The 144,179-nt window shown below is 38.3% G+C and overlaps 3 protein-coding genes and 1 pseudogene across 9 annotated transcripts; all 4 read left to right on the forward strand.

Annotated features, from left to right (window-relative positions):
* The first annotated feature begins 24,801 nt into the window (after positions 1-24,801).
* Positions 24,802-70,022, forward strand: LOC102967802 (annotated as a pseudogene).
* An 854-nt stretch (positions 70,023-70,876) lies between these two features.
* On the forward strand, positions 70,877-75,561 carry GPRASP2 (G protein-coupled receptor associated sorting protein 2). Its single transcript, XM_007088993.3, has 4 exons — positions 70,877-70,959; positions 71,535-71,602; positions 71,940-72,017; positions 72,322-75,561. The coding sequence occupies exon 4, from the start codon at positions 72,641-72,643 to the stop codon at positions 75,215-75,217; it is 2,577 nt and encodes an 858-aa protein (XP_007089055.1). The 5' UTR covers positions 70,877-70,959; positions 71,535-71,602; positions 71,940-72,017; positions 72,322-72,640; the 3' UTR covers positions 75,218-75,561.
* A 2,362-nt stretch (positions 75,562-77,923) lies between these two features.
* Positions 77,924-90,631, forward strand: BHLHB9 (basic helix-loop-helix family member b9). Of its 7 annotated transcripts, none has more exons than XM_042974789.1 (4): positions 77,924-78,141; positions 80,824-80,985; positions 86,555-87,552; positions 87,872-90,631. In XM_042974789.1, the coding sequence occupies exon 4, from the start codon at positions 88,166-88,168 to the stop codon at positions 89,816-89,818; it is 1,653 nt and encodes a 550-aa protein (XP_042830723.1). In that variant the 5' UTR covers positions 77,924-78,141; positions 80,824-80,985; positions 86,555-87,552; positions 87,872-88,165; the 3' UTR covers positions 89,819-90,631. The 7 variants fall into 7 exon arrangements, with proteins under 7 accessions (XP_042830723.1, XP_042830725.1, XP_042830724.1 ...); XM_042974791.1 differs by having other exon boundaries at positions 86,555-87,130; XM_042974790.1 differs by having other exon boundaries at positions 86,555-86,655; positions 87,054-90,631.
* A 20,754-nt stretch (positions 90,632-111,385) lies between these two features.
* LOC122235417 lies at positions 111,386-116,596 on the forward strand. Its single transcript, XM_042974785.1, is given in 4 exon segments — positions 111,386-112,375; positions 112,377-114,936; positions 114,939-115,550; positions 115,553-116,596. Coding segments are annotated over 4 exon segments (5,193 nt in total). The 3' UTR covers positions 116,584-116,596.
* The last annotated feature ends 27,583 nt before the right edge of the window (positions 116,597-144,179 follow it).

Raw genomic sequence — 144,179 nt, forward strand, 5'->3', positions numbered from 1 at the left:
CACACACACACACACGCACACACACACACACACACATATATATGAATTGGTAGCTTCGGTATGGACTAAATGTTAAAAAAAAAAAAAAAGAGGAAGGAACCTAGATGCTTTGGGCTCTTCCCATAAGATTTCTTATTGGTATACCAGCAAGCTTCTCAACTCCCAAGACAATCCTTGTATCTCATCCGGGGCAGCAGTGTTCTGGAGGTCTGCCCTGGATATAAGGTTCTGAAAGGGCCTAGATCCATTGTACTCCCAACAGCTCCCTCCCATCTAGGGATGCAAAGGTAAGTGCTCTGCTCTATCCTAGGTCCGTCCCTTTCCCATCCTGAGACTTAGAGGAATGTTTCTAGGAACCACCTATAGAAACCATTTTATGGATGGTCCTACAGGTTCCCCTCTGTCAACCTTCACTTTTTTCCTTGTTTTTGTTTTCTTGGCAAAGCTTTAGACTTGGTGATTTACAGCTCTCCTTTGTGGCACTTCCTTATTTTTCCTTATCTCTTTTGGTCAGAGCTCAGAACTGTGAAAGAGCCACAGTATACCAAAGTTTTTTTAAGGAAAATACAGTTAGGAAAAAATAAATTTTATTAATTCCATTAATTTCTCTATTTGCACATTTTCCAGACTTGAAGCCAGTTGATACATAGAGATCTTTCTCATTCTTTACAGCTGCATAACACTCTCTTGTGCCACTACCATAATTTGTTCAATCACTCTGTATGTGGATATTTATTTCCAATATTTTGCTGTTATAATTAATGGTAGTATAACCTTACACAAATGTATTTTTGAATGGTTAGAGTTCTGTCTTCAGGGCATATTTATAGAAATGGGGATGGTGGATCAAATGATAGTTATGTGCAGTGTAGTTTTATTAGGTAATCTCAAATATCCCTCCAAAGAGGTATTACACATTTTCACACCCACCAGCAATGTATGAGAGTGCCTGTTTTCCTTCAGCCTTGCCAGTTAACTTAATATCCTTTTAATATTTGTAGAATATATACTGATGTCACCTCTCTTGTTCCTAATGTTAGTAATTGGGTCTTCTGTTTTTTTTTTTTCATTATCATTGTGGCTAATATATTACCAGAATCCCACCAAGGGCCAACCTTGCAAGCAGACCTTTTTAGGCTAGCAAATTCAGGTCTGCTGTGTTAACTCTTATACACATTTGGTGAATGGTGTTAGAACAATTACCTAGTCATTTGGGAAAAACAAATAAAGTTAGATGAGACTCCAATACATATGAGCAAATTCTAGGAAAAATAGGTATCTTAAATATTTTAAAAGATATGGGAGGCTAAAGAGAAAGAAACACTCATTTACCTAGAATAAATATTCTCTTGTGTTATGTAGAGGAAAATGGACATAGATTCTTATGTAGAGGAAAGTGGACATGGATTCTTTCCATGTAATACCAGTATCTTTTATTAAATAGTCTGCCCTACTCCAATGGTTTCCAATGTCTCCTTTGTAGTGTATGGAGTTGGTTTCATATATGTTTCTCAGGTAAATGCTCTCTGGTGTTAGAAATATACAGGTTTGCTTATTGCAGTTTATAATAAGCATTGAGGGTTATCTGAAATGTTATATCCATAATTCACATATGTGATTGGATTCTACAGTTAATTTTATCATTTTATCATATCTTTATTTTTTTATTATGAAATTTATTGTCAAATTGGTTTCCATACAACATCCAGTGATCATCCCAACAGGTGCCCTCCTCAATACCCATCACCCACCCACCCCTCCCTCCCACCCCCCATAAACCCTCAGTTTGTTCTCAGTTTTTAGGAGTCTCTTATGTTTTGGCTCCCTCCCTCTCTAACCACTTTTTTTCCTTCCCCTCCCCCATGGTCTTCTGTTAAGTTTCTGAGGACCCACATAGGAGTGAAAACATATGGAATCTGTCCTTCTCTGTATGACTTATTTCACTTAGCATGACACTCTCCAGTTCCATCCACGTTGCTACAAAAAGCCATACTTCATTCTTTCTCATTTCCACGTTAATTTTATTATATCTTTAATATGATATCATTATATTGACTTCTTTGAAACTCTTGGAATTTCAAAATAGGAAAGTGTGTTGGCCAGGCCAAAAAATATGTCTTTGTGTTGCCAAAGCCACGTTGTTGTCTTTCATGAAGACTTTCATGATGGTGCTTATTACCTAGATGACTTTTTAAAGAATCAACAATTTCTGTACCTAAACCATACCAGATTAGAAGCTGAATTTCCTCACATAGAAAATTAACATCCATTTACATAGGATAAGCTTATAATTAACAAAATCACAAGGCTTATATAGAACCCAGAGTATCAGTTTACTTATTTGTACAGAGAAATAGAAACATCAGAGGAAATAATATAATCCATTGTATTTTCTCACTGTACAACTGTAGGAAATTAAAATCAAAATCAAAAAGTCAATTAACTTGAATTTAAAAGCACTTTTTTCATATATTTTTTTTGAGAGGGAGAGAGAGGGAGAGAGGGAGAGCATAAGTTGGGGAAGGACAGAGAGAGGGAGGGAGAGAATCTTAAGTAGGCTCCACACTCAGCATGGTGCCTGATGTGGGGCTCGATCCCATGACCCTGGGATCATGACCTGAGCCTAAACCAAGAGTCGGACGCTCAACCAAATGAGCCACCCCATTCATATTTAAAGTGTTTAAAAGTTTGTTATAAGGCTAGAAGATAAGATTACTCTTGTTTCAAATTTTTTCAAAAATTTTTCCACCTTTATTTAAATGAATTGACAAAAAAACATTGTGTAAGTTTAAGGTGTACAATGTGATTATTTGATATATATTGTGAAATTATTACCACAAATTTGTTAGTTAACATCCATCACCTCACTAGTTACCTTGTGTGTGTGGTGTGTGTGTTTGTGTGTGTGTGTGTGTGTGTGTTAATAACACTTAAGATCTACTGTCTTAGCAAATTTCAGTTTATAATACACTATTGTTAACTACAGGCATCAGGCTGTACGTTAGATCCCCAGGACTAACTCATCTGATAACTGCAAGTTTGTACCCTTTGAACTACATCTCCCCGTTTCCCTCACCTAATTGGCAACCACCAGTCTACTCTGTTTCTGAGTTTGAATTTTTTAGACTCCACATATGACAACATACAGTGTTCATCTTTCTCTGACTGATTTCACTTAGCATAATGTCCCCAAGGTCCATCCATGTTGTCTCAAATGGCAGGATATCCTTCTTTCTCATGGCTGAATATTATTCACATTTCTAATGTAAATATTATTTACATTTTCTTGATTCATTTATCCATCAGTGCATAATTAAGTGGTTTCCATGTCTTGGCTATTGTGAACAATACTTCAAAGAAACATGGGGGTGCAGATATCTTTTTGAAATAGTGACTTCATTTCCTTTGAATATATACCCAGAAGTTGGATTCTTGGGTCATATGGTAGTTCTATTTTTAAGTTTTTTGAAAATCCTCCACAGTTTTCCATAGTGGCTGTTCCAATTTACATTCCCACCAACAGTGCAAAACAATTCCGTTATCTTCACATTCTTGTCAACACACATATCTCTTGCTCTTTGATAATAGACATTCTAACAGATGTGAAGTGAGATCTCACTGTGGTTTTGATTTGCATTTCTCTAATGATTAGTGATGTTGAACATATTTTCAAGGACCTGTTAGCCATTTATATATCTTCCGAGGAAAACAGTCTATGCAGATCTTAGGCCCATTTTAAAATCAGATGATGATGATGATGATGATGATGATGATGATTACTATTCAGTTGTATTGTTTCCTTATATATTTTGAATATATGGTTTGCAAATATTTTCTCCCATTCTGTATGCTGTGTTTTCATTTTGTTTATCATTTATTTTGCTGTGCAGAAGTTTTTTAGTTTGATATAGTCCTAATTGTTTATTTTTGCTATTGTTCCCTGTGACCTTGGCATCATATCCAAATATATAGTTGCCAAGATCAATATCCTTTTTTTTTCTTGTAGGAGGAATTTCAGGTATTAAATTTAAGTCTTTAGTCCATTTTGAGTCAATTTTTGTGAATGGTGTAAGATAGGGGTCAACCTTCATTCACTGTCATGTGAATATCCAGTTTCTCAGCACAATTTATTGAAGAGAATGTCTTTGCCCCATTGAGTATTCTTGGCACTCTTGCCAAATATTAGTTCACCATCTATATGTGAGTTTACTTCTGGGGTCTCAATTCTGTTCCATTTCTCTATTTGTATGATTTTATGACAGTACCTTGATGTTTTGATTATCTAGTTTTGAAATAAAGGTTGAAATCAGGAAATGTGATGTCTCCAGCTTCGTTCTTCTTTCTCAATATTTTTTTGGGTATGTGAAGTCTTCCGTGGTTTCATGCAAATTTTAGGATTTTTATTATATTTCTGATAAAATTCCACTGGAATTTTGATAGGGATTACATTTAATTTATATATCACATTGTGTAATGTAATATGGACATTTGGACAATATTAATTATTCTGCTCAGTAAACACAGAACAGTTTTCTATTTGTTTCTTCTTCAATTTCTCTTACCAATATCTTCTAGTTTACAATGTACAGATCTTTCACCTTAAATTTATCCCTAAGTATTTTGTTGTTTTGATGGTATTGTAATTTGAGATTATTTTCTTTGTTTCTTTAACAGTTTGTTGTTAGTGTATAGGAACACAACTAATTTTTCTTTATTGATTGTATATCTTAAAACTTTAACGAATTTGTTCCAACAGTTTTTTGGTTGAGTCTTTAGGATTTTTTTAATTTAGTTTTTTTCTTTTTAATTTACATCCAAATTAGTTAGCATATAGTGCAACAATGATTTTGGGAAGAGATTCCTTAGTGCCCCTAACCCATTTAGCCCAACCCCAATCCCAAAACCCCTGCAGTATCCCTGTTTGTTCTCCATATTTATGAGTCTCTTCTGTTTTGTCCCCCTCCCTGTTTTTATATTATTTTTGTTTCCCTTCCCTTATACTCACCTGTTTTGTCTCTTCAGGTCCTCATATGAGTGAAGTTATATGATTTTTGTCCTTCTCTGACTAATTTCACTTAGCATAACACCCTCCAGTTCCATACATGTAGTTGCAAATGGCAAGATTTCATTCTTTTTGATTGCCAACTAATACTCCATTGTATATATATATACCACATCTTCTTTATCCATTCATCCATCGATGGACATTTGGGCTCTTTCCATACTTTGGCTATTGTTGATAGTGCTGCTATAAACATTGGGGTGCATCTGTCCCTTCAAAACAGCACACCTGTATACCTTGGATAAATGCCTAGTAGTGCAATTTCTAGGTCATAGGGTAGATCTATTTTTACTTTTTTGAGGAATCTCCATACTGTTTTCCAGAGTGGCTGCACCAGCTTGCATTACCACCAACAATGCAAAAGAGATCCTCTTTCTCCACATCCTCGCCAACATCTGTTGTTGCCTGAGTTGTTAATGTTAGCCATTCTGACAGGTGTAAGGTGGAATCTCATTGTGGTTTTGACTTGTATTTTCCTGATGATGAGTGAAGTTGAGCATTTTTTCTTGTGTCAGTTAGCCATCTGGATGTATTCTTTGGAGAAGTGTCTATTCATGTCTTTTTCCCATTTCTTCACTGGATTATTTGATTTTGGGGCATTGAGTTTGATAAGTTGTTTACAGATTTTGGATACTAACCCTTTATCTGATATGTCGTTTGTAAATATCTTCTCCCATTCTCTCAGTTGCCTTTTAGTTTTGTTAATTATTTCCTTTGATGTGCAGAAGCTTTTTATTTTGATGAGGTCCCAGGAGTTCATTTTTGCTTTTGTTTCCCTTGCCTCTGGAGACGTGTTGAGTAAGAAGTTGCTGCGGCCAAGATCAAAGAGGTTTTTGCCTGCTTTCTCCTAGAGGATTTTGATGGCTTCCTGTCTTAAATTGAGGACTTTCATCCATTTTGAGTTTGTTTTTGTGTATGGTGTAAGAAAGTGGTCCAGGTTGATTCTTCTGCATGTCGCTGTCCAGTTTTCCCAGCACCGCTTGCTGAAAAGACTGTCTTTATTCCATTGGATATTCTTTCCTGCTTTGTCAAAGATTAGTTGGCCATACGTTTGTGGGTCCATTTCTGGGTTCTCCATTCTGTTCCATTGATCTGAGTGTCTGTTCTTGTGCCAGTGGCATACTGTCTTGATGATTACAGCTTTGTAGTATAGCTTGAAGTCTGGGATTGTGATGCCTCCTGCTTTGGTTTTCTTTTTCAAGATTGCTTTGGCTATTCCTGGTCTTTTCTGGTTCCATAAAATTTTAGGATTATTTGTTCTAGCTCTGTGAAGAATTCTGGTGTTATTTTGATAGGGATTGCACTGAATATGTAGATTCATTTGGGTATTATCGACATTTTAACAATATTTGTTCTTCCTGTACAGTAACATGGAATCTTTTTTCCATTTTTTTGTGTCTTCTTCAATTTCTTTCATAAGCTTTCTATAGTTTTCAGTGTAGATTTTTCACCTCTTTGGTTAGATTTATTCCTAGGTTTTTTATGAGTTTTGGTGCACTTGTAAATAGGATCGATTCCTTGATTTCTCTTTCTGTCGCTTCATTGTTGGTGTATAGGAATGCAACTGATTTCTGTGCATTGATTTTATATCCTGCAACTTTGCTGAATTCATGAATCAGTTCTAGCAATTTTTTGGTGGAATCTTTTGGGTTTTCCATGTAGAGTATCATGTCATCTGCGAAGAATGAATGTTTGACCTCCTCTTGGCCGATTTAGATGCCTTTTATTTTTTTGTGTGTTGTCTGATTGCAGAGGGTAAGACTTCCAATACTATGTTGAATAACAGTGGTGAGAGTAAACATCTCTGTCTTGTTCTTGACCTTAGGGGGAAAGCTCTCAGTTATTCCCCATTGAGGATGATATTAGCGTTGGGCCATTCTTATATGGCTTTTTATGATCTCCAGGTATGATCCTTCTATCCCTACGTTCCTAAGGGTTTTTATAAAGAAAGGATGCTGTATTTTGTCAAATGCTTTCTCTGCATCTATTGAGAGGATCATATGGTTCTTGTCCTTTCTCTTATTGATGTGATGAATCACGTTAATTGTTTTGCAGATATTGAACCAGTCCTGCATCCCAGGTATAAATCCCGCTTGGTCATGGTGAATAATTTTTTTAATGTATTGTTGGATCCACTTGGCTAATATGTTGTTGAGGATTTTTGCATCCATGTTCATCAGGGAAATTGATCTATAGTTCTCCTTGTTAGTGGGGTCTCTGTCTGGTTTTGGAATCAAGGTAATGCTGGCTTCATAAAATGAGTTTGGAAGTTTTCCTTCCGTTTTTATTTTTTGGAACAGCTTCAAGAGAATAAGTGTTAACTCTTCCTTAAATGTTTGGTAGAATTCCCCTGTGAAGCCATCTGACCCTGGACTCTTGTGTTTTGGGAGATTTTTGATTACTAATTTGAGTTCCTTACTGGTTATGGGTCTGTTCAAATTTCCTATCTCTTCCTGTTTCAGTTTGGGTAGTGTATATGTTTCTAGGAATTCGTCCATTTCTTCCATATTGTGCATTTTATTGGCATATAATTGCTCATAATATTCTCTTATTATTGTTTTTCTTTCTGCTCTGTTGGTTGTGATCTCTCCTCTTTCATTCTTGATTTTATTTATTTGGGTCCTTCCCTTTTTCTTTTTGATCAAACTGGCTAGTGGTTTCTCAATTTTGTTAATTTTTCAGTGAACCAGCTTCTGGTTTCATTGATCTGTTCTACTGTTTTTCTTGTTTTGATAGCTTTAATTTCTGCTCTAGTCGTTATTATTTCCTGTCTTCTTCTGATTTGGGGTTTTATTTGCTGTTCTTTTTCCAGATCTTTAAGGCATAATGTTAGGTTGTGTATCTGAGATCTTTCTTCCTTCTTTAGGAAGGCCTGGATTGCTATATACTTTCCTCTTACAACCACCTTTGCTGCATCCCAGAGGTTTTGGGTTGTGGTGTTATCATTTTCATTGACTTCCATATACTCTATGATTTCCTCTTTAACTTCTTGGTTAGCCCATTCATTCTTTACTAGGATGTTCTTCAGTCTCCAAGTATTTGTTAACTTTCCAAATTTTTTCTTGTGGTTGATTTCGAGTTTCATAGCATTGTGGTGTGAAAATATACACGGTATGATCTCAATCTGTTTATACTTGCTGAGGGCTGATTTGTGTCCCAGTGTGTAGTCTATTCTGGAGAACATTCCATGTGCACTGGAGGAGAATGTATATTCTTCTGCTTTAGGATGAAATATTCTGAATATATCTTTCAAGTCCATGTGGTCCAGTGTGTCATTCAAAGCCACTGTTTCCTTGCTGATTTTTTGATTAGATGATCTGTCCATTGCTGTGAGTGGGGTGTTGAAGTCTCCTACTATTATGGTGTTACTATTGATGAGTTTCTTGATGTTTGTGATTAATTCATTTTTGTATTTCGGTGCACTCACATTTGGTGCATAAATGTTTACAATTGTTAGGTCTTCTTGGTGGATAGACCCCTTGATTATGATATAATGCCCTTCTGCATCTCTTGATACAGTCTTTATTTTAAAGTCTAGATTGTCTGACATAAGTATGGCTACTCCGGTTTTCTTTTGTTGACCATTACCATGATAGATGGTTCTCTATCCCCTTACTTTCAATCTGAAGGTGTATTTAGGTCTAAAGTGGTTCTCTTGTAAACAGCATATAGATGGATCTTGTTTTCTTATCCATTCTGTTACTCTATGTCTTTTGATTGGAGCATTGAGTCCAATGACACTTAGAGTGAATACTGAAAGATATGAATTTATTGCCATTATGTTGCTTGTAGACTTGTGGTTTCTGGTGGTGTTCTCCGGTCCTTTCTAATCTTTGTTGCTTTTGGTATATATGTATGTATGTGTGTATGTATGTATTTATATTTTCATCTATTCTCCCTTAAAATTTCTTGCAGGGTTTTTTAATGGTCACAAACTCCTTTAATTTTTGTTTGTCTGGGAAAATTTTTATCTCTCCTATTTTGAATGACAGCCTTGCTGGATAAAGAATTCTTGGCTGCATATTTTTCTGATTCAACACATTGAATATATCCTGCCACTCTCTTCTGGCCTGTCAAGTTTCCGTGGATAGGTCTGCTGCAAACCTGATCTGTCTTCCCTTGTAGGTTAGGGACTTTTTTTCCCTTGCTGCTTTCATGATTCTCTCCTTGCCTGAGTATTTTGTGAATTTGACTATGATATGCCTTGTTGATGGTTGGTTTTTGTTGAATCTAATGGGGGTCCTCTGTGCTTCCTGAATTTTGATGTCTGCGTCTTTCCCCAGGTTAGGAAAGTTTTCTGCTATGATTTGCTCACATAACCCTTCTACCCCTATTTCTCTCTCTTCCTCTTCTGGGACCACTATGATTCTGATGTTGTTCCTTTTTAATGAGTCACTGATTTCTCTAATTCTTAAATCGTGCTCTTTTGCCTTAATCTCCTTCTTTTTCTGTTTCATTATTTTCCATAAATTTGTCCTCTGTATCGCTCATTATCTGTTCTGCCTCATCCATCTTTGCCGCTGTGGCATCCATCCATAATTGCAGCTCAGTTATAACATTTTTTATTTCATCCTGACTAGTTTTTACTTCTTTTATCTCCACAGAAAAAGATTCTAATCTATTTTCTACTCCAGCTAGTATTCTCATTATTGTGATTCTAAATTTTGCTTCAGACATCTTGCTTGTATCTGTGTTGTTTAAATCCCTGGCTGTCATTTCTTCCTGTTCTTTCTTTTGGGGTGAATTCCTTAATTTTGTCATTTTTTTTAATTTTTAATTTTTATTTTTTATAATGTTTTTCAAGTTTATTTATTTTTGACAGAGACAGAGTGCGAGCATGAGCTGGGGAGGGGCAGAGAGAGAGGGAGACACAGAATCCGAAGCAGATTCCAGGCACCAAGCTGTCAGCACACAGCCTGACACAGGGCTCGAACTCATGAACTGTGAGATCATGACCTGGGCTGAAGTCCGATGCTTAACCAACTGAGCCACCCAGGCACCCCAGTCGTTTCCTCATTTTGAAGGGTGAAAAGGAATTAATGAGGTAGAAAAAAAAATTAAATTAAATAAATTAAAATTTAAAAAATATTAAAATTAAAAAGTTAAACACACACACACACACACACACACACACACACACAAATCAAATAAATGATGCTACATCCCAGCTGTGTTTTGGTCTGGGTGTTGAAAGTGGCTTCATAGATTAGAGAAAAAAAAGGGGGGGGGGGGTTAGAAAACAAACCAATAAAAAAAACCCAAAACATAATAAAACAAAACAACAAAAAAAGAAATCATTTTGAAATTTGAAAAATTCATACACTGAACTAGACTAAAATGAAATGATGGAAATAAAATAGAATTTGAAAAATGTTACACAAAAGTAAAGAATACAGTAGAAAAAACTAAAGAAAAATATTTTTAATAAAAATTGAAAATGAATTGTTTCCCTTTCTGTATTCAAGAAAAAGAAATGAAACGAAAAAGAGAATAGAGAAAAAGAAAAAAAGGAAATCGTTTGAAAATTTGAAAAAGTGAATACACTGTAGTAGACTAAATTAAAGTGAAGGAAGTAAAATAGAATTTGAAAAAAAATTATATAAAAATGAAAAATATAGTAAAAAATTCAAATAAAAATAGTTTTAATAAAAATTGAGCATAAAAGTGATTTTTTTCTCTTTTTCTATTCAAGAGAAAGAAAATAAATGAAAAAGAGAAAACAGTCAAAGAAAAAAAAGGAAATCATTTGAAAATTTCAAAAATTGAATACAATGAAGTAGGCTAAATTAAAATGATGGAAGTAAAATAGAATTTGAAAAAAATTTACACAAAAGTAGAAAATATAGTAAAAATTTTAAAGAAAAGTATTTTTAATAAAAATTGAAAAATTTTTTCTCTTTCTGTATTCAAGAAAAATAAGTGAAAAAGAGAAAAAAAACAAAATTGAATAGATGGACCTGCTAACAGATTGTAATACGACTGAAATTACTTCATTTTCCCATAGAAGTCAGACTATGAAGTGCTTTATAGTCCATAAACTAAGCAGGCAGTGAGTCTTGTGTTCCTGAAGAGTGAGGTTTGCCCAGTTGGGTGGGGCTTTGTGTAATGGCTTCGTTCTCCACTAGATGGTGCTGCTAGCCTCCTGGGGTGGAGTGTTGTGGCATTTGTAGTGGCATATGTACATGTGCAGGAGTGGTGAAAATGACATCACCCAGCTACCCAGCCTCTAGTATCGGAACTCTTTTCTTCCCGATCAGCAATCATGCACCTGTCCTTTGTCTTCAGCTTTCATCCACTCCCTGCTTTTACACACTCTGTGACCAAGCACCAGGTAGTACCTCTCTCCCGAGTTTTGTCTCAGATGCAGCTATTTTCCCTGGCCCCTTACTTTGAGGGACTGCGGCTTTGACCCATTCTGTCCCTCTGTGGAGGGTCTCACCAAGCAATGGCCGAATGCAGGCTGCACACAGGAATGCTTGCTGGACCCTGCTGCTGCTGGTGCCCCACGACTGAGGCCAGGTGCCAGCCCACCCCAGAAAAAGTTCGTGAGATAGTGTAGCAGCAGCATTTCAGAGACGATGGAAAATCACAACACACATCTGGCACCAGGCTTCACCCTTAATGACCTTGTTCCAGCATCAGCGAATGTGGCCGTTCTCTGGGATCTGCTGGGACCAGGTGGCCTCAACAGTCTCTAACAAATGACCTTTCAGGAGTGGAACCACCTTTCCCTGTGTGGCCCAAGAACCTCCCAGATCCCACTCTGCTCCTGGGGATTATCCTTTCCCACAAGAGCTCCACCAGGTATCGAGCTGCGGAGTTGCAGTCTCTGCGCTCCCCTTGTTTACAGTCTTAATGGAATTTAAAACCTTTCCTTTCGCCTTTCTCCTGTCTCCCTTTTTAGTTTAGTCCCTGTTGCTGTTTCCAATTTTCCACTTTCCCTCCAGCTGCTTTTGGGAAGGGATGCTTTTCCCGTATTCTCCCCCACCCCATCTCTGTTCTCTCCACCCGCAAAAGCGGCTCTGTGCCCTCCATGGCTTCTCTATCCCCAAGTTCACCTCTCCGCACTGCATACCTACTGAATTCTGTGGTTCTCATTGTGCAAATTGTTGTGTTAATCCTCAGATCAGTTTTCTAGGTGTGCAGGATGGTTTAGTGTTGGTCTGGCTCTATTTCATGGACACGAGACACACAACAAACCTCCATGCTGTTCTGCCATCTTGGTTTCCCCCACATCTTTACGATTTTTTAAATATAAAGTTATTTTATGTGCAAACACAGATAAGATGTGCACTTATTACTTTCCAATTTAGATGCCTTTTCTTTCTTTTTTTTTTAAATTCTGACACAGTGTTACATTAGTTTTAAGTGTACAACATAGTGATTGAACATCTGTATACATTATGCTATGCTCACGTGTATAGCTACCATTTGTCACTATACAATGCTATTATAATACCACTGACCATGTTCCCTATTCTATACATTTTATCCTTGTGAATGATTCATTCCATAACTGGAAGCCTGTATCTGGCACTCCCCTTTTCCCATTTTCCCCCTTCCCCTCTGGCAACTATCAGTTTGTTCCTGTACCTATGGGTCTGTTTCTGATTTTTATTTGTTTACTCATTCATTTTTAGACTCCATACATAAGTGAAATCACATGGTATTTTTCTTTGATTTATTGTACTTAGTGTAATACCCTTCAGGTCCATCCATGTTGTTGCAAATGTCAAGATCTCATCTTTTTAATGTGTGACTAGTATCCCATTATGTATGTGCATACACACACACACACACACACACACACACACACACACACTACATTTTCTTCATCCATTAATCTATTGATAGATACTTGGGTTGCTTCCAAATCTTGGCTATTGTAAACAATGCTGCAATAAACATAGGGGTGCATATATCTTTTCAAATTACTGTTTTTGTTTCCTTTGGGTAAATGCCCAGTAGTGGAATTACTGGATCACATGGTAATTATTTTTTATTTCTTTGAGGAACTTCCATACTGTTTTCCACAGTGGCTGCACCAATTTACATCCCACCAACAGTGAACAAGGGTTCCTTATTTTCCACATCCTCACCAACACTTATTATTTCTTATCTTTTTGATTCTAATCATTTTGGCAGGTGTGAGGTGATATCTCATTGTGGTTTTGATATGCTTTTCTCCTATGATTAGTGATGGTAAATGTCTTTTCATGTGTCTTCTATATGTATTTCTTCTTGGGAAAACATGTATTTGGGCCCTTTGTTCATTTCTTAAATATATTATTTGGTGTTTTGGTGTTGAGTTATATAAATTCTTTATATATTGTGGATATTAACCCCTTATTGGATATGATGTTTGCAAATACCTTCTCCCATTCACTCGGTTGTGTTTTGTTTTGTTGATGGTTTCCTTCACTGTGCAAAATCTTTTTATTTTGGTAGTCCCAATAGTTTATTTTTGCCTTTGTTTCCCTTGCTTGAGGAGATATATCTTGAAAATGCTGGTAAGGCCAATATCAAAGGAATTACTGCTTATGTTTTCTTTTAGGAGTTTTATGTTTTCTATCTCACATTTAGGTCTTTAATCTATTTTGAGTTTATTTTTGTGAATGCTATAAGAAAGTGTTCCAATTTCATTTTTTTTTGCATATAGCTGTCCAGTTTTCCCACAAGCATTTATTAAAGAGACTATAGTTTCCCCATTGTATATTCTTGCCTTTTTTGATATAGATTAATTGACCGTATAAGCATGAGTTTATTTCTGAGCTCTCTATTGTGTTTCATTGATTTGCAGGTGCATTTTTATGCCAGTACCATACTGTTTTGATTACTACAGTTTGTAGTATATCTTGATTTCTGTGATTGTGATACCTCCAGTTTTTTTCTTCTTTCTTTAAGATTGCTTTAGCTATTTGAGGTCTTATGTTCCATACAAATTTTAGTATTATTTCTTCTAGTTCTGTGAAAAGTGCAATTGGTGTTTTAATCGGGGTTGCATTGATTCTGTAGATTGCTTTGTGTAGTATAGACATTTTAACAATATTAATTCTTCCAATCAATGAATATGGAATAATTTTCTATTTGTTTGTGTCATCTTTAATTTCATCAGTATTTTATCATTTTCAGATTACAGGTCTTTCATCTCCCAACTTAAGTTTATTCTTAGATATTTTCTTCTTTTTGGTGCAGTTGAGAAAATGGAATTGTTTTCTTAATTTCTTTTACTGCTACTTTGTTATCAGTGTATAGAAATGCAACCATTTTGTGTGTACTAATTTTGTATCCTATGACTTTACTGAATTCACTTATTACTTCTGATAGTATGAGGGGATCTTTAGAATTTTCTGTATATAGTATCATGTCATCTGCAAATAGTGACAGTTTTACTTCTTCCTTACCAATTTAGATGCCTTTTATTTCTTTTTCTTCTCTGCTTGCTGTGGCAAGGACTTTCAGTACTATGTTGAATAAAAGTAGTGAGAGTGCACACCCTTGTTTTTTTACCTGATGTTAAAGGAAAAGTTCTCAGTTTTTCACCATTGAGTATGAAGTTAGCTGTGGTTTTGTCATATATGACCTTTATTATGTTGAGATATATTCCCTCTAAACCCAGTTCGTTGAGAATTTTTACTATTAATGGGTATTGAATTTTGTGAAATGCTTTTTCTGCATCTACTGAGATGATCATATAATTTTTATCCTTTTTTTAATGTGGTATATCACATTGATTTGCAAATATTGAAGCAAACTTACATCCCCAGAATAAATCCCACTTCATTGTGGTGAATGATTCTTTTAATATAATATTGAATGTGGTTTCCTAATATTTTGTTGGTAAATTTTTATGGATTCCTTTTATTTCTTTTTCTTGCTTGCTTTCTCTGGTTGGGACTTACAGTGTTTTGTTGAATATGAGTAGTGAAATGTGCACCCTTATGTTGTTCCTGATTTTAGAAGAAAAGCTTTCAGTTTTTCACCATTTTGTATAATGTTAGGTATAAGCTGCTTATATATGGTGTTTACTATACCCAGTTTGTTGAGAATTTATCATGAAAGGCTATTGAATTTTTTTTTCAAATGCTTTTCCTGCATCTATTGAGAAGATTATATGATTTTTATCCTTCATTGTGATAAGGTGGTATATCTCATTATTTATTTGGATATGGCAAACCATCCTTTCACCTCAGGGTTAAAATTCCACTGGATCATGGTGTATGAGTTTTAAATGTGCTGTTAAATTAAATTTACTATTATTTTATTGAGATGCATGCATGTATATTCATCAGGGATATTGGCCTGTTGTTTTGGTATGAAGGGGTTATTGGCCTCATAAAATGAGGTTGAGAGTATTCCCTCTCTAAGTTTTTGAGAAGTGATATTAATTCTTCTTTAAACATTTGGTAAATTCACCAGTGAATTCATCTGGTAGTGGCATCTTCTTCTGGTAGTGGCATCTTCTGAGAGGTGTTTGGTTACTGATTCAATCTCCTTATTCATTATTTGTCTGTTTAAATGTTCTATTTATTCATGATTCAGTCTTGGTAAGTTGTATGTTTGTAGGAGTTATGCATTTCTTTTAAGTAACCCAATTTATTGGCTTTTAATGATTCATAGTAATATGCCACTTTGTATTTCTGCGGTAACATTTGTAATGTCTCTTCTTTCATTTATATATTTATTTATTGAGTCCTCTCTCTTTTTTGCTTGAATAGTCTAGCCAAAGGTTTGTCAATTTTGTTCATCCTTCAAAAGAACAGTTCTTAGATTTGTTGATATTTTCTATTGTTTTCCTTTTCTTTATTTCATTTATTACTTTTTTATTTTAAATTTTTTATTTAAATTCTAGTTAGTTAACATATACTATAATATTGTTTTCAAGAGTAGAATTTAGTGATTCATCACTTACATATAAGACAGCCTACACAAGTGCCCTCCTTAATACCCATCACCCATTGAGACCATCCCCCACCCACCTCCCTCTATTACTGCTGTTTGTTCTCTATTGTAAAAATCTTATAGTTTGTTTCCCTCTCTCTCTTTTTCCCTTTCCCATAAGTTCATCTGCTTATTTCATCAATCACTTATAATTGAAATTATATGGTATTTGTCTTTCTGTACACATTCTAGCTCCATCCATGCCATTGCAAATAGCAAGATTTCATTCCTTTTGATGGCTGAGTAATATTCCATTGAATATGTATATCACATCTTCTTTATGTGGCTGAGTAATAGTCCATTGAATGAATATATATATATATATATATATATATATATATATATATATCATATCTTCTTTATCCATATCAGTCTATGGACATTTGGGCTCATTCCATAGGTTGACTAATGTTGATAATACTGCTATAAACATCACGGTACATGTAACACTTCTAATCTGAATTTTTGTATCCTTTGGGTAAATACCTAGTACTGAAAATGCTGGTTTTGTTGAAGATACTGTCTTTTTTCCACTGGGTATTCTTGACTACTTTGTCGAAGATGAGTTAACCTTATAGTTGTGGGTCCATTTCTGTCTTTTCTATTTTGTTCCATTGATCTGTGTGTCTTTTTTTGTGCCAGGACCATACTGCCTTGATGACTACGGCTTTGTAATATAGCTTAAAGTCCAGAATTGTGATGCCTCCAGCATTGCTTTTCTCTTTCAGGATTGTTTGGCTATTTGAGGTCTTTTGTGGCTCCTTACAAATTTTAGTATTGTTGGTTCTAGCTCTGTGCAAAATGCTGGTGGTGTTTCTATAGGGATTGTGTTAAACTTGCAGGTTTCTTTGGGTAGTAAAGTCATTTTAACAATGTTTGTTTTTCCAATCCATGAGCAGGGAATGCTTTTCCATTGTTTTGTGTCCTCTTCAATTTCTTTCATAAGTAGAAGTTCTATTGTTTTCAGAGTACAGATATTATACCTCTTTGGTTAGGTTATTCCTATATATCTTTTGGGTTTTTGTGCAATTGTAAATAGGATTGATTCCTTGATTCCTTTTTTTTTGATGCTTCATTATTGTTGTATAGAAATGCAAGAGATTTCTGTACATTGATTTTATATCCTGCAACTTTGCTGATTTCATGTATTAGTTCTAGCAATTATTTTTGGAGTCTTTCAAGTTTTCTTCATAGAGTATCATGTTGTCTGCATATAGTGAAAGTTTGACTTCTTCCTTGCCTATTTGGATGCCTTGTATTTCTTTTTATTGTCTGATTGTGGAGACTAAGACTTCCAGTAATATGTTAAATAGTTATGATGAGAGTGGATATCCCTGTCTTGTTCCTGAAAATAGAGGAAAGCCTCTCAGTTTTTCCCATTGAGGATAATATTACATGTGGGTCTTTTGTATATGGCTGTTATGATGTTGAGGTATGTTTCATCTATCCCTACTTTGTCGAGGGTTTTTGTCAAGAATGGGTGTTATATTTTGTCTAATGCTTTTTTTCATCTATTGAGAGGATCATATGGTTCTTTTTTCTTTCTTATATTAATATGGTGTATCACATTGATTGATTTTCAAATACTGAACCAGCTCTGCATCCCAGGAATAAATCCCACTTGATAGTGGTGAATAATTCCTTTAATGTGATGTTAGATTTTATTTACTGGTAACTTGTTGAGAACTTTTACATCCAGGTTCATCACAAATATTGGCCTATAATTCTCCTTTTTAGTGGGGTCTTTGGTTTTGGAGTCCAGGTAATGCTGGCCTCGTAGAATGAGTTTGGAAGTTTTCCTTCCATTTCTATTTTTTGGAACACTTTAAGAAGAATAGGTATTAACTCTTCTTTAAATGTCTGCTAGAATTACCCTGTGAAGCTATCTGGCCCAGGACTTTTATTGTTGGGAGATTTTTTTATTACTGATTCAATTTCTTTGCTTGTTATGGGTCTGTTCAAATTATCTATTTCTTCCTTTTTCAGTTTTGGTAGTGTGTGAGTGTCTAGGAATTTGTCCATTTCTTCCAGATTGCCCAGTATGTTGGCATATATTTTTTTATAATATTATCTTACAATTGTTTCTATTTCTGTGGTGTTGTTGTGATCTCTCCTCTTTTATTCATGGTTTTATTTATTTGGGTCCTTTGTCTTTTTGATAAAACAGGTTAGGGGTTTATAATTTCTATTGATTCTTTCAAAGAACCAGCTCTTAGTTTCATTGAACTATCCTACTGGGGTATTTTTGTTTCTATATCATTTATTTATGCTCTAATCTTTATTTTTTCCCTTCCTCTGCTGGATTTAGGCTTTTTGCTCTTACGTTTCTAGCTTCTTTAAGCGTCGGGTTAGGTTGTGTCTTTGAGACAATTTATGCCTCTTCAGGTAGACCTGTATTGCAATATACTTCCCACTTGGGACTGCCTTTGCTGCATCCCATATGTTTTGGATTGTCATGTTTTCATTTTCATTCGCTTCCATGTACTTATTATTTCTTCTTTAATTTCCTGGTTAACCCATTCATTCTTTAGCAGGATATTCTTTTTTTATTTTTTTTAATGATTATTTATTTTTGAGACAGAGACAGAGCGTAAACAGGGGAGGGGCAGAGAGAGAGGGAGACACACAATCTGAAACAGGCTCCAAGCTCTGAGCTGTCAGTCCAGAGCCCAACGTGGGGCTTGAACCCACGAACTGTGAGATCATGACCTGAGCCAAAGCCAGATGCCCAACCGACTGAGGCACCCAGGCGCCCCTAGTAGGATATTCTTTAGCCTCCATATATTTATGGTCTTTCCAAAGTTTTTCTTGTGGTTTACTTCAAGTTTCATAGCATTGTGGTCTGTAAATATGCATGGTATGATGCTTGTTGAGCACTAACTTGTGACCCAGTATGTGATCTATTCTGGATAATGCTCCATGTGCACTAAAAAAATGTGTATTCTACTGCTTCAGGATGAAATTTTCTGAAAATATTTTAAGTCCATCCAGTCCAGTGTGTCATTCAAAACGATTGTTTTCCTTGTTGATTTTCTGCTTAATCTATCCATTGTTGTAAATGTGTGTTAAAGTCCCCTGCTATTACTGTATTATTATCAGTGAGTTTCTTAATGTTTGTTATTGTTTGGCATATTTTTGTCCTGCCAATTAGGGGGCATATTTATTCACAATTGTTAGATTTTCTTAATTATGATGTAATGTCCTTCCTCATTTCTTGTTACTGTCTTTGTTTTAGAATCTAGTTTGTCCGATATAAGTATGGCTACTACAGCTTTCTTTTGATGTCTACTAGCATGAAAGATGGTTCTCCATCCTCTCACTTTCAATCCGCATGTGTCTTTCAGTCTAAAATTAGTCTCTTATAGGGAGCACAGAGATGTCTCTTGTTTTTTTTTTTTTTCCCCATTCTGATACCCTATATCTTTTGATTGGAGCATTTAGTCCACTTACATTCAGAATGATTATTGTTAGGTATGAATTTAGTGCCATCGTGTTACCTTTAATTTTTTTTTTCTGGTGATGTTCTCTGTTCCTTTCTAGTCTTTGTTACTTTTAGTCTTTTTTTTTTCCCCACTCGAAGATTCCCCTTTAATATTTCTTGCAGGCCTGGCTTAGTGGTCACAAAATAGTTTAGTTTTTATTTGTCTGGGAAACTATCTCTATTTCTATTCTGAATGACAGTTTTCTGGATAAAGAATTCTGGAATGCATATTTTTCCTATTCAGCATGTTGAATATATCATGACACTCCCTTCTGCCCTGCGAAGTTTTTGGGGACAGATCTGCTGGGAACCTGATCTTTTTTCCCTTGTAGGTTAAGGATTTTTTTTCCCTTGTTGCTTTCAGAATTCCTTCATTGTCTGTGTGTTTCTTTAATTTGACTGTGATATGTCTTGGTATTAGCTAGCTTTTGTTGAATTTAATGGGAGTTCTCTGTGCTTCTTGAATTTGATTATTTGTTTCCTTCCCTGGCTAGGGAAGTTTTCAGCTATACTTTTCTCAAATGAACCTTTTCCTCTCTCTTCATCTTCTGGGACTCCTCCTTATGCTTTAAGGAGTCGCTGATTTCTATTATCTACATTCATGATGCAATACTTTTCCTTCCCTCTTCTTTTCAGCTTCATTATTTTCCATATTTTTATCTTCTAAATCACTGATTCATTCATCTGCTTCATCCATCCTCATTGTCACGGCCTCCATTTTGCTTTGCATCTCAGTTATAGCATTTTTAATTTCAGATTAACTAGTTTTTACTTCTTTTATCTCTGAAGTAAGGGATTCTATAGTATCTTCTATGCTTTTTTTTCAAGCCCAGCTAGTATCCTTACAATTTTTGTTTTAAATTCTAGTTCAGACATCTTAATTATATCCGCATTAATTAAATCCTTAGCCATTACTTCTTCCTGTTCTTTCTTTTGGGGTGAATACTTCTGTCTTGTCATATTGTCAAGGTCACTGTTTTTTTTTTTGTATGATTGTTAGGAAAGCCTGTTATACTCCTGCTCTTAAGAGTAATGGCTATATTAAGAAGTGGTCACACCTCCATTAAAAGGAAGCTAGATCCTATATCTTTCCCTTAGAGCTGCAGCTTTGCAACACTCTGATCAGTAGACTTGGTGCATAAAAAAGGTTTGTACTGGTCTTCTTGTGGTGTGGACTGCTGAACTAAATCTCAGGTTGACCTGCCCTTGCCCTAGTGGAGATACACCTGCAGGGCACAGGGGAGCAGGGTTTGGTGTAAGCAACTCTGGGCTCCACTTTTGTTGTGTTGTGTTGCTCACTGAAGCTGGTCAGTGCTGATGGGTAGAGGAGGGAGGAGGGTAATGGCATCACCACACTCTCTCATCCTAGGAGCAGGGAGCTCTTGCCTACCACTCTTTAGGAAGCCCTCACAGAAAAGCAAACAATCATTTATCACTTCCCCAGCTTCATCTAGATCTCTGTCTTCACCCTGTCTGTGTCTGAGCTTTGTGCCTGCCAAGCAGCACATCACTCCTCTGTCTTATCTCAAGCTCTGTGGCTGTTTTTCAAAACTCCCAATTTTAGAGATGTGTGGAGCACATATACACACAGATCCTCTCTGGGTGAGTGTTGCTGCACTGTGGCTGGTGCTGGCTTGTCCCAGAAACCAGTTGCATGACCACACAGTAGTTCATAATTTATGGTAAAGCACAGCAGAAAGCCAGCACCAAGGCTCACTGCCCTCACCTGATGTCCCCATTCCTATGTTAGTGAATGGGGCAGCTCATTGGAGCCTACCCAGGTATTTTGTCCCATGATTGGCCGTGCCACCTCTCCCAAATGCATTCCAAACAGGGGAACTGCTTCTCTGCATGTGACCGAGAGTATCCTCAGACCATGTTGCCCTGGGTCCCACCCTCCTTCCCCATTGGAGTACCCCTAAGCGCAACACTGGCGATGGCATAAACCTCCAAACCTTTAGACTGTGCACTCTGCTGTTTATAAAAATTTGTAGTATTCATCCTCTCTTTTCCCAGTCAATAGTGTTGGGGAAGAGTTTTTCTTGTATAATTCCTTATATGCACTTTCACCCTTTCTCTCTCTCTCTTCCTTTCTCACTCACTTCTCTCTCTGTGATCAGATCTCCCTCTGCATCACAGCACCCGCAGCTCTTTTCTCCCCCATATCAACTCTCCACAGCTCCTACCTTCCATGATATGACATTTTTCTCAATTCTAGCTGTGCATTTTTGAACCCTCAATCCTCAGATCGATTTATTGTGTGTTCAAAATGATTTGTTATTTATCTAGCTGTGTTTGTTTGAGGGACAAGGTGAGCCTAGGGTCTCCCTACTCTTGTGTTATCTTAACTCTACTCCTATTTCATATACTTTTGCATATTTTTATTTAGTTTTTTATTTTGAGAGACAGTGTGTGTGTGTGTGAGTGGGGGAAGGACAGGGAGGGAGAGAGAAAATCCCAAGCAGGCTCTGCACTGTCAGCATGGAGCTGGATGTGGGCTCGAACCCACAAACTGAGATTATGACATAAGCCAAAGTCAGATACTTAACCAACTGAACTACACAGGTACCCAGTTCTTCTGCTTGATTTTTATTATTTACTTCTTTAGGCTAATTTTGGTCTTAGTTTGTTCTTCTTTTTCTAGTTTTGTGAGATACGTTAGGTTGTTTATTTGAGATCTTTCTTTATTCTTAAATAGGCATTATAGCTATAAACACTACTCTTAGAAATACTTTAGTTGAATCCCATAAGTTTTGGTATGTTGTGTTTCTATATTCGTTGATGTCAATGTTTTTTAAGTTTCTTTTCAGATTTCTTCTTTGATTCATTGGTTGTTCAACATGTGTTTAATGTCCACATATTTGTTAGTTTTCCAGTTGTCTTTCTATTATTGATTTCTAGTTTTATGCCATTGTTGTAGAAAAATATTATTGGTATATTTTAATCATTTTGAATTTGTTAAGACTTGTTTTGTAATCTAATATATGATCTATTCTGGAGAATGTTCCATATTCACTTGAGAAGAAAGTGTGTTTTGCTGCTGTTGAATAGAATGTTCTATATATGCCTGCTGTGCACATTTTGTCTATAGTGCTGCTCACATCTGCTTTTTGATTATTCATTTTCTTCTTGGATGATATATCCATAGTTAAGAGTGGAGTATAAATGTCATTTACTATTAATATATTGTTGTTTATTTCTCCTTTGAGTTCTGTTAGCATCTGCTATATATATTAAGGTGCTCCAATGTTTGGATCCTACACTGTTTACAAACGTCACATCTTTATAATTGATCCTTTTATCATTATATAATGATTGTATTTGTCTCTTGTGACTACTTTTAAGTTAAAGTCTATTTTGTCTTATATACATATACCCTCTGTCCAAAAGTTGTAATTATGCCACTTCACTTTTACAAAAGACCTGCATTAGTACAGTAATAGATTTTTTTCATGAAAGTGAAAATCCTCTTCGGATTTCTCTCCATTAGTGAAAACAGGTAGTAATGTAGTTCTTTCATAAAAGCAAAGTTGTAGCACAAAATATACACAGATTAGTGGAACAAAATAGAAAACCTCAAAGTAAACCCATAATTATATAGTCAATCTTTGACAAAGGAGGAAAGACTATGCAATGGGTAAAAGACAATCTCTTCAATAAATCGTGTTGGGAAAAATGGACAGCAACATGCAAAAGAATAAAACTGGACTACTTTCTTACATCATACACAAAAATAAACTCAAAATGGATGAAAGACCTAAATATGAGACTTGAAACCATACAAATCCTGGAAGAGATTTCAGGCAATCCTTTCTCTGACATTGGCCATAGCAACATTTTTTTCTAGCTATGTCTCCTGAGGAAACTGAAAGAAAAGTAAAAATAAACTATTGGGATTACATTAAAAAAAAAAACTTCTGCACAGTGAAGGAAACAATAAAAAATCTAATAAGCAACCTACTGAATGGTAGACAATATTTGCAAACAACATATCAGATAATGGTTTAGTATCCACAATATACAAAGAACTTATACAACTCAACACCCAAAAAACAAATAATACAGTTTACAAAGGGGCAGAAGACATGAACAGACAATTCTCCACAGAAGACATCCAAATGGCTAGCAGATACGTGAAAAGGTACTTAATATAACTCATTATCATGGCAAAAGTTCTGAATAAGATTTCATCAGAGTGAAAAGATCTCTATATGGGTGTTGGAAGTCTTGAAGTCTATCTAGTACTGGCTCTGCCATTAACTAGCTCTAAATGTGTATGTCTAATAAAGAATAATAAAGTAGTAATAAAAAATATCACTCATTATCATAGAAATGCAAATCAAAACTGCAATGAGATATCACCTCATACCATGTAGAAGGGCTAAAATCAAAAACACAAGAGACGACAGATGTTGGCAGGCAGGTGGAGAAAAAGAAAACCTCTTGCAGTTTTGGTGAGAATGCACACTGGTGCAGACACTGTGGAAAACAGTATGGAGATTCCCCCCAAAAGTTACAGGTAAAACTACCCTTTGATCCAGTAATTGCACTACTGGGTAATTACCCCCCAAATATAGAAACATGTATTCAAAGTGATACATGCACTCCTATGTTTATAGTAGAATTATTTACAAAAGCCAAATTATGGAAGCAGTCCAGGTGTCTACCAACAGAAGAATGGATAACAAAGATGTGGTATATGTGTACAGTAAAATCTTGGTTTGCGAGCATAATTTATTCCAGAAACATGCTTGTAATCCAAAGCACTTGTATATCAAGTGAATTTCCCCTTAAGAAATAATAGTAACTCATATGATTTGTTCCACAAACCAAAAATATTCATATAAAAGCGATTATAATACTGTAACATAATACAAAATAATAAAAAATACAAAAACATAAAGAATAAGCTAACTAACCTGCACTTACCTTTGGAAACCTTTGTGGCTGGTGTGAGGGAGATAAGAGAGAAGAGGGTTATTGTGTAGGAAGAATTTCACTAATGGACTTACTGCTATCTATTCACTCAATGGAATCTCTATCTTTTCATGCAACTTTAGCAAGGGACCTATCCAATGACACTTTCATTTGCCTCCTTTTGAGAATTTTGGGGAAATGTGACATTATATTGTTGTTTAACAGATTCATTGCTCGCACTGTTACAGATTTATTTGGGTGGTGCTTTTCTACAAAATTTTGCAGTTTCCCACATTTTACACATCTCCCTAATCTCATTTGAAGAGAGGGATTCCTCTGCCTTTTTCTCCTCCTCCTCTGCAGATGAGATATCCTCAGTAACCTCTTGCTGTTGCTCATGATGCAGATCCACCAATTCACCAGTGGTCAGCTCCTGGGCATGTTCTTCTACCAGCTCTTGACTATCATCCTCATTCACCTCCAGTCCCATGGTATTCCTCAAGGACACAATTTCATTCACAACTGGCAGTTCCTGTTCAAGAGCAAGCCCCTCTACGTCATGTCCAAGAATGCAATCAGGCCACAGTCTTCTCCAAGCAGAATGGAAGGTTCTCTGGGTGACCTTATCCCAGGATTTATAGATGATCTTGAGGCCATTCACGATATGGAGCTGATTTTTCCAAAACTCTCAGAGAGTAAGTTTTTTTTTTCCCCTTTGGTCACCTTGAAACATTGCTGAAATAGTGCTTTGATGTAAAGCTTTTTAATGTTTCAAATGACCTGTTGATCCATGGGTTGGAGGATCGGAGTGGTGTTGGGAGGAAGGAACTTGACCCAAATGAACTCGAATTCCTCCGTAAGTTGTCCTCAGAGCCTGGAGGATGAGCAGGAGCATTACCCATAACCGGCAAGGCTTTGAGTGGCAGATTCTTTTCTATAAGGTATTTCTTCACTGCAGGACCGAACCTCATTAATCCACTCAATGAACAAGATACGAGTGACCCAAGCCTTGTTGTTGGACCCCCACATAATTTTAACTGTCTCTTCTACACCTTGCATTTCTTGAAGGCTCATGGATTCTCGGAATAATACATGAGCAGGGGCTTGACTTTGAAATCCCCACTTGCATTAGCACAAAACAAGAGGGTAAGATGTTCTTTCATGGGCTTGTGACTGGGCATTACATTCTCTTCTTCTGTAATGTAGGTCCTATTTTGCATCTTTTTCCAAAATAGCCCTATCTCATCGCAGTTAAAACCTTGCTCCAGCAGGTAACACTCGGAAACCATGTTCACACAGGGCTGCTGTCAGGGCTCCCTGGTTTGCCATGCCTGGTGGCTGGGTTCCATGGTCAGGTGGGCCCAGAGTCTGGACTTTGGGATTCATGATTAGAGAAGGTTTCAGGTTGTGCTCTACAAACAGGAAAAGGTACAGGTTTTGCCTTGTAGTTGGCCAGAGCCATAGAGTACCTCTCCAATTGGGCAGGCTGCTGGCTGTGCTCTACTTTTGGGTTAAGTAGCTGCCCAGGATCCCTAGTCTGATGTAGCTACAGTTTATACTTTCTAATTGGGCAGAATTAGTGGTTAGGCTCCTCATCTGGGTGAGGCAGAAGGCTGTGTTCACCAATTAGGCAGTGTCATAGACTTGACATCATGGCTGAGCAGGTTTGCTACCCAGGCATCATGGTTGTGTGAAGCCACAAGCTCTGCTTCACAGTTAGTTGGGGTTGCTACCTGCACTACCTGCTGAAGTACCACTATAGGCTGAACACTGAGGCTGTCCAGGATTGTTATTGAGGTCAGAGTAGGTAGGCAGGTGAAGGGAGTTACTTGCTTGGCTTCTCCCCAAGAAGGGCTGAATAATGTAGTCTACAGTTGCCCGGGATCTCTGGCCAGACTTCCTGATTGGGCAGAGCTGGAGGCTATGCCTAACAATTTAGGGGGAAAGTTGCCTTGGCTCTTGGCCTGAGAGAGGCTGTAGACTGTGTTCCATTGTTGATGACATCATACTTTGGGCTTTGGCATCTAGAAGAGCCAGATGCTATGCTATCCTATGCTATGCTATGCTATGCTATGCTTTGCTATGCTTTGCTATGCTATTCTATGCTATGCTATGCTATTTATGTATTTGTTTATTTAATTTGTATGTATTGTATTTGCAGTTTCATAGGGATGTTGGCTTGTCTCCTGGAATGTTTGGGGTCGTGGACTGTGTTCTGAATTTGCCTGGAATTGCTGTTTGGGCTCCCATCTCAAGAAAGGCTGGAGTCTATGCTCCACATTTTGGCAGGGCTGCTTCCTTGTTTTCCTGTCTGAATAGGCTATAGGATGGGCTCCACAATTGCCTGTGGTCTATAGCCAGTCTTCCTGGTTGGGCAGGGCTGTAGGATGTGATCAACAGTTGGGCAGGGTAGCTGGCTTGCCACCCTCTGCAGGCAAAGTCATAGTATGGACTTCATGGGACAGCTTGTTGGCTGAAGACCCAAACCAGGCAGAAATGCCAACTGAGCTCCATGGCCACTTGGGTCCACTGGCTCAGTTTTACAGATGCCTAGGCTCTCTGCATGGGAGCTACTGCCAATAGGAAAACAGTCTGCTTGCTCTGACCCTCACCCCCTTTTCATCTCTAGCAGATTCCCTTTAGTCTAGCCCCACTGGTTGCCTCAGTGATCTCCATGAAGTAAGACTGAATTGAAGAAGAAGAAGAAGAAAAAAAAAAAAAAGGATTTTGTGCCAAAATCAGATGTGCTACATCAAAGCACAAATTATTTTTGTAGCAAAATTTTCTTGATTAAAGTAGCTATGAGCACATTTACATTTTGATGAAAGCTCCTATGTCTTTGAATATTGGTTACATAATTTGCGACTTATGGAAGAACAGTCCATATATTTACTGTGTTAAGAGCATTGCCATGGAATATTTCATTATAGGATATTTGGACAAAGATCTGATTTCTTCAGAGGAAAGCAAGTAACTCCATTTAGAAGTCCACCAGCTCTGATATTGTTAATTTATTAATTAGAAAACTTGTTATCAATATATGGAATAAAGAATTTAAACACAGAAGTCACAAAAATACAGCCTTATTGCAGAAACAGTAAATAAAGGTAGCATTTTGTTTTGTTTTGTTTATTCAAGTTTTACTTAAATTCTAGTTAGTTAAAATAGAGTGTAATATTAGTGTCAGGTGTAGAATTTAGTGATTCATCATTTATGTACAACATCCAGTGCTCATCACAAGTGCCCTCCTTAGTACCCATATCTATTTAACCCATCGCCTTTGTCCATCTCCCCTCTATTAACCCTCAGTTTGTTCTATATAGTTAAGAATCTATTTCCCAGTTTGCCTTTTTTTTTTAATTTCCCTGTGTTCATCTGTTTTGCTTCTTAAATTCTACGTATGAGTGAAATCATACCATATTTTTCTTTCTATAACTGACTTATTTCACTCAACATAATACACTCTAGCTCCATCCAAGTCGTTGTAAATAGAAAGATTCTATTCTTTTTTATGGCTGAGTAATATTCCAACGTGTGTGTGTGTGTGTGTGTGTGTGTGACATCTTTTTTTCCCTATTCATCAGCCGATGGACATTTACACTCTTTCCATAACTTGACTATTGTAGATAATGTTGCTATAAATGTCAGGATGCATATATCCCTTTGAATTAGTATTTTTGTATCCTTTGGGTAAATACTTAGTGTATTTGCTGTGTTATAGGGCAGTTCTATTTTTAACTTTCTGAGGAATCTCCATACTATTTTCCAGAGTGGCTGCACCAGTTTGCATTCCCACCAACAGTGTAAGAGTGTTCCTCTTTTTCTGTATCCTTGCCAATACCTTTTGTTTCCTGTGTTAATTGTAGCAATTCTGACTAGTGTGAGGTGGTATCATGGTTTTGATGTGTATTTCCTTGATGATAAGTGATGTTGATCATGTTTTCATGTGTCTGTTAGCCATATGTATATCTTCTTTAAAAAAATGTCTATACATGTCTTCTGCCAATTTTTAATTGGATTATTTGGGTATTGGGTGTTGAGTTTGATAAGTTATTTTTATATTTTGGATACTAACACTTTATCAGATCTGTCATTTGCAAGTATCTTCTTTCATACCAAAGGTTGCCTTTTAGTTTTGTTGATTGCTTCCTTTGCTGTGCAGCTTTTAATCTTGATGAAGTCCAAATAGCTTATTTTTGCTTTTGTTTCTCTTGCCTCAGGAAACATATTTAGTAAGAAGTTGCTCTGGCCCATATCAAAGAGGTTACTGCCTGTATTATTCTCTAGATTTTTATGGTTACCTGTCTCACATTTAGGTCTTTCATCCATTTTGAATTTATTTTTGTGTATCATATAATAACATGGTCTATTTTCATTCTTCATGTTGCTGTCCAGTTTTCCTATTTGTTGAAGAGATTGTCTTTTCCATTGGATATTCTTTCCTGCTTTGTCCAAGGTAAGTTGACCACATAGGTAACATTTATAATGAGAGGAGAATGGAATAAAATATCCTAGACATATTGTGACAATGGATTAACTGTTTAAAGTAAATAAACTCAGGTTTCCATTCAAAGCATACACCTAGAAAAATCAGAGAAATTTTTTTCAAACCCTTTCTCCTTTGCTATAAAAGAAAACCATGATCTGTGTACAAAAAGTTATATATCATGACCAAGTGGGATTTTACTCAGGTATAAAGGGCTGGCTCAATATTCAAAAATCAATTAATGTAGTCCATCACATCAACAGACTAAAAAAGAAACACCACATAATCATACCAATAGATACAGAAAAAGCATTTGGTAAAAATATGACACCCATTTTTGATAAAAACTTTCAAACTAAGAAGAGGGGAAACTTCTCAACATGATAAAGAAAATCTACAAAAGCTTACATCTAGCATCATACATAATGGTGAGAAGTCAGAACCTTTCCCACAAAGATCAGCAACAAGACAAGAAGTCTTTCCTCACTATTACTTTTCAACTTTGTATTGGAAGTTCTTGTTAATGCATTAATGCAAGATAAAGAAATAAAAGGGATGTAGATTTAGAACAAAAAGCAATAATAAAACTTTGTTCAAAGGTGACATCATTGCCTATGTAGAAAATCTGAAATAGTTGACAAAAACCAAACAAAAAACCCTCTGGAGCTAAATGAATATAACAAAGTTGTAGGATATAAGGTTAATATAATGTAAAATGGCCGGGGTGCCTGTGTGGCTCATTAAGTGTCTGACTTCGGCTTAGGTCATGACCTCACAGCTTATATGTTCGAGCCCCACATCGGGCTCTGTGCTGACAGCTCAGAGCCTGGAGCCTGCTTCGGATTCTGTGTCTCCCTATCTCTCTCTGCCCCTCCCCCACTCACACTGTCTTTCTTGCTCAAAAAATAAATACATTAAAAAAATTTTTAAATGGCCATTGCTTTCTTGTATACCAACAATGAGTAACTGGAATTTGAAATTAAAAACACAATGCCATTTACGTTTGCCACCATTTACGTAAGTCACCCCTAAAATGAAATAATTGTGTAAAATCTACAAAATGTGTATAAGATCCATGTGAGGAAAATTACAAAACTCTGGTGAAAGAATTCAAACGAAATAAATAAATGGAGAGGTGTTCCATGTTTGTGGATAGGAAGAATCAGTATTGTGTAAATGCCAGTTCTTCCCAACTTTGTAGATTCAGTGCAGTCCCAATCAAAATCCCAGCAAGACATGTAGACATTGATACGCTGATTCTCAAGTTTATGTGGCAAGGAAAAAGACACAAAATATCCAACACCATATTTAAAGAGAAGAACAGGGGCGCCTGGGTGGCTCAGTTGGTTAAGCGTCCAGTTTTGTCTCAGGTCATGATCTCATGGTTTGTGAGTTCAAGCCCTGCGTTGGTTTCTGTGCTGACAGCTCAGAGCCTGGAGTCTGCATTGGATTCTGTGTCTCCCACTCTCTCTGCTCCTCACCTGTTCTCTTTCTCTCCCTCTCTCTCTCTCTCTCTCTCTCTCTGTTCCTCCCCTGTTCTCTCTTTCTGTCTCTCTCTCTCTTTTTCTCAAAAATAAATATTTAAAAAATATATTTAAAAAATAAAGAGAAGAACAAAGCTGGATAATTTTCACTATTTGACCTTAAGACTTACTATAAAGCTACAATAATCTAGACAGTATGATACTGGTGAAAGAATGACAAATAGATCTATGGAATAGAATTGAGAGTCTAGAAATAGACCCATATAAAAATAGTGAACTGATCCTTGATAAAGGAGTAAAGGCAATAAAATGGAGACAAGTTAGTCTTTTTAGTAAGTGATGTTGGAGTAACTGTACATCCATAGGCAAAAAAAATTAGTCACAGACTTTATATTCTTCACAAAAATTAACTCAAAATGCATCACAGAGCTAACTGTAAAATGCAAAACTATAAAACACCTAGAACCTGACATAAAAGAAAATCTTGGTGACCTTGGGATTGGTGATGACATTTTAGTACAACACCAAAGGCACAGTCTATGAAGACAAAAAATAACTTGGTAGGCTGGACTTCATTAAACTGAAAAATTCTGTTTTGAGGGGCACCTGGGTGGCTCTGTCAGTTAAGCATCCAACTTCAACTCAGGTCATGATCTCATGGTTCGTGAGTTCCAGCCCTGCGTCAGGCTCTGTGCTGACAACTCAGAGCCTGGAGCCTGCTTTGGATTCTGTGTCTCCCTCTCTCTCCTCCCCTCCCCCATTCACGTTCTCTCCATCTCTCTCTCAAAAATAAATAAACATTAAAAAAACTAAGGCTGTAACGAGAGAAAGAAAGACATTACATCATAATTAAGGGATCTATCCAAGAAGATCTAACAATTGTAAATATTTGCATCCAAATTGGGAGCACACAAATATATCATTCAATTAATAATAAACATAAAGAAACTCATTGATAATAATACCATAATAGTAAACTTTAATACCCCACTTACAGCATGAGCAGATCCTCTGAGCAGAAAATCAACAAGGAAACAGTGGGTTTGAATGACACACTTGACCAGGTGTACTTAAGAGATAAATTCAGACCATTTCATCCTAAATCAGAAAAATACACATTCTTCCTAAGTGCATATAGATATTTTTCCAAAACAGAACACATACTAGGTCACAAATCAGCCCTCAACTGGTACAGAAAGATTGAAATCATGCCATGCATATTTTCAGATCACAACACTATGAAGCCTGAAATTAACTACAGGAAAAAATGTGGAAAGCCCTCAAATACATGGAAGTTAAAACTCATCCTACTTAAGAATGGATGGGTTAACCAGAAAATTAAATAAGAAATGAAAAAAATACGTGCAAACCAATGAAAATACACGAGTCCAAACCCTTTGTGGTGCAGCAAAAGCAATCCTAAGAGGAAATTACATTGCAATTCCGGCCTATCTAAAGAAGCAAGAAGGTCCCAAATACACAACCTCACCTTAAACCTAAAGGAGCTACAAAAGGAGCAGCAAATAAAGCCTAAAGCCAGCAGATGAAGGGGAATAATAGAGGTTACAGTAGAAATAAAAGATATAGAAACAAACAAACAAAACCTAGTAGAACAGATCAATGAAACTGACAGCTGGTACTTTGAAAAAAATAAATGAATTGATAACCCCCAAGCCAGATTTATCAAAAAGAAAAGAGAAAGGATCCAAATACATAATACATAAGAAAGGAGAGATCACAAACACCAGAGAAATGCAAACAATTATAAGAATACTATGAAAATTATATGCCAAAAAACTGGGCAATATGGAAGGAATGGACAAATTCCTAGAAACACACTACCAAAACTGAAAAAGAAGAAATAGATAATTTGAACATACCCATAACAAGCAAAGAAATTGAATTGGTTATAAAAAAAATCTCCTACCAAACCAGAGTCCTGGGCGAGTTGGTTTCCCAGGGAAATTCTACCAGACACTTAAAGAAGAATTAATGCCAATTCTTCTCAAACTGTTCCAAAAAATAGAAATGGAAGGAGAACTTCCAAACTCATTCTATGAGGCCAGCATTACCTTGATTCCAAAACCAAAGACCCCACTAAAAAGGAAAATTACAGGACAATATCCCTGATGAAACTGGATGCAAAAATTCTCAACAAGATACTAGCAATTTGAATTCAACAGTGCATCAAGAGAATTATTCACCTGTATCAAATGGGATATATTCCTGGGATGCAAGGATGGTTGGATATTCACAAATCAATCAATGTGATACCCCACATTAATGAAAGAAATGATATGATCCTGCAAATAGAAATGCAGACAAAGCATTTGACAAAATACAGCATCTACTCTTGGTAAAAAAACCTGAAGAAAATGGCAATAGAAGGAACATATCTCAACATCATCAAAACATCCACAGCTAATATCATCCTCAATGGGTAAAAACTGAGAGCTTTCCCCCTAAGATCAGGAACATGACAGGGATATCCACTCTCACCACTTTTGTTCAACATAGTACTGGAAGTCCTAGCCTCAGCAATCAGACAACAAAACAAAATAAAAGGCATCCTAAATGGCAAGGAAGAACTCAAACTTATGCTCTTCACAGATAACATAATACTCCACATGGAAAGCCCAAAAGACTCCACCAAAAAAACGTCTAGAGCTGATACATGAAGTCAGTGAAGTCACAGGATATAAAATCAATGTACAGAAATTGGTTGTATTTCTATATGCCAGTAATGAAGCAGCAGAAAGAGATATCAAGGAATCAATCCCATTTGCAATGTCACCAAAAACCATAAGATACCTGGGAATAGACCTAACCAAAGTGGTAAAATATCTGTATGCTGAAAACTATAGAGCTTATGAAAGAAGTTGAAGAAGACACAAAGAAATAGAAAAGCATCTCATGCTCATGGATTGGAAGAATATAATTAACATGTCAATACGACCCAAAGAAATCTACACATTCAATGCAATCTCTATCGAAGTAACATCAGTATTCTTCACAGAGCTAGGAAAAACTATCCTAAAATTTGTATGGAACCGTGTAAAATCCCGAAGAGCCAAAGTAATGTTGAAAAAGAAAACCGAAGCTGGAGGCATCACAATCCCAGACTCTAACCTGTATTACAAAGCTGTAATCATCAAGACACTATGGAACAGGCACAAAAACACAGACACATAGAAAAATGGAATAGAATACAGAGCCCAGATACGGACACACATATGTATAGCCAACTAATCTTTGACAGAGAAGAAAAGAGTATCCAAAGGAAAAAACTCTCTTCAACAAATGGTGATGGGAAAACTGGACAGCAACATGCAGAAGAATGAAACTGGACCATTTATTACACTATACACAAAAATAAACTCAAAATGGATGATAGACCTACATATGAGACAAGAAACCATCAAAATCCTACAGGAGAAAACAGGCAGCAACCTCTTTGACCTTGGCCACAGCAACTTCTTGACATGTCTCCAAAGGCAAGGTAATAAAAGCAAAAATGAACTATTGGAACATCATAAAGATAAAAAGATTATTCACAGTGAAAGAAACAATCAACAAAACTTAAAGGCAACTGATGGAATTGTAGACAATATTTGCAAATGACATTCGGATAAAGGGTTAGTATCAAAAATCTATGAAGACTTACCAAACTCAACATCCAAAAAAATAGACAACCCAGTGAATAAGTGGGCAGAAGACATGAACAGACGCTTTTGCAAAGACATCAGATGGCTGACACATGAAAACATGCTGAACATCGCTCATCATCAGACAAAATACAAATCAAAACCACAATGAGATACCACCTCACACCTGTCAGAATGGCTAAAATTAATAACTCCAGAAACAACACACAATGGTGAGGATGTGGAGAAAGGGGAGCCCTATTGCAATTTTGGTGGGAATTCAAATTAGTACAACCACCCTGGTAAACAGTATGGAGGTTCCTCAAAAAAATTAAAAATAGAACTATGCTATGACCCAGAAATTGTACTACTAGGTATTTATCCAAAGGACACAAAAATGCTGATTAGAAGGGGCACCTTCACTGCAATGTTTGTATCAGCGCTAATAATAATAGCCAAATTATGGAAAAAGCCCAAATGTTCATTGACTGATGAATGGATAAAGATGTGGGACACACACACACACACACACACACACAGTGGAATACTATTCGGCAATGAAAAAATGAAATCTTGTCAACAACATGGATGGAACTTGAGGGTATTATGCTAAGCAAAATAAGTTAGAGAAGGACAGATATTATATGATTTCACTCATGTGGAATTCAAGAAACACAACAGATTAACATAGGGGAAGGGAAGAAAAAATAAGATAAAAATAGGGAGGCAAACCATAAGAGACTCTTAAATACAGAGAACAAACTGAGCATTGCTAGAGGGGAGGTGGGTGGGGAGATGGATTAAAAGGGTGATGAGTATTAAGGAGGGTACTTTTTGGGGTGAGAACACAGTGTCATGTGTGATAGAGGAATCTCTGGATTCTCCTGAAACCAAGACTACACTGTGTTTTAACTAACTTGAATGTGTGTGTGTGTGTGTGTGTGTGTGTGTGTGTGTTAATTATGAAACTACAATAATTAGATAATTTGGTGATGAGTTAAAAGTAGAACTATAGAACAGACTAGAAGTCAGAAACTGGCCAAAATAGATACAGAGTTTATATATAATAAAGATGGCAAGACAACTCTGTGGGGAAAAGATGGATTGTTCAAAAACAGTATTTGGGGAGTAGTGTCAGGAAAGATTGTCATAGAAAGGGCCATGAAACCATCTCTCCACTTAGAAGATAGCTTTACTGGTAAAAATCATCTGAAGTGACTAGATTAGAACCATGGATTCTATTTGAACTTTTGCTACTTTCAGGGGAAAGCTTAGCTGACAAATGATGGATATTATCAGTCAATTTCAGCTTTTAGTGTGGTAGCAGCTACTAATTCTCCAATCTCCAGGCCCATGGCAGGAAGCTATGGGACAGCAACATGCATTTGAAGCATGACTCGCTGGAGCCAGGGTGGACAATAAGGACATTGTCCTCTAAGGATTGGGGTTTGTGTTCTGATTTTTGAGTTTCTGCTCACTGAGGTGTAGGCACCAAGGCTGGTAATTGTTTCACACCTACCAGCTAAGGTGGGTTCCAAAGTATGTAGAGGAGATGGACCTGCAGCTTTTTTTGGTGGGGGGGAGGCATTCAAAAACAAATGCATATACAGGATAATTTAGAAAGCCATAGTGCATGCCCAAGGAAAGACATAGTCTCAGAAAAGCCCCAAGAAGATCTTAAATTTCACCTCAGCCTGATTTCCAGCAAAGAGACACCCTGCAATAATAACATAAAAACCAGTAAAATCCTGGATATCGGAAAGAGATTGTGATTTCCAGAGTTACCACATCATAAGATTCAAGTGTTCGGCTTTCAGCAAAAGATCATAAGACATACAAAGAAACATGAGAATGTGACTCATTCAACAGAACAAAATAAATCTACAGGAAACATACCTGAGGAAGCACAAGTGTCACACATAATAGACAAAGACTTTAAAGCTAACAGAAGACATAGACAAAGAAAGAGAAATAATGGATGAATGAAATGAGGATATCAGTTAAGGGAAATAATACAAAGGAACCAAAAAGGAATTTTGGACTTGAAAGTTAAAATGACTGAAGTGAAAAATACTCTTGAGAAGTTCAGCAGATTTGAGCAAGCAGTAAAATGAATCAGTTAATTTGAAGTAAGGTCAATGGAAGTTATTGAGTCTGATAAATAGGAAGAAAAAATGAAAAGTGAACACAGCCTGAGAGACCTGTGGGGCACCACAAAGCTGAACAATAGACCAACATAGACAATTGCGGGAATTCCATGAGAAGAGAGATAGAAAGGAGCAGAATTTTTTTGGTTTTTTTTGTGGGGGGTTGTTGAGTTTAATAAGTTCTTTATATATTTTGGGCACTAGCCATTCATCAGATATGTCATTTGCAAACATCTTCTCCCATTCCAAATTTTGCCTTTTAGGGTTTTATTTTTTAAATTTACTTTGCTACTAAGTGAAATAAGTGTTGTCAGAGAAAGACAAATACCCTATGATTTTACTTATATGTGGAATTTAAGAGACAAAATAGATGAATATAGGGGGAAAGAAGAGAGAGACAAACCAGAAAACAAACTGTATACTATAGAGAAAAAACTGAGGGTTGCTGGAGAAGAGATGGGTCAGGGAATGGGTTAAATGGGTGATGAGTATTAAGGAGGGCAGTAGTTGTGATAAGCACTGGATGTTGTATGTAAATGATGAATTACTAACTTCTGCGCCTGAAATTAATATTACATTTTGTATTAACCAACCTGAACTTAAATACAAGAGTATAAAAAAGCAATCATTGAGCTATGCTTTTGGGTACAGAGTGTATAAAGATATGATCTGTGATAACAATAACAGAAAGAGGGGCAATAGAAGTGTATGGAAGTAACTTTTGTAGACTACTAGAGTTCAGTTGGGATGAATTCAGATATTGTCATGACTTTAAAATATTAAATGTAATTCCCATAGTCATAAAGAAAATATCTATACAATATATCCAGAGGAAAATGAGAAGGTAATTAAATATTTTTTAAAAATTAATTAAATAGAAAAGAAGGCAATAATGAAGGAAATGAGGGATGCAAAAGCTATGAGGCTTATAATAAATAACATAACGGCAAAAGTAAGTCTATCCTATCAATAATTACTTTAAGTGTAAATGGATAAATTATTTCAATCAAAATAAATAGATTTGCAGAAGAGATTTAAAAAACATGATGCAACTATATACTTTACGCAAGAGACTCATTTTAGCTCCAAAGAGAAGATTAAAAAGTAAAGGATGGAAAAAAAATATTCTATATAAATAGTAACCGATAGAAAACTGTGTTGGCTATACCAATACCAGAAACAATAGACTGAGATTTTAAAAGGTTATAAACAACAGAGAAGGACATTTTATATTAATAAAGTGTCAATACAGAAAGAGGACATAACACGTATAAACATTTACATACCTAATAGACACTTTATGAAGCAAACATTGACAGAATTGTAGGGAGAAATAGTTGTACAATAACAGTTGAAGACTTTAATACATCATTTTCCATAATGTGACGATAAAGTAGGCAGAAGATGAGTAAGGAAATAAAAAAAAACTTGAACAACATAATAAACCAACTAGACCTAATCAACATTTACAGAACACTCAACCCAACAAAAAAGAATACACATTATTCTCAAGTACACATAGAACATTCTCCAAGAAAGACCACATGTTAAGACATAAAACAAGTCTTTGTAGATTTAAAAAGATACATATACAAAAATAACTTCTTCAACAATATGGCATGAATTTAGAAATCAGATAAAAAAAACTGGAAAATTCACAAATTGCAGAAATTAAACAACATCAAACAAATCGGTCAAAAAAGAAATTACAAAGAAAATTAGAAAATATTTAAATATGAATGAAAACAAAAACACTGGACCACTTTCTCACGCCATACACAAGAATAAATTCAAAACGGTTTAAAGACCTAAGTGTGAAACTTGAAACCATAAAAATCCTAGAGGAGGACACAGGCAGTAACCTCTTTGACATCTCCCATAGCAACTTCTTTCTGGATATGTCTCCTGATGCAAGGGAAACAAAACCAAAAATAAACTACTGGGACTTATTCAAAACAAAAAGCTTATGTACAGCAAACAGTCAACAAAAGCAAAAGACAACCTACTGAATGGGAGAATATATTTGGAAAGGACATACCTAATAAAGGGTTAGTATCCAAAATATATAAACAATGTATAAAACTCAACACCCCAAAAATGAATAATCCAAGTTAAAAAATGAGTAGAAGACATAAATAGACATTTTTCCAAAGATTACATACAGATGGCCAATAGACACATGAAAAGATGCTGAACATCACTGATCATCAGGGAAATACAAATCAAAACTACAATGAGATATCACTTCATATTTTTAAAATGGCTAATATCAACAACACAAGAACAACAGGTTTTGGCGAGTATGTGAAGAAAGGGAAACCCTCCTGCACTGTTGGTGGGAATACAAACTAGTGCAGCCAGTGTAGAAGACAGTATGAAGTTCCTCAAAAAGTTAAAAATAGAACTACCCTAAGATCCAGCAATTGTATTATGAGGTATTTACCCAAAGAACAAAAACACTAATTCCAAGGGATACATGCACCCCTATGTTTATAGCAGCATTATATTGTCTACAATAGCCAAATTATCGAAAGAGCCCAAATGCCCATCAATTGATGAATGGATAAGAAGATGTGATATATGTATACACTAGAATATTATTCAGCCATAAAAAGAATAAAATCTTGCCATTTGTAAGGACATGGATGGGGCTAGTGAGCCAAATGAGCAAAGGGAAAAAAAAGAGAGAGAGGGGCAAACCAAGAAACAATCTTAGCTATAGAGAACAAACTGATGGTTACCAGAGGGGAGGTGGGGGGAGATGAGTTAAATAGGTAATGGGGATTAAAGAGTACACTTATGATGAGCACTGGGTGTTGTATGGAAGTGTTGAATCACTATGTTGTCCACCTTAAACTAATATTACACTGTATGTTAACTAACTGGAATTTAAATAAAAACTTTAAGAAATAAGTAAAATTATCTGTTTGCAAATGATTTGATTTTATATATAGAAAATGCTAAAGATTTTGTGTACACACACACACACACACACACACACACTGATAGAACCAAAGAATGAATTCAGGAAAGTTGAAGGATGCAAAATCAAAAATTAAATATCAGTCGTGTTCCTGTAAATGAACTGTGGACAATCCAAAAAGGAAATTAAGAAAACAATTTCATTTACAATAGCATCAAAGCCATACAATACTTAGAAATAAACCTAACTATGGAAGTGAAAGACTTGTACACTGAAAACAAGAAAATACTGCTGAAAGAAGTTTTGTGGGTTTTTTTGCTGAAAAAAAGTTTTAGAAGACACAAATAAAGGGAAAGACATCCTATGTTTATGGATTTGAAGGTTTAATATTATTAAGATGACCATACTACCCAAAGTGCTCTCTCTACTGATTCAACACAATCCTTATAACAGTCCCAACATACCTTTTTCAGAAATGAAGAAAACATCCCAAAATTCATATAGAATCTTAAGGGACCTCAGATAGCCAAAACAACTTTGAAAAAGAACCAGTTTGGAGGCCTGACTTTAAAATATTACAAAGTTACAGTTATCCAAAGAGTGTACTGTCATAAAGACAAACTAATAGACCAGTGGAATAGAATAAAGATCCTAGCAATATATCTTTGTATATATGGTTAAATTATATTTAACAAAGGTGCCAAGACCATTTAATGGGGAAAGGGCTGTCTTGTAAACAAATGGTGATGGCAGCTTTTCCACCTGCTCCCCCTCCCACTAGTGCCACTCCTGCTATACCACCAGCTCGGAGCTCCCAGTTCCTGTAAAGCTAGCGCCAACCTCATCTTTCTCCAGCCAGAGTCGTAATCATCTACTGGAACCTCATTAGCCATGATGAGATGTTCTCTGACATCTATAAGATCTGGAGATCATAGATGGGCTGTGCCTGGAGGTGGAGGGGAGGATGGTCAGTAGGACAGAGGGTAACATTGGTGACTTGCTCATCAGTGGAAATGCCTCTGATAACGGCACCAAATGCAAATGTACCAAAAGCACAGTGAGACATAACTTGCAGGAAAACACCTTCACAAAAGAAGCCTACAAGAAGTAAATTGAAGATTACATGAAATCAACAAAGGCAAACTTGAGGAACAGAGGCCAAGAAAGAATAAAACCTTTTATAACAAGGGCCGCAGAACAAATCAAGCACATCCTTGCTAATTTCTTTTTTTTAAGTTTTATTTTTTTAATTTTTTATTTATTTATTTTTTAAATATGAAATTTATTGTCAAATTGGTTTCCATACAACACCCAGTGCTCATCCCAACAGGTGCCCTCCTCAATACCCATCACCCACCCTCATCCTTTCTAATTTCAAAAACTACCAGTTCTTTATTGGTGAAAATCAGATGGCATGGTTGCTCTGCTGGACTATTTTGAGGATGGTGTAACCACAAATATGATTTTCTTTAAGGATGGTTTAGAAATGGAAAATGTTAAGGAATTTGGCTATTGCTTTGGATGTATCACCTGTTGTCATAACTGGCTGCTGCTCTTCATCCACACAACACTGGGATTTAAACAAATAGGACTGATGTCATCTTGAGCTCTTCATTTATTTTGACCTTGATTTACTTACAGAAGCATTGTTTTTAGAAAAAAAGAAAGTCATGTAGGTTGTATAATAATGAAATGCATTTAAACTCATTTGAAAGAATTCCTCTTAGTTTAATACATATTTAAATCCATCCTGGGTAGTCTCTTGGAGAAGCTAAAGCCTGGTTGTAGACTATTGCTAGAAAGCACAAGACTGCCTGCAGATAATTTCTACAGTTAAAACTACTTCTGGGACTGGAATATAAAAAAACAAGAACAAAAAGTCTTACTTCTGAGTTCAAGTAAAGGGAAAGGCCATAAGTATAGCTGTGCCAACATTTGAAGTGGATTCCTTACACATTTCATCACCTATAAATGGAAGTATTTAATTATGGAAGCGATTACCAAAAGAAATAAAAAGAGACTAATACAAATGGAAGAAAATACAAAAAAGAAATACAAAACAAAACAAACAAACATAAAACCAGAAATGATGATGGGAAAATTGGGTATCTATATCCCAAAGAAATTAGGGCCCTTCTCTTGTACCATATACAAAAAAATAACTCAAAATAGGTTAAAGACCTAAATGTAAGAACCCAAATTATAGAACTCTTACATAAAACAGAAGGAAAAATCTTTATAAATTGGACTTGGCAATGATTTCTTCAATATAACACCAAAAGTACAAGGAACAAAAGGTAAAGTAGACAAATGGGACTACATCAAACATTAAAAAAACTTTTGTGAATCAAAGAGCATGATCAACAGAATGAAAGGTACCCTATGAAGGGGAGAAGATAATTGAAAATTATTATGTGCCTAATAATGGATAAATATTTAGAACTTTTTTAATTTTTAAAAATTTACATCCAAATTAGTTAGCATGTAGTGAAACAATGATTTCAGGAGTAGATTCCTTAATGCCCCTTACCCATTTAGCCCATCCCCCCTCCCACAACCCTTCCAGTAACCCTCAGTTTATTCTCTGTATTTATGAGTCTCTTCTGTTTTGTCCTCTTCCCTGTTTTTATATTATTTTTGTTCCCCTCCCCTTATGTTCATCTGTTTTGTCTCTGAAAGTCCTCATATGATTGAAGTCATATGCTTTTTGTCTTTCTCTGACTGACTAACTTCATTTTGCATAATACCCTCCAGTTCCATCCATGTCATTGCAAATGGCAAGATTTCATTATTTTTGATTGCTGAGTATACTCCATAGTATATATATATACCACACCTTTATCCATCCATCCATCGATGGACATTTGGGCTCTTTCCATACTTTGGTTGTTGTTGATAGTGCTGCTATAAACATGGGGGTTCATGTGTCCCTTCAAAACAGCACACCTGTATCCCTTGGATAAATGCCTAGTAGTGCAATTGCCGGGTCATAGGGTAGTTCTATTTTTAGTTTTTTGTGGAATTCCATACTGCTTTCCAGAGTGGCTGCACCAGCTTGCATTCCCAGATAAATGTTTAGAATTTATAAAGAACTGTAACTCAATAACAAAAAGTCAAACAACTTGATTTAAAAATGGGCAATGAACTTGAATATACTTTTCGCCAAAGATGATATACAAATGACCAACAAGCACATGCAAAGATACTCCACATTACTAATCATCATAAAAATGTAAATCAAAACCACAGTGTGATACTACCTTACACCTATTAGGATGGCTATTATAAAATAAAAATCAGATAACAACAAGTTTTGGCAAGGATATGGAAAATTTGGAACACTTAAGAACTGTTAGTGGTATTGAAATAGTGAAACCATTGTGGAAAACAGTAGGGAGGGTCCTCAAAAATTTTAAAATAGAATGACCATATTATCTAACAATCCTACTGCTGGGTATATATTTGAAATAATTGACAGCAAGGTTTTGAAGAGCTATCTGCATGCTCAAGTTCATGGCAGCACTAGTCACAATAACCAAGAGGTAGCAGCAATTAAAATGTCTACTGAAGGATGAATGGATAAATAAAATGTGTGTGTGCACACAATGGAATATTATTCAACATTAAATAGGAGAGAAATCCTGTCATATGCTTCAACATAAAAGTAACATTGGTGACATTATTCTAAGTAAAATTAGCCAGTTACATTAAAAATAAATACGTATGATTCTGCCTACATAATGTATCTAAAGTAGTCAAGTCATAGCTACAGAAAGTAGAATGGTGGTTTCCATGGGCTGGGGAAAGGGGGAGAGGAGAATTATTTAATCAGTATAGAGTTTCAGATTTGCAAGATAAAAATTTTCTGGAGATCTCTTCACAATAATGTGAATATATTTAACCCTACTGAACTGTACACTTAAAAATAGTTAAGATGCTAAATTTTATGTTATGTATTTTTACCATAATAAAAAATTCTCAAAAGACCTAAAACAAAGATTGAATCAGTAATCAAAAGTCTCCCAAAAAGAAAAGTCCTGGAGCAAATACTTTCACCAGTGAATTCTATTAAGTATTCGATGAAATATTAACACCAAGAATTCTCAAATTCTTCCAAGAAATTGGAGAAGTGCTTTCTAAAACTCTTTCTGTGAGGCCAGCACTACCCTGATATCAAATTCAGATAAAGATATTACAAGAAAAAATAAAAACTAATACATTTTATAAATATAACACAAATATCCTCAACACAAAAGCAAATAAAATCCAACAGCATATTAAACAGATTTTTCAGCATAACCATATGGGATTTGTCCTGGGAATTTAAGGGTGTTTCAACATAAGAAAATCAATCAATGTAATACATTACATTGATAGAAATAATGGAAGAAAACATTATTATCTCAGTTGACAAAGAAAAATCATTTGACAAAATCCAGTACCCTTTAATAATAAAAACTCAGAAACCTAGAAATAGAAAATTCCTCATCATGATAACAGGTAGTTGTGAAAATTCCACAGATAACATGGTAGTTGGTGGTGAAAGACTTAGGTTCCCTCTAAGATCAAGAACAAGATAAGACTGCCAACTTTTATTGCTGCTCTTCACCATTGTAATAGAAGTTCTATCCAGAGCTATTCTATAAGAAAAAATAAAAATAAAAAAAAAACATACTCATTGGAAAGAAAAAAGTAGTATTATCTGTATTTACTGCTGGTATGATTTTTTTAATACATAGAGACACAAATAATCCAAAAGACAGCCATTAGAGCTAATAATCCAATTTAGCAAAGTTGCAGGGCACAAGGACAACACTAAAAATTCATTTGTGTTTCTATACAACAGGAATAAACTACCTGAAAGGAAATAAGAAAGCAATTAAATTTACAATAGCATCTAAAATAATTAAATATTTTACAGTATATCTAACCAGAGAGGTGAAAGATTTGTATGCTGAAAGCTATAAAATATTTCTGAAAGAAATTTTAGAAGGCTTAAATAAATGGAAAGACACTGTATGTCCATGGTTACAAAGACTTAGCATTGTTAAGATGTCAACAGTATCCAAAATGATCTACAAATTCAATGCAACAAAAATTCAGCCTTCTTCACAGAAATGGAAAACCTGATCCTCAAATTTATACAGAATTGGAATGGGTTCTTAATAATCATAAAAGTCTTGAAAAAGAAAAAAAGTTAAGTTGGAGGATTCACACTTCTCAACTTCAAAACTTAATACAAAGCTACAGCAATTAAAACAGTATTGTACTTGCATAAGAATACATAGGCCAGTGGAATAAAGTAAAGAGACCTCAGAAGTAAACAAAAAATCAGTAGTCAGTTGGTTTTCAACAAGGGTCCCAGACCTGTCAATGGAGAAAAGACAGTCTTCAATAAATGATGCAGGGAAACTGAATATCCATATGCAAAAGACAGAAGTTGGACCCTTATCTTACACCATATACAAAAAATAACTCAAGATGAATTCATGACTCAATTTAAGAGATAAAACTATAAGGTAAAACTCTCTTAAAAAAACTATAAAACTCTCATAAGAAAACATTTGAGGAAAACTTCATGGCATTGAATTTGACGATGATTTCATGGACATGACATCAAACTGCACAGACAACAACAACAACAAAAATAGGTAAATTGGACTTCATCAAAATTAACAACCTTTGTACATCAGAATATACTATCAAAGAAGTGAACAGATAACATGAATGGGAGAAAATATTTGGAATTGATATATTTGAAAAGTGATTAATATCCAGAACATGTAAAGAATGCCTAAAACTAAATAACAAGAAAGTAAATAACCCAATTAAGAATGGGTAAAGGACTTAAGTAGACATTTCTCCCAAGAAGGTATACAAATGGTTAATAAGCACATGAAAAGATGTTTAACATTATCAGTCATTAGTAAAATGCAAAGCAAAACCACAATGAAAAACCATTTTATACCTACTAGGAAAACTATAATGTTTTAAAGAAAGGAAAATACTGGTGATATTTTGATAGAGATTGCATTAAACATGTTGATTGCTTTGGGTACTACAGACATTTTAACAGTGTTTGTTCTTCCAATAAATGAACATGGAACATAGCAAGTGTTAGCAAGGATGTGGAGAAACTAGAACACTTGTACATTGCTGGTGGGAATGTAAAATAGTGTGGTCAGTGTGGAAAACAGATTGGCAGCTTCCTACATGGTTAAAGATAGAACTACCATATGACCCAGCAATTTCACACCTAACTATATACCCAAAGTAATTGGAAGGACTTACTTAAATATATATGTCTATATCAGTGTTTTTGCACTATTATTCACAATAGCGAAAAGGTGTAAACAACCTAAGTGTTCATTGGCAGATGAATGGGTACACAATATTTGATAAATACATTCAATGAGAATTTTAATTAGCCATAAGAAGGAATGAAATTCTGATATATACTACACCATAGATTGACGTTAAGAAATTATGCTTATTGGTAAGGCAGGCACAAAAGTGCAAATACATATTTCCACTTGTGTGAGGTACCTAGAATGGGCAAATGTATGGAGACATAAAGTAAAATAGTAGTTAGTAGTAGTAGTAGGGGCTTAGGGGAGGAGGAAAAGGGGAGTTATTGCTTATTGGGCATGGTGTTTTTGTTGTGAATGATGAGAATGCTTTGGTATAAATAGTAGTGATGGTTATAAACCATTGTGAATGTATTTAATGCAACTGAAATATACACCTAATAATGGTTAATGTGATAAATATTATGTATGTATATTTTACCATAATAAGTTAATGGCATTTGGTCAAGTGTGACCTATTTGGGAAAAAATAACAAAATGTATTCCCCCCAAATAAACTGTAATTGGTTCAAAGATTTAAATGCAAATTTTGAAACATAAAAGTACTAGGAGAATATATTAGAGACTTTTCTTAACCTATATTCTTGGTGAGAGAAAATTGCATTGCAGGTTAGATAGAAATAAGTGGGTATATTTGAAAAAAAGTTTGATAAAGCTGAATGATAATGTTAACATGATTCAGAGGTGCCTAGTGGCTCAGTTGGTTAAGCATATGACTCTTGATTTCAGCTCAGATAATGATCTCATGGTTTGTGGGATTGAGCCCCACATCAGTCTCTGCACTGCAGAGTTGGTTTGGGATTCTCTCTCTCTCTCTCTCTCTCTCTCTCTCTCTCCCTCTCTCCCTCTGTCTCTCTCTCTGTCTCTCTGTCTCTCCTCAAAATAAACATTAAAAAATAATGTTTAAAAAATAAATCAATATCAAACATGATTCATAATACCATTAACATTTGCTGGTGAATTAATCTTATATATAGAAAATTCTAAGAAATCTACTAAAAAAACTCTTAAAACTAGTAAGTTCAGCAAATTTTCATGATAAAATACAAATATGCAAAAATCATTTGTATTTCTATACAGCAGTAATGAGCAAATCAACAATAAAATTTTAAAAACAACTATATAATAGCATCAGAAAAATTTTTTAAAGCCAAAAATAAGTGTAAAATTTATACACTGAAAATACAAAATATTGAAAGGAATTTAAAAAGACCTAAACACATGGAAAGATACCCTATGTTCATGGATGGGAAAACTCAAAATTTTTAAGGTAACAGTACTAACCAGGGATGCCTGAGTGGCTCAGTTCATTGAGCATCCAACTCTTGATTTTGGCTCAGGTCATGATCTCATGGTTCATGGGATTGAGCCCTTGCATCAGGCTCCATATGGAGCATCCCTGCTTGGGATTCTCTCTCTTTCTCTCTCTCTCTCCCTCTCTCTCTCTCTCTCTCTCTCTCTCTCTGCCCCTCCCCCCACTCACATGCACTCACTCTTTCTCTCAAAATAAATAAACGTTAAAAAATACTAGCCAAATTGATCTACAGAGTCAATGCAATCCTTACCAAATTACAGCCTCCTTTTTTTCCCCCAGGAACTCACAAGTTTCTTCAAAGTTTATATGAAAATTCAAGGGATCCAGAATTTCCAAAACAAACCTTAAATAGAACAAAGATGGAAGACTCACACTATTGGATTTTGGTACTTACTACAAAGCTACAGCAATCAAGACTGTCTGTCACACACACACACACACACACACACACACACACACATCAAATAGAATTGAAACTTCAGAAAAAAGTCTTCACATTTACTGAGTTTTGACAATGGTGAGAGGACCATACAGTGGGGTAAGAATTGTCTTTTCAACAAATGGTGTTGGGAAAACTGGTTAGGCACATGAAAAAGAATTAATTTGTATCCCTATGTCACACAATATATAAAAACTTGAAATTGATCAAAAACTTAAATATAAGACCTAAAACTATAAAACTCTTAGAGGAAAAAATAGGTATAATTATATGTTACCTTGGGTTAGGCAATAGTTTCTCACATATAATATCACAAACACAACAAAAGAAAGAATAGGCAAACGACATAATCAAAATTAAAACATTTGTGCTTCAAAAGATATGATCAAGTAAGTGAAAAGTGAACCCACAGAATGAGTAAACATTTTGCAAATCATATATTTGGTAAGGGTCTTGAATCCAGAATACATTAAAAAATGTCCCAACATAATAATATAAGGACAACTAAAAAATAAAAAGATAACTAACCTAATGATAAAATGGTCAAAGGATGCAGATAGATGTTTCTCCAAGGAGGTTATTGCATTAAAAGAGGCTCAACATCATCAGCCACCAGGAAAAAGCAAATAAAAAAACATAAGTAGATGCTACTTCACATCCACTAGGATGTGAAGACATAATAGTAAGTACTGGCAAGGATATAGAGATATTGGAATCCTCATACATTACTAGTGGAAATGTAAAATGGTGCGGTTGCTTTGGTAAGCAGTCTGATATTTCTTCAAATGGTGACCATATGTTTCAGCAATTCTACTCTTAGGTATACATCCAAAAGAAATGGAAATGGATGCATATATCCATGCAAATTGTACACAGATGTTTGTAGCAGCATTGGTCATACTAGACAATAAGTGGAAACAACCAAAATGCCCATCAATTAAAATTAAATAAAATTTGGCATATTCCTACAGTGGAATAATTTTTAGCAGAAAAACAATGAAGTACTGATCATGTTACAACATGATAAATGAGAGAAGCCAGCAGCAAATAACTATTGTATGATTCCATTTATATTAACCATCCAGAACAGAAAGTAGACTAGTTGTGGACTCTGGTTTAGGAGTAGGGGCAATGGAGTCTGACAGCTAAGAGCTGAAGGATATATTCTTGGGGTAATGAAAATGTTACAAAGTTGATTTTGATGATGAATTCACTACTCTTAATATATTAAAAGTTTTTGAGTTTATACCTTAAACTGGTGAATTGTGTGGCATAAGAATTGTATCTCAATAAAGTTGTTGCAAAATACTATAAACAAGTGAAAATACAGCATATAATGGAAACACTAGTTAGAAGGTAGATGCAATTTATAGACTAGTTTTCAGAATTTGCAAAGAAATGTTACAAACCAATGGAGTGAAAAACCCAATGGATAAGTAAGTAAGCAAACAGTAAGTATGAACTGAACTTGAAGTACTCAATGGCAAGATTTGAGACCCTTTTTAGTTATCAATGTTGTTCACCAAGATTTCCTGCTGTTTAATTTTCCAAACACAGGCTTGCACTTCCCACTCCTTTTAAATACAGCTATGGCCACATACCTTGCTTTAACCAATAAAGTGGAACAGAAAGATTTTTGTCAATTCTGGGGGGAAACTTTTAATAGCCACTGTATGATTTCTCATGATCTGTCTTCCTATTCCATGGTAATAAGTAATGTTATACATAGTGGCTATTTCATCAGTTTATTTTTTAAAGTTTTTTATTTAAATAGAGTTAGTTAACATATAATAATAATAGTTTCAGGTGCATAATATGGTGATTCAACACTTCCATACAACACCCGGCGCTCATCAGAAGTGTACCCCTTTACCCTCATCACCTATTTAACCCATCCACCCAGCCACCTCCCCTCTGGTAACCATCAGTTTGTTCTCTACAGTTATGGGTCTATTTCTTCATTTGCCTCTCTCTTCCCCCCCCCCCCATGATCATTTGCCTTGGTTCTTTTTATTATTATTTTTAGAGAGAAAGGCTATGAGCGGGAGAGAGGGGCAGAGAGAGAGAGTCTTAAGCAGGATCCACACTCAGTGCTGAGCCTGACATGGAGCTCAATCTCACGACCCGGGGATCATGACCTGAGCCAAAATCAAAGAGTCAGGCACTCAACCAATGGAGCCACCGAGGTGCCCCTGCTTTGTTTCTTAAATTCCACATATGAGTGAAATCATGTGGTATTTGTCTTTCTCTGAATGACTTATTTTGCTTAGTATATACTTAGTATAATATATACTTAGTATATACTTAGTATAATACTAGCTCCATCCATGTCCTTGCAAATGGCAAGATTTCACTCTTCTTTATAGCTAAGTATGTATATGTATGTATATATATATATATCATATATCATATATCATATATCATATATCATATATATATATATGATATATATATATATATATCACATCTTTATCCATTCATCAGTTGATGGACATCTGGGCTCTTTCCATAATTTGGCTGTTGTAGATAATGCTGCTGTAAACATTAGGGTGCATTTATTCCTTCGAATTAGTATTTTTGTATTCTTTGGGTAAATACCTAGTAGTGTAGTTGCTGGGTCTTAGGATAGTTCTATTGTTAACTTTTTGAGGAAACTCCATACTGTTTTCCAGGTGTTGGCAAGGATGTGGAGAAAGGGGAACCTCACACTTTGGTCTTTCTAAGCCTAGCAGAGCCCCCACCCAACATGTGTTGGATATGTAGTGTGAACAAGAAATCTATTTTTGGGGTAAGGGGCACTAAGGAATCTACTCCTGAAATCATTGTTGTGCTATATGCTAACTAATTTGGATGTAAATTTTAAAAAATAAAAAATAAAATAACATAAAAAGAAATCTATTTTTGTTGTTTTAAGTTACTGAGATTTGGGAGTTATTTGTTACTGCTACATAATGTAGGATGATCTGACTGATATGTTCATGCACAATTGTAGAAATCCAAATCAAAATAATAGGATTCCAGTTTTTACCTGGAATATTGACAAAAAGTGGGATAACAGCCAATGCTGACAAGATGTTTCTGAAACAGACACTTCCATTTATTGTTGGCATAGCATTCTATCTGCTGAGCTTGTCATAATTAAGAAATTTCTTATACCCATGTGTTTAGGTTATATCTATTTACCTATTATAAACAGTTCTTTTTTTAAAAAAAAAGTTTTTATTTCTTTATTTTGAAAGAGTGAGAGTGAACGAGAGGGAGAGAGACAGAGAGAAAGGGGGAAATAGGATCTGAAGTGGGCTCTGTGCTGATGGCAGTGAGCCTGATGTGGTGCTCAAAATCACAAACTGTGAAATCATGACCTGAGCACTTAAGTAACTGAGCCACCCAGGTGCCCCAACAATTCTGTGATAAACATCCCTGTGGCAAATTTCTGTTGCTAAATGGTACATTTCACTTATATACTTTTATTTGTTTCAGTCCAGTTATAGTTTTTGCTCTCTTTCACTAAGCATGGTCACCTGAGTGAATTCTAGAATATTTGGTACAGACCTTGAAAACCTGTGGATACTTAAGAAAATATAACACTCACTTTATCTTCAAATAGCATAAATTTTAAAATACTGTATCCGGAATTTTTGTTTCAGTTGCAATATATAAAGAGCTTGGAAGTCATCACTCCCAAACTTATAACAAGTAAAGCTGAACAAACTAAAACTACATGGATTTTCTGGGACTCATCAAGACACCAAGTTCATAGGTTAAACCATCACCACCACAATATCTGGAAAAACAGACACATTCAAAATCACAGTTGAGATTTGCTTCCCTGAAGTAGTATCCACAGGAGCCATAAACTGGTAGGAATGCTTAAAATGGTAATTTTGATAAATTACTAAAAGCTGAGTGTGGACCAACAGGAGGGTGAGATATTCTGTGTGTCATAGTGTTAGTTAGGCTTTTGTTGATTTCACCTTCAGAGAAACCATTCAATTCTCATGGTGAAAAGCCAAGAAGTACTCCCTCACAGATACAGCAGAAGGAAAGGAAGAGTAACCATTCTGAAATGTACTCACAGCATTCTCCATAACTACCTACTATGAATGGCAAAAGTCTAGAAGAGTATTACTTCACCTGGGGAATGGCATTTTTTTCAATTCCAGCCCCATCTAACATTCCTGTCTTACCTTGGGAGGAAAAAAGGTACAAAATGCTTGTGAGATCACAGACGAGAGGAAAATACACAAATCTTGCCCACTCTAAACTTCCTGTCTCACCTAAAATGGAAAAAAAAATCTGAGAAGCACTTATAAAGATCACAACCAGGCTCACTAAAACACTTAAACCTAATAATAGAACCATAGAATGCTTCCCATTTCCCCCACACCTTTCAATAGGGCTCATGTATAGTAACAGCAGATTAAAACTAAAGAAAGTGTATATCCCAGGCCTTATTTAAGAAAAAAATATATATATCTAAAGTCATCCTTGGGTCCACAGTCCTAGCTTCATGGAATTCTGGAGTGAGAAAAAAATTCAAAGGGTCACATGCCTCACAGCTCCAAGAAGAAAGACACATAAATCATCTTAAATGGTTTTCTGCTTTTCCTATATTGTGTCCAAAGTTGAATATTAGATGCTCTCTCAAAATAATAATTTAATATTTTCCTCTCACACCCTCATCAGGAAGTCCATTTCTAATCCATCTTTCTTTTTTTTTTTTTATTATGAAACTTATTGTCAAATTGGTTTCCATACAACACCCAGTGCTCATCCCAACAGGTGCCCTCCTCAATGTCCATCACCCACTTTCCCCTCCCTCCCTCCCCTCATAAACCCTCAGTTTATTCAGTTTTTAAGAGTCTCTTATGGTTTGGCTCCCTCCCTCTCTAACTTTTATTTTTCCTTCCCCTCCCCCAAGGTCTTCTGTTAAGTTTCTCAGGATTCACATAAGAGTGAAAACATATGGTATCTGTCTTTCTTTGTATAACTTATTTCACTTAGCATAACACTCCCCAGTTCCATCCACGTTGCCATAAAAGGCCATATTTCATTCCTTCTAATTGCCAAGTAGTATTCCATTGTGTATATAAGCCACAATTTCTTTATCCATTCATCAGTTGATAATCCATCTTTCTTTTGATGCAATTTCTGACTTTATGGAGGCAAAGCAGCTGTAGTATATTCAAATTATAATAACCCTCCTACTTACAGCTACTTGTTCTCCCATCAGTTTTGTTTTACTCCTGAAAAAAAAATTCCCTTCCCCTTTAATTTCTATTCATAAGTCCTTTGCATCATTTCAATCAAAATATTTCAGGGCCTTCTATAACAACATTTCCCAGTTTCATTAGATGATGTTAAAAGTGGAACACCCATTAACATCTGGCCGACCTATTGTTCCATGGAATAAAATTTTAGAAACATGGACAATCATGTTTGCATATTTCTCTTTAAATATTAAGATAAAAGGGATGCCTGGCTGGCTCAGTCAGTAGAGCATGGGACTCTTGATCTTGGAGTAGTGAGTTCAAGACCCATATTGGGCATAGAACTTACGTTAAAAAATAAAAAAAATAAGATAAAAACTAAATGTTATATCCTTGTAAGTGCATCATTTGTATCACATACAGTACAAACATGCCTTCCCAACCTCATATTTCTGTTAAAAAAAAGTCTCTAAGGAAACACAAAGGTAACAGGGGAGATAAAAACAAGGGCATCAGAAGAAAATTTAGCCTCTGACATACACAGCAACTGCAAACAGTATACACAGTCTAACTTCTATCCATATAAACATAAAACCTCACACCAAAGGCCTATTTTGTCAGTTTCCTTAGCCCATATTGTCTGTCAGTTTCAAGGTATACCAAAAGCCAAAAAACAAAACACAAAACAAAACAAAAACAAAAACAAAAATCCACTGTATCAAAAGACAGAGCAAGTATCAGAACCAGATTTAGATACAGTAGAAATTTTGGAATTATCAGACCAGGAAATTTTTTTAATTTAAATTTTAGTTATCCAACATACAATGCAATATTGGTTTCAGGAGTAGAATTCAGTGATTCATCACTTACATGCAACACCCAGTGCTCATTACATGTGCTTTCTTAATCCCATCACCCATCTAGCCCATCCCCACCCACCTTCCTCCATCAACCCTCAGTGTATTCTCTATCATTAAGAGTCAACTGTGGTTTGTTTCCCTGTCTCCTCCTCCCCCCCCCTTCGCATATGTTCAGCTGTTTGTTTCTCAAATTCCACATATGAGTGAAACCATATGGTATTTGTCTTTCTCTATTTGACTTATCTTGCTTAGCATAATACCTTCTGGCTCCATCCAAGACATTGCAAATGGCCAAGTTTCAAGCTATAGAACAAAGCTGTCACCATCAAGACATTATGGTACTGACACAAAAACAGACACATAGATCAATGGAACAAAATAGAAAACCCAGAAATGGACCCACAACTATATGGTCAACTTATCTTCAACAAAGCAGGGAAGAATATCCAATGGAAGAAAAATAGTCTCTTCAGCAAATGGTGTTGGGAAAACTGGGCAGCAACATGCAGAAGAATGAAACTGGACCACTTTCCTACACCATCAAGAAAAATAAATTCAAAATGGATGAAAGACCTAAATTTAAGACAGGAAACCATCAAAATCCTTGAGGAGAAAACAGGCAGCAACCTCTTTGACCTCAGCAGAGCAACTTCTTACTAGACACATCACCGAAAGCAAGGGAAACAAAAACAAACATGAAATATTGAATATATCAAGATAAAAAGCTCCTGCACAGCAAAGGAAACAATCAAAAAAAAAAATTAAAAGGCAACCGATGGAATGGGAAAAGATATTTGCAAACGACATATCTGATAAAGGTTTAGTATCCAAAAGCTGTAAAGAACTTATCAAACTCAACACCCAGAAAACAAACAATGGAGTTAAGAAATGGGCAGAAGACAGATGCTTTTCTAAAGACATCCAGATGGCTAACATACACATGAAAAGATGCTCAACATCGCTTATCATCAGGGAAACACAAATAAAATCCACATTGACATAACATCTCACACCTGTCAGAATAGCTAAAATTAACAACACAAGAAACAACAGGTATTAGTGAGGATGAGGAAAAAGGGGAACCGTCTTGCACTGTTGGTGGGAATGCAAACTCGTGCAGCCACACTGGGCAACAGTATGGAGTTTCCTTAAAAAACTAAAAGTAGAACTACCCTATGATCCAGCAATTGCACTATTAGGTATTTAGCCAAAGGGTACAAAAAAGCAGATTCAAAGAGGTACATGCACCCCAATGTTTATAGCAGCATTATCAACAATAGCCAAACTATGGAAAGTGCCCAAATGTACACTGTTGAATGGATAAAGAAAATGTGGTATATATATACATACATATATATATATATGTGTGTGTGTGTGTGTGTATACATATATATGTATATATACATATATATGTATATATATACATATTTATATATGTATATAAATGTATATAAATATGTATAAATATATACATATTTATATATGTATATATATACACATATATGTATATATATATATATACACACATACACAATGCAATATTACTTAATCATCAAAAAAATGAAATCTTGCTGTTTTCAATGATGTGGGTGGAGCCAGAATGTATTACAGTAAGTGAAATATGTCAATTAGATTAAGACAAATACCATATGATTTCACTCATATGTGGAATTTAAGAAACAAGACAGATGAACATATGGGAAGAGGGGGGAGAGAAGAAAGGGAAACAAACCACAAGAGACTCTTAATGATAGAGAACAAACTGAAGGTTGCTGGAGGGAGGTGGTGGTGGGAGGAGATGGGCTACATAGGTGATGGGTATGAAGAAGCGCACCAGTTATGATGAGCACCGGGTGTTGTATGCAAGTGATGAATCACTGAATTCTACTTCTGAAGCCAGTATTTCTCTGTATATTATCTAATTGAAATATATAATTAAAAAAGTATTATTAGAAAAGGAATAAATTAAGGTAAAGTGAACTATTCTTTTTATTCTTAATTGGTTTAACAGATAGCAGATTGTACAAAACAATATCAACAGTGTGTGTGGTTATTACAGCCTATGGACAAGTGAAATGAATGACAGCAATGTTATAGGGGTAAGAGGGAGGAATTGAAAATACTCTGTTATAAAGTACATGCACTACCTGTGAAGTAGTCGCATTATTTGAAAGTGAAATTGGATACATTGTAAATGTATATTGCAAACACTAGGGCAACCACTAAAACAAAGTAAAAACAGAACTATCATTGATATACTAAGAGAAGAGAGAAAATGATATAAAATGTACAATTTAAAGCGGGAGGCAGGTGGGGCACCTGGGTGGCTCAATCAGTTAAGTGTCTGAATTTGGCTCAGGTCATGATCTCATGGTTAATGGCTTCAAGCCCTGCATTGGGCTCTGTGCTGACAGCTCAGAGCCTGGAGCCTGCTTCGGATTCTGTGTCTCCCTCTCTCTCTGCCTCTCCCCCACTCACGCTCTGTCTGTCTCTCTCTCTCTCTCAAAAATAAACATTAAAACAAATTTAAAGCAAAAGGCAAAGAGAAAAAGAAACAAAGAAAAAGACAACATAGAAAACAGTAACAAATATGCAGATATTAATCCAATGATATCAATGATCACTTTAGATGTCAGTGGTCTAAATAAACCAATTGAAAGAAACTTCCAGGATCAGTTAAAAAAAATAAGATTCAATTACATGTAGTCTAAAACACACTTTAAATATAAAGACATGGATAGAATAAAAATAGAATATAATTAAATAATAAAAAATTAAAAAATAGAATTAAACAAATGATAGCTGGAGTTACTCTATTAATTTCAGACAAAGCAGAATTCAGAGCATGAAACATTAACAGAATAAAGGGGGGTGGGTATTACATAATGATAAGAGGCTCACTTTTTCAAGGAAGACATAACAATCCCTACTCTATGTGCACATAACAACAGAGTGAAGAAATACATGAGGCAAAAACTGATAAAATTTCAAGGAAAAAGAGACAAATCCACTATTATAGTTGGAGACTTCAATTACCCCTATGAGTAATTGACAGGTTCAGTAGGTAGAAAATCCATAAAAAACAACTTGAACTGAACAGCACTATCAATAAAAAGCACTTAATTAACATTTTAAAAATACTTCATCCCAAACAGCAGAATACACATTCTTTTCAAGCTCACATGGAACATTCACCATGGGACATCCTGGGACATAAAGCACACCTTAAAAATTAAAAAAAAAAAAATAGACACCATTCAAACTGTGCTCTCAGATCATAATGGAATTAAACTAGAAATGAATTACAGAAAAATAACTGCAAAACCCTAAAATACTTGGAGATTTTTTTTTTATTCACAACTTACTTAACATACAGTATACTCTTGGCTTCAGGAGTAGAATCCAGTGATTCATCACTTATATATAACACCTAGTGCTTATCTCAGCAAGTGCTCACCTTCACCCATCACTGATTTTCCCCACCCCTATCAGCCCTTGGTTTGTTCTCTGTATTTAAGAGTCTCTTATCGTTTGCCTCCCTCTCTGTAACTATTTTTTTTCCTCCCATTCTCCCATGGTCTTCTGTTAAGTTTCTCAAATTCCACATAAGAGTGAAATCATGTGATATCTGTCTTTCTCTGCCTGACTTATTTCATTTAATATAATACCCTCTAGTTACATCCACATTGTTGCAAATGACAGATTTCATTCTTTTTCATCACTGAGTAGTATTCCATTGCATATATATATATATATGCACTACATCTTCTTTATCCATTCATCAGTCGATGGACATTTGGGCTCTTCTCATAATTTGGCTATTGTTGATAGCACTGCTATAAACATTGGGTTGCATGTGCCCCTACGATTCAGCACTCTTATATTCTTTGGATAAATTCCTAGTAGTGCAATTGTGGGTCCATAGGATAATTCTATTTTTAATTTTTTGATTAACTTCCATACTGTATTCTAGAGTGGCAGCGCCAGTTTTCATTCCCACCAACAGTGCAAATGGGTTCCCCTTTCTCCACATTCTCACAAACTTCTGTTATTTCCTGGGTTGTTACTTTTGGCCATTCTGACAGGTATGAGGTGGTATCTCATTGTGGTTTTGATTTGTATTTTCCTGATGATAAGCGATTTTCAGCATCTTTTCATGTGTCTGTTTGCTATCTGGTTGTCTTCTTTGAAAAACTGTCTGTCTATTCATGTCTTCTTCCCATTTTGTCACTGGATGATTTGTTTTTTGGGTGTTGCGTTTGGTAAGTTCTTTATAGATTTTTGATACTAATCCTTTATCCTATATGACATTTGAAAATATCTTCTCTCATTCTGTCAGTTGCCTCTTTTATTAATTGTTTCCTTTGTTATGCAGTTTTTTTATCTTTATGATGTCCAAATACTTCATTTTTGCTTTTATTTCCCTTGCCTCTGGAGACATGCCAAGTAAGAAGTTGCTGCAGGTGAGGTCAAGGAGGTTGCTGCCTGTTTTCTCCTGTAGGATTTTGATGGTTTCCTGTCTCACAGGTAGGTCTTTCATCCATTGTGAGTTTATTTTTGTGGATGGTTTAAGAAAGTGGTCCAGTTTCATTCTTCTGCAAGTTGCTGTCCAGTCCTCCCAGCATAATTTGCTAAAAAGACTGTCTTTTTTCCATTGGACCCTCTTTCCTGCTTTGTCAAAGATTAGTCGGCTATATATTTGTGAGTCCATTTCTGAGTTCTGTATTATATACCATTGATCTATGTGTCTGTTTTTGTGCCAATACCATACTGTCTTGATGATTGCTGCTTTGTAATACAGGCTAACGTCTGGGATTGTGATGCCTGAGCTTTTGTTTTCTTTTTGAACATTACTTTGGCTATTCAGGGTCTTTTGAATTTCCATACAAATTTTAGGATTGTTTATTCTAGCTCTGTGAAGAATGCTGGTGCTATTTTGATTTGGATTGCATTGAATGTGTAGATTACTATGGGTAGTATTAACATTTGAACAGTATTTGTTCTTCCAATCCATGAGCATGTAATGTTTTTGCATTTCTTTGTGTCTTTTTTCAATTTCTTTCATAAGCTTTGTATAGTTTTCAGCGTACACATCTTTGACCTGTTTGTTTAGGTTTATTCCTAGGTATTTTATGGCTTTTCATGCAATTGTAAATGGGATTGATTCCCTGTTGTCTTTTCATGTTGCTTCATTATTGGTGTATACAAATATGATCAATTTCTGTACATTGTTTTTATATCCTGCAACTTTACTGAAATCCTGTGTCAGCTCTAGCAGTGTTGTGGTGGAGTCTTTCAGGTTTTCCATGTAGAGTATCATGTCATCTGTGAAGAGTGAAAGTTTAACTTCTTGGCTGATTTGGATGTCTTTTATTTTGTTTTGTTGTCTGATTGCTAAGTCTAGGACTTCCAACACTATGGTAAACAACAGTGGTGAGCGTGGACATTCCTGTCATGTTCCTGATCTCAGGGGGAAAGCTCTAAGTTTTTCCCCATTGAGGATATTAGCTGTGGGCCTTTCAAATATGGCTTTTATGATATTAAGATATGTCCCTTATGTCCTAACTTTCTTGAAGAATTAAGAAAGGATGCTGTATGGGTGCCTGGGTGGCTGAGTTGGTTAAGCGTCTGACTTTGGCTCAGGTCATGATCTCATGGTTCATGAGTCCAAGCCCCAAGTCATGCTCTGTTCTGACAACTCAGAGCCTGGAGCCTGCTTCAGATTCTGTGTCTCCTTCTCTCTCTGACCCTCCCCCACTCATGCTCTCTCTCTCTCTCTCTCTCTCTCTCTCTCTCTCTCTCAAAAATAAAAACGTTTAAATTTTTCTACTTATTTTTTAAAAATAAATTTTTTATTTATTTTTGAGAGTGAAAGAGTCAGAGACAGAGTGCAAGCAGGAGAGGGTCAGCGAGAGAGGGAGACACAGAATCTGAAGCAAGCTCCAGGCTCTGAGCTGTCAGCACAGAGCCTGATGTGGGGCTGGGACTCACAGACAGGGAAATCATGACCTGAGCCTAAGTTGGACACTTAACCAACTGAGCCACTCAGGTGCCCCTAAAAAAATTTTTTTAAGACAGGATGTTGTATTTTGTCAAATGCTTTTCCTGCATCTATTAACAGGATCATATGGTTCTTATCCTACCTTCTATTAATGTGATGTACCACGTTCATTGATTTATGAATACTGAACCAGCTCTGCAGCCCAGGAATGAATCCCACTTGACCATGGTGAATAATTCTTTTAATGTACTGTTGAATTCAATTTGCTTGTATCATGTTGAGAATTTTTGCATCCATGTTCCTCAGGGATTTTGGACTGTAATTCTCCTTTTAAAAAAAATAATTTTATTGTTTATTTTTAAAAATTTACATCCAAATTAGTTAGCATATAGTGAAACAATGATTTCAGGAGTAGGTTCCTTAATGCCTCTTACCCATGTAGCCCATCCTCCTTCCCACAACCCCTCCAGTAACCCTCAGTTTGTTCTCCATGTTTATGAGTCTCTTACACTTTGTCCTCCTCCCTGTTTCTATATTATTTTTGTTTCCCTTCCATTATGTTCATCTCTTTTGTCTCTTAAAGTCCTCATATGAGTGAAGTCATATGATTTTTGTCTTTCTCTGACTAATTTCACTTAGCATAATACCCTCCAGCTCCATCCATGTAGTTGCAAATGGCAAGATTTCATTCTTTTAGATTGCTGAGTAATACTCCATTGTATATTTATACCACATTTTCTTTATCTATTCATCCATCGATGGACATTTGGGCAACCTACAAAATGGGAGAAGATATTTACAAATGTAATTCTCCTTTTTAGTGGAGTCTTTGGTTTTGCAATCAAGGTAATGCTGGCTTCATAGAATGAGTCTAGGAGCTCCCCTTCTGTTTCTACTTTTTGGAGCAGTTTGAGAAGAATAGGTATTTATTCTGCTTTAAAGTTCAGGTAGAATTCCCCTGTGAATCCATCTGGCTCAGGACTCTTATTTTTTGGGAGATTTTTGATAACTGATTCAATTTCTTCACTGGTTATGCACCTGTTCAAATTTTTTATTTCTTCCTCTTTGAATTTTGGTAATGTGTGCATTTCTAGGGATTTGTCTATTTCTTCCAGATTGTCCAGTTTGTTGTCATATAATTTTTCATAGTATTGTCTAATGATTGTTTGTATTTCTGTGGTGTTGGTTGTGATCTCTCTTTCATTTGTGATTTTAGCTATCTGGGTCCTCTCTCTCTCTTTTCTTTTTGATAAGTCTGGATAGGGGTTTATCAATTTTGTTTATTCTTTCAAAAAAACAGCTCTTAGACTCTTGATCTATTCCACTCTTTTTTTTTAATTCTATATTGTTTATTTCTGCTCCAATCGTTACTATTTCTATTCTTCTTCTGGCTTTGGGATTTCTTTGCTGCTGCCTTTCTAGCTCCTTTAGGTGTAAGGTTGGGTTGTGCATTTGGGACCTTTATTGCTTCTTTATATATGCCTGAATTGCAATGTATTTTCCTTTTAGGATTGTCCTTGCTGCACCCCAAATAGTTTGGACTGTTGTGTTTTCATTTTCATTTGCTTCCATATATTTTTTAATTTCTTCTTTAATTTTCTGGTTGACCCATTCGTTCTTTGGTAGAGTATTCTTTAACCTCCATGTATTTAGGGGCTTTGAAAATTTTTTCTTGTGGTTGATTTCAAGTTTCATAGTGCTGTGATCTGAAAATATGCATGGTATAATCTCAATCTTTTTTATACTTGTTGAGGGCTGTTACCCAGTATGTGATTTATTTTGGAGAATGTTCCATGTGCACTTGAGAAGAATGCATATTCTTCTGCTTAAGATGAAAAGTTCTGAATATATCTGTTAGTCTATCTGGTCCAATGTGTCATTTAGAGCTGTTGTTTCTTTATTGATTTTCTGCCCAGATGATCTGTCCATTGTTGTAGATGGAGTAATAAAGTCCCCTAAAATTACAGTATTATTATCTATACACTTTGTTTATATTTGTCATTAATTGATTTATATATTTGGGTTCTTCATGATGGGGGCATAAACATTTACAATTGTTAGCTCTTCTTGATGGATGGAGTCCTTAATTATGATATAATGCATTCTTCATCTCTTGTTACAGTATTTGTTTTAAAATCTAGTTTTTCTGACATAAGTATGACTACTACAGCTTTCTTTTGGTGTCCATTAGCATGATAAATAGTTCTTCATCCCCTCTCTTTCAATTTGCTAGTGTCCTCAGGTCTAAAACAAGTCTCTTTTAGTCAGCATATAGATGGATCTTAGTTTTTTGTCCATTTCTACACCATATGTCTTTTGATTGGAGCATTTAGTCCATTTACATTCAGAGTGATTATGGAAAGGTAGGGATTTAGCGCCATTGTGTTATCTGTAGGTTTCCTGTTTTTGGTGATGCCTCTAGTCCTTTGTAGTCTTTGCTGCTTTCCACTCACAGAGTCCCCCTTAGGATCTCCTGCAGGACTGGTTTAATTTCATGAACTTTTTAAGTTTGTGTTTGGGAAAGCCTTTATCTTTCCTTCTATTCTGAATGACAGCCTTGCTGGAAAAAGGATTCTTGGCTGCATATTTTTCCTATTCAGCACATTGAATATTTCCTGCCACTCCCTTCTGGCCTGTAAAATTTCAGTGGACAAGTCTGCCACTACCCTTATATGCATACCTTTGTAGGTCAAGGACCATTTGTCCCTAGCTGCTTTCAAAATTATCTTTATCTTTTATTTTGACAGTTTCACTATGATATGCATGGTGTTGACCTGTTTTTGTTGATTTTGAAGGGAGTTCTCTGTGCCTCTTGGACTTGGATGCCTGAGTCCTTTCCCAGATTAGAGCAGTTTTCAGCTATAATTTGTTCAAATAAACCTTCTGCCCCTTTCTCTTGCTCTTCTTCTTCTGAACTCCTATGATATGGATATTTTTTCATTTCATGGAATAACTTAATTATCAAATTCTCCCCTTGTAATCTAGTAATTCCCTTTCCCTTTTTTCAGCTCCTTAATTCATCATAACTTTTTCTTAGGCCTTTGATCTCTGCAGCAATAGATTCTCTGCTGTCCTCTATGTTTTTTTCAAGCCCAGGTATTAGTATTATGACTGTTTTTTCTAAATTCTTATTCAGATATATTGTTTATATCCGTTTTGAACAATTGTCTTGCTGTCATTTCTTCCTGAATTTTTATTTTTGAGGAGAGCTCTTCCATTTCATCATTTTGGCTAGGTTTCTGTCTTTTACATGTTTTAATATCTTGTTATGTGTCCTGTACCTGCGAGTACTACTGTATGAAAAAGGGGTCATACACTGTCCAAGGTCTGGCACTTAAGGAAGTGTTTCTGGAGTGTGTTGCATGCACTCTGTTGTCGCATTTTGACTATTCTATCCCACTGGTCAGTCTTATGCAAAGCTTCTCCTTTTTTGTAGTGGTGGAGTGTTTGGACCTTCACCCAGGTGTGCTTTGATTTGTTTGTTGAAGTAATCCTGGAAAAAAAATGAAACAAGGTTGGGGGGAAGTGTGATCCCACGCAAAGAGAAAAATGAAAGGGGAGAAAAGAAGACAAAACAGAGAGCTAAAAGAACTATAAGGCTAAATCCAGAGAAACGAATCAGAAACTATGAGCCTGATTCCAAAAGAAAAAAAAAAAAAAAAAGAAGGGGGTAGAAAGAAAAAGTAAAGAAAAGAGGAAAAAACAGACAGATAAAAACAAAAAAATAGTTGCCTGTTGGTGTCTGGGACCTGTGGCTGTGCTGGTTTGGAGGCGAGGCAAGCTGTGTTGGGTCAGTCTTCCTGCAGTAAATAAGCAGTTGCCAGGCATGGAGGGGCAAGGTTTGGTATAAGTGGGTCCCGCCTCCACTGGGGGTCACTGTGCTGCTCCCTGAAGCCCCACTGTATTGGTGTTGGAGAGAAAAATGGTGACACCCCAATCTCTCCTTCCCTGGACTGGGTATCTCAAACCACACTGTTCAGGCAGCCCTCACAGAATAGCACAGGCAGTTGGCTTGCCTTGGTCCACAGTTCTCCTGCGCCTTCTTGGCACTCAGCTCAGATTCAAAACCCAATATCTTGGGGCACCTGGGTGGCTCAGTCAGTTAAGCATCCAACTTCGGCTCAGGTCATAATCTTGTGGTTTGTGGGTTCAAGCCCCACATCAGGCTCTGTACTGGAAAGCTCAGAGCCTGGAGCCTGCTTCGGATTCTGTGTCTCCCTCTCTCTCTGTCCCTCCTCTGCTCACACTCTCTCTCTGTCTCAAATATAAATAAATATTAAAAAATTAAAAAAAAAACAGTGTCTTAAAGTGCCCTGCGATGTGTGGACCCTTTTCTGATGTAGCGCCACTCAGCCCTACCAATTAAGGCCTTTGGCTGGCACCTGCAGGGTCTTTTTTCCTTGGGGAGGCAATTAATCCTCTTCCCACATTACTCAAGGAAGGGGACTATTCTCTCCCAGTGTGCCCCTGAGATCACTACAGCACCCCAAGGTCAGCTTTTTTCCCCCAATGGTGTGCACACATGGTACGCTCTGGTCCAGAGAAAGTCACACACTTTTGAAACCTCTAAGCTTAAGTTCCTAAAGCTGTTTGCAAAATAGAACCTGGCACTTTCTGTATTTCTCATTCCTCAGTCCGTGGTCTGGAGAGGTTTTCCTCTTGTGTTAACTCAGTACTGCAATTTCACAGCCCCTTTGTCTTTCTCTCCCTTTTGTCTCTCCACAGAAGGGGTTACCTCCCCTCCATGCCTACGCTGTTTTATCTCCCCCAATTCACATACATGCATCTCAATCCCACCAAGCTGTCTCCCTCCACCTGTGGAGATCCTTCTACCACTCTGCAGATTGATTTCCTGGGTGTTCTAAGTGATCTGACCTCTATATAGCTGTGTTTGAGGAAAGAAGGAAATTCCAGTCCCCCTACTTCTCTGCCATCTTAACTCCTCCCGAATACTTGGATATTAATCAACACACTTCTGAATAACACATGGGTCAAAGACCTCTCAAGGGAAACTAAAATATTTTGGAAAAAAATTATGAAAATATAGTTTATCAAAATTGTAGGATGCAGCAAACAATGCCTAGAGAGAAATTCACAGCATTGAATATATTAAAAAATAAAAAGGATCTTAAAATCAATAACTGAAGCTTCCACTTAGGCAACTAAAGAAATAAGAGCAAACTAAAGCTAAAGTAAGCAGAAGAAAATGATAATAAAAATTAGAGCAAAAATCATTGATATGAAAACAGGAAATCAAGAGAGAAACTCAATAAAACCAAAAGTTGGTTCTTTAAAGATTAATAACATTTATAAGTCACTAGGCAGTTTAAGGAAAAAGAGAGAAAGATAAATTATTATTACCAGAAATGTTTCTATGGACATTAAAAGGATAATGAAGGAATAGTATGAACAACTTTGTCCAAAACATTGATAACATAGAATTGCAACAATTCCTTAAAAGACATAATCTACCAAAAATAACACAAGGATAATAGATAATCTGCATAATCCTGTAACTGTCAAAGAAGTTGAATCAATGCTTAACAACCTTCCAAAAGATAAAGAACCAGGGTCAGATTTACTGGTGAATTCTACCAAATATTTAAGGAAGTAATTATACCAATTTTATCTAATCTTTCAAAGAAAATAGAAGTTGAGGGAATAATTCCCCCCCAAATTCTGAGACCAGCATTATCCTAGTACCAAAACCAGGCAAATACATTACAAAAAGGGAAAACTATAGACCAATATATTTCATGCAGATAGGTGTAAAAATCCTTACAAAATATTAGCCAGTAAAACCTAGCAATGTATTAAAAGAATATACACCACAGCCTAGTAGAATTTATTCCAAGTATGCAAGACTGATTCAACTTTTGAAAATAAATTAATGTGATCAATGACATCAAAGGCTAAAGAACAGAAATGATATGATCATATCAATAGAACAGAATAAAACATTTGTCAAAATTCAATACCCATTTATGATAAAAACTCAGAAAACTAGGAATAGAGGAAAATTCTTTAAGCTTAATAAGGAGTATCTACAAGAAATTTACAGCTAACATAAGGGTGAGATGCCTTCTGCTAAGAACAGGAACAAGGAAAGGATATCCCTACTCACTCACTCATCTTCTTTAATATCACACTGGAAGTCCCAGCTAATGCAATAAGAGAAAAAAAGGAAATAAAAGTATACAAATGTGGAAGGAAGCATTAAAACTGTACTTCTTCCCAGATGACATGATTGTCTCTATAGAAAATCTCAAATAATCAAGAAAAAAGCTGTGGAACTAGTGAGCAATTGAAGCCATGTTGCAGGATACAGGGTTAATTTACAAACCTCATTTTTTTTTCTTATATACCAGCAATGAACAATGGAGTTTGAAATTAAAAACATAATACCATTTATATTAACACCAAAAATGAAATATTTACGTATAAATATTTAAAAATATGTACAAAATTTATTTGGGGAAAACTACAAAATACTGATGAAAGAAATCAAAGAAGATCTAAATAAATGGGAAAATATTCCATAAGCATGAATAGGAAGGCTCAATATTTTCAAGATGTCAATTCTTCCCAACACAATCTATAGATTCAGTACAATGCCAATCAAAATTCCTACCAGTCATTTTGTGGATATCAGCAAACTAATTCTAAAGTTTATATGGAAAGGCAAAAGACCAAGAAGCAAACAAAATACTGAAAGAGAACAAAGGCAGAGGACAGACATTACCCGATTTCAGTACAGTCCATAAAACTACAGTAATCCAGACAATGTGGTATTGCCAAAAGAAAAGACAAGTAGATCTGTGCAACAGAAGACAGAGGCCAGAAATAGATCCACACAAATATAGTTAACTGGTTGTTGACAAAGGAGTAAAAGTAACTCATTGGAGAAAGTATACTATTTTCTACAAATGGCACTGAAACAACTGGTATCTACAAGCAAAAAAAAAGTGGATCTAGACACAAATCTTACATCTTTCAAAAATATTAACTCAAATTATATCACAGAGCTAAAGGTAAAATGAAAAACTCTAAAACTCTTAGAAGCTGAAGTGAAAGTCTAGATGACTCTGTTTAGATACAACAAAAAAAGTGTGATCCATGAAAGAATATATCGCTAATTTGGACTTCCATTAAAAATAAATCTTCTCTGCAAAACATTCTGTTTATATAATGAAAAGACAAGCCAAAAATTGAGAGGAAAAGCTTTGCAAGACAGACATCTACTAGAAACCTGGTATCCAAAATATACAAAGAACTCTTAAAATTACAATAAGAAAACTATCAACCACATTAAAAATGGGCAATGATCTGAACAGACAACTGACCGAGAAAGCTATAAAGATGGAAAATAAGCATATGAAAAGATGCTCAACATTGTATGTCATTATAAAATTGCAAATTAAAACAACAAAAAGAGCCAAGTTAAGCTAAATGGACAAAAAAAAAAAGTCATTGTCCATAGTGATTGAGATGGACAAGGAATAGACCAGGCCTGGTGAACATGTGAAAGTTTACCTGTATGTTTGTAGGAAGTGGGGGTGGGGCTGGGGACAGAGCTGTAGTTATAATGAATCAGCACAGTTGCTTCTATATCTCGGGCTTAACAATTGGTGGTTATTTGATTCTGAAATTTAGATTTCAGGGGCAAGTTGGGTAAACACAGGTGTTAGTGCAGTCACTGGATAGTAGAAACATGGCTGTTGAAATGTGTTAGACGGTAATCCATTGTAGGGTAAACTAAATATTGTTTGGCAATTAGACATAGGTCAGTATCCTTTAATCTTTTAATCTTTTTTTCTTGTTTTCTGACGTTACAGATGAAATTTAACCAATTTGAGCTGGTTTCCTCACCTATTATATGAAGGTAGTAATAGTATATTTTGATAGTAGTCCCTATTGTCCACTATTGTTGTAAGTTAATATGCATAAATACCTTAAAATAAGGCCTCTCTCAGTTCAATAAGTGTTAATGAGTAATAGTGGCTGTTCTATAAATGAATTTACAATATATTGTTCAACGGGCATTTAAATGTCTTACAGCAAAATCTCTCAGCTATTGGTAGATCCACCACTCTGTCACAAAGATCTTGGAATCAAGATTCCACCGCATCCACACTTATCAGAGAAGCTTATGCTTGTATGATTTTGAATATACCTGTAAACTTTCAGGATAAGAAACTGCATAAGACATACACTACAAGTAAATGTGGCTTCCACAAAACAGAGATTTCTTTCACTTTTGTTTCTACTGTATCTCCAGTCCCTAGGACAAAAAAGGTATTCACATGTATTTCTTGAATGAATTAAAGGCACCAGAGACTTTAACAAAGTGAAAGAATAGTTCAGGGAGGCAGGAAGATTCACACACACCCACAGATCCCAGCAGAGCTCAGACACTTCTTCAAGCCTGGCATTCATCCAACATAGTATACTGTGGAATAAGGAAAATGATCCACAATTCAGCTGAAAGCCATTTAAACAGTACAGTAAAACTGGCCCTCCTCTGGGGGACCTGGGTGGCTTAGTTAAGCATCCAGCTTCTGCTCAGGTCATGATCTCAAGGTTCATGAGTTCAGGCCCCACATCACACTCTGCTGTCAGCACAGAGCCCACTTCAGATTCTCCATCTCCCTCTCTCTCTGCACCGCCCCCCCCACACACACTATCTCTTTCTCTCTCAAAAATAAATATTTTTTAAAGTGGAACCAACTTGACAATAAATTATATTAAATAAATATATACATACATACATACTTACATAAAGTGGACCTCCTCTGATAATTGACATCTGTTGTCAGTCCAGATGCTGTATATAATCATCTCCAGATTTTTTCCTGTCACCTAATATTGAAGTTATAATACATATAATACATATTTATCTAAAATAAAAGCTGAAATAAAAATACATGAAAGGTCATAGTAAGAATATGGTTCCCTTTTCATCCTCAAAAATGTAAGTGATTCTCAGCAAATGGGGATTTGTTCCAAGATGAACCTCAAAGGCCCTTGCATAAATCTTATATGGAAAACAGAGACAGGAGTTTGCTAGAGAGGGTGGTTATAGTGGTAAGAAATGAGCCCCCAAAGTGATCCTCCCAGGGGTTGAGGCACAAATAAAGAAGGTTAAGGAGAATGGACCATCATGATGGTAAGTAAATTCAGTTCCTACCGCTACTATAACACATTACCACAATCTTGGCAGCTTAAAATAACACAAATATATAATCTTACAGTCCTGTATGTTGGGAATACAAAAAAGGTCTCACTCGTCTACAATGATGGCAGGGCTTCATTTTTCTGAGGAACCCTGGTAAGAATCTGTCTCCTTGCCTATTCCAGCTTCTGGGAGCTGCCTGCCTTCCTCGGACCATGGCTTTGTTTAATCTTCAAAGCCAGCAAAGGCCTGTCCTGTCTTTCTCATGCTATTTCACTGTCACACTGACTCTTCTACTTACCTCTTCCACATAAGATGTACCCTTGCAATTACAAAGGCCAGGAAGACCCAGCATATTCTTATTATTAAGGTCAGCTGGTTAGCAATCTTAATTGCATCAACAATCTTAATTCTTTTTGCCCTGTAACATCACATGTTTACAGGTTCTGGAGAATACGATGCAGATATCACTGAGGGAACTTTATTCAGCCTACCACAGTGAAAGTGCCATTTAATTGAGTTTAAAAGTTTTACAATGGGCACCAACAGGTCTGTGCTCAACCACAGTTATGCTTAAACACAGTTTTTCTGTTTGCCCTATGGAGCACAGAAAGGAAGGGCTCAAGACTAGAGGAAGGATGTAGGGTTAAGGGAGTCAGAGGATTCAAGAACCACCAGGCTTCTGTCTTGTACAAGTGGGTACATGATGGGGCCTTCTCCAAAGAATGTCTGGGGAAACTAGATAGATGTGCAGGCAGATGTGCATGGCATCCAAGCTGGTTCTAATCCCTGCCACATATCCACATTGCCAAAGATCATGAGAGCTTGGACATGACTACAAGCGAAGACTTGATAGATAGGATAGTGGAAAAGGAGCCAGGACTATCCTGACACCTGACCATGGGGCAACAGACAGGAAAGATCCTATGACCCAGTGCAAGTCCTGACAGGGAAAGGCCCTCCTTTTTGGGCAACTGTGGGGACTGCGAAATGGCAAAGCATATTACCAGTTTGAATGAGGGGTGGGGGTGGGAAGCAGTGTGGCAGGAAGGGTGGGCACAGAGCAGTGTGGCAGAAAGGATGGGCACAGAGCAGTGGTTGGTTTTCTCAGGTTAGAGGTGCAGGTCTGCCTCTCTTTAGAAAAGGCTCAGTGGTGAGGCCTCCATGAGAGCCCCCTCCCACTTCCTCCTCTCCGGGCTCCGTGAAACAATGAAAGAAGGACTCCAGGAGGGCCAGGTGGTCTGGCCTTAAGTCGCCTCTCCCCTCTCATCCTGCTGTTCTCACAGCCCCTAGCCCATCAGCCTCCAGGAAGGCGGGCGGGCGGGATTGGGTGGGGGGGGGGGGAGAGGAGGGCAGACACTGAACAGGCTGAGGATTCTTACAAACCGAAGGACGGTTGATATCCATCCGCTGCTGTCTGCAGCACACTACCACCACCACCACCACCCCGAACTCGGGATCCTAGCCCCCACTGCCAGTCGCTCCCAGGTCCCTTTTATTGCGGTGCCAGCAATGAGGGGGTGGTCGCCTCGGAGGTCTGCAGAGGCGGGCTGCTGTGAGCCCGCCCCTTAGGCTGGCGCACCTCCTGGCCCCGCCCCCCGTGGGTCGGAACTAGGGTGGGCCAGGGAGGGGGCGTCTAGCCCATTCGTGCTGTATCCCTCCGCCCCCCTTCCCGACACCCTTGCTGAGAGCGGTTTGTGCCGCATCCTGCGCAGCCCCTGCCCAGTTTGGTGCTGCAGCGCGGGGGGGCGGGACGCCTTTTTGCGATTCTGACAGCACGCTAGGTGGTGGGAGTCCGAGTGAGGAGCTCCGAGAAGAGGGGGAGGACAACGACCTGCACCTTGAGCCTGTGAAGGCAAGTGGGTTGTCGTGGGGAGGGGTGGGGGGACCCCCACTGTCGCCCGGCTTACAGCCTGCCCGGACCCCAGCCTCTGGCAGCCTGGCAAGGGGGAGGCGACCCGGTCGTACCCTGTCCGTGACAGAGGTGCGCAGCGTCGCGGGACCCCTGGCGAGGAGAGGCAGTGACCGGTGCGGGCCGGGCCCAGGGCATGGGGGCTGGCGGGAGAGGCTCCCTCGGATCCTGTGGAGGCGAACTGCGCCAGCCATTCCGCAGCCAGCTTTCCAGGCGCCCATGACCCGCCCTCGACGGTGCTGTGCCGGGAGAGAGCTGTGGGGGGAGCCTGCTGCGGAAGAAATGGCGGAGCGGGAGCTGGGGTGGGGGGCACCCGGGGAGGCCGCCGGGGCGAGAGCGGGTGGGGGGTGGCGTTCGAGTTATTTGCCCAACTGGCAGGAGCCTGGGTTCGGTGGCGTCGGCTGTTACGGGCCCTAATTCTGTAAAGGGGCCTATTGGCCCCCGGACCCTGGGTGCTGTCCCTTAGCACAGGCTCCTGGTTGATTCGAAAGTCTTCTCTCTGCGAGGTAGGTCTGGTGGTTTCATCCCGCAGAGTGCATCTGTAGAGGAGAGGCTTGAGAAAAAGGAAGAGCAGGACAATGGCCTGGATTTCTGGAGGTATGTGGGGCTGGGGGTGCAGGGGGGAAATGAGCAGCAACCATTGAGTGGAGACCCAAATCGGAGTGGGGTGACTGTGATCAGAACAGGTCAGGCGCATCCAAGAGTACCTTCCAAATTTCCCCTTTTTACTAGCCTTCTAAGTCCTTCCCTTGCCTTTCTCCTTCACCTCCACCCAAAATTGGTGGCAGGAAAAGATGAGCTAGGAGGTGAGGGTGAGACAGAAGTCATAATTACAAGTGTCACTGCACAACCTGTTTTCTAGAATATACGTAGGGGCACCCTTCCCCCAATTTATGCTGCGCAAGGCGGTGGGATGTGGTGCACCTAGTGGTGAATCCTCAGAATTGGAGAAGGGAGCCATGTGAAAGTGTGACGTCAAGAGAAGATGTCGTTGTCTGCAACCCTTGAAACTAAGAGCTTAAGTAATAGAGAACATTCTACCAAGAGGACTTTAAATGTTGAAAAGACAAATAATATGTGGACTCCTATCCTTGGTGTTTGTGGGTCCACCCAGAACTCAGTTGCTGCCATGGTCTCCTGACTGTCATGCCTTTTCATCTGTTTGTCCATAGGCCTGCTTTAAAGCTGCTCACTTCTGTAAGGAAGGGAAGGAGGAATAGACTGGCCCAAATCTCTGGAGGTTGGTATGAAGGACAGCAATGCAGGGGATAGTGGCAGAGTAAGATCAATAGCAGGTGTCTTTGATCCACTTGGGTGTGTTTGATCCACCTCTCCTACCCTCTGCCATATTTGCACACTGTCACAGCATCTTTTCCTTATTTCCTGTAGGAGGTATTAGGCATATTAGTGTAGTTACGGATTGGGCCATGAATGGGAGGAGACAACCAGAAAGCAGGGACCATTAGATAGGAAAAAATTAGACAAATTAAACAGATGTTTACATCAGGGGTCCGTGTGTCAGTCTGTCAACGAGGCACTCAGACTTCATTGTCTCCTGTATGTTTACTTCTCCGTAGGACTGCCTGCTCTCTGATGTAGAGCTTAATACCACTGAAACAAAGCAAGGAGGGGGAAATTGCACCATATCCTTGCAGGTTGGTATGAGATTGGGTGCAAACTTGAGTGGGGAAGTGGAGATCAACACTGGCCCAAGAATGACTAGGGTAGTCTGGGGGCTCCTAAGCCTCTCCCATTGCCAACACTCACCAATTTCACACCTGTTTTGTAGCAGGCAAAGTAATGTGGCAAAATCTGGGGTAAAACATGGGTGAAATGAGGGTGATGGAAAGACTTTCCATCTGTTCCCTAAGCATTCAAGGTCCAGTCTCTGTGTGAATCTCTGCATGGAGTGATGCAATTTGAAGAGATTCAAAGCCCTATGTGATTCTCTTTCCTTAGATCTACCTCCAGTGGCATCTCTGCTGGTGTTGGAATTGCTGCTGACCACCACCCTCAACAGGTCTGCACCCACCTGGGAGCATCCATCATCCCCCAGCTTGGTTGTGCCTCTTCTGCGCTTTGTGATATTGACTGAGGCTAGGCTTTGGAAGCAGATCGATTGACTGCTGGACTGGTGATTGACTCTAACTTTTGTTTCCAACTATATCACGTGAATCACTGAAAGATCACAGTGTGAAGATACAAAACTGTGAGATCTGTGGTAGAGGCTGAGACTGGGGTCGGGGTACTTAACTGGGCCTCCTCTGTAACGTATACCATGACTGGGGCTGAGATTGAACCTGCTGCCCAGGCAAAGCCTGAAAAGAAGGCTGGAGAAGAGGTTGGAGGTGGGGCTGAAAGAGAGAATGAAGTCCCAATGGTGGTCAGACCCAAGGTTAGGACCCAGGCACAGGTAATGCCTGGAGCAAGGCCCAAAACTGAGTCAAAGTCTATGCCTGGGGCAAGGCCCAAAACTGAATCCCAGGCAATGGCTGGGGCAAGGCCCAAAACTGAGTCCCAGGCAATGGCTGGGTCAAGGCCTAAAACTGAGTCCCAGGGAATGGCTGGGACAAGGGCCAAAATTGAGTCCCAGTCAGTGGTTGGGGCAAGGCCCAAAGCTGAAGCCAGGACAGTAGGGGGAGGACGTCCTAAGACCGAGGCCAAGGCAATCCCTGGGGCGAGGCCCAAAGATGAAGCCCAAGCTTGGCCCCAGACTGAGTTTGGGGCGGAGGCAATGTCGCAAACAGAGGGGTTGGCCCAGACCAGTGCTGTAGCCTGGCCACTCGTCAGTACTGAGTCTGGGCCTGTTGCTAAACCTATGGCCCTATCTGTGGATAGGGAACTGGTCAGTGTGGACACTGAGACGTTTCCTGGCTCCCAGGTTCAGACAGGAATTCAACCCTGGTTTGGATCAGGGGAGGAAGTTAATATGGGGTCTTGGTGCTATCCTAGGCACCGGGCCAGAGAGGAAGCCTCTAACGAGTCTGGATTCTGGTCAGCAGATGAGACCTCTACAATGTCCTCTTTCTGGGCTGGAGAAGAGGCCAGTATCAGATCGTGGCCCAGGGAAGAGGCCAATACCAGATCCAGGCATAGGGCTAAACATCAGCCTAACCCCAGGTCCAGGCCCAGATCCAAGCAAGATCCCTATGTTGATTCTTGGTCTGGGTCTGAGGAGGAGTCTGGCAACCCATTTTGCTTGTGGGCTGGAGAAAATACCAATAACTTGTTCAAGCCCAGAGTCCGGGATGAGGAAACTATGAGGTCCAAGCTTAGGACAAAGAGAGAGGACTTTTTTGAGTCTGAGTCTGAAGATGAGTACTCTAAGGAGTCCTGGTTTTTGCCTGGAGAAGAGGCCAATGGTAGATTCAGGACCAGAGACCAGGAAGAGCCTAATACTGTCTTGAAGCCCAAGGGCCAGAAAGATGTTAATAACAGTGGTAGGGTCAAACAAGAGCCCAGGTTTGAAGAGGAAGTCATTATTGGGTCCTGGTTCTGGGCAGAAAAAGAGGCCAGTATGGAGGCTGGGGCTTTGGCCATCTGTGAATCTACACCAGGGTCTGAGGAGGGGGCCATTGGTGGATCCTTGCTTTGGACTGAGGAAAAGTCCAATTTGGGGGCTGTGGCCAGAGAAGAGGCCAGGCCAGAGTCTGAAGAAGAGGCCATATTTGGGTCCTGGTTCTGGGATAGGGATGAGGCCTGCTTTGATCTAAATCCCAGTCCTGTGTATAAGGCTAGTTCCAGGTTCAGAGATTCAGCTGAAGAGGAACTTAAAGCATCATCCAGGCCCCAAACCTGGGAAGAGGTCACTGTTGAATTCAAACCTGGTCCTTGTCATGGGGTTGGCTTCCCATCCCCAAGCTCCTTTAGAATTCCTGAAGAAGCAGCATCTGTATTCTCTGACATGTTTGAGGGAAAGCCCAAGAATTTGGAATTTACCCCAGAAGGGGAAGGGCAGGAATCTTTGCTTCAGTCTGATCAGCCTGAACCTGAGTTCCCATTTCATTATGATCCATCCTACAGGTCAGTCAGGGAAATCCGGGAGCATCTTAAGGCCAGGGAGAGTGTAGCACCTGAGAGTTGGTCCTGCAGCTGCATACAATGTGAGCTTAAAATTGGTACTGGAGAATTTGAAGAACTCCTTCTATTAATGGACAAAATCCGAGATCCTTTTATTCATGAAATATCTAAAATTGCAATGGGCATGAGAAGTGCTTCTCAGTTTACCCGAGATTTCATTCGGGATTCAGGTGTTGTCTCACTTATTGAAACCTTGCTCAATTATCCCTCCTCCCGAGTTAGGACAAGTTTTTTGGAAAATATGATTCACATGGCTCCACCTTACCCAAATCTAAACATGATTGAGACATTCATATGTCAAGTGTGTGAAGAAACCCTTGCTCATAGTGTGAGTTCTCCTGAGCAGCTGCTTGGATTAAGGATGCTTAGACACCTCACTACAACTACTGACTATCACACACTGGTTGCCAATTATATGTCTGGGTTTTTCTCTTTATTAACCACAGGCAATGCAAGAACAAAGTTTCATGTTCTAAAAATGCTATTGAATTTGTCCGAAAATCCTGTTGTGGCAAAAAAACTATTCAGTGCCAAAGCTCTATCAATATTTGTGGGTCTCTTTAACATAGAAGAGACAAATGATAATATTCAAATTGTTATTAAGATGTTTCAGAATATCAGTAATATTATAAAAAATGGAACTATGTCTTTAATTGATGATGATTTCAATCTTGAGCCACTTATTTCTGCATTCCATGAATTTGAGAAGTTAGCTAAGGAACTACAAGTCCAAATAGACAATCAAAATGATCCTGAGATGGGACGACAAAGCTAGTGCGAATAATCACCTGCCTTTGATCAGCCTTATGTTCCCAAAGAGCCCTGAGTAGTGCTTTGGTTTTCACAGTCTGGTTTTATGTTGTAACTTATATTTTAATGCTGATGTTAACTTTGTCCAATCCTTGGTTTGAGCTGGATCATTTTGTGGATGCCAAATGAATATTAGAGCTGAAAACATATTTGTTGATATTTGTCTTGCTGTCCAGATTGCAATATTTTTTTTGGTATTGAGCTTCCAGTGAACTGAGTCGCCTATGTAAGCTACCCTGCTATTTGTTGTTTAAACATATGGTTCTCTATTCAAGTCTGTGTTTTCAATAAAGGTCTATGTGAAAATTGGCAAAACTGACCCTTCAGTTTGAAATCCAGGTACAGATACATTGTGCACACGTACAAATACAGATAACTAGTAGTGTGACAAACACCCTCATTGGAAAATCCCATTCCTAGAGTTTGAGAAAGGAGAGATTACTGTGCGCTGGTGGTATTTGAGAAATGCTTCAGCAAAGAGGGACCCACTTAAACTAGTGTAGGATAAGACAAACCATTAGGTCATTCTCTGAAGTGAGGAGTGGGAAGAAAAGTGTGAAGAAATGTGCATGATTGGGAAACCTGTCCTAGTAGCATGGATTTAGCCTATCTGCCTGGAATAGGTTAAGACAAATTTAGTGAGGGATGCAGTTGGAATGAGGCCAGATTGGAGAGCTAAGTCAGCCAAATCTGCACATTTTACAAATCCTAGTACTGTTGTTGCTTCATTGCCACCTAAAGAGTGAAAGAGTACAATGGCACACAAATTGAGTCAGGAAGAATATTTCCTTTGTGTTCCTAGTCCAAGGAAGGTATTAAGGAAATTATGCAGCTTTAAAAAAATTATCTATTTATTGGCATGAAATTATACTGATGCTTTAATGTCAAGTGAAACAGAAGATTGTGATATCTGGAAAATTGGATCCCATTTTAAAGTCTTGTGTGTAAATACACACAATTTCTATGTAACTTCAATATGCCTAAGAAACTTCATACATTCAATAGTCTGGAATAAAATACCATAGTAAAAGAATTTTCAGAGACAAGCATTGGGGAAATACAAAAATTACTAAGGGTTTTTCCTTTTAATATGCTTGTATCTAGTGCCTCAAGTTATATGTGGACATATTGGAACAGACACAGTTACATGAAAAGATTGAGCTATCAGTGTTAAAAATGTTTAGAGATAATAACATTTAGAAAAGTTGGAAAGTAATGAGACTTCTGAAAGACTAACTTTTTAATGAAATGCTTCAAAAAATTACCAAGGTTACTAAGTTTATAGTAGTCTTTTGAGTGTACAAAGATGGTAATGTTTTCACATGATAGTTACACTCAAAAGATCATGTTTCCTTTTAGAATAACAATAACACTCAAAATAGTGGTGCTTGCACAGCATTGTGAATATACTTAACACCACACTGAATTGTACACTTTAAAATGGTTAAAATGATTAAGTTTTACTTTGTGTGTATTTTCCATAATAATAAGTAAATAGATTATACCATACCATCAGACAGAAGAATTGTATAAGTCAGGGACAGAGTTGGTCCCAGACTTGCAGGAAACATCATATTTTATTATTTTTAGACATGGTGAAAATATTTGTTTTGTCTGAGGATGCTAATTTTTGAAAAAGTAATATGACTTGTGAATTACAAATGTTTATGTGATTTTTTCAACACAATTAAGGAACTGCTAAGAATATGAAAATGGTTAAAGGCGATATGTATATATCACATACACAATATAATAATATAAACAAAATATATGTTAAATATTAAGTTTAATACACAGAAAAATAGTAAATGTTAGGATAAAATTTCTAGGTTAAATACAAAACTAGTTAGTATTCTAAGGGCATTACGTTGTAACCATTGATGTTATCTGTCCACTGAACGTAAATCATTTCCATATCCGTTAGACAAAATATCTACAAGTTAACATTGGCCTCTCAGGGTTGAAAACTTGCTCAATAGAGAATGAAGCCCAGCACTACTGGAATAATATCCAGCACCCATGTTGTCTTTACTCAAGTTTTGTATAATTTTTCTGACCGTGCAACATGTTTTTTCCCCACTTGATTCTGATATGCAAGGTTTATGGAAGTAGGACAAAGTGGCAGTTTTGCCTAACTTCACAAACCACAAGTGTTAACAGAGATCATCCTGGTAGTGGACATGGTAATTTGAATGTTTGTTTTACTTATCAATATTTTTTAAGACAGGTTCTGCGTGTGTGAGTGTGTGTGCGTGTGTGTGTTAATATGTCGCCCGAGTATCACACAGATTAATAAAAATCACTTCCTCTTCAAACTCCTTCTCATCGAGTATTCCTCGCCAGCCCTGTGCTCCTAAAGAGCAAGGCCCAGGCCTAGCGCTAGCGCTGGAAGCTCCGGCTCTAAATCCAGCCTTCCTTAATTAAGCTCTCTATCTTCACCTGGAGCGTCAGATTCTTCTAGCAAGCATCTCAACCTCAGAGACAGAAGATTCTGCCATCCATGATGCAGGGATACGGCAGACTACACAGTCTACACGGTCACGTGAAGCTGGTGGTGGGTCACGTGACCATGCTCTCTCTTGCGCAAGCACAGAGGTGTGTTGTACTGAAAGCGGACAGGAAGGATATACACCTGACGACTGACAGACGGCCGTGGGAGGAGTGGTAGAATATTGGGCTGAGTGGGTGGGTGTCTCTCCGTGCTGCACTAACCTGAAAACGGATCTCTCAGGCGAGCGCAATTACAGCATTTGTTGGTAGAGGGCACAACCCCTCAGCCTATTGCCAGCGTCTTAGCCGGGGTCAGTCTTTTGCCCAGGAGCTCAAGAGGCAGGAAGTCATCCTGCAGGAGACAAACGTGGAGAGAAGCAGCGGTTGCTGTTGGAGGAGGTGGGTGCGAGGCTGGGAAATGGCATCCATGGGATGTGGTGGCTGAGAATAAGTCCTGGTGCAAGAAGTGCCTCGGACCTTACTGGGTCTCTGCTTCTGCCTTCTGAACACCCCTCCCTCACTCCCAGGCTCCCCGCCCAGCCCAGCTGTGTGTGGCTTTGTTACTGTGTGTCGAGTAAGGGAGGTGGACACAAGGAGGGAGTTGGCTTCAGGGGAGACCAGAGAAAGGAAACGGTGAGGTGACAATTCCTGAACTCCTGAGGTGCTGGATTGTGACAATGGTATTGGGAACTAGGGCAGGCTGCCCCAAAATATGCCATTTCGGCATGCAGATTATTTGGAACTGAAAACAATTGCCCAAAAGGCTCAGGAGGAAACTTTGACCTTCTCCACTAATTGCCTGAGGAAAATTTAGGTTGAGGACCTGCTGCAGGAAGACAACTACTTCCATAGATAACCACAGTATATGAACTAGGAGTGGTTGACAGGGAGGAATTTAGCAAACTATCTGTTAAAATTCCTTTGTATGTCCTATTGTTTGTGTATGTACTCCCATATTTGGTTACCAAATATTCATTCTTTTTTGAATTGCTTTCCTTCCCTTTGAAGTCCCAAATCCCTACCTTTCTTCTTAGTTGGGTATGGCAAATTACCTCATTTTACCTGTCTTTGGAATCTCCTGTCTGTGTGAGTTCCCTATATGTATGAATTTAAATCTTATTTCATTGTATTTTTATTTATTTGATCTGTCTCATCAATTTAATTCTTACTCCAGCTAGAAAAATCTTGAAGGTTAGAGGGAAAAAAATTCCTCAACAATGGGAACCATGAGCTGCATTCCTTTCCTCTCACCTAGTTGGCATTCACTCTGTCTTCCAAATGTTGGGGATGACTGAGACCAGACCAAATTTGGGGGCATGGTGGGGGAAAAGGAGGCAGGGATATATCTGCCTTATATTCCAAGGTTCCAGCTTCCAACAGATGCAAGAGTAGAATAAACCCCAATCTGAGAAGCTCTAAGGAATGGGGAAGGGAACAGACTCAGGAGGAGGGAACCTAGAGGCTTTGTGCCCTTCACATGGGATTTCTCATTAGGAAACCATCAAGTTTCTCCTCTCCCAAGAGGATCCTTGGATCTTAGCCCCAGGCAGCAGCTCCTTCCCATCTAGGAACACAAAAGTTTCTTTTTTATCTGAGCCTCTCTCCCACTGTTGTCCTGGGCCTCAGAAGAGGTTCTTTCTGGGAATCACTGACAGAAACTCTTGATCTCACATGATTCCCTCTGTAGACACTTTGCTTTCTTCCTTGCACTGTGTTCTCTGCTCCCTTCTTAAGGCTTGTTTCTTTGGTCTCATCCTGGGTACCAGCCCTTGGTAAATACTTGACCTCTTTCTATTTGAATGTCCCCCCACCCCATGCCTCCACTGGATAGTTTAGGAAGTGTCACCAGGAAGTAATGAGTTTTCTTAACTAAGCCTTCTCATATCCTTTTTTTTTTGTACTCAGTATAGAGTTGAAATCATGTCATAATAATACTCAGGCCCACCTTTTTACATTTAAAAGCTAGGATTGAGCAGAAGGCATGTGAGATAAAATTACAGAGATTGAGACCTAGGACTACCTCTTCCTCTCTTACTTCTTGCCTGCTTTGTTATTATCCCCTTCCCTCCACTCTCCAGAATTCTGGTAATACATGTATTGGGTTCAATATTCAGGTTATAGTCTTTCCCCTCAAGCTCTGTTTTCTATTGTCTGTGTGTTTTTAGAATTTGACAAACGAGAATACCTCAAACATAGTGTGGCATAAGAAAGAATATATTTAAACTTTGTCCCTGGTTTCTGGAACAGAGCTTCAAAAAACTTAAGAAATTTAGTGAGTGACAGGAGTGTCTTTGTTATAATAACAAAGTGACTTTTGGCCTCAGATTGTGGTCTGGTCACCAGTAGGACCAACCATGTGACTAGATTTGGAACTTTAGGCCAGCTGGAACTCTCAAAGAGGGGAGGTCTGAATTTTGGGTTCAGTCACATGGCCAGTGATTTAATGGATCATGTCTACATACAGAAACCCCAATGAAAACTCAGGGATCAGTGGGGCTTCCTGACTGGTAAATGCACTGATATCCAGGGAGGTTGATATGGCCTAAATCCATGGGAAGAGGGCATAGAAGCTGTGTGTCTAAGAACCTTCCACACCTTGTCCTGTGTGTATTCTTTATAATAAAACTATAATCCTAGGTATAGAACTTTTAGTGAGTTCTGTGAATTGTTCTGCTAAATTATCAAACCTGAGGAGATCATGGGAAATCCTGAATTTATAACTGGTCACTCAGAAATATGAGTGGTTCCCATGACTCGTAACTGGCATCTGATCTGAAATGGGGCAGTATTGTTGGGGACTGCACCTTTAAACCTGTGGAGTCTGGTGCTAACTCCAGGTAATTGGTGTCAAATAACTGATGTTGGAACAATGATGTTACATGTCTCTATTTTTAGCAGCCACCGGTAGATTAATATCTGTCTCTGATCCTATTTATCATATATAAACAAGTTAAAAATGAAGAAGGCAGAACCTCCAGTGTATTATGGGTGAAAAAATCAGCATGTGTTTTTGTGGCAAGCACCTGCAATTTAAATAATTTTTAAAGTTCTCTATAATTTCTGTATATTTTTTCTCATTAGAGCTCCCTCAGCCTAGAATTCCTGTGGGGAGTACCACATTTATATTTGGGGAACTTCATACTGTGGCCTCACTGGATACCGCCTAAGTCCCATGTGCAACCTGAAGCAGATACTTAGCCAGTTAACACCTGTGGATGTTTTCAATCTCAGGAAAGAGGCAGGGTAAGTGTGGTGTGTGTGTGTGTGTGTGTGTGTGTGTGTGTGTGTGTGTGTGTGTGTGTGTCCCTAAGTATAGGATGATTATCTCTGTTCTGATCACCCCTTGGGTATGACTTGTAGGGGCCAGGATCATCCATCAATTTTTTTACTCACATGGCCCTTTTGTTTATGCTCCTTTTCTGGATAAATATTATGGGCTATCTCAAGTAATGAATATCAGGGCCCATTCAAATATCACTTGACTTAAAATGTTGCTGCCTGAGGATAAAATTAGAGCAGATTTGTCATCAATCCAGTCATGAATGAAAGAAAGGTATCTTCTTATAGTACAGCTGAACTGTTATCACTCACTGACCATCTACTGTGTGCCCAGTTTCAAAAGAGCAACTTTCAATGGGATCTCATCTTTAAAATATTCCCAGGTTCTCTGGAGAGTTTCAAGGCCCTAACTTTCTATCTCTATCGCTCAACACATTCTTCCAAGTCAGGGCCAGCACTAGAATGAGATAAGGAAGCACAGTTTTAGGAAGCACTCACTTTCAGGCGCTTCACCCTAGTCCAAGCCCTTCTCCACTTTCCCTGCACTCAGGCCACATTGGTGCCGAGGTCCAGCCCCAGCAGGTCCAGGGGTTCCCAAAGGATGAACAGCATCAGCGAAAAAATAAATAAATGGACACAGACAACAGCATTGTGTTAGACTGGCCACTTTATTGTAACAAGCGTAGCATTATATTTTTTAGCAAATTCCTTGTAGTGTGCGTTATCTACGTTTCTGGGCATTACCTAATTCTAAAAATGTTCCTTTGTGTAGTCACCCATTAGGGAACAACATAGTTATTTTCTTGTAACATTCCCTCCTGCCCTTTCAGGGTCATCTAGCTGTCAACACCTCAAGTGGAATGTTTTATAAGGACAGGACTTCTTAATTGTTCCTTTGTGCCATTTGCAGTACAAGGGACAAAAGTATTCGCTTTGGTCTGAAGTGCCAGGAGGGAACCAAGAGGGCCCTGAGAACCCAGGGTTAAGGAGACTGTTTCCTGATGGCCTTTTCTTATGAGTGAGGACACTTTGCTCAGAAGTCCTTTTGCAATCTTCTAATGCCTCAATGAGTACCGTTATATCGCCACCCCTTCCTGAACCAGAGAGTACCAAGGGGATGGATAACCCCTGGAGCAAGTTGACTTACCCCTGGAATAGGGATCAGCCTCCCTGTGCTATATGACTACAAGGAGAGGGGGGGCATACCTTATGCAAAAATGACATTATTTTTGTAAAGGGCCATGGTAAGCAACACAGTATACAAAGTACTGAGGTTACAGAGACAAAGAGCACAGTGGCAATTTCTTATCATTTATGACCGCGAAAAGCCACCATGGAGTTCTCATCTACTCTTTTCTACTTTCCCCAGCCCACTTCATAATATGGATAGATCACAATTTTAAAAGCAACTAGAAAGACCTGATAACCTGCAGGTATTTCAGAATATCAGATACTTCCTAATTTAGTGTGCACAAGAATCCTGTGAAGTAGTTTTAACCAGCCTCTTCTGAGACATGAATTAACACAGATAAAAACATTAAGTACCTTTTCCAAAGTGACACAAATAATTAATAGTAAAAAACTCTCTATTCAAGTTCTGGACTGCCTGGCTCTGAAGTCTGGCCATGTTCCAAAGGAGAGACTCCGTTTTTTAAATTTTTTAAAATTTTTTATTAAAAAATAAAATTATAATTTAATTTACTTTTTGAGAGATAGTGTGTGTGTAAGCAGGCAAGGGGCAGAGAGAGGGAGACGCAGAATCTGAAGCAGGCTCCAGGCTCTGAGCTGTCAGCACCCAGCCTGACACGGGACTTGAACTCATGAACTGTGAGATCATGACTTGAGCCGAAGTCAGACGCTTAACCGACTGAGCTACCCAGGTGCCCCAGTAGAGCCTCCTTTTAGAACCTGCTTCCAGGACTCAGAAACTGGCCATTCTAGTCTAAGCAAGCACCTAGTAGTATAGTAATCTGCTTCTTGGTGGTGGTGGTAACAGAGATGACTTTTTTCTCCCAGAGTTAAGTCACAGTTGCTCAGAGCTCACCATCAGGAACTTTGAATCTGGAAGTATGAACTCTAATCGGCACTCCCAAGTTATGAATTTGGGGGCTGAGATGCCAGATTCAGGGAGCCACACAAATATTCTATACCTGGGAGGGAAAAGAGCCAATATTTATGGAGCAGCTTGGTTTTCAAGGGCAACTTAATTCCCAGATCTAATATATAGCTGAAAGGAAGAGGAAAAACACTGTGTTCACTGGTCTTTAGCTACCCCATTAAAATCCATAAGCCGTATTTCCAGATTCAGTTAGGACATGTAAAGAGTTTAGCAGTCATTCTTCCTGTATTTCTAAACAGAAAAAAAAAAAAAGCTGAACAAACTGAGAAGCAATGATTTATCTTAGACCCATCAAAGAACTGAGGTCACAGGGCAAATAATCACCCCAAATTCTGGAGAAAAGACAAATCTGGAGAGTCACAGCCTCTCTCTCTACTTAGAGCAGAAACTGCTAGAAACATAAACATAAAAATAGTAATTTTGACAAATTTCTAGGTAATGAGTGTGGAATAGTTTGAGAGTAAGAAACCCCATGGGGACATGCTGGCTTAGAAATTTAGTGGGCTTTACCTCTAGGAAGTCCAGCAGGTTCTCACAAGTAAACATTTCAGAAAGATCACCACATGGCTCTAGGAGGGGGAAATAGACCCAGAACCTTCTCCAAGATAAAGGTCTACTTTCCAGTGGAAAAGCCTTTCCCTGAGCTTTATCCCAGCTGAAGGAAAGGCATTCCACCTATTGAGTCCATTCTAGACTTCCATTCTCACATAAGGAAGACAAAGACACTAAGAAACACTTGTGAAGGTCATAGCTTAGGGACACAGGTCCACAAAACACTGGAATTTAATCATAAGATTATAGAACACTTGCTCTCCTCCACACATTGTCACATTGCTAACAAGCCTCCATTGTCATAAGAGTAGAGTATAGTTAAAAGAGCTGCAAGATGTAGAGTCTCTGCAAGGAGTAATTAGGGAAGCCCAGAGTTTAGAGGGGAGATAAAAATAAAGACACTAGACGAATTTGAAGACCATAGCACTTAAAGCTACAGCAAACTACCCACAGCCCAACTGCTAACCAGCTTAACTTTAAAACTTCTCACTAAAGGACTGTTCACTTCAGTTCCTATCACCTAATGCATAATATCCAGCTTTCAACACAAAATTATAAGCCATGCTAAAAGGCAAGAAAAAGCACAGTTTGAGAATACAAAGCAAGCATCAGAACCAGACTCAGATATGATGCAGAATTTGGAAGTATCGGGGAATAAAAATAAGTAAGCTTAATATGTTAACAGCTCTAATGGATAAACGAGGCAAGTGTGTATGGCAAGTGGCTGAGATCCAAGCTGGTTCTAATCCCTGCCACATATCCACATTGCCAAAGATCATGAGAGCTTGGACATGACTACAAGCGAAGACTTGATAGATAGGATAGTGGAAAAGGAGCCAGGACTATCCTGACACCTGACCATGGGGCAACAGACAGGAAAGATCCTATGACCCAGTGCAAGTCCTGACAGGGAAAGGCCCTCCTTTTTGGGCAACTGTGGGGACTGCGAAATGGCAAAGCATATTACCAGTTTGAATGAGGGGTGGGGGTGGGAAGCAGTGTGGCAGGAAGGGTGGGCACAGAGCAGTGTGGCAGAAAGGATGGGCACAGAGCAGTGGTTGGTTTTCTCAGGTTAGAGGTGCAGGTCTGCCTCTCTTTAGAAAAGGCTCAGTGGTGAGGCCTCCATGAGAGCCCCCTCCCACTTCCTCCTCTCCGGGCTCCGTGAAACAATGAAAGAAGGACTCCAGGAGGGCCAGGTGGTCTGGCCTTAAGTCGCCTCTCCCCTCTCATCCTGCTGTTCTCACAGCCCCTAGCCCATCAGCCTCCAGGAAGGCGGGCGGGCGGGATTGGGTGGGGGGGGGGAGGAGGGCAGACACTGAACAGGCTGAGGATTCTTACAAATCGAAGGACGGTTGATATCCATCCGCTGCTGTCTGCAGCACACTACCACCACCACCCCGAACTCGGGATCCTAACCCCCACTGCCAGTCGTTCCCAGGTCCCTTTTATTGCGGTGCCAGCAATGAGGGGGTGGTCGCCTCGGAGGTCTGCAGAGGCGGGCTGCTGTGAGCCCGCCCCTTAGGCTGGCGCACCTCCTGGCCCCGCCCCCCGTGGGTCGGAACTAGGGTGGGCCAGGGAGGGGGCGTCTAGCCCATTCGTGCTGTATCCCTCCGCCCCCCTTCCCGACACCCTTGCTGAGAGCGGTTCGTGCCGCATCCTGCGCAGCCCCTGCCCAGTTTGGTGCTGCAGCGCGGGGGGGGCGGGACGCCTTTTTGCGATTCTGACAGCACGCTAGGTGGTGGGAGTCCGAGTGAGGAGCTCCGAGAAGAGGGGGAGGACAACGACCTGCACCTTGAGCCTGTGAAGGCAAGTGGGTTGTCGTGGGGAGGGGTGGGGGGACCCCCACTGTCGCCCGGCTTACAGCCTGCCCGGACCCCAGCCTCTGGCAGTCTGGCAAGGGGGAGGCGACCCGGTCGTACCCTGTCCGTGACAGAGGTGCGCAGCGCCGCGGGACCCCTGGCGAGGAGAGGCAGTGACCGGTGCGGGCCGGGCCCAGGGCATGGGGGCTGGCGGGAGAGGCTCCCTCGGATCCTGTGGAGGCGAACTGCGCCAGCCATTCCGCAGCCAGCTTTCCAGGCGCCCATGACCCGCCCTCGACAGTGCTGTGCCGGGAGAGAGCTGTGGGGGGAGCCTGCTGCGGAAGAAATGGCGGAGCGGGAGCTGGGGTGGGAGGCACCCGGGGAGGCCGCCGGGGCGAGAGCGGGGATGGGGCTTAGGAGCTCTGTGCTCAATTGGCGGATGTGGTGGGCCGGTGGCGTCTGCTATTCCAGGTCTTGATTCTGTAAAGGGGTCTGTTGGGCCCCCGGACCCTGGGTGCTGTCCCTTCTCATAGGCGCTTGATTGATGCCAAAATCTTTGCAGGGTAGATCTGGCACATTTAGCAAGAGGACAGTTGAGTGGGTAGATTATGAAGACATCAAAATGAAATATTTACCCACCTCTTAATACAGCAGGTTTATTGCCTTCCATGTTTATATCTTGCAGTCAATTAAATGCAAGGAAATGACAGAGTAAGGAGTAGATCACCTTAAAATTAACACCTTTAAGGGTCCTTCTAAAGAAATAGTGTGGTGTAAAAAAATAGTGTGGTATTAATCCACCTTTCTCCTTCAGGATCATTTTTCTCAACATCCCAGCCCACTTAATATGTTGAGGTGTGGGAATGGTGGGTCAGAATAGAGGGGAGTATTTTCTGAAGGGTCATTTTAGAGCCTATGTCATTTATTTACTTATTTCCTGATTCTTCAAAAGGTAGTGTCAGGACCTGAATTCTGGGTATCTGTCTTATTAACCTGATATTTTCCTACGATTGTCAACATATTCTCTTGGTGTTTTGCTGAATGTTCCTCTTTGTTTTTGCAGGGTGTGACTCTTCTCCAGCTAAAGAACTGTTCTTTGGTGGAAAGGATAGAATTTCCTGAGGACCCCTGCTGTGTGGGCTGGCTGAAATAGGTGGCAGTGAGGTAGGATATATGTTTGCATGGGGCAAGTGGAAGGGTAGGGGCATGCAAAGATGGTATTAAAATAATAGTCCTGTTATCTTCACTGACTGCTTTCAAAATACAGTTGCTCACTATCTACTGTTGCATCTCATATTTTGTTCAGGAAAAGAGGTGTAGTCTCTGCTGGGAAAATAACCAAATTGAAAATTAGAAGGAAGTATAATTAGACAAGTTTCAGGTCTTGGGGGGAATTGATGTGGAATCATTTGGTAGGAGCAGACAGGTGGGAGACATTTAGCATGGCCTTAAATAAACAAAAGTCTGTATTATAATGCTTGTGATGGCTGTTGGCCTAGCTCAATCTCTTCTGGTTTCTCTCTTTTGTCTTTTTATCTATTCTTAAGTTTGTTCCTTTATAGGTTCCTGTAGAAATATGTAGATAGTTGTTCACTTTGAATTAAGAAAAAAAGATGCAAACTATTCATTTGGATTCAAGGTGAGTGTGAGCATGAGCATGCGTATTGATTGGGGATGTAAATAGGCTATTGGCAAGCCTAAAACATATCTTGGAGCCATTGTCTTCCAACTTTACAGATAACCTCTACCCTCGCATTTGGGTATAGAAAATGAGGATAAATTAAGCCAGTATTGTGCCTACAGGGTAATTGATAGATACCCAGGAAATGGAGTAGGAAGCCATGAGGAGGACCAAAGAGACCAGAAATGTTATATAACCAAAGTTCTAGATTTGGAAAGACAGACACTTGGTTTACAATCCAGAGTAAATGTCTGTCTACCAAATGCTCAGAATTCCAACTCTCCTGTATTTTTGTCCAAAAGTCTGCCTGTGAATTGGCTGTAGGGCTTTTTGATCCTAGAAGTAAGGAAGGAGGAGGAAATCGCACCAGATCAGTACAGGTTGGTGTGAGACCTACCTGGATAGACCTGTAGCATATAGTATACCCAAGGGCCGGGATGTTTCTTAGCCTCTTTCACTTTCAGCAAACTTTTCCATCATCCCTGCTCCTATGTGATGTAGAGAAAAGAGTGCGTTAGTGCTTGGGTAGGATATTGTTGGGCATTAGTGTGGGAGTGTGGAAGGGATAAAATGAGGGAATAGAGTTTTCTACTATTCTACCTCACAATCCATTTCTATTCTCTCATATCATGTGTGGCTCTCTGCATAGTGAAGCACAGTTGGAAGAGACTTAAAGCTTGTTTTCTTCTTCCACCTCAGGTCCATCTCCAGTGGTGGCTGTAGTGGCCTTGTAGTGGCAGATCATCACCTTCAACAGGTCTGCACTCAGGAACTATCATCTTCCCTCAGACTAAGTGCCTCTGTCTTTTCTCTGTATTGTTGACAGAGGTTCTGTGTTTGGAAAGGGGACTGTGTGACTGCTGAGCTGACGACTGACTTTTGCCACAAAGTTTATGTCTGATCCAGCGAAAGAGTGTTAAGACATTGACCTGGGACACATTGAAAACCAAGGCCAAGACTGTATAGAGCTATCTATATAACTGATCTTTAACCATGACTAGGGCTAAGAATGAGACTAGAAACAAAGGCAAAGCTCAAAAAAGGGCTGGTGTGCAAGCTGAAGCAAAGAGGGAGACTACTGGCATAGTCAGACCTGTAGCTAAGACCCAGGACAAAGCAGTAGCCAAGGCAGGGTCTCAAGCTGATGCAACAGCAGCGATGAAGGCAAGGTCTAAGAACAGGAGTGTTCCTGAGATAAAGGAAAGAGGCCTGGCATATTTTAGTCCCAAAGCTGAAGATGAGGCCACTAAAGTATCTGGGATTTGTTCTGTGGCTGAGGCTAATTCTGAGTCTGGGTCCACCTGTAAACATAAGGCTGGTATTGATACCTGGTTTTGGAGTGCAGAAGAAGCCAATGTTGGTTCCTGGTTTTGGAGTGGGGAAGAGGCCAATAATCATTCTAGTGCTAAGGATGAAGGTAAAGCTGGTATTGATCCTCTGTCCTATGCTGAAAAGTTGGAATCTGTGGCCGGGGCCAGCTGCAAAACTAGGCCAGGGGCTGAGGAGGAAGAGGAAGAAAATGTTATTGGGAACTGGTTTTGGGATGGAGATGAAACTAGTTATGACCCTAATCCTAGACCTGTGAGCAGGATAGTTAGGCCCCAGCCTGTGGATGAAATTAATGAAAAAAATAGGCCCAAGAACTGGTCTGAGGTAACTATCTGGCCCAAAGCCCCTGCTGTAACTCCAGCAGTGTTAGGATTTAGATCCCAAGTCCCATTTGAGACAAAGCCTCCTTCATATATTGTCCTGGCCTCAGCTGAGGAAAATACCCATTCTTTACCTGTGGCAACAACATGCCCTTCTAGGAGCACTACTTCATGCTCACAGCCTGTCCCTGAGTATCCATTCGGTTCTGACCCTTGCATCCAGACCATAGAGGAGATTAGACGCCAAATCAGGATTAGGGAACTGAATGGGATTAAGCCATTTGCTTGCCCTTGCAAAATGGAATGCTATATGGATTCTGAAGAATTTCAAAGATTTGTTACCTTACTTAAGTCAACTACTGATCCTCTCATTCATAAAATAGCTCAAATTGCAATGGGGATCATTAAGGTTCATCCCTTTGCCCAAGAGTTTATTAATGAGGTGGGTGTAGTGACGCTTATTGAAAGCTTGCTCAGTTTTCCTTCCTCTGAAATCAGAAAAAAGGCTGTAATTACTCTGAATCCTCCTTCTGGGGGTGAGAGACAACGCAAGTTTGAATTACATGTTAAGCATATGTGTAAGGAAACCATGTCTTTTCCCTTGAATTCACCTGGACAACAATCTGGATTAAAGATACTAGGACAACTGACTACTGATTCTGACCATCACCACATTGTTGCCAATTACTTTTCAGAACTTTTCCACTTGCTGTCCCTGGGAAATCGTAAAACCAGAAATCTTGTTTTAAAAGTACTTTTGAATATGTCTGAAAATCCAACTGCAGCCAGAGACATGATCAATACAAAGACATTAGCAGCATTAAAACTCATCTTTAACCAGAAGGAGGCAAAAGCCAATCTCGTTAGTGCTGTGGCCATATTTATTAACATAAAGGAGCATATCAGAAAGGGCTCAATTGTAGTTGTTGATCACATGAATTATAATACACTGATGGCCATTTTCCGTGAGGTTAAAGGAATTATTGAAACAATGTAAAATGAGCCAGAAATAAAAGTGAACACTGAACAATCTTCAGACTCTAAAAGGCTGTCCCTATAGGCCCTTGCATAATGTTTTGATTATTACAGTGTACGTTATAAATTACATATTTAACATGATATTACCTGTGACAGTCTCTAGTTTTGAGCTATACCATTTTTGAGATACCAAATGAATATTGTATCATATGCTGAAAACATCTGTTGATTTTTGTCTTGTGTAGATGGAGAACTTTTTAACATTTTACTGAAGATAGTGAACCAATTCATAAGTACACTAAGTTCTTCATTAGTATTTGTTTAAATATGTTTGTGGCTTCAAATGGCAAAAAAAGAAAACATCATTGAATTTGTAATCTAGTTTGCAGAAATAAGGCATATATACACAAAAAGATAACTAACAGCACTCACATATATCTGTACACATACACATTCATTGCTGAATGTGCACTCAACATGTAAAGAAGGGAGGAGTTGCTATAGGCTGTTTAATGTAAGAGAAATTACCGTTTTTCCCTTATTCTACCTGCATCAGATAACTTATGGTAGGCATTTAACAACCACTGGTGTAAGCTGAAGAAAATGTCTCAGCATGTGAAAATATTAGATTATATGCTTTTAGATTTTTAAATAGTTAAGAAACTAAAACAAGATCATACTGTAAAAGCTGTTACTTTTTCTCTCACTAACTGTAAATTGTGAGCATCTTTCCATATCAATAAATATGCTTCTATAACATTTTTGAATCACTTAATGTTTCTTCTGTGTTAACATTTAGTGCATAGTGCCCTAATATTTCATCGCATATCCTCTTTTTTCTAAAGTTTATTTATTTATTTTGAGAGAGACAGAGTGTGAGCAGAGGAGGGGCAGAGAGAGAGGGATAATCCCTAGCAGGCTCTGCATGGTCAGCATGAAGAGCCCAAAGTGGGGCTTGAACTCGCAAAACCAAGAAATCATCACCTGAGCTGAAATCAAGAGTTGGATACTTAACCATCTGAGCCACCCAGGTGCCCCCATTGTATATCGTCTTTAATAACATGCACACATGTTTTTTGCAGAAGCAAGAGTGTAGTATTCTGCAGCTTGCCTCATTGTCTTTATAATTATCTTTCCAATTTAGTATTATGCAGATCTGCCACAAGCTTTTTATTTATAGCTTTATTGAGGTACATAATCCATTACATTAATCCATACATATTTAAAGTATACAATTTAATATATTTTGATATACATATACACATGTGAAACTATCACCACGGTCAAGATAGTGAACATATCCATCATCCACCCCTCCAGAGTTTCTTTATGCCGCTTTAGTCCCTCCCAACTTTCCCTATATCTCCCTGCCTCCAGGCAACCAGTGATCCTTCTTTTGACAATATAGAATTGTTTTCATTTTCTGTAATTTTATATAAATGAAACCATACAGCATGTTTTTTTTTAGGGGGGAGCAGGGGTGTGTGGCTTCTTTCAGCATAATGACTTGAGACCCATGCATGTTACTATGTGTATCAGTAGTTCATTGATTTTTATTGCCACGAGTCTACTATATGGCTATATCACCGTTTATCCATTTACCTGTTGATAGAGATTTAAGTGGTTTCCAGATTTGGGCTATTACAAGTAAAGCTGCTGTGAGCATTTGTACACACTGTTTTTATGAACATGTGTTTTGCTTTTCTCTTGGGTAAATAAATACCTAGGAGTGGAGTGGCTAGATCATATAGTAGGTATATACATTTAACTTTCACATTTTCCAAAGTGGTTGTTCTGTTTTATTTTACACTCCTGCAGCAGTGTGTGAGGGTTCTGATTCCTCCCACATAGTTTTTAACACTTGGTATGGTTGGTCTTTTTAATTTTACCTGTATCTCATTGTAGTTTTCTTTATTTTTTTTTTAAATTTATTTATTGTGAGAGAAACAGTGCAAGCAGGGGAGGGGCAGACTGAGTGAGAGAATCACAACCAGGCTCCACAGTGTCAGCACAGAGCCTGACATGGGGCTCAAACTCACGAAACTGTGAGATCATGACTTGAGCCGAAATCAAGAATCAGATGCTTAACCAAGTGAGCCACTCAGGTGCCCCTCATTGTAGGTTTTTTTTTTCTTAATTTAAGCATAGTTGGCATACAATATTATACTAGTTTTAGGTATATGATATAGTGATTCAACATTTATATATGTTACAAAGTGATCACCATAGTAAATCCAGCTATCATCTGTCACCATATAAGTTGTTACATATTATTAGCTATATTCTCTATGCTGTGCTTTATATCCTTGTGTCTTATTTTATAACTGGAAGTTTGTACCTTTTAATACCCTTCCCCTGTTTTCCCCACTCTCTTTCTATCCCCCTCTCCTCTGGCAACTACCAGATTATTCTCTGTATCTATTTGTCTGTTTCTGTTTTGTTTGTTCATTTGTTTTTTACGTTCCACATATAAGTGAAATCGTACAGTACTTGACTTTCTCTGACTTATTTCACTTAACAAAATACTCTCTAGGTCCATCTATGCATGGTGTCATGATTGGAAAGATTTCATTCTTTTGTATGACTAATATTCCATTGTGTATATATATATATATATCACATTTTTATTCATCTATTGATGGACGCTTAGATTACTTTCATATCATGGTTATTTTAAAGAATGCTGCAATGAACATAGATGTGCATATATCTTTTTGAATTAGTATTGTCATTTTCCTCATATAAATACCCAGAAGTGGAATTGCTGGATTGTATGATAGTTCTATTTTCAATTTTTTGAGAAACCTCCATACTGTTTTCTATAGTGACTGTACTATTTTGCATTCCCATTAACAGTGCAAGAGGGTTTCCTTTTATCCATATCCTCAACATGTTATTACTCCTTTTTGATACTAGCCATTCTGACCAGTGTGAGCTGATACTGTGGTTTTGATTTGCATTTCCCCAGTGATCAGTATTGTTGAGCAACTTTTCATGTTGGCCATCTGTATGTCTTCTTTGGAGAAATGTCTGTTCAGGTCCTCTATTTTTTAACTGGATTGTGTTTTGGGTTTTTTAAATATTGAATTGTATGAGTTCTTTATATATTTGGGATATTAACCCCTTATTGGTTATATCATTTGCAAACGTCTTTTCCCATTCAGTAGGTTGCCTTTTTGTTTTGTTGATGGTCTCCTGTGCTGTGCAAAAGCTTTTGTTTGATATAGTCCCATTAGTTTATTTTTGCTTTCCTTGCAAAAATAAGGAGAAAGACCCAAGACTTTCCTGCCTGTGTTTTCTTTCTTATTTGTAGTTCTAATTTACATTTCTCTATTGACAGTGGTGTGGAACATCTTTTCATATGTATATTTGTCATCTATATGTATTAGGTGAAGTTTATGTAAATCTTTTGCTTTTTTTTAACTGGGTGGTTCATTTTTATTGGTGTTGATTTGTAAGAGTTGTTTTTATATATACTGAATACAAGTCTATTAACAGATATATGTTTAACAAATAGTTTTTCCCAGCCTATGGATTGTTTTTTCACTGTTAAAAATGTCTTTTGATATTAACCCTTGGGGTCTCAGTCTATTAAAGTGTCCTACTTCAGCTCAGGTCATGATCTCCTGGTTCGTGAGTTTGAGCCCCGCATCAGACTCTGCGCTGATGGTGCAGAACCTGCTTGGGATTCTCTCTCTCTCTCTGTCTCTCTGCCCCTTCCCCACTTGTGCTTTCTCTCTCAAAATAAATAAATTTTTTGAGTGTCTTTTGAGGAATAGAAGTTTTAAATTTTGATAAAGAACATTTTTTTACCAGTTGTATTTTGCTGTTATATAGGAGAAATCATTGCCTAACCAGGATCACAAAGATTTTATCCTATATTCTAAAAGCTTCACAGTTTAGTTTTCACATTTAGGTCTGATCCATTTTGAGATTTTGTGTATGGTCCAAGTTATAGGATAAAGTTCTTTATTTTGGCATAGTGATACCTAATTGTTGCAGCATCACTTGCCTAAAAGACTTCTTTCTCTTTTGAGTTGTCTTTGCCTCTTTGTCAAAAAATCAGTTGTCCTTCAATATATGGATCTGTTTCTGGACTCTTTATTCTGTTTCATTGATCTACTTGTATATCTTGATTGCAGTGCCACACTGTCTTGATTACTGTAGCTTTATAATGTCTTGAAATCAGGCAGTGTGAATCCTTAAACTTTGTTATTTTTCAGTTATTTTGGTTATTTTTATTTTTGCTTTTACATATAAACTTTAGAATCAGCTTATCCATTTCTATAAAAACTACTATAAAAAAAAATCTTCCAAGGTGTTGGGAGGCTAACAGGAATATATACATTCACAAAACAGCCAGAACTCAAGAAACCTGATCAACACAAACGCTATAAGTATATATTGGGAAGAGAAAAGCTTCTTTGTTCTCTGAGGGAGTTGGTCAAGGGAAGTGGAAGTTCGTAGATGGTTGTTGAATATATTAGGCAATGCAAAGAATCATTCCATATTCAGACGTCAGACTTTCTACAAAAGTGACCATATCAAATCTTGTCAGAAGCAAAAGATAATAAAATCATTATGTGTTATCTTCATTTTACCAGCCACAGAAACAACTGATCGGTAATGCCTTATGACTTTTTGTTAAGTTGTACCTCCCTAGACATTTGTGATTATTCTGTGATTGTGATAAAAAGTAACTAATGAAGACATCTCTTCTTTCCCCTGAAACTGACATTCTTTACGTTCTTTGATTAAGGCAATAATATGATTTCAGCATCAAGGGGCATTATTGATTAATACTATTAATACTTGCCATAACACCCTCATTTACTATCTAAAATTCTACAGTGTAAAAAAACTGAGCACTTAGTCAACTGAATGTTCCTTTACTGAATGGATGAATGAGGTGCAAGGCCGTAGATATTGAAAAAACACTTCTTCATCTTTTTTTTTCACTTCTTCATCTTTAAAATGTGAGTTGAGAACTAAACATTAGTTTCTTGGACAGCCTTTGCCACCAAGAAATGCAAATATCTCTTGAGTGAAATGTATGGTCTTTGATATATTTCAAACTGTGATAGGAACAATGCATTGAATTTGAGTGGCTCCCTTCTTCAGTAATCATTCACACATCACATTACTGATCAGGCAAGTTTCATGTATTAATAAACAAACCAACTCAAACTACAATTGTGAACTTCTTCCATACAAAGAGTATGGAACTTCTTCCATACAAACAATACAAATGTTTTGTATGTATAGGTACAATAGAGGTTTTGTGTGCTTTTTTTAAATTAAATATTGGCATCTTTTTAAAAAATACATTTATTTTTGAGAGAGAGAGAGAATGAGTGGAGGAAGAGCAGAGAGAGAAGGGGACAGAGGATCCGAAGTGGGCTCTGCACTGATAGCAGGGAGCCCGATGCAGGGCTAAAACTCATGAACCAAGAGATCATGACCTGAGCCTAAGTCCAATGCTCAACCAACTGAGCCATCCAGGTGCCCCTTAAATTAAATATTGGAATCTTAATTAATATATTGTTTTAAATAATACTTTTATCATTTGACATATCCTATATAATATGCTGCAAGGAATTAAATCTAACTACTTTCTTTTGAATATTTAATAAAACAATTAAAAATTATTTTCTTTACCCAATGATTTTAAAATGCCACTTTTGGAACTGCCATCTTCCAGCCATATGCCAAATGACCAACACAAATGGAAAGAGGAGAGATACCCACTGTGAGTTCTCTAGGCCTTTTATTTAATTTAATTTTATTTTTTGTTAATATTTATTTGTTTTTGTGAGAAAGGAGAGAGAGAGAGAGAGAGAGAGAGAGAGAGAAAGAGTGGAGGGGCAAAGAGAGGACAGAATCCAAAGCAGATTCCAGGCTCTGAGCTATCAGCACAGAGGCCAACAGGGGGCTCGAACTCATGGACCTTGAGTCATGGACCTGAGCCCAAGTTGGGCTCTTAACTGACTGAGCCACCCAGATGCTCCTGTTCTCTAGGCCTTTTAGAAAACATGGAGTTGTCAGGGCACCTGGGTGGATCAGTTGGTTAAGTGACTGACTCTTGGTTTCGGCTCAGGTCATGATCTCATGGTTTGTGGGATTGAGCCCCGTGTGGGGCTATGTGCTGACAACATGGAGCCTGCTTGGGATTCTCCCTGTCCCTCTTACTTCGCCTCTCTCTCTCTCAAAATAAATAAAAGAAATAAACTTAAAGAAAACATGAAGTTGTTCCTTTGGCCACATACATGTGAATCTGTGATACGATATTGTGGACATTAAAGAAATGGGCACTATTCAAAATGGAATGCCCCACAAATGTCACCCAGGCAAAACTGGAGGAGTCTACAGTGTTATCCAGCATGCTATTGGCATTGTCATAAACAAAGAAGTTAAAAGCAAGATTCTTGACAAGAGAATTAATGTGCATAGGGTGCCTATTAAGCACTCAAAGAGCTGAAATAACTTCCTGAACCATATGAAGGAAAATGATCAGAAAAAGGAGGAAGCCAAAGAGAAAGGTATTTGAGTTCAACTGAAGTGCCAGCCTGCCCCACCTAGAAAAGCACACTTTGTGAGCACCAATGGAAAGGAGCCTGAACTGCTGGAACCCATTCCCTATGAATTCATGCCATGATAAATGTAAAAAAATAAATAAAATATCTCAAGACTGTAAAAGAAATGCCACGTTCATCATAATAAGAACTTATATATAATTTGGTTTTTTTCCGGGCTTTCTATTCTATTTTATTAAATTATATATACTTGCATAAATCTTAATTATTCTAACCTTGTAATTATTTTAGAATAAAGCAGAGCAAGTGTCCCTTCATTATGCTTTTTCTTGATGACCTTCAGGGCTAGCTGGTAGTATTAGTGTTTCTGATGGAAGTAAGGAGTGGTGGAGTGACTTACTCAATATCATAAAGTGAAATTGTGGTGAATATAGCCCTGGGACCCAGGTTTCCTGCCTTTCATCATGGTGTTTTGTTTAGTAAAATCATTATTTTGCTTTGTTCTTTTGTAGGATTCTATCTTTCTGTAACTTGAATGATAGAACCAACATTCAATTCTCTTGCTTATCTGCTGCTGACCAAGAGGGTACAAAAACAGGAAACAGGAATATACACACACCTTTTACATGGAAATGGGTGATTTTTTCATCCCTGCCCCAGTTATATCACGCTAATCATTCTACAACACAAAAATGGTGCTGAAGTTTATATATAATGTAAATGTGTGCTTATTTCCCTTCCTGACTACAAAATCTCTGATATATTTATTATCTTTATTTGATAGATGGAGAAACTAAGGCTGAACAAAGTTAAGGAAACTTTCAGAGGTTATTGCTAATTAGTGACAGCCAGAACTCCCATATAGTTTTGTTTAATTTCAATGACTGTGCTCTTAACACTCAATGAATTCTCCCTATATATACATAGAGTTTTTCTGTGGTCCAGGTACTGGCTGGTTTAAACCTTAGCTGATACTGCCTATGCTGCATCATTAACATAGATATTCAAACAACCTAGGAGAATGACAATTCTGGTAATTATCTTTATCACAATAGAACTTATCTTTTTCACAATAGAACTCAATCTGGGAGACATATTTTATATTCCCCAAATACCAGGAGATGTAGCAATGAGAGCACAAAAAACAAGGTTGAGGGCAGAGCAGATTTCTTGATTATCTTCCACATGCCAGGTACTATGCTAAGCACTGTATGTATGGCATCTCATTTTACCATTTTCATCTATATTCCCTAAAGGAAACTATTTTAGAAACAAAGTTGTTTGCCCAAGGTTATGTAGCTATAAGTGGAGGCCTAACTGATACATCATTATTTTTTATGACCCTGAAACATTTTGTATTACATTTATCACGTTATCTTTCACTGCTCTTTTGTCACTGGTGGATGCTCAGTAGATATCTACTGGCTAGTGAGTCACAAAAATGGGGAAATTCATTTATTGTACAAAGAATGGGCTACAAATTAGATGCTACTGAACAACAAAATATGAAGGTGTCCAGAAGATGGTGGGGTAAGAGGACCGTAAGCTCACATCATCCGATGCTTACAACTAGATATCACTCATATCCCAGTAAATAAACTGCAGAGCAATCTGAAGACTCCACAACTCCACAACTAAATGTAGAAAAGAAGCCACATCAAAGGGTTTAGGAAGGGCAGAAACTGGCCAGGAGCTGCATGCTGGAGGGAAGGAACTCTGGGGCATGGAGAGCTGAAATCCCCAGGAAGCCCACAGGGGAAAAACAAGTCCCCAAGATGTCTGGTTTTGAAAACCACAGGGTATGAATTCTGTGAGTTTCTATAACCAACAGGATTTGGAGCTTGGAGCTTTAAAAGTCAGCTGACTCAGCACTGAGCTAGCCTGGAAAGCCAGTGATACCTGGGTCCCCACCCTTAAAGAGACCACAGCCCAAAAGAGGTAACATAGAATCTATAGCACAACGACTGGGGCAAACTGGAGGGTGATCTGTTTATAAGTGTTTCAGAGCATGCTGGGGGACTTTACCTGGAACAATGGTGCTGGCAGTCACCATTTTCCTCCCCAGCTCCCCAGCATAAACACAGAGCCACCTGCAGGAGGCACAGACACTTGTTACCCAACCTGCTAACGGTGTGCCTGAGCACTCACCCACTCCAAGCCTGCTGGCCTTGGCCTTGGGCTCAGCGCAAGTCTTTTTAACACTAGGTGCCCTGCACAACACCTGCCTCTGCATGCCAAGGTGTCAGCAACCATCATGATTTGGGGGATCCTGGCTAGGACTAGTGACTCAGCACAAATTTTGCTAATGCTGTGTATGCTTTGCTCAGGCACTGCACACCCATGTCTGCCACCACACCCACTAATAAACGTGCACCATGCCCCTGACTGTAGCAGTGCTCAAAGGATTAAGCCTAGATCTAGCAGCTCAGTGAAAATTTTGTTAAAACCTCTGTCCTGCTCTCCAGCCCTCCTGTGGTCAAAACCCCTCAGAGCTGGCCTGCCTGGGTCTCACTAACAACACAGAGAGCAAGCACAGCCCATAATAGGCAGGGAGTCAGTACAGAAGTCTGGACTGAAAGGAAAAGTGACTCAGATGCAATATCAGGACACAACACACACAGGAGACTCCCCTGAAGTGCCAGGTTATGGTGAATAAGGGACACTGCACTGCAAGGCCCTACAGGACCTCTTCTTCATAAAGCCACTACTTTCTAGAGTAGAAGACATAGCTGACTTTCCTAACACAGGGAAACAGAGAGGTAGATAAAGTGAGACAGAGAAATATGTCCCAAATGAAAGAACACAACAAAATCACAGGAAGAGATCTAAGTGAACCAGAAATAAGTGGTATGCCTGATAGAGAATTTAAAGTAATGATTATAAAGATACTGGACTTCAGAAAAAGGTGAATGACATCAGAGATAAGAAATAACATATCAGAGATGAAGAACTCAATAAGTAAAATTAAAAATAAAATATATGGAATAAGTAGTAACACACAGGACAAGAGGAATATAACAGTGACCTGGAGGATAGAGTAATGGAAAGCAATCAAGCTAAACAAATGAGAGACATATAATGCATAATGAGAACAGGCTCAGAGAACTTAGTGACTCCATCAAGAATAATAACATTCTCATCATAAGGATCCCAGAAGGAGAAGAAAAACAAAGGGGGGCAGAATATGTATTTGAAGAAATAATAGCTGACAATTTCCAAATCTGGGGAAGGAAACAGAGATTCAGATTCAGGTAGAGATTTCCCAACAAATCCAACCTAAGGAGGTCCATACCAAGACACATAGTAATTAAAATGGCAAAAAAAATAGTGATAAAGAATTTTAAAGGTTGCAAGAGAAAATATGACAGTTACATACAAAGAAAAGCTCCATAAACCTATCAGCTGATTTTTCAGCAAAAACTTTGCAGGCCAAAAAGGAGTAGCATGATATATTCAAAGTACTGAAAGGGAAATCTACAGCCAAGAATACTGTATCTAGCAAGGCTGTCATTCAAATAGAAAGAGAGATAGAGTTTCTCAAACAAACAAAAACCAAAGGAGTTCATGATGAGCAAACTACCACTGTTAAGAAATATTAAAGGGGACTCTTTTTTTTATTTTTTTAATATTTATTTTTGAAAGAGAGCAAGGGAGGGGCAGAGAGAGAGGGAGAGACAGACTCTGACGTTAGCTCCAGGCTCTGAGCTGTCAGAACAGAGCCTGACACAGGCCTTGAACCCAGAAACCACAAGATCATGATCTGAGCTCAAGTCTGATGTTTAACTGAGTGAGCTACCCAGGTGCCCCTTAAAGGGGACTCTTTGAATGTGGTACAGTAGACATTGAATGGAAAGGAAATACCATAATTGAGAGTGTGAAAATTAAAACAACACAAAATCAGTAAAAGTATTTCTGTAAAAATCATGCATGAGATTCATAAGATAAAAGGATGTAAAATATTCCAAACATCTGAGACATGGAGGGGAGAGGAATAAAGAATGAGTTCAGATTAAGTGACCATCAGCTTAATGGTCTGACTACTATTTGCACAAGATGTTATGTATAAAACAAATGGTAACCAGAAATCAAAATACTAATAGACACACAAAAGATAAAGAAAAAGAATCCAAGTATATCGCTAAAGAAAGCCAAACAATCATTAGCAGAAATAAATGATATAGAAACTACAAAAATAAAAGAACAGATCAATGAAACCAGGAGCTGGTTCTTTGAAAAGATCAACAAAATTGATAAACCTATAGCCAGACTCATCAGAGAGAGAGAGAGAGAGAGAGAGAGAGAGAGAAGAGAGAGGACTCGGATAAACAAAATCACAAATGAAAGAGTAGAAACAACAACCAACACCACAGAAATTATAAACAATTGTAAGAGAATATTATGAAGAACCATATGCCAGCAAATTAGACAATGTAAAAAAATGGATAAATTCCTAGAAACACATAACCTACAAAAACCAAAGCAGGAAGAAATAGAACATTTGAACAGACCAATTACCAGCACGGAGATTGAGTTAGTACTACAAAAATTTCCCAGCAAACAGAAGTCCAAGACTAGAGGGCTTCACAGGTGAATTCTACCAAACATTTAATGAAGAGTTAATACCTATTCATCTCAAACAATTCCCTAAAATAGAAGGGAATTTTGTAAATTCATTCTATGGGGCCAGTATCCTGGTATCAAAACCAGATAAAGATACGACAATAAAAGGGAACTGTAGTCCAATATCTCTGATGAACATAGATGCAAAAATCCTCAACAAAATACTGGCAAACAGAATCCAACAATACATTTTAAAAATCATTCACCAAGATTGAGTGGGATTTATTCCTGGGATGCAAGTTTGGTTAAATATTTGCAAATTAATCAGCATGATACATCACATCAATAAAAGAAAGGATAAAACCCATATGAGGGGTGCCTGGGTGGCTCAGTCGGTAAAGCATCCAACTCTTAATTTTGGCTCAGGTCATGATCCCAGGGTCATGGGATTGAGCCCCACGCTGACTGTGGCCCTATTTGAGATTCTCTCTCTTGTTCCCTCTATCCCTTTCTCCCACTCTCTCTCCCTAAAAATAAATAAAAAATAAAAATAAAAACCATATGATCATGTCAATAGACAGAAAAAGCATTTGACAAAGTAAACGACCATTCATGGTAAGAGCCCTCCACAAAGTAGGTTTAAAGGGAACATACCTCAACATAATAAAAACCATATATGAAAAACCCATGGTGAACGACATCCTCAATGGGGAAAAACTGAGAGCTTTCCTCCTAAGGTCAGGAACAAGACAAAGATGTCCATCTTCACTACTTTTATTCAGCATACTATTGGAAGTCCTAGCCACAGCAATTAGAAAACAACAACAACAACTAAATAAATAAATAAATAAATAAATAAATAAAGATACCCAAATTGGTAAGGAAGAAGTAAAACCTTCACCATTTGCAGGTGACATGATACTATATAGAAAACCCTAAAGACTCCAGCAAAAAAAAAACTACCAGAACTGATGGATGAATTCAGTGCAGTCATAGGATACAAAATCAGTGTGCAGAAATCTTTTGCATCTCCATACATTAATAATGAAGCAGCAGAAAGAGAAATTAAGAAAACAATCTCATTTATAATTACACCAAAATAATAAGATACCTAAGAATAAACCTAAAAAGACATGAAAAGACCTGTACTCTGAAAACTAAAACATTGATGAAAGAAATTGAAGATACCACAAAGAAATGAGAAGACATTCCATGATCATGGATTGGAAGACCAAATACTATCAAAATGTCTGTACTACTCAAAGCAATCTACACATTTAATGCACTCCCTATCAAAATACCAATATCATTTTTCACAGAACTACAACAAACAATCCCAAAATTTACATGGAACCACAAAAGACCCTGAATAGCCAAAGCAATTTTGAAAATGAAAAGCAAAGCTGGAATTCCAGATTTCACAATTCCAGATTTCAAGTTATATTACAAAGCTGTAGTAATCAAAACAGTATGGTACTGGCACAAAAATAAACACATAGATTAATAGAACAGAATAGAAAACCCAGAAATAAACCCACAATTATTTGGTCAACTAATCTTTGACAAAGCAGAAAAGACTATCCAATGGTAAAAACTCAGTCTCTACAATAAATGACGCTGGGAAAACTGATTAGGTACATGGAAAAGAATAAAACTGGTCCACTTTCTTACACTATACACAAAAATAAACTCAATGGATTACACACCTAAATGTGACACCTGAAACCATAAACATTCTACAAGAGAACAACAGAAAATAATTTCTCTGACATGGGCCATAACAAATCTCTCTGTATATGTCTTTTGAGGCAAGGAAAACAAAAGCAAAATTGACTGTTGGGACTATAGCAAAATAAAAATCTTCTGTACAGTGAAGGAAACAATCAACAAAACAAAACGGCAACCTCCTGAAGGGAAACAATATTTGCAAATGACATAACTAATAAAGGGTTAGTATCCAAAATATAAAAGGAACTTACACAACTTAATACCCCCAAAGTATTCCAATTTAAAAATGAGCAGAAGACATGAACATTTATCAAGAGAAGACATCCAGATAACCAACAGACACATAAAAAGATGCTCAACATCACCCATCATCAGGGAAATGCAAATCAAAACTACAGTGAGATCTCACCTCACATCTGTCGGAATGACTAAAATCAAAAACACAAGAAACAACAAGTGTTGACAAAGACGTGGAGAAAAGGAACCCTCCTGCACTGTTGGCAGGAATGCAAACTGAGGCAGCCACTGTAAAAAATAGTATAGAGATTATAGAGATTCCTCAGAAAGTTAAAAATAGAATGGACATATGATCCAGTAATCATATTACTGGGTATCTACCACCAAGATAATAAAAGCGCTAATTTGTAGGCATACATGCACCTCTGTGTTTATAGCAGCATTATTTACAATAGCCACATTATGGAATCAGTCCATGGGTAGATGAATGGGTAAAGAAGATGTGGTATATATGTAATGCTAAATGAAATAAGTCAATCAGACAAAGACAGATACCATATGATTTCACTTATGTGTCAAATTTAAGAAACAAAACAAATGAGTGAAGGAAAAAGAGAGAGAGGTTGAGAGAGACAAACCAAGAAACATAGAAAAAAATAATGGATATCTGAGGGGGGGGGTTGGGTGGATGGATGGGTGAAATAAGTGATGGAGATTAGGAGTGTGCATGTGGTGATGAGCACTGGGTGATGTATGGAAGTGTTGAATCACTATATTCTAAACCTGAAATGAATATAACAGTGTATATTAACTATACAGCAATAATAATAATAATAATAATAATAACAACTAAAACACTTATACCTTATAAATAAATACATAAATAAATAAACAAATAAATAAATAGCAAAATAACCTAAGATTGTTTTCTCCTTTTCCCACAGTTTCCCAAAATAGGCAAAAAATCCAAATGTGGATTTTTTTTTGCCAATTATACTCGTATTAACTCTCCCATCTAACTTTAAAACAACTGCTTCAAGAGGAGTGACTTGAAAATAACGTGAGGCAAAGGAAAAGATTAAAAAAAAAATTACCTCTGAGAAAAGAAGAATGGTCAGAACGTAATTTCCTCTCAAAACCTGGTGATAATAAAGTGGAAAACTCACAGAAAGCATGCAGCATTCCCTGGTTAATGGTGATTTTCCCTAATTCCCTAGAAGAAAGGGGATTCTTATTTTAGGTGACCTTTGTATTCTACTTGCATTAATGGAGCTCAATAAATAACATTAGTAATAAGAGCTAATAGGGACGTTGCACTCCTCAATGCTCCTTCCTTTCTTTCTATCAATATATCAGAGTAAAAGTTGAATGTAACTTTCCTTTTGTTTTGTTAAACTGTTTCATCCATAATTAAAATAATTCTTTGGCTTTAACAGAGCTCCTTCCTTCCTTCCTTCCTTCCTTCCTTCCTACCCTGCTGAGAAAGCAAAAGTGCTTGCGTAGCTGGGATCTTGTGGGTCTTCACAACACTCCAGGACCACTGGGAAGTCTACCTGATCTCATCCTACTTTGGACCTGTAAAAGGGAATTGACTCACTCAATGTCTTGTCATTGGCAATGCCTCTGGATATAAGACCTAGGAAACTCTTCTGACCCTTACTGCAACATCTTTCCCAGCAGATTTATCACTGTGTTTCTTGTAATAATATATTGTCTTTATGGGGCTCAGAATACCAGACAACAAACTTATGTGCACACTATAATGGCAATGGCACAGACATTTGCACTCATAGATCTTCTGATCCTCACTCCAGTTGCTGTCCCTGCAACCTCATGGCATGGATCTTGTGTAGGATCTTGTTTCTCTAGGGCTTAGAGGATGTCACAGATACCCAACTCATGTGCATGCTTCAGATTCACCTGGAGCAGCAGTTCTCAAACTTTTGGTCTCAGGAGACTTTTGCATTTTAAAAAATTATTCAGGACCCCAAAGAGTTTATATGTAAGTTTTATATATATATTATTAACTAAAAGTGAGAAAAATATAAATGTTTAAAATAACCTTGGGAAACATCTGCAAATAAACTCACCATCTATTCTAACAGTCTTTTCCTATGCATATATATATTCTGTTTCTCAGAAATAATTGGATTAACCTGTTTTATAAGAAATGCTAAAGTGAGCTATTCAAGTAGAAATAAAAGAATGCTAATTAACGTCATAAAATGTATGAATGTAGATGTAAAACTCACCAGTAAGTGTAAATATATAGTCAGTCAATTCTCTAATAATTTAATAGTGATGTGTAATACTTTTTTTTACTTTATATATTTATTTTATATAATTTACATCTAAGTACATGGTGCAACAAAGATTTCAGGTGTACATTCCTTAAGGCCCCTTGCCCATTTAGCCCATCCCCTCCTCCCATAATCCCTCCAGTACCCTCTGTTTCTTCTCCATATTTAAGAGTCTCTTATGTTTTTTCCCCCTCCCTGTTTTTATATTATTTTTCTTTCCCTTCCCTTATGGCCATCTGTTCTCTGTCTTAAAGTACTCATATGACTGAAGTCATATGATATTTGTCTTTCTGACTAATTTTGCTTAGCATAATACCCTCCAGTTCCATACACGTAGTTGCAAATGGCAAGATTTCATTCTTTTTGATTGCCAAGTAATACTCCATTGTATATATGTACCACATCGTTTTTACCCATTCATCCATTGATGGACATTTGGGCTCCTTCCATCTTTGGCTATTGTTGATAGTGCTGCTATAAACATTGGTGTGCATGTGTCCCTTTGTAACAGCATACCTGTATCCCTTGGATAAATACCTAGTAGTGCAATTGCTGGGTCGTAAGGTAGTTCTATTTTTAATTTTTTGAGGAACCTCCATACTGTTTTCCAGAGGGGATGTATCAGTCTGCATTCCCACCAGCAGTGCAAAAGAGATCCTCTTTCTTTGCATCCTCGCCAACATCTATTGTTGCCTGGGTTGTTAATGTTAGCTATTCTTCAGGTGTGAGGTGGTAGCTCATGGTGGTTTTGATTTGTATTTCCCAGACGATGAGTGATGTTGAGCATTTTTTCATGTGTTGGTTGGCCAACTGGATGTCTTGTTTGGAGAAGTGTCTATTCATGTCTTTTGCCCATTTATTCACTGGATTGTTTTTAGGGTACTGAGTTTGATAAGTTCTCTATAGGTTTTGGATACTAACCCTTTATCTGATATGTCATTTGCAAATATCTTCTCTCATTCCATCGGTTGCCTCTTAGTTTTGCTGATTGTTTCCTTTGCTGTGCAGGAGTTTTTTATTTTGATGAGGTCCCAATAGTTCATTTTTGCTTTTGTTTCCCTTGCCTCCGGAGATGTGTTGAGTAAGAGGTTGCTGCGGCTGAGTTCAAGGAGGTTTTTACCTTCTTCCTCCTCTAGGATATTGATGGCTTTCTGTCTTACTTTTAGGTATTTCATCCATTTTGAGTTTATTTTTGTGTATGATGTGAGAAAGTGGTCCAGGTTCATTTTTCTGCATGTCACTGTACAGTTTTCCCAGAACCATTTGCTGAAGGACTGTCTTTATTCCATTGGATATCCTTTCCTGCTTTGCCAAAGATTAGTTGGCCATACATTTGTGGGTCCATTTCTGGGTTCTCTATTCTGTTCCATTGATCTGAGTGTCTGTTCTTGTACCAGTACCATATTGTCTTGATGATTACAACCTTATAATACAGCTTGAAGTCCAGGATTGTGATGCGTCCAGCTTTGGTTTCCTTTTTCAAGATTGATTTTGCTATTTGGGGTCTTTTCTGGTTCCATACAAATTTTAAGATTTTTTTTTTTTCTAGCTCTGTGAAGAATGCTGGTGTTATTTTGATAGGTATTGCATTGAATATGTAGACTGCTCTGGGTAGTATTGACATTTTAACAATATTTGTTCTTCCTATCCAGAAGCATAGAATATGTTTCCCTTTTTTTCTGTGTGTGTGTATCTTCTTCAATTTCTTTCATAACCTTTCTACAGTTTTCAGTGTATAATTTTTCACCTCTTTGGTTAGATTTATTCCCAGGTATTTTATGTCCTAGGAATTTTGTGTCTTTTGGTGCAATTGTAAATGGGATTGATTTATTGATTTCTCTTTCTGTTGCTTTATTATTAGTATGTAGGAATGAAACGGATTTCTGTGCATTGATTTATATCCTGTGACTTTGCTGAATTTATGGATCAATTCTAGCAGTTTTTCGGTGGAATCTTTTGGATTTTCCATATAGAGTATCATGTCACCTGCGAAGAGTGAAAGTTTGACCTCCTCCTGGCCAATTTGGATGTGTTTTATTTCTTTGTGTTGTCTGATTGCTGAGGCTAAGACTTCCAATACTATGTTGAATAACAGTACGAGAGTGGACATCCCTGTTTTCTTCTTGAACTTAGGGAGAAATCTCTGTTTTTCCCCATTGAGGATGATATTAGCAGTGGGTCTTTCATATATGGCTTTTATCTTCAGGTATGATCCTTCTATCCCTCCTTTCTTGAGGGTTTTTATCAAGAAAGGATGCTGTATTTTGTCAAATGCTTTCTCTGCATCTATTGAGAGGATCATGTGGTTCTTGTCCTTCCTTTTATTGATGTGATGAATCACGTTGTTTTGCTAATATTGGACCAACCCTGAATCCCAGGTGTAAATCCAGCTTGGTCGTTGTGAATAATTTTTGAATGCATTGTTGGATCCGGCTGGCTAGTATCTTGTTGAGGATTTTTGCATCCATGTTCATCAGGGAAATTGGTCTGTAGTTCTCCTTTTTCTTTTTAAATTTTTAAACGTTTATTTATTTTTGAGACAGAGAGAGACAGAGCACAAACGGGGGAGGGTCAGAGAGAGGGAGACACAGAATCTGAAACAGGCTCCAGGCTCTGAGCTGTCAGCACAGAGCCCGACGCGGGGCTCGAACTTGCAGACCGCGAAATCATGACCCGAGCCAAAGTCGGCTGCTTAACCGACTGAGCCACCCAGGCGCCCCTGTAGTTCTCGTTTTTAGTGGAGTCTAAATCTCCACTAAAGGTAATGCTGGCTTCATAGAAAGAGTTTGGAAGTTTTCCTTCCATTTCTATTTTTTGGAACACATTCAAGAGAATAGGTGTTAACTCTTCTTTAAATGTTTGGTAGAATGCCCATGGAAAGCCATCTGGCCCTGGACTTGCGTTTTTTGGGAGATTGTTGATTATTAATTTGATTTCTTTACTGGTTAAGGGACTGCCCAAATTTTCTATTTCTTCTTGTTTCAGTTTTGGTAGTGTATATGTTTCTAGGAATTTGTCCATTTCTTACAGATTGCCCATTTTATTGGCGTATAATTGATTATAATATTTTCTTATTATTGTTTCTATTTCTGCTGTGTTGGTTCTGATCTCTCCTCTTTCATTCTTGATTTTATTTATTTGGGTCCTTTCTTTTTTCTTTTTGGTCAAACTGGCTAGGGGGTTATCAATTTTGTTAATTCCTTCAAAGAAGCAGCTTCTGGTTTTACTGGTCTGTTCTAGTGTTTTTTTTTGTTTGTTTGTTTCGATAGCATTGATTTATGCTGTAATCTTTATTATTTCCTGTCTTCTGCTGGTTTTGAGTTTTATTTGCTGTTCTTTTTCCAGCTCTTTAAGGTACAAGGTTAGGTTGTATATCTGAGATCTTTCTTCCTTCTTTAGGAAGGCCTGGATTGTCATATACTTCCCTCTTATGACCACCTTTGCTGCTTCCCAGAGGTTTTGGACTGTGGTGTTATCATTTTCATTGGCTTATATGTACTTTTAAATTTCCTCTTTAACTTCTTGGTTAACCCATTCATTCTTTAGTAGGATGTTTTTTAGTCTCCAAGTATTTGTTTTCTTTCCACATTTTTTTCTTGTGGTTGATTTCAAGTTTCATAGAGTTATGGTCTGAAAATATGCACGGTATGATCTTGAACTTTTTGTACTTGTTGAGGGCTGATTTGTGTCACAGTATGTGGTCTATTATGGAGAACGTTCCGTGTGCACTGGAGAAACATGTATGTTCTGCTGCTTTAGGATGAAATATTCTGAATATATCTGTTAAGTCCATCTGGTCCAGTGTGTCATTCAAAGCCATTGTTTCTTTGTTTATTTTCTATTTAGATGATCTGTCCATTGTTGTAAGTGGGGTGTTGAAGTCCCCTACTATTATGGTATTATTTTCAGTGAGTTTATTTATGTTTGTGATTAATTGATTCATATATTTGGGTGCATTCACATTTGGTGCATAAATGTTTACAAATGTTAGATCTTCTTGGTAGATACACCCCTTAATTACAATGTAATGCCCTTCTTCATCTCTTGTTACTGTCTTTATTGTAAAGTCTGTATTGTCTGATGTAAGTATGGCTACTCTGGCTTTCTTTTGTTCACCATTAGCATGATAGATTGTTCTCCATCCCCTTAATTTCAATCTGAAAGCATCTAGGTCTAAAGTGGTTCTCTTGTAAACAGCATATAGATGGATCTTGTTTTCTTACCTATTCTGTTACCCTATGTCTTTTGATTGGAGCAGTGAGTCCATTGACGTTTAGAGTGAGTACTAAGTACTTTTAAAGCTGAATAATATTTCATTGTATGTATATACCACGTTTTATTTATTCATCTGTCAATTGACACTTGGGTTGCTTCCACCTCTTGGCTACTGTGAATAATTGTCCTATAAATATGGGTGTACAAAAACCTGAATGAATCACTGTTTTCAGTTCCTGAGGGTATATACCCAGAATGAAATCACTGGATCATATGGTAATTCTATGTTTAACTTTTTGAGGAACTGCCATACTATTTCTCACAGCCACTGCACACTTTTAAATTCCAACCAGCAAAGCACAAGTTTTCCAATTTCTCCACACAATCATCAAAACTTATTTCCTATTTTTGTCCTTAATAATGGCTATCCTAATGGGTTTGAAGTGATGTCTCATTATGGTTTCAATTTCCATTTTCCTAAGGATTAGTGATGTTGAGTATCTTTTGTTGAGTATTTGGAGAAATGTGTATTCAAGTCATTCCCTCATTTTTTAACTAAGTTGTTTATTTTTACTGTTGTTGTTGAATTGTAGGAGCTATTTATATATTCTGGATATTAATATTTTACCAGATATATGATTTGCAAATACTTTCTCCCATTCCATAGGTTGCTTTTTCTCTCTCTGTTCATGGTGTTCTTTCGTAGACAAAAGTTTTAATTTTGATGAAGTACAATTGATCTATGTTTTCTTTTGTTTCCTCTGCTCTTGTTGTCTTGTACAAGAAATCATTGCCAAATCCAATACCATGATGCTTTCCCCTTATGTTTTTTTTCTGTGTTTAGTTTCATAATTTTAGTTCTTACATTTAAGTCTAATGCATTGTGAGTTAATTTTTGTATATGGTGTAAGGTAGAGACAGAACTTTATTCTTTTGTATATGAACATCCAGTTTTCAAAAACCATTTGAAGAAAAGACTATCTGTTATTCATTGAATGATATTGGCACTATTGTTGAAACTAATTAACCATATATGTAAGGGTTTATTTCTGGACTCTACTCAATTCCATTGGTCTGTATGTCTGTCTTTATGCTGGTGCCACACGGTTCTGATTACTATAGCTTTGTAGTAACTTTTGAAATCAGGAAGTCTGAGTCTTCCAACTTTCCTCTATTCTTTCAGGATTACTTTGGCTATTCAGGGTCCTTTGATATTCCATTGAAAGGGCAGGCCTATGCCAGCGGACTCCATCTTGTTCTGTGTCCTTCACCTTGACCACACCTCCTCCCCTTGAGTAACCCCCACCCCTCACCTGCCTAACAGGGCTCGGACCCTTCCCCAGCCAATCGGCTGAGGCCATAGCCATTACCTCACCAACTGCCCCTAGGCCCCAATAAAACCTTTGTCCTTTTGAAACTCGCTCTCTCTCCCCGGTATCTCACCACTGCGTCGGTGCAGGTAGGGGATTGAGCTCGAGCTAGCTCGAATAAAGGCTCTTTTGCTTTTACATCGGACTCGGCTCCCTGGTGGTATTTGGGGATCACGAATTCTGGGCATAACATTTGGGGGCTCGGCCCGGGATCCCCAAGACCCCCGAGGGACCCCCGACCCGGAGAGCCTGACTGGCCATGGTTAGTGTCTGTCTGTTTGTTCTGTCTTTTCTGTGTGAGCTCATTTCTGGAATTCTGGTAGTGCCTGATGCGGTCTAAGTGGACGCACTGGAGGACCATGGGCCAGGAGTTTCGGAAGACGTTCCGATCCTCCCTTCTGGAGGGACGTGGAATCCCCTCAAAGGTCTGAGACGAGGCGGGTCGCTCCCACTGGTCGGCGTGAGGCCGTCGTCTTTGGAGGGATGTGTAATCCCCTCATCTGTTTTGGAGGGACGTGGAATCCCCTCAAATGTCTAAGCTAGCTCTCAGTTTTGCTTCCATGGAGTTGGAAGACTTTCTAGGGGCCCTCTGTCTGTTTTTGTGTTTCTCTGTTTTGTTCTGTAGACTTACTGGACGGACGTTATGGGACAGACTCAGACTACTCCTCTAAGTATTATGATTGATCACTTTAAGGATGTGAGGGGAAGAGCTAACAACCTCAGTGTGGAAGTCTGAAAGGGTCGGTGGCAGTTTTTTTGTTCTAGTGAGTGGCCAACTTTCAATGTCGGATGGCCACCAGAGAGGACCTTCGACCTCCCTACTATCCACCGAGTCAGGAGTATCATCTCTCGGCCTAAGACGGGCCATCTTGATCAGCTCCTTTACATTATCACTTGGCAGGACCTTGTAGAAGACCCACCCTCTTGGCTTAAGCCCTTCCTAGCCCCACTCCCTCCAGAGCCAAAACCCATTCTTGCTTTGCAGGGGACAAAGAAGAGGAAAAGTCTTACCCAGCCTTCAGCACCCCTCTACCCTGTCCTATAGGGGGGTACTGAAGAAGAATTAATTTTTCCTCCCCCGTATAACCCCTCTAGGATGCCGGAAGAACACCATCCTCCCCCTCCGGGGGAGGCAGACGCTGTTCCAAGAGCGGGAGGTGGAAACGCTCCAGTGGGAAGCCCCCCCTTTACCAGACAAAGGGCTCAGAGGGAGCAATCCGCCTCTGCCACCGACTCCACTATTCTGCCCCTGCGAGCCACCGGACCCCCAGACGCGGAGGGGAATCAACCCCATCACTATTGGCCTTTCGCCACTAGTGACCTCTACAATTGGAAAGCTCAGAATCCTAAGTTTTCCGAGAAACCGGCAGGGCTTATTGATTTATTAGACTCTGTTCTTTTTACCCATCAGCCCACGTGGGATGATTGCCAGCAGCTTTTGCAGGTCCTGTTCATGACTGAAGAAAGAGAAAGAATCCTCAATGAGGCCCGAAAACTAGTTCCGGGTGCAGACGGGAATCCCACCACCAACCAGGCTCAGATAGATGCCTCCTTCCCCTTAACTCGGCCCCAGTGGGATTTCAACACGGCAGAAGGTAAGGAGAGGCTCCGGGTCTACCGCCAGACTCTAATGGGGGGGTCTCCAAATGGCTGCTAGAAAGCAAACCAATTTGGCCAAGGTAGGAAATGTACAACAGGGAAAAGATGAATCTCTGGCTGCCTTTTTAGAACAGATCATGGAGGCATTCCGTACCTATACCCCCATGGATCCAGAGGCTCCGGAAAGCAAGGCAGCTGTTATCATGGCCTTTCTAAACCAATCGGCCATAGACATTAGGAGAAAATTACAGAAAATAGATAGACTAGGAGAAAAAAGTCTGCAGGACTTACTGGTGGTAGCCTAAAAGGTATATAACAACTGGGAGCCTCCTGAGGACAAGCAGGCTCGCACCATGGCGGCTGCCAGCAGTAAGCAGACTCGAGACCTGGCCAGAATACTACTAGTTACCACTGTTGACTTCCCCGAGGAATGAGACTGCCGTCTCCAGCAGCTGGCAGACGACGCAAGAAAAGGTAAAAGAACCACCAAGGGGGGGAAGCAGAGGCTGCAGAAGGATCAGTGCGCATACTGCAAGGAGATAGGGCATTGGGCCCGAGATTGTCCAAAAAGGGCCGGCGGGAAGGGAAGCAAGACTGATCGAGTAAAAGTCCTAGAGCTAGATAAACTAAGTGATTAGGGGAGTCGGGGTTTGGACCCTCTCCCCGAACCCAGGGTAACTCTTAAAGTGGAGGGGACCCCTATTGACTTCCTTGTCGACACCGGAGCACAACATTCGGTCCTCCGCACCCCACAAGGAAAACTAGCCAGCAAGAAGTCCTGGGTACAAGGGGCAACTGGTATGAGCCAGTATTCATGGACTACCCGAAGAACAGTAGATTTGGGGATGGGCCGGGTATCCCACTCCTTTATGGTAATACCAGAATGCCCCTACCCGCTGTTAGAAGGGGACTTACTGACCAAGATTGGAGCTCAGATAACTTTCAGACAAGGGGGGCCTCAGGTCACCGATGGCAAGGGCCACCCCATCCAGGTCCTGACCATGAAACTGGAGGATGAATACCTCCTCCACCAGGAGGCGCTCCCGAGAGAGGATAATATAGACAGATGGCTACAAGAATTCCCCTCGGTTTGGGCAGAGACGGGGGGGTGGGGTGCGGGGATGGGACTAGCCACTCATAGGACCCCAGTCCTGGTAGAGCTCAAGCCAGGAGAGAGTCCGGTAAGGATCAAACAATACCCCATGTCTCAGGAGGCCCGGAAGGGGATCCAGCCACACATCCGGAGACTACGAAGCCTAGGGGTACTAGTTCCTTGCCAGTCTGCCTGGAACACCCCCTTACTGCCGGTCAAAAAGCCTCACACAAATGACTACCGACCGGTACAAGACCTCCAGGAAGTAAATAAGAGGGTCGCGGACATACACCCAACTGTTCCCAACCCATATACTCTCTTGAGCTCCTTGGCGCCCTCCAGGGTCTGCTATACTGTACTAGATTTAAAGGACGCCTTCTTCAGTCTGCCGCTGGCACCCCAGAGCCAACCCTTGTTCGCCTTTGAGTGGCATGATCCGGAGGAGGGCTACAGTGGGCAACTCACCTGGACACGGCTACCTCAGGGATTCAAAAATTCACCCACCATCTTCGACGAGGCACTACACGAGGACCTGGGTGAGTACAGAAGGGAGCACCCTGGCCTCACCCTTCTACAGTACATAGATGACATCCTGATTGCTGCCGACATGGCCAAAGACTGTGAGTGAGGGACCCAGGACCTGCTGGCTACCCTGGGGGCCTTAGGGTACCGGGCATCCGCGAAGAAGGCTCAGAAATGCAGGGAGAGGGTAAGTTACCTGGGATATATCCTGGAGGGCGGACAGCGGCAGTTATCAGATGCCAGAAAAGAAACTGTCCTAAAGATCCCTACTCCCACCTCCCAAAGAGAAGTGAGGGAATTCCTAGGATCAGCCGGCTACTGCCGCCTCTGGGTTCCAGGTTTTGCTGAGATCGCCAGGCCCCTATATGAAGCTACCAAAGAGGGGAAAACATTTAAATGGGCTGAAAAAGAAGAAACTGCCTTTAATCAGTTAAAAAAGGCCCTCCTAAGTGCCCCAGCCCTGGGCCTACCAGACATTACGAAGCCCTTCCACCTCTTTGTAGACGAACATAAGGGAATAGCAAAAGGGGTTCTAACTCAAACCTTAGGCCCCTGGAACTGCCCAGTGGCTTACCTGTCTAAGAAACTAGACCCAGTGGCTGCCGGATGGCCGCCATGCCTAAGAATTATTGCAGCGACAGCACTCCTAGTCAAGGATGCAGACAAACTGACCCTAGGACAGGAGATCTGGATCACGACCCCACATGCCATTGAAGGGGTCCTGAAACAGCCTCCGGATAGATGGATGAGCAATACACGTATGACTCATTACCAGAGCCTCCTACTCAACCCTCCATGAGTGTGGTTCCACCCCAGTGCAGCCCTCAATCCTGCAACCCTGCTGCCCGACCCTGACCTAGGTGCTCCACTACATGACTGTGCAGGAATCCTGGAACAAGTACATGGATTCCGGAGGGACCTGAACGACCGGCCCCTCCCCGATGCCGAGGCTACTTGGTTCACTGATGGCAGCAGCTTTGTGCAGACGGACACAGGTATGCAGGTGCAGCGGTGGTCACTGAAACGGACACCGTATGGGCGGAGGCTCTACCCTCCGGAACGTCAGCCCAGCGAGCAGAGCTCATAGCCCTCACCAAGGCGCTGATGCTGGGAGCTGGAAAACGGCTTAACATCTACACAGACAGCCGTTATGCGTTTGCCACAGCTCATATTCATGGGGCAATTTATCAGGAGAGGGGGTTACTGATGGCAGAAGGACGGACTATAAAAAATAAGCAGGAGATACTTAACCTGCTTACGGCCTTATGGCTTCCTGCCAAGCTAGCCATTATCCACTGCCAAGGGCACCAAAAAGCTGATAACCCAGTAGCTAGAGGTAATTGAAAGGCTGACCAGGCAGCCAAGGCAGTAGCCCTTACTTCAGTCCCCACCATGACCATACAACTACCGGACCTGGGAGACCCAGTTTTACCAGACCAGCCCAAATACTCCCAGGAGGAGTTACAGCGGATCAAGAAACTCCCCATGGCCCAGGAGATAAAGGGATGGTGGTATACACCTAACAAGGAGCTCGTGCTGCCAGACCGGCTCGGAGTCTCAATATTAGAGCACATGCATCGGTCTACTCACATGGGGGACGAAAATTAAAAGACTTAATCCGACATGCCGGAATCAAGATTCACCAACAGGACACCAAAATAGAGCAAGTTGTATCTGCCTGCAAGACCTGCCAACTCGCCAACGCGAGAGCCCCATCAAATAAAAAAGGAACCAGGCTCAGAGGCACCAGACCGGGAGCCCAATGGGAAGTCGACTTCACTGAAGTCAAACCAGGAAAGTATGGTTTTAAATATCTTTTAGTATTTAGAGACACCTTCTCTGGCTGGGTGGAGGCATACCCAACCAAGCATGAAACGGCTCAGACGGTAGCTAAGAAGCTACTAGAAGACATCTTACCCAGGTATGGTTTTCCTGCCATGGTAGGATCAGACAATGGACCAGCTTTTATCTCGCAGGTAACACAGGCAGTAGCCAAGGCGGTGGGGGCAAACTGGAAATTACATTGTGTTTATAGGCCCCAGAGCTCAGGACAGGTAGAAAGAATGAATAGAACCCTAAAAGAGACCCTTACCAAATTAACCATGGAGACTGGCAGGGACTGGCTGACTCTCCTACCGTACGCCCTTTACCGGGTTAGAAACACTCCTTACACTCTGGGTTTTACTCCCTACGAGATCATGTTTGGCAGGCCACCCCCTGTTATTCCCAGCCTTCGAGCTGAACTTATTGCTGAGTTTAAAGATCAAGAACTTTTTCTTTCCTTGAGCGGGCTCCAGAGGGCGCATGAGGACATTTGGCCGCGCCTCCGTGCCATCTATGAGGCTGGCCCGACCCCGACACCTCATCAGTACAGGCCGGGAGACTGGGTCTATGTCAAGAGGCACCACCGAGAGACCCTTGAGCCGCGCTGGAAGGGACCCTACATCGTGGTGTTGACAACCCCCATTGCTCTCAAAGTAGGCGGCATCGTGACCTGGGTCCATCACACCCACGTTCAGCCAGTGGACCCCTCCTCAATCCGGAAGGACTTCGTCACTCGATGGTCCATCAGTCGGGACCAACACAACCCGCTCAAGCTCAAGCTGCAGCGCATTCGACCCACCTAATATTGGTAACTCTGTTAACTCTGCTTGTCATTGCTCATGCTGCCAGGAGTCCCCACGCCCCCCAAAACATCACCTGGCAGATCATAGACACCAGCTTGGAGACAATACTTAATCAGACCTCCCAGAGCCACCCCAGGGACACTTGCTTCCCAGAACTTTGCGTAAACCTCCAAACTCTGTTCCCCTTGTCACCATAAATGCAGCCGGTCCCATGATTGGGTCCCTAAGCTACATGACAAGGGGGGAATGAAAGGGCGGGCCTACGCCGGCCGACTCCATCTTGTTCTGTGTCCTTCACCTTGACCACACCTCCTCCCCTTGAGTAACCCCCACCCCTCACCTGCCTAACAGGACTCGGACCCTTCCCCAGCCAATTGGCTGAGGCCATAGCCATTACCTCACCAACTGCCCCTAGGCCCCAATAAAACCTTTGTCCTTTTGAAACTCGCTCTCTCTCCCCGGTATATCACCGCTGCTTTGGTGCAGGTAGGGGATTGAGCTCGGGCTAGCTCGAATAAAGGCTCTTTTGTTTTTACATCGGACTCGGCTCCCAGGTGGTATTTGGGGATCACGAATTCTGGGCATAACACTATATGAATTTTAAGATGGATTTTTCTTTGTTTGAAAGGTTATTTATTTATTTGAGAGAGAGAGACAGAGAGAGAGAGAGAGAGAATGCAGCAGAAGGGCAGAGGGAGAGAGGGAAAGAATCCCAAGTAGGCTCCATGCCATCAACACCGAGCCAAATGTGGAGCTCAAACCCAGGAATCATGAGATCATGACCTGAACCGAAATGAAGAGTCAGATGCTCAACTAGCTGAACCACCCAGGGGCCCCTAAGATGGATTTTTCTATTTCTGTAAAAATGTTAAGATTTTGACAAGGATTCCATTGACTCTGTAGATCACTTTGGATAGATGGTATTGATATCTTAACAATTTTACATCTTCCAATCCATGAACATAGGATGTCTTTCCAATTTATTTGTGTCTTCTTAAAAAAATATTTAGCAATGTTTTGTAGTTTTCAGTGTATGTTTTTCACCTCCTGGGTTAATTTTATTCCTAAATATTTTATTATTTTTCATGATATTGTAAATGGAATTGTTTTCTTAATTTCCTTTTGGAATTGTTAATTTTTATTTCATTTTTTAAATATATTTTTAAATTTTTCATTTATTTTTGAGAGAGAAAGTGAAACAGAGTATGAGTGGGGAAGGGGAGAGAGAGAGAGGTAGACAGAGAATCTGAAGCAGGCTCAAGGCTTGAGCTCTCAGCACAAAGCCTGACATGGGGCTCGAACTCATGAGCCATGAGATCATGACCTGAGCTGAAGTCAGATGCTTAAACTATTGAGCCACCCAGGCTCCCTATTGAATTGTCAATTTTTTAATGTATAGAAATGAAACAGATTTTTGCATGATCTATTTGTATACCACAACTTTGGTGAATTCATTTATTACTTCTAACAATTTTTTTAATCTTACTGTTCTCTACATATAAGATTATGTCATCTATGAACAGAGATACTTTTACTTTTTACTTTTCCCATTTGGTGCCTTTAGTTTACTTTCCTTTCTTAATTTCTTTGCCCAAACTTTCCAGCACTATGTTTTGTTTTTGTTTTTGTTTACTTTTATTTAAATTCAAGTTAGTTAACATATGGTGTAGTATTGGTTTCAGGGGTAGAATTTAGTGATTCATAACTTACATATAACACCAAGTGCTCATCTCAACAAGTGCCCTCCTTAATGCCCATCACCCATTTAACCCCATTCACTGCCCCTCCAGCAACCCTCAGTTTGTTCTCTGTATTTAAGAGTCTCTTATCATTTGCCTTCCTTTATGTTATCTTATTTTATTTTCCTTCCCTTCCTCTATGTTCATATTCTATTTCTTAAATTCCACATATGAATGAAATCATATGATATTTGTCTTTCTCTGACTGACTTATTTGGCTTAGCATAATACACTCTAGTTCCATCCACTCTATTGCAAATGGCAAGATTTCATTTTTTTGATTGCCAAGTAATATCCATAATATATACCACATCTACTTTATAAATTCATCAGTCGGTGGACATTTGTGTTGCAGGGAGTATGGCTGGAGTCACAAAAGATGAGTCTGCAAACAAAGTGCAGTTAAGTGAAGGTCCTCATACTGGAGTCGGAATGAGGTCCCAACTCCAGAAGGAATCTCCTTTTTATTATGATAATTGCTAAAGACTACGTGCATAAAGTCAGCTAAGCATGTGTTAATTAATCTAATGGTTTAGATTTTCAAGGTTGAGTTTTGAGTTAATTGGTTTCTACACCACTAGGAAGGGTCAGGTGTGAATGAGGATCCAGCCCTGGACAATATTAATGGCTCTAGGCTTCCTTATGAGTCACAGCTGGTTCAGCTATGTAACCATTTCTTAAGGCCTTGCACCTTCTCCAGGCCTTCCCTTTTGAAGTTTTTTCCTTTGATGCTTCTATCCTGCATTTCCCACAAATTTGGTCTCTTTCCATAGTTTGGTTATTGTTGATCGTGCTGCTATAGACATTGTGGTGCATGTGCCCCCTTCAAATGAGCATTTTTATATCCTTTGGTTAAATACCTAGTTGTGCAATTGCTGGGTCAGAGGGTAGTTCTATTTTTAATTTTTTGAGGAACTTTCACACTGTTTTCCAGAGTGGCTGCACCAGTTTGCATTCCCACTAAAAGTGCAAAAGTGTCCCCCTTTATCTGCATCCTCACCAACATGTGTTGTTTCCCGAGTTGTTAATTTTAGCCATTCTGAGAGATGTGAGCATCTCTTCACTTTCAAGTGTTAGCAGAAAAGCTTATTGTTTTCACCACGGATTACACTTTTAACTGGGCTTTCTATACATGGCCATTATTATATTAGATATATTCTGTCTATTCCTAGTTTGTTGAATTTTTTATGATGTAAAGTTATTGAATTTTGCAAATCCTTTTTCTACATCAATTGAGATAATCAAGTGGGGTTGTCCCCCTTACACTGTGTTAATGTGATGTACTGTATTGACTTTCTATATGTGTTAAATCATTGTTGCATTATACAAATAAATCCCATTGTCTATGGTATATAATCTAATTAATATGCTAATGAGTTCAGTTTGCTAGTACTTATTTGAAGTTTTTGCACTGATATTCATTATAAATATTGATCTGTAATTTCTTTTCTTGTAATGCCTTTTTCTGGCTTTGGTATTAGGGTAATGCTAGCATCACTGAGTAAGTTAGGAAGTATTCTATCCTTTTCAATTTTAGGGGAAGTATTTGAAAAAGATTGGTGTTAAGTCTTTTTTAAAAGTTTGGTAGAATTTGCCTGTGAAGCAATCTGGTCTTGGGCTTTTCTTTGTTGGAAAATTTTGTGTTGTTTTGTTTTGTGGGTTTTTTTTCTTGATTCAATCTGCTTACTATTTACAGATTCTTCACACATTTCATTTCTTCATATTCAGTTTTGATAGCTTGTATGTTTCTAGGAATTTTCCATTTCAATTAGGTTATCCAATTTGTTGACATATAATTGTTCATAATTCTGTTATCCCTTTTATTTCTGTGAATTGGCAGTAACATCTACATTTTCATTTCTGATTTTGTTGAGTCTTCTTTCTTTATTAGTCTACATAGCTAAAGATTTGTCCATTTTGTTGATCATTTTGAAGAAATTAACTCATCATATCAATTAATTTGGTACCTATTATTTTTCTATTCTCTATTTTATTCATCTCAGCTCCAATTTTTATTATTTCTTTCTTTCTAACTTTGAATTTAGTTTGTTCTTATTTTTTCTAGTTCTTTAAGGTATAAAGTTAGGTTGTTGATTTAGTATCTTTCTTCCTTTTTTAATGTAAGCCATAAGTATCCCTCTTAACACTGTTTTTTTTGTGTCCCAATAGTTTTGTTATGTTGTCTTTTAATTTTCATTTGTCTCAAGGTATTTTCTCTTTTCCCTTCTGACTTCTTCTTTGATCCACTAGTTTTTAAGGGTGTGTGATTCTATTTCCACATATTTATAAATCTTCATTTTTCCTTCTGTTACTTTAGTTTCATTCCATTGTGGTTGCAGAACATACTTTGTATCTTTGCCTTTTCAAATCCATTGAGACTTGTTTTGAGGACTAACATATGGTCTATCCTGAAGAATGTTCCATTTATACTTTAAAAATTGTATTCTGTTGTTGTTTGATGGATGTTCTGTGTATGTATGTTGGTCCAGTTGGTTTGTAGTGTTGCTTGGGCCTTATATTTTCTTTTTATTTTAACTTTATTTAATTACTTTGAGGGAGAGGGAGAGAATCCCAAGCAGGCTCCGTGCTGCCAGCACAGAACTGGATGTGAGGCTCAAACTCACAAACCACAAGACCATGACCTGAGCCAAAATCAAGAGTTGAAATTTTAACCTAATGAGCCAGCAAGGAGCGCCTGGGCCCTCTATTTCCTTATTGATCTTCTCTCTGGTTGTTCTATCCATTATTGAAAGTGAAATGCTCAAGTTTTCTACTGTTTTTGTAGAGCTGTCCATATCTCTTTTCCATTTATGTCAATATTTGCTTCATATATTTTTGTCATTTGGTGTTTAATGCATCTATGTTTAAAATTGTTTTATGTTCTTGACACATTGACACTTTGTCATTACATAGTGTCTTTCTTTGCTCCCTATCACTTTTTGTATTAACGTCTATTTTATCTGATATTGGAATAACCACCCCGGCTCTCCTTTGGTTACTATTTGCCTGGAATATCTTTCTCCATTAATTTTACTTTTGACTTACGCATGTCATTAGATCTAAAATGAGTCTCTTGTTAAAGGTGGATACTGTTTTTTAATCCATTCTGATGATCTATGATTTGAGTGTTTAATCCATTTATATTTAAAGTAATTTACTGATAGGGAAGGGCTTACTTTGCTATTTTTTGCTTTTCTGTAGGTTTTATAGCTTTTTGTCCCTCATTTCCTCCATCACTGTCTTCATTTGTGTTTAGATGATTTTTTTTGTTGTTACATATTTTGATTCCCTTCTCATTTCCTTTTGTGTATATTGTATAGATAGTTTATTTGTGCCTATTATGGGGAATACATATAGCATTCTGAGGTTATAACAATGTCATATAAACTGAAAATAAATTTCAATCACATATAAAAACTCTACTCTTGCACATGGAACATTCTCCAAGACAGATCACATACTGGGTCACAAAACAGCCCTTCATAAGTATACACGAATTCAAATCATACCATGCATACTTCAGCCCACAATGCTATGAAGCTTGAAATCAACCACAGGAAAAAGTCTGGAAAACCTCCAAAAGCATGGAGGTTAAAGAACACCCTACTAAAGAATGAGTGGGTAAACCAGGCAATTAGAGAAGAAATTAAAAAATGTATGGAAACAAATGAAAATGAAAAGACCACAATCCAAATGCTTTGGGATGCAGCGAAGGCAGTCCTGAGAGGAAAATACATTGCAATCCAGGCCTATCTCAAGAAACAAGAAAAATCCCAAATACAAAATCTAACAGCACACCTAAAGGAAATAGAAGCAGAACAACAAAGACAGCCTAAACCCAGCAGAAGAAGAGAAATAATAAAGATCAGAGCAGAAATAAACAATATAGAATCTAAAAAAAACTGTAGAGCAGATCAACAAAACCAAGAGTTGTTTTTTTGAAAAAATAAACAAAATTGATAAACCTATAGCCAGGCTTCTCAAAAAGAAAAGGGAGATGACCCAAATAGATAAAATCATGAATGAAAATGGAATTATTACAACCAATCCCTCAGAGATACAAGCAATTATCAGGGGAATACTATGAAAAATTATATGCCAACAAACTGGACAACCTGGAAGAAATGGACAAATTCCGAAACACCCACACGCCTCCAAAACTCAATCAGGAGGAAACAGAAAGCTTGAACAGACCCATAACCAGTGAAGAAATTGAATCAGTTATCAAAAATCTCCCAACAAATAAGAGTCCAGGACCAGGGGCGCCTGGGTGGCTCAGTCGGTTAAGCGGCCGACTTCAGCTCAGGTCGTGATCTCGCGGTCCGTGAGTTCGAGCCCCGCGTCAGGCTCTGTGCTGACCGCTCAGAGCCTGGAGCCCGTTTCAGATTCTGTGTCTCCCTCTCTCTGACCCTCCCCCGTTCATGCTCTGTCTCTCCCTGTCTCAAAAATAAATAAAACGTTAAAAAAAATTAAAAAAAAAAAAAAAGAGTCCAGGACCAGATGGCTTCCCAGGGGAGTTCTACCAGACGTTTAAAGCAGAGATAATACCTATCCTTCTCAAGCTGTTCCAAGAAATAGAAAGGGAAGGAAAACTTCTAGACTCATTCTATGAAGCCAGTATTACTTTGATTCCTAAACCGGACAGAGACCCAGTAAAAAAAGAGAACTACAGGCCAATATCCCTGATGAATATGGATGCAAAAATTCTCAATAAGATACTAGCAAATCGAATTCAACAGCATATAAAAAGAATTATTCACCATGATCAAGTGGGATTCATTCCGGGGATGCAGGGCTGGTTCAACATTCGCAAATCAATCAACGTGATACATCACATTAATAAAAGAAAAGATAAGAAGCATATGATCCTGGCAATCGATGCAGAAAAGGCATTTGACAAAATTCAGCAACTTTTTAAATAAAAACCCTCGAGAAAGTCGGGATGGAAGGGACATATTTAAAGATCATAAAGCCATTTATGAAAAGCCCACAGCTAACATCATCCTCAATGGGGAAAAACTGAGAGCTTTTTCCCTGAGATCAGGAACACGACAAGGATGTCCACTCTCACCGCTGTTGTTTAACATAGTGTTGGAAGTTCTAGCATCAGCAATCAGACAACAAAAGGAAATCAAAGGCATCCAAATTGGCAAAGTTGAAGTCAAGCTTTCACTTTTTGCAGATGACATGATATTATACATGGAAAATCCGATAGACTCCACCAAAAGTCTGCTAGAACTGATACATGAATTCAGCAAAGTTGCAGGATACAAAATCAATGTACAGAAATCAGTTGCATTCTTCTACACTAATAATGAAGCAACAGAAAGACAAATAAAGAAACTGATCCCATTCACAATTGCACCAAGAAGCATAAAATACGTAGGGATAAATCTAACCAAAGATGTAAAAGATCTGTATGCTGAAAACTATAGAAAGCTTATGAAGGAAATTGAAGAAGACATAAAGAATGGAAAAGCATTCTATGCTCATGAATTGGAAGAGTAAATATTGTCAAAATGTCAATACTACCCAAAGCTATCTACACATTCAATGCAATCCCAATCAAAATTGCACCAGCATTTTCTCGAAACTAGAACAAGCAATCCTAAAATTCATATGGAACCACAAAAGGCCCCGAATAGCCAAAGTAATTTTGAAGAAGACCAAAGCAGGAGGCATCACAATCCCAGACGTTAGCCTCTACTACAAAGCTGTAATCATCAAGACAGCATGGTATTGGCACAAAAACAGACACATAGACCAATGGAATAGAATAGAAACCCCAGAACTAGACCCACAAACGTATGGCCAACTAATCTTTGACAAAGCAGGAAAGAACATCCAATGGAAAAAAGACAGTCTCTTTAACAAATGGTGCTGGGAGAACTGGGCAGCAACATGCAGAAGATTGATACTAGACCACTTTCTCACACCATTCACAAAAATAAACTCAAAATGGATAAAGGACCTGAATGTGAGACAGGAAACCATCAAAACCCTAGAGGAGAAAGCAGGAAAAGACCTCTCTGACCTCAGCCGTAGCAATTTCTTACTTGACACATCCCCAAAGGGAAGGGAATTAAAAGCAAAAATGAACTACTGGGACCTAATGAAGATAAAAAGCTTCTGCACAGCAAAAGAAACAACCAACAAAACTAAAAGGCAACCAATGGAATGGGAAAAGATATCTGCAAATGACATATCAGACAAAGGGCTAGTATCCAAAATCTATAAAGAACTCACCAAACTCCACACCTGGAAAACAAATAACCCAGTGAAGAAATGAGCAGAAAACATGAATAGACACTTCTCTAAAGAAGACATCCAGATGGCCAACAGGCACATGAAAAGATGCTCAACGTCCCTCCTCATCAGGGAAATACAAATCAAAAGCACACTCAGATACCACCTCACACCGGTCAGAGTGGCCAAAATGAACAAATCAGGAGACTAGAGATGCTGGAGAGGATGTGGAGAAATGGGAACCCCCTTGCACTGTTGGCACAAATGCAAACTGGTGCAGCCGCTCTCGAAAACAGTGTGGAGGTTCCTCAAAAATTTAAAAATAGGGGCGCCTGGGTGGCTCTGTTGGTTGAGCGTTCGACTTCGGCTCAGGTCATGATCTCGCGGTCCGTGAGTTTGAGCCCCGCGTCAGGCTCTGTGCTGACCACTCAGAGCCTGGAGCCTGTTTCGGATTCTGTGTCTCCCTCTCTCTGACCCTCCCCCGTTCATGCTCTCTCTCTGTCTCAAAAATAAATAAACATAAAAAAAAAAATTAAAAATAGACCTACCCTGTGACCCAGCAATAGCACTCCTAGGAATTTACCCAAGGGATACAGGAGTACTGATGCATAGGGGCACTTGTACCCCAATGTTTATAGGAGCACTCTCAACAATAGCCAAATTATGGAAAGAGCCTAAGTGTCCATCAACTGATTCATGGATAAAGAAATTGTGGTTTAGATACACAATTGAGTACTACGTGGCAACGAGAAAGAATGAAATATGGCTCTTTGTAGCAACGTGGATGGAACTGGAGAGTGTGATGCTAAGTGAAATAAGCCATACAGAGAAAGACAGATACCATATTTTCACTCTTATGTAGATCCTGAGAAACTTAACAGAAACCCATGGGGGAGGGGAAGAAAAAAAAAAAGAAGAGTGGGAGAGAGCCAAAGCATAAGAGACTGTTAAAAACTGAGAACAAACTGAGGGTTGATGGAGGGTGGGAGGGAGGGGAGGGTGGGTGATGTGTATTGAGGAGGGCACCTTTTGGGATGATCACTGGGTGTTGTATGGAAACCAATTTGACAATAAATTTCATATATTGAAAAAAATAAAATAAAATAAAAACTCTACTCTTTACAGGTCTACCCCCCAACTTTATGTTACTAATGACACAAATTACATTTTTATATATTGTGTACCCATTAAAATATATTTATAATGAATTTTTGTGCATTCATCTTTTAACACCTGTCAAAAATAAAGAATGGAGTTACACATCAAAATTACAATCATACTTGTTTTTATATTTGCTCATGTAGTTACCTTTACTGGAGATCTTTATATTTTCACATGGCTTCAAATAACTCCTAACATCTTTTCTTTCCAACTTGAAGGAATCTCTTTGGCATTTCTTGTGAGAAGACTTAGTGGTAATAACCCACTCAGGTTTTGTTTGTTTGGGAATGTCTTAATTTCACCCTCACTTTTAAAGAAAAGTTTTACTAGATGTAGAATTCTCAGTTGACCATATTTTATTTTTCCTTTTCTTATTTATTTCATTTTATTATATTGTAAGCACTGAGCATGACATTTACCTTCTTAACAAATTTTGAAGTGTTCAGTAGAGTATTGATCACTATTTGTACAATGTTGTGCAGCAGATTCCTAGAATTTATATATCTTTGCTTAACTTGTAATTTTATGCCCATTGATTAGTAACTCCATTTCCACATGCCCCCAAATCCTGGCAAATATCATTCCACCCTTTGATTCTATCAATTTGACTATTTTAGATACCTCATATAAGTAGAATTATGAAGTCCCTGCCTTTCTATGTCTGACATATTTCACTTGATATAATGTCTTCCAGGTTTATGCATGCTGGTTCCATATTGTGAAATTTCCTTCTTACTTTTTAAGGCTAATAAGCCATTGTATGTATATGCCGCATTTTCTTTATCCATTTATCTGTTCATGAACATTTAAGTTCCCACATTTTGGCTATTGTAAATAGTGCTGCAATGAGCATGACAATGCAGATATCATTTTGAGTTCCTGATTTCAATTTTTTTGGGATAAATACCCAGAAGTGGGATTGCTGGATCATATGGTAATTATATTTTTAAGTTTTTGAGGAACGCCCATACTGCTTTTGTTGAGCAGTTTACCATGCACTGGTTATCAATACCAAAGTTGTAGGGTACACTGGACTGGTTGCAAATCCCAGAGGAGGACTATAAACACTTCTTCCATTGCATCATTGGTATCAGAGTTGCCAAGAAGAACACAACACAGCCAAGCACTGGATGATGAAACAATGCTCTACTTACATAGAAAAGAGAGCAAAAAGAACATCAATAGTGGGCATTAGTCAGTCCCCCATGGCCAACAGGTCTCTTCTAGAGGCCAATGCAGGGTAATTTGCCTACACATATCTCTTCTGTGCCCCAGTAAAAATACCTGTCACCTCTCCATGGAGGAGAGATATAATAGCGTGATTGTCCAGGTGTCACATGATGTACACATTTTAAGCAAAGACAAAACAGAATTCATTGAGCATAAAACGGGGAAAGGTACTCCCACACAAGATGATAAGCTTCGTGCGGGCTTTGTGGGCATGTTATCTCTTGGTAAGGAGGTGTTCCAAGGCCAAATCAATTTGCATTTCCCTGATAATTAGTAATATTGAGCACTTTTTAATATATTTTCTGGCCATTTGTATGGCCATTTTTCTTGATTAATGTCTATACAAATCCTTAGTCCATTTTTAAAGTTTATTTATTGTGTGTGTGTGTGTGTGTGTGTGTGTGTGTGTGTGTGTGTGTGTGAGTGAGAGAGAGAGAGAGAGAGAGAGAGAGAGAGAGAGCAGGGGAGGGACAGAAAGACAGGGAGAGAGAGAATCTCAAGTAAGTTCCATTCGTCAGCAAAGAGCCCAATGTGGGGCTCGATCTCACAAACTGGAGATCATGGCCTAAATAGAGATAAAGAGTTGGACACTTAATAGACTGAGTCACCCAGGAACCCCATCCTTAGTCCATTTTAATAAGGTTATTAGGTTTTTGGCTTATAGAGTGTAGGAGTTACTTATAATTCTGGATACTAACTCCTGATCAGATATATGGTTTGCAAATATTTTCTCCCATTTCATAGGTTACCTTTTCACTCTTTGATTGTTTTTGTTGCTGTGCAGAAGCTTTTTAGTTTAATGCAAGTTAAAATTTGTTAATGTTTGGTTTTGTTACTATGATTTTCATGTTTTATGCAAGAAATCATTGCCATGACCAATGTATTGAAATATTTCCCTTATATATGCTAGGAATCTTACAGTTTGGGGTCTTATGTTTAAGTTTTTAAGCGATTTTTAGTTGATTTTTGTGTATGGTGTAAGATAAAGGTCCAACTTTATTCTTTTGCATGCAGATATTTAGTTTTTGCAGCACCAGTTTTTTTTTGTAATTTTTTAATGTTTTTATTTATTTTTGGGAGAGAGAGAGAGAGAGAGAGAGAGAAAGACACTGTGAGCTGGGGAGGGTCAGAGAGAGAGGGAGACACAGAATCTGAAGCAGGCTCTAGGCAATGAGCTGTCAGCACAGAGCCCAATGCAGGGCTTGAACTCATGAGCTGTGAGATAATGACTTGAGCTGAAGTTGGATACTTAACCAACTGAGCAACCCAGGCGCCCCTGCAGCACCAGTTTTTAAAGAAATTCCCTTTTACCCATTGTGTATTCTTTGTACCATTGTTGAAGATCAGTAGACTGTGTAGGTGTAGATTTATTTCTAGACTCTATTATGTTCCATTGTAAACAACATGATCTTATATATGAGAAACCCCAAAGACTCCATAAGAAAACCTTTTAGAATAATAAATGAATTCAATAAAGTTGCAGTACACAGAATCAACATAAAATATCAGTTGTGTTCCTATATACTAACAATAAACTATCTGAAAGGGAAATTATATAACAATTTTATTTACAATAGCACTAGAAAGAATAAAATACTTAGGGATAAACTTAAGTAAGGAGGTGAAAGACCTGTATACTGAAAACTATAAAACATTGAAGAAAGAAATTAAAGCAGACACAAATAAATGAAAAAAGACATCCCATGTTCATAAATTTAAATTGTTATAATATCGTTATAATGTCCCTACTACCCAAAGTTATGTACAGTTTCAATGCAATCCCTATTAAAATCCCAATGATACAGTTTACGTAAATAGAATAAAAAACAATTCTACAATTCATATGGAACCATAAAAGGCCACAAAAATCCAAGTTAATGTTGAAAAATAAGTAAGCTGGAGGCATCACACTTACTGATTTAAAATACATTACAAAGCTATGGTAGTTTTGTTTTCTTTCAACAATTTAAATATATCCTCCAACTGTCTTCTTGTCTGTTAGGTTTCTGCTGAGACTCTATTGGTAATCTCATTGAGCATCTCTTGTACATGGTGAGTCCCCTTCTCTTGGTGCTTTCAAGATTCTCTCTTTGGCTTTGGCTTTCAAAGTTTGACTATAATGCATATGGTGTGCATTTCCTTCAAGTTCATTGAGCTTTTTGGATTTGTACATCTATATTTTTCCTCAAATTTGGGAAGTTTTCAGCTATTATTTCTTTGAAAAATCTCTGTGCTACTTTCTCTTCTTCTGCAACTCCTATGATGTGCACATTGGTCTGCTGGATGGTTTCTCATAAGTCTCTTAGGCTTTGTTCACTTTTTATTTATTTATTTACTTTTGTTCCTCAAACTCAATAATTTCAGATGATGTGTTTTCAACCTCATTCATTCTTTTTCTCTGTCTGTTCAAATGTTTTGCTCAACTCCTATAGTGAATTTTTCAATTCACTTATTGTATTTTTTAGCTCCAGTCTCTACTTGGATTATTTTTGTTATTCTATTTTTCATTTTTTTATTTTGTGTATATATTGTTTTCATGTGCTCCATTAGTACTTTATGCATTTTTAAAAGCTCTTTGAGCATTTAGAACAATTGTTTTAATTTTTTTCATTTGTAATTTAGTGTCTGCCACTATATTTTCTTCCTTTAAGTGGGCCGTGTTTTCCTGTTTCTTTTTGTGCCTTGTGATTTGTATTGGATATTGGTTCTTTGAATGAACATCCTATACTCCCAGTCTTTACAGACTGTTTTTGTGATGAGCAAGACACTCATTAATTAGCAGATCATATTCTTTTTTCCTTCTTATATTTGTTTAATGCTTTATTGTGGCCTAACATATGATCTATCTTGATGAATATTCCACATGTACTTGAGAAAAATGTGTATTTTGCTATTGTTGAATGGAGTAATCTATAAATGTCTGTTACATTAATTTGGTCTATAGTATTGTTCAAGTCTCCTATTTTCTTAGCAGGTTGTATTCAGAACCTTGGATTCAGCCTGAGGTGAAGGCCTAAAGATTTCTCAGTTTTTCTGGCTATGCATTTTGTATGGGCCTGTGCATGTGATTTCTTTTATTTATTTATTTATTTATTTGGTGTAGTTGACACACAATGTTACATTAGTTTTAGGTATACAACATGGTGACTCCTCTATATGTTATGCTATGCTTATCACAAGTATAGCTACCATCTGTCACCATACAACACTATTACAAAATCATTGACTATATTCCCTGTGCTGTGCATGTGCTTTTTGAAATTCTCCCATATACATGACTGCTTTTAAATGTCTTAATTTCCCAGACTCTCATCCCAGCCACTTCTTGGGGACTTAGATATTCTACTTATTTCTCTATCTGTAATATCTTGCCTCAAATATCTGCATGTCTATACTCCTTCTGCAGGTTTCATGAACAGCACCTGCTGCTTCCCATGACTTTTTTCAACCTGAAATCTGAGCTATGCCACTTCCCCACATCTGAGCTCAGAACTAGGTGAAATGCAGACCAGTCCCTTAGCCCCCAGACAGGTTAGAATTTGCAAATAAAATTTGTTCTTTTCTTTGTGATTCAAGGGAGGGAATTGAGATTTGTGCTTCTACTCCGACTGTGTGCTATTGTTTCAGGAAAGAGGTGGAGAAAGGATGAGTGAAAATGCCATGAAATTTCCTATGATTTGAATTGTGGATTTTTCTTAAGTGGGCATTCACTTGATTGTTGTAGACCTTTGACTGTTTTTCAGGAGTACTATAAAGTAATTATAATCGTTCTATAGTTGTTATTTTAAATGTGTCCATAAGTGATCAAAGGCCTTGAGCTTCCTAATCTGTCATCCTCTTGATGTGACACCAAGTTTTTTATAGTTCATTCCTTTTTATTGCCAAGTAATATTTCATTATATAGCTGTACCATTATTTGTTTATCCATTCACCTGATAATAGACATTTGGGTTATTTCCAGTTTTGGACTATTATAAATAAAGCTGTCATGATGATTTATACACAAATGTTTTTTATACACATATGCTTTTATTTCCCTTGCATAAATACCTTGAAGTGGAATGACTAGATTATATGAAAGGTATATGTTTAACATTTTAAGAAACTGTTAAAAATTGTTTTTCAACAGTGGATTTATCATTTTACATTCCCAGAAGCAATGTATGAGAGTTCTAGTTTCTTAATCTCCTCACCATTTGGTCATTTAAAAAAAAATTAGCCATTCAAATAACTGTGTACTAGTGTCTCATTGTGGCTTTGATTTATATTTCTCTAATGAACAATTATGTTAAACATTGTTTCCTGTGATTTTTGGTTATCTGTATTTCTTCTTGGTGGTGTGTGTATTTAAATATTTACCCCATTTCCAGGGAAGGAGGGTATTTTCTTATTATTGAGGTTTTTTTTTTAAATTTTCTTTTCTTTTCTTTCTTTCTTTCTTTCTTTCTTTCTTTCTTTCTTTCTTTCTTTCTTTCTTTCTTTCTTTCATCTTATTTATTCTCAAGTTAGTTAACACACAGTGTAGTCTTGGCTTCAGGAGTCGAATACAATGATTCATCACTTACATATAATACCCAGTGCTCATCCCAATAAGTGACCACCTCAATGCCCATCACCCATTTTCCTCAATGCCCAACCCCCATCAACCCTCAGTTTGCTCTCTATATTTAAGAGTCTCTTATTGTTTGCCTCCCTCTCTTTTTTTATCTTATTTTTCCTACCCTTCCCTATGATCATCTGCTGAGTTTCTCAAATTCCACATATGAGTGAAATCATGTGATATCTTTCTCTGACTGACTTATTTCACCAGTTCTACATACGTTGTTGCAAATGGCAAGATTTCATTCTTTTTCTTTGCTGAGTTCCGTTATATATATATATATATATATATATATATATATATATATATATATACATACATACCACCTCTTCTTAATCCATTCATCAGTTGATGGGCATTTGGGCTCTTTCCATAATTTGGCTATTGTTGCAATTGCTGGGTAATAGGGTAATTCTATTTTTAATTTTTTGAGGAACCTCCACGCTGTTTTCCAGAGTAGCTGCACCAGTGCGCATTCCCACCAACAGTGCAAGAGGGTTCCCCTTCTCCACATCCTCACAAATATCTGTTGTTTTCTGAATTGTTAATTTTAGCCACTCTGGTGTGAGGTGGTATCTCAATGTGGTTTTGATTTGTATTTTCCTGATGATGAGCGATGTTGAGCATCTTTTCATGTGTCTGTTTGCCATCTGGATGTCTTCTTTGGAAAAGTGTCTATTCATGTTTCTGCCCATTTCTTCACTGGATTATTTGTTTTTTGAGTGTTGAGTTTGATAAATTCTTAATAGATTATTGATACTATCTTATTATCTGATATATCATTTGCAAATATCTTTTCCCATTCTGTCAGTTGCCTTTTAGTTTCGTTGGTTGTTTTCTTTGCTGTTCAGAAGCTTTTTATCTTGATGAGATCCCAATAGTTCATTTTTGCTTTTATTTCCCTTGCTTTCAGACATATGTCAAGTAAGAAGTTGCTGCGGCTGAGGTCAAAGAGGTTGCTTCCTGTTTTCTTCTGTAGAATTTTGATGGTTTCCTGTTTTGCATTTAGATCTTTCATCCATTTTGAATTTATTTTTGTGGAAGGTGTAAGAAAGCATCCAGTTTCATTCTTCTGCATGTTGTTGTCCAGTCCTCCCAGCACCATTTGCTAAAAAAAGTTTTTAGCAAAACTTTTTTCCACTGGATTCTCTTTCCTGGTTTGTTGAAGATTAGTTGTCCATATATTTGTGGATCCATTTCTGGGTTCTCTATTCTATTCCATGGATCTATGTGTCTGTGTTTGTGCCAATACCATACTGTATTGATTATTGTAATACAGGCTAAAGTCTGGGATTGTGATGCTTCCAGCTTTGATTTTCTTTTTCAACATTACTTTGGCTCTCTGGGGTTTTTTGAAGTTCCATACAAATTTTAGGATTGTTTGTTCTAGCTCTGTAAAGAATTACTGTGTTCTTTTGATAGAGATTGCATTGAATGTTTAGAGTGCTTTTGGTAGTATTGACATTTTAACAATATTTGTTCTTCCAATCCATGAACATGGAATGTTTTTACATTTCTTTGTTTCTTCTTTAACTTCTTTCATAAGCTTTCTATAGTTTTCAGCATATCGATCTCTTACCTCTTTGGTTAGGTTTATTCCTAGGTATTTTATGTTTTTTGATGCAATTATAAATCTTATTATTGAGTTTTAAGAGTTATTTCTTAAATATTCTGAATATAAGTGCTGTATTATATATATGTATTATGGGGCTTTTATTCCAGTTTATGGCATGTCTTTTTATTTTCTTAACAATGACTTTCACAGAGAAAAAAAATTACATTTGATGAGGTCTAATTTATCAATTTCTTTTTCTATAGATTGGTCTTTTGGTGTCATATCTAACAAAATATTTTTCTAACACAAGGCCACAAAGATAGTCTCCCTGTGTTTCTCCTGGAAGTTTTAGATATTTAGATTTGATCCACTTTGTGTTAATTTTTGTGTATCATGTGAAGTAAAAATTGAATTTATTTTCTTTCTTTTCTTCTTTAAAATTTCCAGCATCATTTGTTGAAACACTATCATTTCTGCAATGAATAATACTTACACACTTGTCGAAAATCAGTTGTCCTTATACATATGGGTCATACCTGCTATTTTTTTTTAAGATAACAGAGAATGTGTGATTCACATTTTTGGCTCCTGCATAATTTTTGTATTCATATAAATATTCATGAGTCTGGTTCTGGGATGCATTAAATTACTTGGGAACAGGTTTATCCTTTTTAAGTCTCGCTTTTAAGTTTTACTCAGTGGAACCCTACATTTATTTAGTCTAGGACTAATTATTACCTTCTACTGATGTAAACCCTTCTGATAACTCTCCATGAGTTTTGAGGTTTTGGCTGGGGGATTGGGACTGTTTGTGGCCCTGTGTGAGTCCAAACACTCTAATACTTTCAGGTTGTTCTTCCTTAAACTTGAGGATTTCTTTCACACACAGGAGTTTATCAGTGCTCTAATGAATTCCCATGGGGGTCCTTCTTTAGCTCTCTGGAGTTCTCAATGTATCTCTCCTTTCTGTCTCCGAATTCTAGATACCTTGATCTCCCAACACTTCCAGCTCCATCTCCCCAACTCTGGGAGTCTGCTTAGCTTTGTCTGGATTACCCCTCTCTATATGTGGACCACACTTTGAATAGCAAGATAGTAAAGTAAATTTTAAAAATACTGATCTGTGGGGAAATAGGTTCAAGAATTCCTTATACTTACGTAAATGGGTTAAGAAAACATAGGGAGGAAAGCTGCCACCATGGAGCAAAAGTCCCCAAGGTTAGTTAGCGAGATATTATAATGGAATCACGAGTAACTTTTTATATCACCTGCAGAAAATTACTTTCCATCTGGCGATCACAAACTCCACTTGACCCTGGACACGTTGCTTCTTACACACAAGTTAATGATTACTATCTGATTGTTTTCTTCACGTTCACCACGTGTGTAAGATCTTGAGTGCTTAATAAATATGGAGATGAAACCTCTGTTTGGGACTTTTGTCTTCTCCCAGACATCCTCTCTCATATTCAATTCTGCATCTGCTCAGAATCTGGACAAGAGAGAACTCCAGACTCATAGTCTGTGACACAGATCAATGCCAGTTTTTGACCCACAGCTAGAAATTCTGTTTGGAATGTTTTAGAAATGAAGGAATAAGAGTGTGGCCTCTGCCATGACTCACACTGGACATAGGAACTTCTTTAAAGTCATCCTATAAGAGGAAACATTGACTGATTTGCTATTCACCTCCACTACACAAACCTCCTGACAAAAAAAGGCTTAGCCCAGCCCTCAGCTCAACCTAGGCACATATATACTCATATGTATTACATGTTCATAAATAATTCTGCAACTTCATTTTTTTACTTCATAATTTGTCTTTGATAGCTTTCTATTTCATTACTTATAAATATTCCTTTTTTTACTGTTTTAGTATTCCATTGTATGAACATTTTATAGTCTATTTAACAAGATCCCAGCTGATAGACATTTATTTCTCTTTCTTCTGCTACTAAATTCAAGTTCAGTTAATATATGTGATGGTTAATTTTATGTGTCAACTCGACTGAGCTAAGGGATGCCCAAATAGCTGGTTAAATGTTAGTTCTGGGTCCATTTGTGAAGGTGTTTCTGGAGAAGATTGAATCAGAAGACAGAATATACCAGCCCTCACCAATGTGAGAGGGCATCGCCCTGTAGAACAAAAAGCTGAAGGAAGAGAAGAGTAAATTTCTTCTCTTCTTGAGTTGGGACATCCATCTTCTCCTGCCCTTGGACATTGACGCTCCTGCTTCTTGGGCCTTTGGACTCCAGGATTTCAAGCACCCTGTTCTCAGGCCTTCATCCTCCAACTAAAAGTTACACCATTGTCCTGCCTGGTTCTCAGACCTTCAGATTAGGACTGAATTTTACCACCATCTTTCCTGGTTCTGCAGCTTGGAGATGGCAGACTGTGGAAATTCTCAGCCTCAGTAACTGCAGTAAGCCAGTTCCTATAATAAATATTCTCACATATATATCTCTATATATCCTATCGCTTTTGTTTCTCTGCAGAAGCTTGATTAATACAAAGTTTGACTACATGTATCTTTTAACACATAGGAATAGTTCTTTATGACAATTTCTTAGAAGTGTAACTGCATTTGCAAATAGATACATCATTCGATTTTCATAATTACTGCTCATTTTATCTCCAAATGATTGCATTTATTTGTATTCCCACCAACAATATGTAAAAGTACCTGTTTTTATATATCCTTAGCAACACTGGATGTCATCAATCTTTAAAAAATTTTTGGCAATCTTTCAAATTTAATTTATTTTTAATGGTGTCATAGCACTCTATTATTTATACAAATATGCCTTAATTAATTTACCAATGTTATATTATGGATATTTAGTTTTTTCTGTAACTTCTCTGATATACCCAATACTCTGTTGTACATTCTTATATTACTTTTTCTTTTGCAAAAGAATAATTTATATGCGTAAGTCAAATGCAATCATGTAGGAGTTTGTCCCCCATCAGAATCTTCTGGATGAATTCTAGAGTTACAAGAATAGAATTGACCATCCATCAGCTGGTGAATATATAAACAACATGTGGTGTATACACAGCCATAAAAATAAAGTACTGATATATGGTACAATATGGATAAACCTCAAAAACATTATGTCAAGTGAAAGAAGCAAGATGAAAAAGGTCATATATTGTATGATTCTATTTATACAGTATATGTAGAATAGGTAAATCCATAAAAACAAAAAACAGATTAGTGATTGTCAAGGACTAGAGAAGTAGGGAAGGGGGATGAGTTGGAACACAGAGTTTTCTTTCTGGATAATAAAAATATTTTGGATATAGATGATTGAATAACATTGTGAATATAATAAATACCACTGAGTTGTACACCTTAAATGGGTAGTTTTAATATAAGCAAATTTTATATCAATTAAAGAAATTGAGAAAGGACTGAAAGAAATGTTTCTTCAAAGAAGATAAATAAATGGCCAAAAATCATGTGAAAAGATACTCAGTATCATTTGTCATTAGGGAAATGCAAATAAAAACCACAAAGAAATGCCTCTTCATACTCAATAGGATGGCCAATTTTTTTTTAAAAAAAAAAGGTAAAATAACGTGTTGGTAATGATGTGGATAAATTGGAGCCTGCCTCATTGCTGATGGGAATGTTAAATGATGCAGCCACTGTGTGCAAAACAGTTTGGCAGTTACTCAACAAGTTAAACATAGAAATACACAGGACTCAGCAATTCTATCACTAGATATAAATCCAAAAGAATTGAAAGCATGCGTTCAAAAACTTGTACGTGAAAGTTCATAGCAACACTATTCAAAATAGCCACAAGGTAGAAACCACAAAAATGTCATCAACAGCTGAATATGTAAACAAAATGTGGTATCTTCATACAATAGAATGCTGTTCAGCTATACAAAGGAATGAAGTATTGATATATGCTATGAGGTGGTGAGAGACTGAATATGCAGATGGACAATAGCCAGATCATACATAAATAAACAGCTCTGGCCCATAATGTGCAGCAAAGATTTCAGAAAGCCAAACTTCAACCTCTGTAGCAATTTGCCCCATATATTCAGGGCATAGTAGCTACTAGCTTCCTTAGTTTTTTCCCCTGCTTCTAATTTAGGTCTGACCAGAGAAAGCCAAATATGCTTCCCTAAACAATCACATAGGATGCCCTGCTTCCAGTTACCTTACCTCCAACACTCTCTTGCCAACAACCTCCAATTGGGACATTCGTGAAACCTCTTTTTTCCACTGTAAAGTTTTTACATTCCTCTGCTTGCCTTTGAGTTTCTGCTTAATGTAAATAATAATATTTATATATTATTAAATACTAAATAACTAGATAAAAATACATAATAATAAATACTAAATACAAAAGTAATAGTGAATGACTTCCTTGCTATAGCATAGCATGCTCTGGAAAAAAAAATAGCCTTTACTTGTTCTCATTTGGGTGGTCCCCATTATTTCCACAATGGATGAACCCGAAAACATGCTAAGTGAAAGAACCTAGGCACAAAAGGCCATTCATATGATTCCATTTATTTGAAATATTCAGAATAAGCAAGTCCATAGAGACAGGAAGCAGAAGTTTTATTGTCGGAGGCTGGGGGGAGGGAAAAATGGGGAGTGACTACTTAATTGATATGGGGTTTCTTGTAGGATGAAGGTATGTTCTGAAATTAGTGTTAATACACAGCATTATGAATGTACTTAATACTACTGAATTATACACTTTACAATTGTTAAAATGATAAAATTTTATAGTATGTGTATTTTGCCAAAATATGAAATATAGGGAAAAATGACATGATTAATTTCTGCTAACACATCAACAGGGAAGAGAAATGCTACAGCTTTCATCAAAAGCATCCAACCACCCCTTTGTTACATGCAGTTATCTCTTCTGAACATTACCACAAAACCTTACTCTTGCTTCGGGTGAATTATGCTGATGATTATCCTCTCGCCTTAGGGCCCTCAAGGAGAGACTTCACCCAATGGCTGTTTTTCCATCCTCTTCCTCAGTTGATCCCAGGGAGAAGTGGTGGTTTCTCAGAAGCCTTTTGCCCAGCCCTCAATAAAAACAACTCCCCTCACTTTTCTAGGAAGCCTGAAATTAATTCTTTAAGAAATACAATCTACCCTGTCGTAGACTCTAAATCTAAACTTCTCTTTTCATCAGCAAAAGAGTGGGACGCAGGATTGAAGCGAGAGATGGCTAATGTTCGGGAAAAGACAAGAGCCCCGAATAAGGGTCCTTGCCCTGTATTTATTAAGACCAGAAGGCTTACAAACGTGATGGGCATGCACAAAGAGACAAAGAAACTGTGAACATTAACTTGGGGATGTGATGAAAAAGGGGGGTTTTGAAGATATACAGTGTTTGGGGTTAGGGTCAATATAAAACAAAATCCTGGCCACTGGGCAGATGGGCAGATGGTTGTTAATGGCAGACTGGAGGCACCAGGTCTGTTTATCTTCGCTAGCCTAGGGGATAAGACAAATAAAGCATGCTACCTCAGGGTCAACAAGGCACCTTTCTTTTGCTAATTAGCTCCTCTCTGGGCGACTTCACCCAGTAGTGGCCTAGAGCCCTATTTACTTGTTTACCTAATCTGGCCCTTCCTTCCTGTGAAAGCAGCTTTCTGCTATAATACTAAATTGGGGGATGTATCCACCCTGAATACCTAATCTTATTTACCTCATATACCTTTGTATTGGGGTCTTTGCCCGCCCTCTCTATACCTGTTTACCTAATCTTGTTTACCCAAACTTGGGTGAGAACATCTTATGGTTTTCTAATTCTTCATGCCTTGTTGACCCATCAGTGCAGGCTCAGGGATTTCCTAAGCTTATTCCCCACAGTTCCCCCTTTTTGTTTTTCTTGGTTCTTCTAGTTTCGTGTTCGAGGACCCTCATGACAAGCTCCTTGTCCTTCTTTTGCTTTTAGATGATTTGGAGGGTGATTCTGCAATAAATAGAGACATAGTAAAAAGAGACATAAAATGAGACATAGTAAAAGCATTCCGCTTCCCAGAGTTATCCAAAATTTGAATGGGTGCTAGTTTAAGTGAGAAAGAATTTAGGTCACGCGACATTTCCCAGGAACTAGCCCATTCATTTTTAAGCTGATCTTCTGCGTATTGTACCTGTTGGCACAATGTCATATCTTAATTTTCTATATTGTTAGAGAGGTAGGAAGAAAACAAACAAACAAACAAACAAACAAAAAACACTGCGATGGTATGTCTGGACAGCATCTGAAGCTTGGGAGTGATTATAAGGAATGCCAGTCATGCAAATACGCTGGTAGTTAGGGGTTGCAGGGCAGTTTAGAGTGGAGCAACAAGACCTGCTGTCTTTTTCCAATAAATTTCACTGCAGCCTCAAGAGCTTCGAGGCAGGCCAAAATTTGTCTATCAGTGGAAGTTTGGCTTATAAATTCTTTAGTAGTGTTGACCATAAATTTATTAAGGACATGGGTTGTTTGGATAGTATGATACAAACTGATTCCAGCTATGGTGGCAGAGGCAATAACACCTACTGCTGCTAGGATGCCCATGATTACAAGGCCAACAAATCTTTTTTGCCTTACAGCAGAGTGCCAATGTTGAATAAGCTTGGATAGTGCACCTAGTCCTGATGGATGCATATAGGGTTCAGAGCTATTAACAGGAACACAGGCTGAGATGTGCTAAGTACTAATAAAGAGGAAATATTTAATGATGTTAGCATTACTTACACAGGACATAAAAGAGCCCTGGGAGGTAGAGATATTATAATTATTTTCTAGTTGTTGGATCCATAAAGTGGAGGTAGCAAAGAAAACCTAGGGAGAAGGGACACAAATAGTGGTTGATGCAAATTGATCTTTGTGCAGGGAGGCCCAAGTTAGGTCAATATGTCGTTTTACATAAATTTCATTGTGGCTAATATTACGAGTGAAGAAGGGAAGACCCAGCTTCCAAAGATTAACAAGCCAAGGTCCTTTTAATTTCCCTTTATATGCAGAAATTATAGGGCCAGACAAGCCTCCGTCTTTCCAAAAAACATTCTCCCTACTAAACTGGTCAATGGATATGGTCTATTTGAATATTTTGTTTCAAGATGTCCTCTAGGACCCCTGTCAATAATAGTCCAATTTCCCCAGTGAAGATTATGCTCAGTCTCTCCATAACAGGTTGTCCAAGGAATGTTATTCCAGGGGTGGTCTGAATATTTGAGACAAGAGCAAGCCATAACATTAGGAGTGTGAGATATGTTTGTTTTTTGAGGTATATCAAAGCTTGTGGCTGAGAAAAAGGTAAAGTTGTCTGGCCTTGTAGAGGTTTTGGGCTGTACATGCAAAAGCCAATTGATTTTTAGTTTGAGACAAGCAGATAAGTTGCTAAGTTTAGTAACACACATAAGAGGTGTTGAAGTAAGCCACCATTGAGGTCTTGGCATATAAAGCCAATGCTCTTATTCAGTTTGGAAAGGTGGGTTAAGATTGACTCCTTCCATGAACTCTGTCATTATTGCTAATAGGAATATACCAGGCTGGGAGTGTTAAGCTATCAAACATGTGGGTTAAGGAGATGAACCCAATATGAATATTGAACTTGGCCTGGACAAATGAGGGCAAGGAGAAAAATCAGGGTTACATGTATCAAATTTTGTAAATGACAAAAATCATGGCCATCAGAAGTGAATTAGGGGTATAAGCAATGCCATTGTGTTGTAAGAGGATGCCAGCCTGGTTAGGCAGGCATTCAAGGCTTCCCCATGGTATATCAGGGGCAAGGACTGCGTTTGTGGAGTGGCTTCAGGATGAGAAGTCCATGAAGAGGCTTCTTTCATCTTGAAAAAGGGGGGGGGGGTGTAGTGTCTGTTCATTCAGAATCATCTTGAAAAAGGTGTGTGTGAGGGGGTAGTGACTGTTCATTCAGAATCATTCTCTGGATGTCCTGATTCATTGGATGCTATCCTGGGTGTCTCCACCATGCCATGGTATGGCTTTTCCAAATGAGAGGTAATCCACAGAGGTCCAGAATCTCAAAGAATGCAAGCATATCCTTGACTCCAGGTGAGAAGTTTAGTGGGCCCAGTCCGTGTAGCCCCGCCCCCCCCCCCGAGGGTTTTGTTTAGCACCATAGGGTGAGAGGATTTATCTGATTTTGAAGAAGGTCACTCAGCTGCAGTTAGTCCTTGAGGATTAAGATTTAAAAAGTTAAGAGTAATCATCCTTTTGTAACAAATTGGAACAGAGATAACATGAGCTTACTTGGCCTTCAGTAAACCTTAGTAGAATAAAGTTCTATAGTTTAAAAGACATGCCTATCTTAATAATACTTCATTTGCGTTCCCTTAAAAGTTTACCATTGTCAATTTTTTCCCATGGAACCAATGGGAAATCTGAAGTCTAAGGGGGTGTTTTTTGCTTTTTGACAGTGTGGGAAGGAGGACCTGATGCTACCTGAGGCATTGAAGAGCCAGATATGCAGGCTGAACCCCAGGTGGTGCAAAAGCTGGAGGAGGGGGAAAGGAAGACAGAAAAGGTGAGGTGCTGCTATGAGACCTGAAGGCAGATAAAGGCACAGAGGGCAGAGAAAGAGTTCACATGGTCCTAAAGCCTGGCAGCTCAGATACATGAGCAGATACTGATTTTTGTTTTGTTTTGTATTTATTTTGTTTTTGTTTTTATTTTTGTTTTGTTTTGTTTTGTTTTCCACTAGTGGAATTAGGCAGTCTATGTCAGGCCAGAGAAAACAGGGAAGTTCCCCAAAACAAAAGGAGTTTCAGCAGCTGCTTGGGAACATTCCTTAAAATCATCCCGAGGTAGACTAACCAGATACAATTGGCTCTAATCATCATAGTTATTATTCTAGGAAGTGAATGAGGGAGAAGCCCCACATATAGTTAGAGTGACCAGAATGTATTGGGAGAAACCATGAGAGAGAGAGAGTGAGTCCCCTATATCAGGGATACCCTGTGTAAAATATGTCACACTATTTTAGTGCATTGCTTTACTGACAATGATTGGAAGCTGGGCTTGCTGCCTTGGTTGGGAATATTGCCCTGTGCCAGACACTTGTTCAAAAGACCCCTGAATAGCAGCGCCAAAGTTTTGCGCAGCACGAGTCACTCAAGCATCATGAAACTCCTGGGCACAGACAGCATACTGGGCTGGTGTCAGAATGATGTTAGTAAGAGAGCCCCAGTCCCAGGCACACATGGAATAAGTACCATATAAAATTTCTAAAATGCCAATTGTAAAGGGCTGTGATGGACATACAGTTGAATTGATTTTTGCAGTTATTTTACCATTGGAAAGAGCAGGCTTTCATGGACATATAGTCCGTTCTGCCTGACAATGGGAAACAGGTGGAATTTACCAGCCTTGTGGACCTCTTTAATGTACTCTTGCATTGACCTCTTTAATGTACTCTTGCATTAGGGCAAGGACCTTATCAGAGCCGGTTGATGAGGTTTCTAGAGGCTCGATATTTTCCCACCTTTTTGAGGGAGGGGGAGTATTTTTTGGCTGTAAGGACACTGAAGGCACAGTCTGACTATAAAAAAGCTCAGGTTTTTCCTCTATTTTGGGTAATTTTACATATTTATATACATTGTCTGAACTCAAGGGGAGAAGGACAGTATGGACAATGGACCAAATGAGGATAACCTCAAAGGGGATGTTAGCCCCCTCAGAATGCCAAGCTTTAAATGTTTTCCCTACTTGTTCCCAAATATCAAGACCACAATTGTTTTGTTTTGGGAACCAAGGGCAATTTTGTTGGACAGCCAGCAATAATCCAAGGACAGGCTTATAATTTAGAGTAGTCCCTGCTGTCTCTCCTAGTGACTGAAGAATTGGAATATAGCGCTTTTGTTCAGGGGCTAGGGAGTTTCCCATGATAGATCTCTCAAAAAGTTCTGCGGCAGAAAATCCTAATATCATTTCTCTTTACCCCTTACCTCCTCAGGAAGAGACTATACCTGGTGCCTTTTCTCTCTTTTATTTTTTTCTTGGAGCTCCTTAATCGTTCCGTGGCGTCCTGTAGTCCTTGTGTCACACCGCCTCCTGGCCATGTCCTCTCCTTGTCCATGTCAGCCTGTAGTCCCCTTTCCTTCTATCACGTAGGGGTCACCATCTGTCGTAGACTCTGGTTCTAGAGTTCTTTCTTGTCTAGCAGGAAAGCAGGAAGCAGGATTAAAATGCAAGAGATGGCTAATGTTTGGGAGAAGACAAGAACCCTAATTAAGGGTACTTGCTCCATTTTTATTAGGATCAGAAGGCTTACAAACATGATGATAGATGTGCACAAAGAGACAATAAATCTGTGAATATTAACTCATGGGCATGAGGGAAAGGGGGTTTTGAAGATATAGGGTGTTAGGGGTTTGAGTCAATATAAAACAAAATCTTGGTGCCGGGCAGATGGTTGTTAATGGCAGACAGGAGGCACCACGTCTGTTTATCTTAGCTAGCCTAGGGGATAAGACAGATAAAGAATGCTACCTCAGGGTCAACAAGGCACCTTTCTTTTGCTCATTAGCTCCTCTCTGGACAACTCTATTTCTGTGTATTTTGGACAGGAGCCTGCAGTTCCAGCCAGATATTCTTGGGTCCTGGTGGCCGACTGCACTTGATTACTCTGGGATGACCATGCATTAGTGACCTCATTTTAAATGGCCTTACCTGTCAAAGAGGATCAGCCTTTTCTCCCAGCCAGCTAGGTTGGGGCCAGAAAACAGTCATCTCTATCCAGAAAAACACTCTGAGTTTTTAGAAGGGAAATACTTTTCCATGTAAGTCCAAGAAGTATTTTAAGAGTCATGCTGCACGCTGACTGGAATTCTTCCTTAAATCACCTTATTAAGTTCAATTCAGTTAAACAAAAATTCAGTGTTTCAGGCCCTGGGTGAGGCTCTAGAGATATTTCTTGTTACATGATAGGATACCTTTATGGTTAGTACCAGCGGCCTTTGATACCACATAGTCCTGGGGAGGGCCCTGCATCTACCACCTACTAGCCATGTAAACCGAGACAAATTTCTTAATCTCTCTGCACCTTGAATTTATGATC

The sequence above is a fragment of the Panthera tigris genome, chromosome X, assembly GCF_018350195.1.
Source record: "Panthera tigris isolate Pti1 chromosome X, P.tigris_Pti1_mat1.1, whole genome shotgun sequence".
NCBI classification, from domain to species: domain Eukaryota; kingdom Metazoa; phylum Chordata; class Mammalia; order Carnivora; family Felidae; genus Panthera; species Panthera tigris.

Coding starts and splice junctions, on each gene's coding strand:
- GPRASP2 (XM_007088993.3), top strand. CDS start 72,641: ATGACTGGGGCTGAGATTGAACCTGCTGCCCAGGCAAAGCCTGAAAAG.
- BHLHB9 (XM_042974789.1), top strand. CDS start 88,166: ATGACTAGGGCTAAGAATGAGACTAGAAACAAAGGCAAAGCTCAAAAA.